The sequence below is a fragment of the Equus asinus genome, chromosome 14 (genome assembly GCF_041296235.1).
Source record: "Equus asinus isolate D_3611 breed Donkey chromosome 14, EquAss-T2T_v2, whole genome shotgun sequence".
Lineage (NCBI taxonomy): Eukaryota > Metazoa > Chordata > Mammalia > Perissodactyla > Equidae > Equus > Equus asinus.
In genome coordinates this window covers 14,030,718-14,154,676 of record NC_091803.1, presented here as the reverse complement: position 1 = coordinate 14,154,676, position 123,959 = coordinate 14,030,718, and the positions used below count along the sequence as shown (strand labels likewise).

Sequence of the window (123,959 nt, the reverse complement as noted above, 5' to 3'; positions counted from 1 at the left end):
CTCATCAAAAGAAGTCAATCAGAAGAATACATTTTGTGTGATTCCGTTTATGTGAAGTATAAAAACAGTAATGTATACCATTAGAAAGCAGGATAGGGTTATCCATGAGGGAAGGGTTGAAACTGGATGAGAGGGGTGCTTCTGGGGGCTGGTAATGCTGTTTCTTGATCTGGATGCTGGTGTCATATGTGCATTCAGTTTGGGAAATTTAGTAAGCTCTACACTTGTGACATGTGAGCTTTTCCTGTATGTATATTATACTTGAGTAAAAAGTTAAAAAACACAGTTGGGTGAGAGGATACAGCAGTTCAGGGTGGTTGGTGGTGTGCTATTTTATATGAAATGGGCAGGATCGACCTCTCTGATGAAGTGATAACTGAACAGAGCCCAGAGGGAGTGCACAATTGTGGTATCTACCTGGGGAAAGAATACTCTTGTGAGTGCTCAATGAGCTTATCTTAGACTATGAATACTTGAAGATAAGGATCTGGTTCCCCTTTAAAATTCCAGTGTCTACCTCAGTACCTAGAATGTTGCTAACCTTCGAGTTGAATGCTTTTTTTCTATATTGTCCCAGCTACTCCCAGGACTTTCTGGTTTTCAGAGATTTTTTTCTTTGGTCTCATGGTGTCTAACTCTGCTCTTTGTCCTTCCACGGTTCTTTCTTCTTTTGAAAAGGAGGGAAGGAATCCTGAGATGTGAAATAAACGTATTTACATCCATGCCAGCGGCAGAGCTGGCCTCCTCATTCCTGTCCAAGCTGTTTGCAAAGAGCCACAACACTCCCTCTCTCAGCCTAGCAGAGCATCCTGACTGGGGAGCACACATTCCTTTATTTAACCCTAACTCAACTCTTTCAAACACACACACCTTGTCCCACCAGGATCTCAAGGGACTCCCATCTCTAGTGCAGCGCTTACTACACTTCACTGCGACTGTGTGTTTGCCTGCCAACTCATGCACAAGCTGAGCAGCCTGGGAGTCAGGGATGTGATGTTTTCAATATTTTATTTCCAAAGCACATGACCATTACCCCATGGTCTTCAAAAAGTACTGTTTGAATGGATGTGTCAAGGTTAAGAGAACCAAGCAAGGCAGAATTGGACTTGGGAAGCTTGTTGACGGCTCTTCAATAGGGTAATAATTGGTACTAGGAAAATAAGAGAGGAGGCTGTGTGTAAGAGGCAAGGAGGTCTAGTTTCAAAGCAAGCAATAAAATTAAAAAAAATCTGGATCGAAAAGAAGAATGATGCTAAGGGAGGCAGCAAAGACATGAAACCAACAGAAACTAGCCATAACTTAGCCACAGTATTAGTTAGGGCCCTCCAGAGAATAAGGGAGAGAGAAAGAGGGAAATTTTAAGGAATTAGCTCATGCAATTGTGAGGGCTGGCAAGTTCAAAATCTGCAAGACAGGCCAGCAGGCTGGAAACAGGGAAGAGTTGACGTTGCAGTCTTGAGTCTGAATTCCACAGGCTGGAACTCAGACAGGGTTTCTATGTTATTATAGCCTTGAAGAGAATTCAATATTCATCATATCTAAAAAATACTTTCACAGTGTAAGGGAGGCAAAATTGTATCTCTGCCCTCTTAGGGTTTTCGGCTGGGTCTGAGAATTAAATTATGTCAGATTAACAGGAGAAAAGCATACAAATTTATTTAACATATGTTTTATGTGACACAGGAGCCCTCACAAGGAAATAAAGATCCAAAGAAGTGGCAATACCTAAATGCATTTATACTAGGTTGAACAAAGAGAAGCAATTGTGAAGAAGCAACTAAAATATGTGGGGAGGTGACAGAATGATCAGAATTATTTTTTATTTTTATTTTTTGTGAGGAAGATTGTTGCTGAGCTAACATCTGTGCCAGTCTTCCTCTATTTTGTGTGGGGTGCAGCCACAGTGTAGCTTGATGAGGGGTGCTAAGTCTGCACCTGGGATCCGAACCTGCAAACCCTGGGACCGTGGAAGCTTAGTGTGTGAACTTAACCACTATGCCACCGGGCTGGCCCCCCAGAATTATTTTAATAAGATCTGTTTTACAAAATTCTCTAGGTCTCAACTTCTCATCCTTGATGATAAGAATGTTACTTTCCTTCCGGGATAAGGAGGACATTTCCCATACTAAGTTCTTATCTCCCGCTTTCTGGAAGAAAAAGGGGAGAGTCTGAGTGCCTTTTTTGCACCTACTGTTTTTTTTATTTTTTAATTTTTTTTATTAATGTTATGATAGATTACAACCTTGTGAGATTTCAGTTGTACATTATTGTTAGTCATGTTGTGGGTACACCTCTTCCCCCTTTGTGCCCTCCCCCCACCCCCGCCTTTTCCCTGGTAACCACCAATCAGATCTCCTTGTCAATATGTTAACTTCTACCTATGAGTGGAGTCATCTAGAGTTCGTCTTTCTCTGACTGGCTTATTTCGCTTAACATAATACCCTCGAGGTCCATCCATGTTGCTGCGAATGGGCCAATTTTGTCTTTTTTTATGGCTGAGTAGTATTCCATTGTGTATATATACCATATCTTCTTTATCCAATCACCAGTTTCTGGGCATGTAGGTTGGTTCCACGTCTTGGCTATTGTAAATAATGCTGCGATGAACATAGGCGTGCAAGGGACTCTTGGGATTTCTGATTTCAGGTTCTTAGGATAGATACCCAATAGTGGGATGGCTGGGTCATAGGGTATTTCTATTTTTAACTTTTTGAGAAATCTCCATACTGTTTTCCATAGTGGCTGTACCAGTTTGCATTCCCACCAATAGTGTATGAGGGTTCCTTTTTCTCCACAACCTCTCCAACATTTGTCGCTCTTGGTTTTGGATGTTTTTGCCAATCTAACGGGTGTAAGGTGATATCTTAGTGTAGTTTTGATTTGCATTTCCCTGATGATTAGCGATGATGAACATCTTTTCATGTGTCTATTGGCCATATTTATATCTTCTTTTGAGAAATGTCTGTTCATGTCCTCTGCCCACTTTTTGATTGGGTTGTTTGTTTTTTTGTTGTTAAGCCATGTGAGTTCTTTGTATATTATGGAGATTAACCCTTTGTCAGATAAGTGGCTTGTAAATATTTTTTTCCCAATTAGTGGGCTGGTTTTTTTTGTTTCAATCCTGTTTTCCCTTGCCTTAAAGAAGCTCTTTAGTCTGATGAAGTCCCATTTGTTTATTCTTCCTATTGTTTCCCTCAACTGAGGAGTTATAGTGTCCGAAAAGATTCTTTTGAAACTGATGTCAAAGAGTATACTGCCCATATTCTGTTCTAGAAGACTTATTGTTTCAGGCCTAATCTTTAGGTCTTTGATCCATTTTGAGTTTATTTTGGTGTGTGTGCACCTACTGTTTTTTAAAATGCCTTTGGCTCAAAATAATTTTTATGTCAAAGAGGCATATTTTGGGGTGACATATTCTGGTTTCCATCAACAGCAACATCTAGACTGGTGTTTGACCCAACAACTGGGTACCATAGCCTAGCCAAGTTGACACATAAAATGAACCATCACAGCCACAAAACCCAAAAAGGATGGGTGCCCCTTGGCTGTGATAGTCTCTGTGGCAGCATTCATACCTGGGCCTCCTGGGTAATCCTTCCCACTGGCTTTCCCTCTTTTACCCCCACCCCCACCCAGGAGTATTATGGGATAACTGAGCAAAAGAGAAGGAATGTGCTTTGTAAGTACCTTTGTTGGGGGAAGCACTGATAAGCCAGAAGGGGAGGAAGCATTTGGGTTTCTGGGGCATAGCAGCCTGTGAGTGCCAGGAGCCCATGTAATGTTGCAGAGTCCACCTCCTTGCTTCTCTGTGCCCAAGAAGGAACAAAGCTTATCTGATATAGGAAGGCTGTCTTAAAGCCCAGGCCACTTCTATTTCTCAAATTCAGTAGTGCATGAAAAACCAAAGAGAAGCAAAAACAGAGTACCAAAACTGTGGCATGATTGACATAGTTAACATTTAACAAAGGAATGCTTTCAACACAGAGACATTAAAAGCTTTATGATTTTGATGGTCATGCAATAATTACAGGGTTTACCAAGTTAATCCATGGGGAGGATGCTGTAATGAGACACCAGTTAAGTTCTAAGCTCAAAGTTTTCTTCATTTCTTGTGGCTGTGTCTCTGGCTGAATATATAACTTTAGAGGGCAAGTTCAAAACCTGCATTTGAGGCTCTTTGTGAATGTGAGGCCCAGGCAAAAAGTTCCTCTCGCCTTGGCCTAGGCTCCAGACACAGCTTTAATATGCCTCAATTTCTAGTTATTCTTATGACCCTAAGGATGAGGTCTCAGGCAGAATTAGTAATATGGTCATGAGTCATCCTCAGGCCCTGGCCTCATACTTTTTTTCTGGTTATAAATCACACTCAACTGAATTTATAGTGCCTTCTAGGACTTAAGTTTTTCCCCTCATGCTGGAAAGGATTCATTTGTCCATTACTGAGAGGTACTATATGCCAGGCATTGTTCTAGGGACTGTGAATAGAACGAAGATCTCTACCCTCATGGAGCTTGTATTCTAGTGGATGGAGACAGAAAACAAGCAGTACACATAAAAGGAAAGTTAAATAGCGTGTTAGAAGATGAAAAGTGCTATAAGAAAAAAAAAAAAAGTAGATCAGGGTGATTGGGTCCAGAGTGTGGAAGCAAAGGGAGCATGCTGCAGCATTAAATAGGGTGGCCATGGTAGGTCTCTCTGAGGAGAATTGAGAAGAGTCAAGTAAAGACTGGAAGGAGGTGAAGGAATCAGCCAGGAGGAAACCTGGGAGAGAGTAGCTGTGGCAGAGGTAACAGCGAATGCTAAGGCTCAATGTGTGCACATACATGTGTGCCTGATGTACTTGAGAATCTGCAAAGAGGCCAATGTGGCTGGAGCTGAATGATCAGGAGGGAGAATAACAGCAGATGAGCTCAGGGAGATAATGGGGGCCAGATTATGTAGGGCTGTGTAGGAATTTGATTTTTCCTCTGAGTTAGTGATTGTCAACTTTTCTCCCCCATAAGTATGCCACTTAGGAGCCTTTTTAGACAATTTTATCTTCCTAATTGCTACCCTTTCATAAAATTTTAATACCATAGATATAACACACACTTGCTTATGTACTGTGGCCCTTTGAGGGCCACAAACCATTGTAATATCAAAGATTTTTTCACCTCCCGCCCCCCAGGAAGCAATTTTCATCCCCTTGGAGATGCTATTGCTTCTGTTGAGAATGCATGCTCTGAGTGAAATAGGGAGTCACTGGGGAGTTTGAACAGAGGAATGACATGATCTCATTTTTAAAAGGATCATTCTGGCTGTTTTTTGAGAAAAGACTGTAGGAAGGCAAGTGTGGAAGCAAGGAGACCAGTTAGGTAAGGGATTATGGTGGCGTAGACCAGGGTGATAGCAGTGGAGGTAATGAGAGGTAGCCAGATTCTGAGTATATTTTGAAGGTAAAACCAAAAGGATTTCCTGATGAGCTGAATGTAGGATGTGAGAGAAAATAAAGAGATAAAATGATTTTAAAGTCAGAGGGAGAAAGTCAAATACCGTGTGATATCACTCATAAGTAGAAGATAAAAATGACAGACAAACACATAGCAACAAAGATTGGATTGGTGGTTCCCGTAAGGGAAGGGGGAGAGGGGAGGGCAAAAGGCTTAATTAGCCTCACATGTGAGGTGACGGACTATAATTAGCTTTTGGGTGGTGAACATGATGTAATCTACACAGAATTCAAAATATATTACGATGTACATCTGAAAGCTATATAATGTTATAATCTAATGTTACTGTAATAAAAAAAAAGAAGAAAAACAAAAGAATGATTTAAGGTTCTTGGCCAGAGCTCCTGGAAGGATGACGTCAACTTAGAAAGGAAAGGCTAAGGGTGGAGCGGTTTATTTGGAGAGTGGGTGGTGGTGGTGGAATCAGGAGTTCGGTTTTGTACACATCTATCTGAGAAATCCGCTACACATTCAAGTGGAGATTTTGAGTACACAGATATATGAGTCTGGAATTCAAGAAAGAGTTCTGGGATAGAGATTTAAATGGGGAACTGTTGGTAGATGGATGGTCTTTTACTTTCTTTCTTTCTTTCTTTCTTTTCTTTTTTTTTTTTTAAGGAAGATTAGCCCTGAGCTAACATCTGCTGCCAATCCTCCTCTTTTTGCTGAGGAACACTGGCCCTGAGCTAACATCCATGCCCATCTTCCTCTACTTTATATGTGGGATGCCTGCCACTGCATGGCTTGACGAGCAGTGCATAGGTCCGCACCCAGGCTCTGAAGGAGTGAACCCCGGGCTGCCGAAGCAGAACGTGCGAACTTAACCACTGCTCCACCAGGTCGGCCCCTGTATGGTCTTTAAAGTCATGAGACTGGATGAGCTCACCAAGGGAGTGAGTATAAATAGAGAAGAGAACCAAGGACTGATCCTAGGAGCATGCCAACATCAAGAGGTTGAGGGAAGAGGAGGAACTTGCAAAGGAGTCTGAGAAGGAGCAATCCGTGAGGTAAGAGGAAACCAGGAAAGTGAGATGTCCTGAAAAGCAGGTGAAGAGCATGTATCAGGGAGCCGGTGCAGATGCTGCTCATAGGTGCTGAGAACCTTTGGTAGTTGATTGATAATTGGATTATGCACATAAAGGTCATTGGTAACTTTGAGAAGATCAGTTTCAATGGAGTGGTCAGAACAAAGTCTGATTGGAACCAGATCATGAGATAATGGGAGTGGAGAAAAGACATTGAGTAAATGCACCTGCTTTGAAGAGTTTACTGCAAAGGGATCAAAGAAACGGAGCAGTAGTTGGTAGAAGGCATATCAGTGATCAGATCAGACCTCAGTGATCAGTGAGTTCATGGGAGGGTTTTGTTAAGATGAGAGAATAAAAGTGTAGCTGTATGCTGATGGGAATAACTCAGAAAAGAGGAAATGATTGGTGATGCAAGGAGAATTTCTGGGGCAATGGCCTTGTAAAGGTGAGAAAGAATGGGGTTTCGGTTAAGGGTCTTCTTGGATAAGAGTATAGACAGTTCATCCATGGTAATTGGTGTGCAGGCCGATTATGTGGATGCAGATGCTGATAGGTGGGTAAAAATGTGGGTGGGGGAGTCTGTGGAATATTTTCAGAAGTGGGAACTATGGTCTTTGGTTGAGAGAGAGGATAAGAGCCGGTATTGGAGTTTGAAGACAGAGACCCAGGTGTGAAATGGTCAGCCTAGAGTGAGTGGCTGAGAAAGTGTGGATGACAAGATCATTGGTGGAGAGCAGCTCGTTGAACAGAAAGGCTGTAGTGTTGAAAGATTCACCTACATGGATTTTGAAATTGCTGAGTGTTAGGACAGATAGGGAATTGGAGAGAGTGACACTGAGCCAGATGCTGACATTGTTTAGAAGTAAGGAGGAAGTACATGGTGGCTGGTAGATAGCAGGAGCAACTTGCAGTGGGATCATAAAGGCCCTGAAAAATTGTTAGCTTGACTCCGATTCCTGGTCAAAGAAGTGGAGCTGGGAGTGAGGCAGGTGAGGGTGAGCAAATGTGATCTCAGTGGAGCGGCATGGTGCATTGGAGGGCCAAGGCCCAGAACCAGCCACCGAGGGACAGCCAAGTGACCAAGCAGATTGGGAGCCTGGGTAAGGAAAGGCTCTTCTTATGGCTTCATGAGAAGAGGAGTGTGTACTGGTTGGGACAGGCATTTGTATCTGAAAGATGCTGATGGTAAGACGGAGATGTGAAAATTCTCAGAGCTGCTAGTACAAGTGACCCCATACTGGCTGAAAGGATGGGAATCCAGTTGGTTTGTTGGCATCACTGTGGACTTCCCTTGCATCTGTAGAGAAATAGCCTTATATTACCTGTATTTGACATTATCAACGCATCCTCTATTCAGTCTCGGAAACCTCAGCTCAGGGCTGCTATTAGAAACTTGCAAACTAAGAACAAGTTCATAAACTGGGGCCATATTGCCTCAACATTAGACAAAACAAAACCAAATAAAACAAAATTCAGGCCCACAAACATAATTTCCATCTATCTTTTTCCCAGCGAATCCTCCCTCTCCTTCATCCTCACCTCCCATTCCATGAGACCACTCACAAGAGATAAGGCAGCCAAATGTGGTGACCTTTTGCTTGCCTCAAAGAAATGACAACATGGCCCCTGCAGAAACAGGGAGAAGAGTGGGAGACAAGGAAGGAGCTGAGTATGATAGGGAGTGGGACAGGAATGTGAACCCAGAGAGGTGTATGCTTGGGTGTGGGGGTCCAACTGAGCTCCAAATCATCTCAGAGAGATGGGGGAGATTGGCTCCATTGGAGAGATCTTTCCTTGGTTAGACTTGAGTGAGAATCCTTTCTGATGTTGTCTTTCCCCTCAAAAACTCCTCCAAAGTTGATGAGATTGTAGTGTGATGAGATGACTTAATTTTATTTCATGATTCTTAACCTTTTCATCATGAATGACCTCCTTTGTATGGACTGAATGTTTGTGTCCCCCCACATTCATATGTTGAAATCCTAACCCCTAATGTGATGGTATTAGGAGGTGGGACCTTTGGGAGGTAATTAGGTCATGAGGATGGAGCCCTCATGAATGGGATTAGTGCCCTTACAAGAAGAGACAGGAGATAGCTTCCTTCCTGTCTCTGCTCTCTGCCAAATGAGGATAAAAGTAGAAGTCAGCAGCCTGCGATTCAGAAGATGGCTCTAACCAGAACCCAACCACGCTGGCACTCTGATCTCAGACTTCCAGCTTCGGGAACTAAATTTCTGTTGTTTAGAAGCCACCTAGTTTACAGTAATTTGTTATAATAGCTGGAACTAAGACACCCTTCTTAGTCTCTTTTTAGAAAAATTACATTATGATGTAAACTTTTCCTCACTTTTGTTTTTCAAAACTTTAATTTCTACTTCCAGTATCCACTGGATATTGGATACTTCCAGCAAGCATTTCTACTAAGTATTTTAAATGCTGAAAATAGTTCACAGATAGTCACAAACCCAACCGTGGGAACCTGACTGCCTCATTTCCTTTGTGACCCTCTTTGAGCAGCTCCCGCCATCAGTTCCTGTGTATGGTGCCTGCCACGTCCATATTACTATTGCCTCTCATCAGGGCTGACTTCATGTGTGCTGAAACCGTACAGTTGCACAAGGCCTGGTGCTTAGAAGGGCCTTTGCTGAGTTTAATGCTCTGCTGTCCCCATCTTGAAATTCGTAATAACTTTTGAACAAGGAGCCCCACATTTTCATTTTGCACTGGACCCTGCAAATTTTGTAGTCCATCCTGTTTATCATGATTGCTGGATATCCTGGGGGGTGGTGGGCCCTGAATCACTCTGAGAATCTGCTCAGGAACTTGGCACAAGTGAAGGAGATCTCACTTCCTGATAATCTACACTTCAGACCCACTTTGTTTACTGGCATTAAAAAAATTTAAGCATGGACATGTATTCCCTATTGCCTCTTCTGGTGGAAAACCCCTCCCACAAATCCTGTGCCTGTTGCTTTCATTTTTGTTTCCTTGTGCTTTATTTCATTTTCCCGCATGACCAAGTACGTATGTGTGAGCAAATACGACTCCCCTAAATGCCTGAGAGCTGCTGTGGGGACCCCTGCTCACCATCTCCCCCACCACTCTTTGCCCTTACCATGTGGGCACCAGTGCCCTTGCAAACAATTCCTGCTGCTGTTGATTGAACTTTCCCACCCAAAATGCAGTGAGAACCAAGGGTGGTGAAGGGCACAAGGGAAAAGAGAATGAAGGAGAAGGAATGGGAGAGAGAGGAGGGAGAAAAAGAAAGGAAGAGAGAAGTAAAGAGCAAGTAGGTGTGGGGGGGAAGGTGAGGTTTGGGAAGTGCTTGGGATGAGAAGATGCTAAATGTCTCTACACAGCTGGTACCCTGCAAACCCCTCCCACCTAGGTAGGGAGACCCCTCAATGATCCTATGAGTGCTCTCCCAAGACCACAACAAAAACAAAACCAAGAAACCCTGAACTGGGTTTTAAGTCCAAACTCTTTAGTCAGGTATTAAAAAAACCCTTCATGATCTGGCTGCAACCTTCCATTCTAACTGCATCTTCTGCATCTGCCATCCTGGGATTACCCATCTTGGTCTCTCTGTATATGGTACGTCTATGTGGATGCTCTTCCCGCCTCTGTCTATCTGTGCACTATTTCATCCTTCAAGGCCCTCTTCAAACCACCACTTCCTCTGTGAAGATTTCCCTGTCACTAGATTTAATCTCAGGGTCTTCTGTGCTGTTCTAGTCTCTACAACATCATACTGCTGCTACTAGTCTATGAGCTGGGGTTCCCCACTTTAGTTGTGAGCTCTTCAAAGCATCCCAGCAGCATATCCAAACCAGTTGTTGATCCATGTTTGCAGAATGAATAAATAAAAAGAGATAGATGAGGAAGGAGAAAATGGAAAAGAGAAAGAGCAGAAAAGGAAGAAAACCTGTTGATGCAAATAATCCATAACCAACATATAAATCAAAATTGAGGTGAGTTTATTATGAGCCAGAGTGAGAATTATAACCTGGGATGGCCTTAGAAGGCATTTCGGCAAAGCATGGGTTTCACTACAGTCTTCTATCTTTTTAGAGCAAAGAACATACATTAAACACACCCTGGGTACATTTTCATCAAAATTTCAAAGAGGTATTCAGTTACAAATTAGCAGGTCAACACCACCCTGATGTCAGGAAAGGGACTAATCCGGGCGTTACCAACAGGGCGTAGGAGGGGAAGTATGCATTCTTAAGCAGATGTACAATGTATGTTTGATAGGCCATAAGTCAGGCTTTTTAGTTCAAGCCAAATCAGTTTTGAACCCAAAAGTTACCCCATATACTTCAATATGTGAAAATCTCTTGTCAATTTCCCCTTCTGATCAATAATCTTTTTAAAAAAATTTTTTTATTAAGGTTATAAAAGTTAACATCCTTGTGAAATTACAGTTGTACATTATTATTAGTCATGTTATAGGTACACCACTTCACCCCTAGTGCCCTCCCCCCACCCCCCTTTCCCCTGGCAACCACTGATCCGTTCTCTTTGTCCATATGTTAACTACCACCTTGAGTGGAGTCATACAGAGTTCGTCTTTCTCTGTCTGGCTTATTTCACTCAACATAATACCCTCAAGGTCTATCTCTGTTGTTGTGATGACTTTGTCCTTTTTTATGGCTGAGTAGTATTCCATTGTATATATATATATATATATATATACACCACAACTTCTTTATCCACTCATCAGTTGCTGGGCACTTAGGTTGGTTCCATGACTTGGCTATTGTGAATAATGCTGCAATGAAGATAGGGGTGCATGGAACTTCTGGAATTGCTGATTTCAGGTTCTTAGGATAGATACCCAGTAGTGGGATGGCTGGGTCATAAGGTATTTCTATTCTTAACTTTTTGAGGAATCTCCATACTGTTTTCCATAGTGGCTGTACCAGTTTGCATTCCCACCAACAGTGTATGAGGATTCCCTTTTCTCCACAGCCTCTCCAACATTTTTCACTCTTGGTTTTGGATATTTTTGCCATTCTAACAGGTGTAAAGTGATATCTTAGTGCAGTTTTGATTTGCATTTCCCTGATGATTAGTGATGATGAGCATCTTTTCATGTGTCTATTGGCCATCGTATATCTTCTTTGGAGAAATGTCTGTTCATGTCCCCTGCCCATTTTGTAATTGGGTTATTTGATTTTATATTGTTGAGTTGTGTGAGTTCTTTGTATATTATGGAGATTAACCCTTTGTCGGATAAATAACTTGTGAATATTTTTTCCCACTTAGTGGGTTGTTTTTTTGTTTCAATCCTGTTTTCTCTTGCCTTGAAGAAGCTCTTTAGCCTGATGAAGTCCCATTTGTTTATTCTTTCTATTGTTTCCCTCATGTGAGGGGTTATGGTGTCCGAAAAGATTCTTTTGAAGCTGATGTCAAAGAGTGTGCTGCTGATATTCTCTTCTAGAAGACTTATTGTTTCAGGCCTAATCTTTAGGTCTTTGATCCATTTTGAGTTTATTTTAGTAAATGGTGAAAAAGAATGGTTGACTAGCTTTACACCTTCGGAGGCGCTGGAAGGTAGGAGAGAACATCGCTCGCTCCCCTAGAGTCTGCGATCGCGGTGGCCCGGGTTGGGAAGGAGCGGGGAAGGGGCCGCGCGACCAGGGGATCATCCAGGATTCCTGCCACTGATTCAGTGGAGACCTGCTGACGGAGGGAAAGCTTCCGTCCGCGGGGACCCCATAAATCAAGGGCCTTGGGAGACCAGAGAACAGAACTGATCTGAACCCAGACCGGCGCGTGTAACAGCCCCTCCCCCCCAGCAAAGCCAGTGGGCGCAGCCATCTTGCCCCAAGGCGGAGAGCTAACACGCCGCTCTCGACCCCCATCTAGTGGCGACAGGCTGTAACTGCAACTGAATTCTACCACCATGAGAAAAAACCGCTGCTCTACCATCCAGCAATTTATAAAAGCCCCAGACCAGAAGGAAAACAATAAAAACACAGAATTAAGTCCTGAGGACTTGGAATTAGGTAAACTAAGTGATAATGAATTCAGAGCAGCTATAATCAAAAAACTCAATGAGGTAGAGGGAAAGATAGAGAAACAAGCCGAGTTCTGGAGTTACTTCACAAAAGAGATTGAAATCATAAAGAAGAATCAAACAGAATTACTTGAGATGAAAAACACAATGGACCAGATAAAACAGAATACGGATTCCCTGAATGCCCGTGTAGACAACATAGAGGAGACAATCAGCATAATCGAGGACAGACAGGCTGAATGGCACCAGACAGAGGAAGAAAGAGAACTAAGAATTTAAAAAAATGAGGAAAATCTCCGAGAGATAATGGATTCAATGAGGAGTAAGAACATAAGGATCATAGGAATTCCCGAGAATATGGAAAAGGAAAATGGAGCAGAAAGTGTGCTTAACGAAATTGTTGGAGAGAACTTCCCAAATCTAGGGATCAATGGAGAAATGTGTGTAGAGGAGGGTTTTAGATCTCCTAGATTTGTCAATGTAAAAAGACCCACTGCAAGGCACATAGTAGTAAAGTTGGCAAATAGGAATGATAAGGAGAGAATACTCAGGGAAGTAAGGAAAAAAAAGAGAATAACCTATAAAGGAGCCCCTATCAGACTGTCAGTGGATTTCTCTACAGAAACCCTACAAGCTAGGAGAGAATGGAGTGATATATTCAAAGCTTTAAAGGATAAAAACCTTCAGCCAAGAATACTCTATCCTGCAAGAATTTCCTTCAGATATGAGGGAGAAATTAAATCTTTTCCAGACAAACAAAAGTTAAGGGAATTTGTAACTAAAAGCCCTCCATTACAAGAAATCCTCAAGAAGGCTCTCATACTTGAAAAAAGAAAAAAGGGAGAAAGGGGACACAATCCACAGACTAGGGAGACCGATGGATAGAACCAGAACAGGATAGCAAATATTCAACTATAGCATTAGGGTAAAAGTAAGGAAACTACCAAAACAAGGACGATCTTAGCACTCTAACTACAAATTAATAAGACGAGTTGGAATAAAAAATGAAAATAATTATTTAGGAGGGGAAGAGCAAAGGGTCTAAATCAGTATTGGTCAAGTAGGTAAGAGACCACCAGAGAATAGACTATATTATACATGAGATTCTAAATACAAACTTCAAGGTAGACACTAAAATAAAGTACAGAACAGAGTCACAAATCATAGACAAGGAAAAATCTAAGAAACCCAGCATAAGAAATTGCAGTATTAAATGGGTAGTCTAAAGCACACAGGAAAAGAAACACAGGAAAACAAGATAATGAGTGACAGATTGACAGCATTAAGTCCACATGCATCAATACTCACTCTCAATGTAAACGGATTGAACTCTCCAATAAAAAGACACAGAGTGGCAAAATGGATTAAAGAACACGATCCAACAATTTGTTGCCTCCAGGAAACACACCTCAGCCCCAAGGACAAACACAGACTCAGGGTGAAGGGGTGGAGGACAATACTTCAAGCAAATAGCAAGGAAAAAAAGGCAGGTGTTGCAATTCTCATATCAGACCAAGTGGATTTCAAAATAAGGCAGGTAAAGAGAGACACAGAGGGACAATATATAATGATCAAAGGGACACTTCATCAAGAAGAAATAACGCTTATAAATATCTATGCACCCAACACAGGAGCACCAAGATTCATAAAGCAACTATTAACAGACCTAAAGGAAGATGTTAAAAACAACACAATAATAGTAGGGGACCTCAACACCCCACTCACATCAATGGACAGATCATCCAGACAGAAAATCAACAAGGAAATAGTGGAGCTGAATGAAAAACTAAAACAATTGGACTTAATAGACATATATAGAACACTCCACCCTGAAAGAGCTGAATACACATTCTTCTCAAGTGCACATGGAACATTCTCTAGGGTAGACCATATGTTGGGAAACAAGGCAAGCCTCTACAAATTTAAAAAAATTGAAATAATAACAAGCATCTTCTCAGATCATAGTGCTATAAGGCTAGAAATTAATTACAAGAAAAAAGCTGAGAAAGGCACAAAGATGTGGAGACTAAACAACACACTACTGAACAAGCAATGGATCATTGAAGAAATTAAAGAAGAAATAAAAAAATACCTGGAAACAAATGAAAATGATAGCATGCCATACTAACTCATACGGGATACAGCAGAAGCTGTATTAAGAGGAAAATTCATTGCAATACAGGCACATCTTAACAAACAAGAAAAATCCCAAATAAGCAACCTTAAAGCACACCTAACTGAACTAGAGAAAAAAGGACAAATGAAGCCCAAAGTCAGCAGAAGGAGAGAAATAATAAAAATCAGAGCAGAAATAAATACTATTGAAACGAAAAAGGCAGTAGAAAGGATCAATGAGACAAAGAGCTGGTTTTTTGAGAAGATAAATAAAATTGACAAACCACTAGCCAGACTTACAAAGAAAAAAAGGGAGAAAGATCAAATAAACAAAATCACAAATGAGCGAGGAGAAATAACAACAGACTCTGCAGAAATACAACAGATTATAAGAGAATACTACAAAAAACTATATGCCAACAGAATGGATAACCTAGAGGAAATGGATAAATTCTTGGACTCCTACAATCTCCCAAAGCTCACTCAAGAAGAGGCAGACAATTTGAACAGACCAATCACAAGGAAAGAGATTGAAACAGCAATAAAAAACATCCCAAAAAATAAAACCCCAGGACCAGATGGCTTTCCTGGGGAATTCTACCAAACTTTCAGAGAGGATTTAATACCTATCCTTTTCAAGCTATTCCAAAAAATTAGGGAAGATGGAACACTTCCTAACACATTCTATGAGGCCAACATCACGCTGATACCAAAACCTGACAAGGACACCACGAAAAAAGAGAACTACAGGCCAATATCACTGATGAACATAGATGCAAAAATTTTAAACAAAATTTTGGCAACCAGAATTCAGCAATTCATCAAAAGAATCATACATCAGGATCAGGTGGGATTCATACCAGGGACACAGGGATGGTTCAACATCTGCAAGTCAATCAGCGTGATACACCACATCAACAAACTGAGGAATAAAAACCACATGATCATCTCAATAGATGCAGAGAAGGCATTTGACAAGATCCAACAGCCATTTATGATAAAAACTCTGAACAAAATGGGCATAGAAGGAAACTACCTCAACATAATAAAGGCCATATATGACAAACCCATAGCCAACATCATACTCAATGGGCAAAAACTGAACCCCATCCCCCTGAAAACAGAAACGAGACAAGGATGCCCTCTATCACCACTCTTATTTAACATAGTACTGGAGGTCCTGGCCAGAGCACTCAGGCAAGAAAAAGGAATAAAAGGAATCCAAATAGGGAGGGAAGAAGTGAAACTCTCGCTGTTTGCAGACGACATGATCTTATATATAGAAAACCCCAAAGAATCCATTGGAAAACTCTTAGAAGTAATCAACAACTACAGCAAAGTTTCAGGGTATAAAATCAATTTGCATAAATCAGTAGCACTTCTATACTCCAGTAATGAACCAACAGAAAAAGAACTCAAGAATACAATACCATTCACAATCGCAACAAAAAGAATAAAATACCTTGGGGTAAATTTAACTAAGGAAGTGAAGGACCTATATAATGAAAATTACAAGGCCTTTCTGAGAGAATTGGATGACGACATAAGGAGATGGAAAGACATTCCATGTACATGGATTGGAAGAATAAACATAGTTAAAACGTCCATTCTACCTAAAGCAATCTACAGATTCAACGTCATCCCAATCAGAATCCCAATGACATTCTTTACAGAATTAGAACAAAGAATCCTAAAATTCATATGGGGCAAGGAAAGACCCCGAATTTCTAAAGCAATCGTGAGAAAAAAGAACAAAACGGGAGGCATCACAATCCCTGACTTCAAAACATACTACAAAGCTACAGTAATCAAAACAGCATGGTACTGGTACAAAAACAGGTGCACAGATCAATGGAAGAGAATTGAAAGCCCAGAAATAAAACCACAAATCTATGGACAGCTTATCTTTGACAAAGGAGCTGAGGGCATACAATGGAGAAAAGAAAGTCTTTTCAACAAATGGTGCTGGGAAAACTGGAAAGCCACATGTAAAAGAATGAAAATTGACCATTCTTTTTCACCATTCACCAAAATAAACTCAAAATGGATCAAAGACCTAAAGGTGAGACCTGAAACCATAAGGCTTCTGGAAGAAAACGTAGGCAGTACACTCTTTGACATCAGTATTAAAAGGATCTTTTCGGACACCATGCCTTCTCAGAGAAGGGAAACAATAGAAAGAATAAACAAATGGGACTTCATCAGATTAAAGGGCTTCTTCAAGGCAAATGAAAACAGGATTGAAATAAAAAAACAACCCACTAGCTGGGAAAAAATATTTGCAAGTCATATATCTGACAAAGGCTTAATATCCATAATATATAAAGAACTCTCGCAACTCAACCACAAAACATCAAACAACCCGATCCAAAAATGGGCTGGAGACATGAACAGACATTTCTCCAAAGAAGATACACTGATGGCTAATAGGCACATGAAAAGATGCTCATCATCGCTAATCATCAGGGAAATGCAAATCAAAACTACACTAAGATATCACCTTACACCCGTTAGAATGACAAAAATATCTAAAACTAATATCAACAAATGTTGGAGAGGTTGCAGAGAAAAAGGAACCCTCCTACACTGCTGGTGGGAATGCAAACTGGTGCAGCCACTATGGAAAACAGTATGGAGATTCCTCAAAAAACTAAAAATAGAACTACCATACGATCCAGCCATCCCTCTACTGGGTATTTATCCAAAGAGCCTGAAGTCAGCAATCCCAAAAGTCCTGTGCTCCCCAATGTTTATTGGAGCACTGTTTACAATAGCCAAGACGTGGAAGCAACCTAAGTGTTCAGCAACAGACGAATGGATAAAGAAGATGTGGTACATATATACAATGGAATACTACTCAGCTGCAAAACAGAACAAAATCATTTCATTTGCAATAACATGGATGGACATTGAGAGAATTATGTTGAGTGAAATAAGACAGTGAGAGAAAGATAATCTGTGTATGACTCCACTCATATGAGGAATTTAAAACTATGGACCAAGAACAGTTTAGTGGATACCAGGGGAAAGGTGGGGTGGGGGGTGGGCACAAAGGGTGAAGTGGGGCACCTACAACATGACTGACAAACATTAGTGTACAATTGAAATCTCACAAGATTGTAACCTATCAATAACTCAATAAAAAAATGGTAAAAAGAAAAAAAAAAAAGAATGGTTGATTTTCATTCTGTTACATGTGGCTGTCCAGTTTTCCCAGCACCATTTGTTGAAGAGACTTTCTTTCCTCCATTGTAGGCCCTCAGCTCCTTTGTCAAAGATTAGCTGTCCATAGATGTGTGGTTTTATTTCTGGGCCTTCAATTCTGTTCCATTGATCTGTGCATCTGTTTTTGTACCAGTACCACGCTGTTTTGATTACTGTGGCTTTGTAGTATGTTTTGAAGTCAGGGATTGTGATGCCTCCAGCTTTGTTCTTCTTTCTCAGGATTGCTTTAGCAATTCGGGGTCTTTTGTTGCCCCATATGTATTTTTGGATTCTTTGTTCGATTTCTGTAAAGAATGACATTGGAATTCTAATTGGGATAGCATTGAATCTGTAGATTGCTTTAGGTAGAATGGACATTTTAACTATGTTTATTCTTCCAATCCATGTGCATGGAATGTCTTTCCATCTCTTTATGTCGTCGTCGATTTCTTTCAAGAGGGTCTTGTAGTTTTCGTTGTATAGATCTTTCACTTCCTTGGTTAAATTTATCCCAAGGTATTTTAATCTTTTTGTTGTGGTCGTGAATGGGATTGAGTTCTTGAGATCTTTTTCTGTTAGTTCGTTGTTAGCATATAGAAATGCTACTGATTTATGTATGTTAATTCTATACCCTGCAACTTTCCTGTAGTTGTTGATTGTTTCTAATAGTTTTTGTATGATTCTTCGGGGTTTTCTATATATAAGATCATGTCATCTGCAAACAGCGAGAGTTTTACTTCTTCATTGCCTATTTGGATTCCTTTTATTTCTCTTTCCTGCTGAATAGCTCTGGCCAACACCTCCAGTACTATGTTGAATAAGAGTGGTGAAAGTGGCCACCCTTGTCTTGTTCCTGTTCTGAGAGGGATGAGTTTCAGTTTTTGTCCGTTGAGTATGATGTTGGCTGTGGGTTTGTCATATATGGCCTTTATTATGTTGAGGTACTTTCCTTCTATACCTATTTTATTGAGGGTTTTTATCATAAATGGATGTTGAATCTTGTCGAATGCTTTCTCTGCATCTATTGAGATGATCATGTGGTTTTTGTTTCTCATATTGTTAATGTAGTGAATCACGTTGATTGACTTGCGGATGTTGAACCATCCCTGTGTCCCTGGTATAAATCCCACTTGATCATGGTGTATAGTCTTTTTGATATATTGCTGTATTCAGTTTGCCAAAATTTTGTTGAGGATTTTTGCATCTATGTTCATCAGTGATATTGGCCTGTAGTTTTCCTTCTTTGTGTTGTCCTTGTCAGGTTTGGGGATCAGGGTGATGCTGGCTTCATAGAATGTATTATAGAGTACTCCATCTTCCTCTATTTTCTGGAACAGTTTGAGAAGGATAAGTATTAAATCTTCTTTGAATGTTTGGTAGAATTCTCCAGAGAAGCTGTCTGGTCCTGGACTCTTATTTTTGGGGAGGTTTTTGATTACTGTTTCTATTTCTTTACTTGTGATTGGTCTATTTGGATTCTCTATTTCTTCCTGATTCAGTTTGGGTAGGTTGTATGAGTCTAGGAATTTATCCATTTCTTCTAGGTTGTTCAATTTGTTGGCATATAGTTTTTCATAGTATTCTCTTATGATCCTTTGTATTTCTTCGGTATCTGTTGTGATTTCTCCTCTCTCTTTTTTAATTTTATTTATTTGAGACTTCTCTCTTTTTTTTTTTTAGTAAGTCTGGCTAAGGTTTTCTCGATTTTGTTAATTTTTTCGAAGAACCAACTCTTTGTTTCATTGATCCTTTCTACTGTCGTTTTTGTTTCAATATCAGTTATTTCTGCTCTAATTCTTATTATTTCCCTCCTTTTACTGACTTTGGGCTTTGTTTGTTCTTCTTTTTCTAATTCCGTTAGGTGTCGTTTGAGATTGTTTATGTAAGATTTTTCTTGCTTATTGATGTGAGCCTGTATTGCAATGAATTTCCCTCTTAGGACTGCCTTTGCTGCGTCCCAAATAATTTGGTACTGTGTGTTTTCATTTTCATTTGTCTCCTGATAGTATTTGATTTCTTCTTTAATTTCTTCAATAATCCATTGTTTGTTCAGTAGCATGTTGTTTAGTCTCCACATTTTTGGCCCTTTCCCAGCTTTATTCTTGTAGTTGATTTCTAGTTTCATAGCATTGTGATCAGAAAAGATGCTTGATATTATTTCAACCCTCTTGAACTTATTGATGCTTGCTTTGTTTCCCAAGATATGGTCTATCCTTGAGAATGTTCCATGCGTGCTTGAGAAGAACGTGTAACCTGCTGTTTTTGGATGAAGTGTCCTATATATATCTATTAGGTCCATCTGATCTAATTTTTCATTTAATTCTATAATTTCCTTGTTGATTTTCTGTCTGGATGATCTGTCCATTGGTGTTAATGGGGTGTTGAGGTCCCCTACTATTATTGTATTGCTGTTGATGTCTCCTTTTAGTTTTGTTTATAGCTTCCTTATGAATTTTGGTGCTCCTGTGTTAGGTGCGTATATATTTATAACTGTTATGTCATCTTGGTGGAGTGTCCCTTTTATCATTATATACTGCCCCTCTTTGTCTTTGTTTATCTGTTTTGCTTTGAAGTCTACTTTGTCTGATATAAGTATGGCGACACCTGCTTTCTTTTGTTCATTATTAGCTTGGAGTATTGTCTTCCATCCCTTCACTCTGAGTCTGTGTTTGTCTTTGGGGCTGAGGTGTGTTTCCTGGAGGCAGCATGTTGTTGGGTCTTGTTGTTTGATCCATCCTGCCACTCTGTGCCTTTTGATTGGAGAGTTCAATCCATTCACGTTTAGTGTGATTATTGAAACGTGGGGGCCTACTGTTGCAATTTTATCACTTGTTTTCTGGTTCTTTTGCATTTTGTCCTGATGGAGAGCTGTTACTTTGTGTTATTGACCTTCTGCTTATCTCCTTTGTTTTGGATTTTGTAACCCCTTTCCTTTTTTTTGATTTTTCAGGAATGAGTTTCTTCCTGAGCAATTCTTGAAGGGGAGGTTTTGTGGTGATGAACTCCCTTAACTTTTGTTTATCTGGGAAAGTTTTTATTTCTCCATCACATTTGAAGGATATTTTTGCTGGGTAGAGTATTGTTGGCTGCAGGTTTTTGTCCTTCAGAGTTTTGAATATTTCATTCCAATCTCTTCTAGCCTGTAAGGTCTCTCCTGAGAAATCTGCTGATAGCCTTATGGGGTTTCCTTTGTAAGTTATTTTCTTCTGCTTGGCTGCCCTTAGTATTTTCTCTTTGTAGTTGACTTTTGCTAGTTTCACTGCTATATGTCTTGGGGTTGGTCTTCTTGCGTTAATAAAGTTTGGAGATCTATTGGCTTCTGTCACATGAAGTTCCATCTCTCTTCCCACGTATGGAAAGTTCTCAGCTATTATTTCTTTGAACAGGCCTTCTGCCCCCTTCTCCTTCTCTTCTCCCTCTGGTATACCTATAATCCTTGTGTTGCATCTCTTAATTGAGTCAGATAATTCTCGGAGAGTTTCTTCATTTCTTTTTAGTCTTAATTCTCTCTCCTCCTCTGCCTGCAGCATTTCTATATTCCTATCCTCCAGATTGCTAATTCTGTCCTCCATATTATCGACCCTACTGTTCAGAGAGTCCGGATTTTTCTTAATCTCCTCCATTGTGTTCTTCATCTCCAATATTTCTAATTGGTTCTGCTTTATAGTGTCAAGCTCTTTTGTGACATAGCTCCTGAACTCATTGAGTTGTCTATCTGAATTCTCTTTTAGGTCGTTGAGTTTTTTCATAATGACAGTTTTGAAATCATCGTCATTTAGGTTATAGATTTCATTATCTTTGGGATTGTTTTCTGCATGCTTATCATTTTCCTTCTGTCCTGGAGATTTAATATATTTTTTCATACTGCTTGATGGCGTGGATTTGTGCCTCCACATAGGGATAGAGTTTAGTCGCTGCTTCCACTTGTTGCGACTGGTGTGGGGGAGGGACAGCTTTTTAGACTGCCCCAACTAGGAAACCTGTCAGCTGTTACTGACTGGGCCTGGACCCCTCCTCATAGTCACAGTGGCCCTGTGGGGTCCCTCGTCAGTTGTGGGGGCAATCGCAAGGGGGCCTCAGGCTGCTGGTACCTACTGCTGCAGCCCACCTAGACGCACACCCTCCTTGTGGTCTGCAGCGGTATTGTGGGCTTTCCCATCAGCCAGGAGCAGGATCATCTATAATCTCTGATTTGTCCCTAACAGAGCCCACCAGATCCACTTGTCCACTATAGGTCCCAGCAGAGCTATGGATATCTTCTGCAGTCTGTCATTAGCTCACCTAGCTGTGCTACTTTTGCCCCAGGGCCTTCCCACCTTGTGATTGCCAGTTGGGACCTCTCCACTAGTGCTGTGCAGAGGCTTTCGCTGAGGCTGCTGTAAGAACCTGGAGTTCCCCCCTGGGCTACGTAGCCATTTCACCAGAGCTCTACTCTGCCCCACTTCACTTTCACGGGATCTCTGGGAGACCCTTGCCTCGTCTGGGACATGGCCAGAGTCTGTGGGCCTGGCGGTGGCTTGTAAGCTGCTGCCTTGTGGGGAATTCTGCTCTAGGGAGCTTCCCGGTGTTCCGAATGCTGGGCAGGGCCTCCCTGCCAATGGTGTGCAGCAGCTCTCCCTGCTGGGGGGATGTGGGACCCTGGAGTGACCCCCCGGGCTGCAGAGCCGGGTGTTGGAGCTCCACCCAGTCCCCAAGTGTGTCCACGGGATGTCCAGGCACCCCCTGCAGTGACCCCTGCACCGGAGACTGTGAGCCCAGCGGCAGGTTGTAGTCTGGAGATGCCCTGGGGGATCCGCCCACCAGGAGCTCCCCTTTGTCCTGGATTCTGGGTGTGGCCTCCCTGCTAATGGTGAGCAGAGGCTTTCCCTGCTAGGGAGATGTGGGACCCTGGAGCCTTCCCCTGTGCTGCAGAGCCAGGTGCTGGAGCTCCAAACGTGTCCTCAAGCATGTCTATGGGAAGTCCGGGCGCCTCCTGCACTGAGCCGTGTGCCGGAGACCGTGAGCGGTCTGGTGTCATGCCAGGCCTGCCAGGAGCTTCTCTTTGTTCTGGCTTCTGGGTGGGGCCTCCCTGCTAATGGCAAGCAGAGGCCTTCCCTGCTGGTGGGTGTGGGACCCTGGGGAATTCCCTCTGGGCTTAGGTGTGATTGCGGGGGGCTTGGGTAGGAGTGTTGTCACCTGTTTCCACCGTTGCTCTTTTGGTGAGTGCACACTCCTGCCCTTGGTGTGTGGCAATGCTATGGGGGAGTCCGCTGGAAGAGAGACTCCTGCAGGAACTAGGCTGTCCGGTGGTTGGGGGTCAGGGGTCGGAGAGTTTTCACTTATTTCCACCTCCTCCCGGGGGTAAGTCCGTCCGCCTTCTGATGTGTAGTAGCACGAGACTTTTAGGTGTCTTGAGATGCTATCTGGATATCCTTTGTTAATTGGTGAATGTCCAATTAGTTGTAGATTCAACAGGGGAGAGACAAAGAAGACCTCTCACTCTGCTATCTTGGTCCCGCCCCCTTGATCAATAATCTTTTGATAGAAAGCACTGCTGATCAAAATATTGTCTCTCGGTGCCAGAGTGGTTGTTGCCTGCCCTGGGTCCATCATGTCCTTTGGTGTTAAGCTTTTACTTTGTTGATTTTCCCAGTTATCCACACTGGGGGGGAAATAGTCAGATATGGTGGACAAGCATAGAGGTATATATTAACAGGAGAAGTGTTTTATAGGTTATGTAACTTGTCAATTATTCTTAGATTATTGCACAAAAGTTGAACCTGTGCTTTTACATGACTTCCTATAGTTATATTGTTTATGATAATTATAGAACAAGTACTTGAAATGACTAGCTTAAAAATGAACTCTTAGGCACAGCCTTAATAAGAAAAGGGATTCATCCAGGGTTGTAAGATCAATCAACCACCTCAAGTCACTGAGAAATCATTACTATAGCTTGCATGCCAGTCATACAACACTGAGAAATAGTAATTAGTTTGAATATTATGACTAACACAAGAATTCCAAGGAGCAATCAAAATAGGAATTGCAATCCAGGCCAAAAATGGAAGCCAATACCAGAAGGGAGCCAAGTAAACAAATCAAGACCAGGTATAGGATTGCTCAAGGCATTAACCTCCTTTTTATCATGTGCTTTAGCAGAGACCATACACTGGAGGACTCATCAGGTGTGAAAACACAGCATTCAGTTTGAGTGTTATATATGTACCACCTTGGGATGCTGTAAGAGTGTCTAAGACCATTCTATTTTGAAGAACAGCCTTTCTCATAAAAGGCATTTCAGTATATAATAAGGCTATTCCTGCTTGACTACTGTTAAAGGTTTCTGTATGTGCTATGAGATCCTCTAGCCTCAAAGAAGGAGCAACTAGCTAGCTGCTCAGTGGTCATACCAGTGGAACACTGAATGAGGCCATCTGGCCTTAAGGAGAGGGAGATTGGCAACAGGTGTTAGCTCAGTGTGGCTCCTTCCCTGCATCCAAGGGAAACTCAGGGTGTAGTGTTTTAGCCATCCAGGCAGTAGCCAAGGCCAGAGACTTGTTCTACATAACCACTGAGTTCCATTAGGAGCCACCCAATAAATGCCTGGCTTTTAAGACCAGTCTGTTCCAAGTCAGTCACTTTCTTCAAGTATGATAGTATTTTGAAAACTTAAATGGAACAATTATAAAATAGGTATACAGTTTAAGCATAACAAAGGTTTAAATGAGGAGACACAAGGTTGGGAATACAGGTCTGGTCCAGAGTCTTTGGGACAGCTGTCTATAACAGATGCCATCTTCTCATCCTGGTTTGGAGATATTTGTCTTGATTAGTTGAAGTTGGGTATCAGAAATAGGAAATGAAACTGACTCAAGTGGAGAGGGCTTTTTAAAATGATCAATGTGAATCCATGAGTCTATGTCTTTTGATTCTGCAGTGGGTGAATTGGTTAAAAGTACCTGATATGGTCCTTTCCAACAGGGCTGCAAAGAGTCTTTTATCTGCTGCCTCTTCTAATGAATAAATTCTTCAGGTCATAGTCCATGATCTTTAAGGTCTGGGAGCTCTCTGTGAAAAGAATCAGCTACCAACCTTTCATTTCTTTTAAGCATCTCAATGAGACCGTGATAACAATGTAATATCTCCCTTAAGCAAAGTTGGTTTATATATTTCCTCATCTAATTGCATAGGCCATCCAGTTATGATCTCGAAAGGAGACAGCCAATGTTTACCAAAGGGTGTGGATCTAAGATTGAAGAGCATTAGAGGAAGAGCTTTTGGCCGTGAGAGAGTAACTGCTTCTGAAAGCTTTGCCAATTGCCAATTGATTGTGCTGTTAATTATTTCCACTAATCCTGAGGATCAGGGATGGTAAGTGCAGTGGAAATGCTGCATTATTGGCCAAATGTTACAAATAGATTTAATTATTTGGTGAAATGAGTTCCCCAGTCGCTGTGTAACTCAGTAGGAATTTCTCAAACAAGAATTATCCTTTCCAATAATAATTTACCTAAAGCCGTTGCTGTTCTGAAGGAAAGGCCTGAACACAATGTGAGAACAAACAGATCATTACAAGATATATTTATCCTTGAGGTGGTGGCATTTGGACAAAGTCCAATTGCCATACCTCAAAGGATCCCTTAGGAAGGGGAAAGTGGCCTTGTGATTCATGAAATAATTTCCCTAGATTATACTTTGGGCATATAGTGCAATGAGTATAGGCTTTTTAAGCCACTGTGGAAGAAAGTTTCCAAAAGTATTGTTTTCCCCCTTTTGTTGCCACCCTTGTTTGTTTCCTTCTGTGGCAATTTCTTGAGCCTATAGAAGGAAACCTTTTACCAGGTTAGCAGAGTTAATAGAAAGTAGCAGGCATTCTTAAAGCTGGACAGCATATACAGCTTGATGACATCCCTGCTTATCATTTAAGTAAGACCCATCTGTAAACCAATTAAATAAGAGAATGCAGTCGTCTTTTCCTCTTGTGATGTTGAGAAGCAAGGTAACAGGGTTAAAATAGCAAATAGTATTTGCCTACACAATATAACCTAAGAAGGTTTATCATCATTTACTTGACAATACTTCCCATGCAATTTAGCATACCAAACAGGCCTAATTAGTATGCCACCCTTTAAAGGGAGAGAGAATAAATTTTTTTGAGAAGTCTCAGGGACCCTCTGAAAATCATCAAAGAAATTGTCTTCCTTCTTCCAGGTCAAAAGAAAGCCTTCATTCAGGATTTGAATATTTTTTGCAGGGGAGCGTGTCAAAAATATCAAAAGGTTTTAAAACACTTGTTCAAACAGGAAACAATGCTGACTGTAAAACAATGCTCAGTTATCTATTAAACAGTCAAGGTCAAACAGTGAGTTAAAACAGCCAAAAAAATCTTAATAGTGGGCCAGCCCGGTGGTGCAGCAGTTAAGTTTGCACATTCTGCTTCAGCAGCCCAGGGTTTGCTGGTTCAGATCCTGGGTGCAGACCTACACATTGCTTGTCAAGCCATGCTGTGGCAGGCATCCCACATATAAGGTAGAGGAAGATGGGCACAGATGTTGGCTCAGGGCCAGTCTTCCTCAGCAAAAAGAGGAGGATTGGCAGCAGATGTTAGCTCAGGGCTAATCTTCCTAAAAAAAAGAAAGAAAGAAAGAAAGAAAGAAAGAAAGAAAGAAAGAAAAAATGTTAATATAGAAAATTATTTTAACAAAACAGGTTTTCTGCCTTTTAGGTAGACTTACTCAAACATAAAGAAAAACCTTTTATAAGTTCTTTATCAAGAGCAGACTGAGAGTTTAAGAAAATTATTCCTTTTAAGGGAGAAAGCCAATTCTAATTCTCGTACCAGCTGCTTTTTATATTCAAACTCATTTACTTAATTAGATTCATTTCAATCTTAGCCAACTTGACCATGCACAAAACTCCTCAGGGTTTTACTTCTGTTAATCGTCTGTCACTTCCTTTTTACATTCAAAATTTGTCCAGTGCCTTTCTTTTTCTTCCTAGTACGCAGGGACAAATTTATCTTCTTCTTCTTCTTTTTTTTTTTTGGAAAGATTGGCACCTGAGCTAACAACTGTTGCCAATCTTTTTTTTTTTTCCTGCTTTATCTCCTCAAACTGCCCCCCCCACCCCGTATATAGTTGTATATCTTAGTTGCAGGTCCTTCTAGTTGTGGGATGTGGGACGCTGCCTCAATGTGTCCTGATGAGTGATGCCATGTCCGCACTCAGGATCCGAACCCTGGGCCGCCACAGTGGAGAGCATGAACTTAACCACTCGGCCATGGAGCTGGCCCCCAAAATTTATCTTTCTTAACAAACAAAAACCTTCCATTCTTTATACCTTCTTCACTGAAAACATACATTTTACTTTCCTTGAATACAATGATGTTTTCCTTATTAATTCTTAATAGCTTTAATTACACATATTAATTAGAATTTTTAACCCTTATAGACCTTAATTTCTAAGTAAAAACTAAGTAAGCAATTAGAAACTTTCTTTTACATGAGCATTTTTGGGCTTGGTGAATTTATAAATACCTTTTATAATTTCTGGAAACGTGTTATCTTTGTAGTACAATCTTTCAATAAAATATAAGACATGTTTACTAATAGACCCAAACATCTTTTAGTTTCTCTGTAATAAGAAGCCAAAAGGAGATAAACTTATACAAGTTTGGTGATCATATTTCAGTATTTTATCTTATTTGAAAATGACCTAGATGCTCAATAAATTTCTATCACTTAACCTAATTTAATAAAACTCTAACATTTTAAACTACCAAAAAGAATTTGGGAGCCGTTTCTTTCGAGTATACAGATCATAAAACATAATTATTGTACCCACAAACTCTTGCTCATTTTCATCCATCTAAAGCATTTGTTTTGAACAATTATGTTCGGAAAACTTCATGAGACATTAGACAAAATTAGCTATCATTTCAAGCTGTTATTTTGCTGACGAATTTGTAACAGGGATAACAAGAGCTTATTTGACGCGTAAACCCAGGCTGCATGCATGCCTGCATCGTATCCAAATACTGACAACTCAGAAGACATGCCCATTTCAATCAAACCAACAAACTTAAACAAGCTTTCATTTACCCAAGACTAATTTATCTCATGTTAACTTGAAAGACATTTGGGTTAATTTCTATTATATTTAGAACTTATGTAAGTGCTTACTTTAAGCCAGTTGGACAGAGCTCTTAATTTTGGCCACACCATTGGAGGTAAAATATCACACATATATAACATACATATAGACACACATACATAGAGTCTCCACAGCTATTGTTTTAACATTACTGCCATGAATCAGTTACAAGAATACACTAGTTATGAATCCAAATTTTGTTTTAAGATTTTTTACTAATATTTGTAGAGAAGACACTCAAGATGCTAGATTTTGGGCAAGATGCTCTTATGGACATTTTTCTGGCCTCTCCCCCCTTTTTTTGTTCTTCAGTTTTAGGAATTGGTGATGAGCTAGATAACAGTTCCCAGAGAGGCGAGGCTATAATCTTCTTCTGAGATAAAAGAACTGTGTGGAATCTGAACTGCCACTAGAACCACTTTTCCAGTCTCACAGGGGTTTGTAAGTTGAAGACACCTCTCCAACTGCATCACCCTAATTTGCTTTTTCCCCTGGGTGCTTAGTTTTATTTTAGCTTAAGGAAGAAGGCCTGGAAAGAAAATCCCTGTCAGGCTCTGAATATCAGCTTCCGGTTTGGCCAAGTTTCTGATCCTAAGTTGCTAAATCCTTTCAAATAGCTTGTCAGCTTTCAGCCAGGACAAACAGTAACTTCCTGGTGGTATTGAACAGTTCCAGTAATCTTTAAAGGTTCAGTTTCCCAGAAAATCTTTCAAAGTTTCATTGACTAGAAGAGTAGATTACAGGTGTGTCTCTAAAGTCATAGCCTAATATTTTTCTTTAAGTACTATTTATAACTTAATTTTCTATTTGCAACAAAACTTTCAGTAAGATTATTTTGGAACTTTAAAGTCTTTGCTTTTAAGTGCACTTCTTAAATTATCTTATTTAATTGGAATTTTCCTTCTAATGGCCAATGTGATTTCCCTGAGGCTGGCAGCAGTTTAGTAGGACCTTTAGCCACGAATGGAGAGCAACCAACATTTCTGTCTGACTATCTCCGACTGCAAAATGGGTGCAACCACATTTGTCTGACCATATTTTGGGACCTCTAACCTACTGATTATTAAGCCAAGCCATCAGGACATGAAACAAACTTAGTAAGATTTTTTTTGCTGTTCTTTGTAAGTATTTACAGTTTCCGGAACCTTTAGTTTGAGCAATTGTGCTGGAAATTGGCAAGCTCAATTCTTTAAAGATCTGTTACCTGGCTCTTAAAAAGAAGCCCCACAGTGGCCACTGAAATGTCAAGTTATCCCAGGTTATCTTGCCAGCCATTTACAGCTATCCTTATTTTGTTAAGCACTTGCAAGTCACAGCATGAAGCCAGCCAGAGTTCGGAGGTAAGGCTGCCCATTTGGGAACTAGTAGGCTTTTAGAAGCTCAGTTTTCCACTTTTCTTTTAGTTTTGTTTTGCCATAAAGTCTGAATAATTCCCACGGACAGTGTAGTGGGTCAGAAGTGTGCTGCTTGTGAGTGTTACTCTCTAAAAAAACGTCATAAACACTCTCTTATGTGCCTTGATTTTTCCTGCTGGCAGACTAAAACTGCCACGGGGGCTGTAGGGAAGGAAGACATTTCCTCTACCCACTCTGTGTCCTTCTGGCTGGACAGTGAATTAAATTCACATGAGACAGAATAAGAGGAGAAAATTAAACAAAGCTTTATAACAAGTATACATGGGAGAGACTCAGGAAAACTGAGTAACTCCCAAAAATGGCAGAGGTTCTCATCTTCAATACCATCTTCATCTACAAAGGACGATGTTGGGGTAGGGGGAGTCAGTTATGGGAGATTATCAGAAGAGTACAGTAAACAAGAGAAAGGTTATTCTGCAGATTTAAGTCTTTGCCTGCACATTGATAAGAGTTTCTAGTGATAAGGTCATCCCCCCTTCTTCCTGGTACAGAGAGGAAGACACCTTTACAGATGGAGATCTCCTTTACAAATGTAAATTTCTCTTAACAAAGGGTAACTTCTACTTTTCAGAGTTTCTCTCATGTCTGCAGTTTTAAAAAGTAACCAGCCCAGAATAATCCTCATGCCAAAGAGGCAGATCATGGGGTGGCCAATTCCAATCCTCCACAGGGCTCAGAACTTGGGTGACCCACCCTCATGTGAGCTTCCGCAGAGAAGCCTTTAATTAATTAACGTGAATGATAGTGGAGTTCCCTATGGGATCACTACACATCGTGAGGATTTGACCCTCCGACACACCTACTACTCAGGTTCTCAGTCACCTGAGAATGCCTTTCAGCCTAGAGGAGCAATGTCCATTTTCTTTGTAGCTGAACACATTCACTCTGTTATTTCTCTATCAAACAGTTTGTTCAGAGTTTATAAACAAAATTCCTTCCAATTTAAAGCCAAATTAAAAAGACCAGCCTTCCACTCCAAAGTTCCCTCTAGGCTTCCCATGCCTAGGAAATTCCCCCTAGGTTCCTCTGTCCTAGTAATTCCCCCCTTAGCTCCCTCTTGCCTAGGTATGTACTGCTATCCCATTAAGACACCTAGTCTTAAGGTTTGAAACAGCTCACATAAACTCTGAGCCATAGACTTAAAATAAGGAGGTCTGGGCTTTAGGAGAACTTGAGTCACCTGAAGAGTGCAGTGCTCTGGGGGTGCTCAATGGGCCCTTATTGGTACCAAATGCAGGTTCAGTGTAGATTCTAGGTGGTCTCCGGTGGGTTTCTCTAAATTCCTGCCATGACTACACTACAAAAAATCAAAGGAAATAATCCATAACCAACTTATAAATCAAAATTGGGGTGAGTTCATTATGAGCCAGAGTGAGTATTATAACCTGGGAAAGCCTTAGAAGGCATTCTGGAGAAGCATGGGTTTCAGTACAGTCTTATATCTTTTTAGAACAAAGAACATACATTAAACACATCCAAGATACATTTTCATCAAAATTTCAAAGGGTATTCAGTTGTAAATTAGCAGGTCAACACGACCCTGATGTTGGGAAAGGGACTAATCCAGGATTACCAATAGGGTGTAGGAGGGGAAGTATGGATTCTTATCTTAAGAGAGTGCATTATTTACTTTAATTGGTAAGCAGATGTGCAATGTATGTTTAATAGGCCATAAGTCAGGCTTTTTAGTTCAAGCTGAATCAGTTTTGAACCCAAATAGTTACCCTATATCCCTCAATATGTGAAAATCTCTTGTCAAACCTAATGTGTGGTCAAAGAGGCATGAGAGCAAAAGAAGAGATTAAAGAGGAAAAAAATCATGCCTCATTCAGAATTTATAAAGTGCATTTTATGTCTTTAGAGCATTCACAGATTATATTTACCAACACGACTACTTTGTAATGTGAATAAGGTAGATATGATTAATTAACTTACAGAAGAAACAGGTTAAACAAGTTATGTAAGATATATAATAAGAAAGTAGATACTAACAGTGAGTATGACCTGAATCCAGGATGTTTTTTGAGGGGAGTGGTGGTGGTGCATTATATATTTTTTCCCAGAGAAAAGGAAAAAAAAGATCAAGTGAAAGGAGAAGACCCCCCACCTCCCTCCAGAAAAAGAAAGGAGGGAGAAAAATATTTGAGCAGGGGTGGGGTAGGTTTTATTTCTATGCATTTCTCTTAGGTCAATTGTCACATTTAGCTCCTCAACCCTACAACACTAGAGAATGGATTTGAGGTTATTTGTTTTGGAGAAATGAAGGCAGAGGAGGTGTGTAAGGGGGAAAGGAAACAAGTTGAGACTTAGGGTGAAAGAAAATAGTGACATCTCATTCTTTTGTCATCTGGACTAGAGACAGCTTGGGGTAGTACAGACTGGAACCCGAAAGGTGCAAAATGGGAAGAGGAAGATGAGAGTATGGTGGGTTTTGTGTAGGATCTCTAGGCTAAAACGTGTAGAGAAACAGAATTCAATACCTCAAAATGTCACTTTGGCGTGAGGATTATTTTGGGCTGGTTACTTTTAAGAACTGCAGATGGGGAAAAGCTCTGAAAATGAAGTAAAAGTTATCCTTTGTAAGAGACGTTTATATTTGTAAAGAAGACCTCCATTTGTAAAGATATTTCCCTCTCTGTACCAGGAAGAGAGGGATGATCTTATCTCTAGAAACTCGCATCAATCCAGAATGCAAAGACAAATCTTCATAATAACCTAACTCTTGTTTACCATGCTTTTTCTGGTAATCTCCCATAACTCACTCCCCTCACCCCCAACATCCTCCCTTGTCTTTAGCTAAAGATGGTATTTAAAGTGACAACTTCGGTCATTCCAGCGAGTTGCTGACTTTTCCTGGGTTTCCTCCATGCATACATGTTATAAAGCTTTGTTTGATTTTCTCTTGTTATTCTGTCTCACGTCAATTTAATTCATAGACCAGCCAGAAGGACCAAGAGGGTAGAAGACTTGTCTTCCTCCCCTATAACTCTATCCCAAGGGCAAAAGAATGGAGGAAGTTTGTTAATGAAGGCAGGTAATGTTTTAAAAACCAAATAATACATAAGCATTGTAAAAAAATTTAGGAAATATGCATAAGCAAAAAGAAGAAAATAAAAGTTACCCACAATCTATTATTCAGAGATACCTATTACCATCTGGAGTATAGTCTACCAGACATATATAAACACACATTGTTCATAGTATTTTATAATTTTTTTGGCCTAACAATAATTCAACCATTGTTCCATAAAATATATGCATATATTTTAACTACACACTTAAAATAGCTACCTAGTGTAGGGGATGAAGGGAATTCCTTTACCCTCTCTAGGTCCTTCTGGTTGGGTGATGAATTAAATTGAGACAAGAAAGAATCATAGGAGAAAGTCAAACAAAGCTTTATAACATGTATACTTGGGAGAGACCCAGGAAAACTGAGTAACTCACGGAAACGGATGAGCTGTCAGCTTAAATATCATCTTCCACTAAAGACAAAGGAGGATGTTAGGGGTGGAGGGAGTCAGTTATGGGAGATTACCAGAAAAGCACAGTAAACAAGAATAGGGTTATTATACAGATTTAAGTCCTTACCCTCCACATTGATAAGAGTTTCTAGAGATAAGGTCATCCTGATATTGAACCCGAAGTGAGTTTGCTCATCCATTGCACAGCAAGCCAATCTCTGACACTGGGTATAGTGGAAGGAAGCAGGAATTTTATTGCAAAGTGCTGAGCAAGGAGAATGGGCAGCTAACGCTGTAATTCAAAACTCCTCGGAAAGCCACAAGAAGGGGTTTTTATTTGGGGTTTTAGGTAGGGGAGAGGGACATACAGCCTTGCTGGTTGGTGTCTTTCCACCAGCCTGCATTTGGCCTTGTGAGGCTGCTTGCAAGGAGGAGAGAGCCTGTGACATAAGGGATGTCCTTGAGGAGTAAGCAGGTAAAATGCTTTGATTTTAACCCCATATATGCTGGGTTCAATATAGGGGAACTGATATGAGGGCAGGTATCAATAGCCCCTTCTTCTTGGTACAAAGAAGGAGACATCTTTACAAATGGAGATTTCCCTTTCAAGCGTAAATGTCTCTTACAAAGGGTAACTTCTACTTTTCAGAGCTTCTCCCTCATCTGCAGTTTCTTTTATTTTTTCTCCCCAAAGCCCAAGGACATAGTTGTATATCATAGTTGTAGGTCATTCTAGTTCTTATATGTGGGATGCCACCACAGCATGGCTTGATGAGTGGTGTGTAGGCCTGTGCCCAGGATCCAAACCGATGAACCCTGGGCCGTCAAAGCAGAGTATGCAAACTTAACCACTCGGCCATGGGGCTGGGTCCCTCTAGCTTCTTAAAAGTAACCAACCCAAAATAATCCTCATACCAAAGAGACACATTTTGGGGTGGTCAATTCTGATCCTCCACACTAGCATTCAATTATATAATTTATAAAATTTAATAATTTCCTCTTGTACACTGGGTTACTAAATTGTTTATAATTTTCATTTTTAGATACATGCACTGAGAATTCTTTTGCACATCCAGGGTGATTTCCTTAGAATAACTTCCTAGAAGGAGCATTTTAAAGGATGCCAGGACACAATGTAGAGTAGTGGCTAAAAGCATGAGTTAAAAGCACTTATTTGCTGGGCCAGCCCAGTGGCACAGTGGTTAAGCTCGTATGCTCTGCTTTGGCAGCCTGAGGTTCACTGATTCAGATCCCAGGTGTGGACATAGCCCCATTCATCAAGCCATGCTGTGGCAGGTGTCCCACATATAAAGTAGAGGAAGACGGGCACAGATGTTAGCTCAGGGCCAATCTTCCTCTGCAAAAAGGAGGATTTGTGGTGGATGTTAGCTGAGGGTTAATCTTCCTCAAACAACAACAACAAAAGCACTTATTTGCTGTGTTACTTAGTTAAGTCATTTAATTTCTCTGTGTCTCTATTTCCACATCTGTAAAATGAGGGTGTGGGGGATCAGAATTGGCTACCCCAAAACATATCTCTTTGCCTTGATTATTCTTAAGAACAAAAGACTCTGAACGAAACTTTGACCTTCTCCCCAACTGCTTAAAAGAATTTAAGATAAAAGCCCTGTCCCCGGGACAGGCCATCACCATGGATAACTCTGGGTACTGGTAGACTGTGAAGGTCCTTGCTAAGCTGATTCTTATCTGCCAAACATTTACTTTTCCATTTCCATATGGAGTGCCTTCCTCCTATTTGAAGCCCTAAACCACCAGCCCCAACATCCTCCTTTGTCTTTAGCTGAAAATGGTATTTAAGTTGGCAGTTTCAGTCATTCTGTCTGAGTTGCTCATTTTTCTAGGTTTCTCCCATGTATAGATGTTATAAAGCTTTGTTTGATTTTCTCCTATAATTCTGTCTCATGTCAATTTAATTCATAGACCAGCCAGAAGGACCTAGATGGGTAGAATTCTCTTCCTCCCCTACAAGAGTGATATCACACTACACCTTAGCACTATTGTGAGGATAAAAAAATTAATAACACACTTAGCCTAGTGTATGGCACATGATAAAAGCTCAATAAACATGAGATATTATTTGCCAGAGAGCTCTTTCAAAAAGCAGTACAAATTACAAAGCACTCTATATCAGGTTACACTCCCACTTGAATTAATATTAGGTGTTATCACTCTTTTAAATTAGTGATCCTCAACTTTGCACTTTGGAATCACCTGGGGAGGCTTAAAAATACTGATACTGATACTGGCTCCACACAAGCTTGACATAAGGGAAGGCATTTTTGTAGAAAGGGAACAGTGTTGTCACTATGGATACCCTCTAAGTAATTAACCCAGCTGGACATACTCTGGCTTTCATGTAAGCTAGATAATAAATAACTGAAAAATAGAGAAAACTGCATGCATTATGACTTATGACCTCTGCTTAGCTTTATACCTCCTAGCTGCAATAAGACAGTAACTTTGTTCTTTTGAGTTCCTTAGAAATGTAGTGACCCTCAGTCTATGGCACCAGGTGACAACATTCTTGACTCTTTCCTTCACCACCCCCCAGAGAGAGATTCTATACTGGCATACATCATAAATGACACCTGAAAGGTCTGATGTGGTGTCCCCCGCAGTGTACAGCACCAGATGGTGTGGTGACCCCCAGTTTGCAGTGCCAGATGGTCAACATTCTGAACCTCCTCCTCTGTAGCCCACTAGCCCTATGTAGCTGCTTCAAGATTCTGTATTCTCTTTAAGATGGTTCATTAGGACATGAGTCCACTGTCTTCTGATTAGCTGGATTTTCACTTAATAAAAGTCCTTTCTCTACCACCATCTTGCCTCTTGATGGATTGGTTTTTGTCTTGTGGTGAGCAGATCATGCCCTTTGCCCAGCAATACCCAGGTCCCACACCAAAAGATTCTTATTTAATTGGTCTAGGATGTGACCTTGGGCATTGGAATTTTTTAGGCTTCCCAGGTGATTCTGATGTACAACTGGATTGATTATCACTGCTTTAATTCCTCCTTGATGGAAAAGTTAGATCAGTGTTGCCAGCAACTGGGAGGAGAGGAAATGTAGAGTAAGTGCCAAATAGATAGTAGGTTTCCTTTTGGGGTGATGCCAAAATTTTGGAATTAGATAGATGTGGTGATTATATAATGTTGTAAACGTACTAAATGCCACTGAGTTGTTCACTTTGCAATGATTAATTTTATGTTATGTGAATTTCAATTCAATAAAAAAAATTAACCTGGGGAGCTAGCCCAGCGGCATAGTTGTTGGGTGGCTCAAGATTTGCTGGTTCAGATCCTGGGCATGGACCTACACACCACTCATCAGGCCGTGCTGTGGCGGCATCCCACATAGAAAAACCAGAAGGACTTACAACTAGGATATACAACTGTGTCCTGCGGCTTTGGGGAGAAAAAAAAGAAAGATTGGCAACAGATTTTGGCTGAGGGCCAATCTTTCTCACACACACACAAAAATTAACCTGGAACTATATTATGTCTTTTATTTTAATTTCCTTATTTACAAGTGTGATTAATTATATGTTTAGTGGTCATTAGAATGATTTTTCTTTCATTTTCTTAGGCCTGTCTATTTCCCACTTTTTTTTACTAGTGTGTTCATTTGATTGATTTGCAAGAGCTCTTAGAATGTTAACCTTTATCTGACAAACATTTCAAATATTTCCTGTTTGTTTTTTGCCCTTCAATTTATTCATGCGTTTGTTTTTTTTTTTTGATGAGCAGGAGTTAAATTTTTTTCTTATAATTATGCTGTCAATTTTTTTTCTTTATGAGTTTTTTCTGTGGTGTCAGGCTTATAAAGTATCCCCCCCCACACACATACACCACTAGAAAAGAGGAGCAAACTAAACCCAAAGATAGTATAAGGAAAAAAATAATAAAAATTAGAGTGGAGTAAGCAAAGTAGAGAATATAAAAAGAATAAAGAAAATAAATTAAACCAAAAATTAGTTCCTTGAAAAGATCAACAGAATTGACAAACCTTTAGCCAGACTAAGAAAAAATAGAAGACTTAAATTAATAAAACCAGAAATGAAAGCGATGACATTACTACTGACCTTACTGGAAAAAAATGATTGTAAAAGAATGTTATCGGCAGTTCTATACCAACAAATTAGATAATCTAGATAAAATGGACAAATTCGTAGAAACACAATGTGCCAAAACTGGCTCAGGAAGAAATAGAAAATCTGAATAGACCTATTAGAAGTTAGAAGATTGAATCAATGGTCAAAGACCTCCCAAGAAAGAAAAGTCCGGGACCACATGGCTTCAATGGTGTCATTCACTGAAAAACTCTACAAAACATTTAAAGAAGTATGAACAATTCTTCTCAAACTCTTCCGAAAAATAGAAAAGGAAGGAACACTTCCTAATTCATTCCATTAGTCCAGCATTATCCTTACACCAAAGTTGGAAAAGTACATTACAAGGAAAGAAAACTGCAGACTGACATCCTTTATGAATATAGATGCAAAAATTCCCAACAAAGTATTAGCAAACTGAACCCAGCAGCATATTAAAAGGCTTATACACCATGACCAATTGGGAGTTATCCCAGGAATGCAAAGATGGTTCAACCTACAAAAATCAGTCAATGTAATACACCACAAGAATAGATGAAGGAAAAAAATCCCCATATGATGATCTCAGTGGATGCATACAAAACATTTGACAAAATCCAACATCCTTTTGTGACAAAAACACTCAGGAAACAAGAAATAAAAGGGGACTTCCTCAACATGATAAAACGTATTTATGAAAAACCCACAGCTAACATCATACTCAATGGCAAAAGACTAAAATCTTTCAAGAACAAGACAGGGATGCCTGCTTTCACCACTTCTGTTCAACATTGTGTTGGAAGTTCTAGCCCGAGCAATTATGCAAGAAAAAATAGTTATCCAAATTGGAAATTAAGAAGTGAAACTATCTCTATTTGCAGATGACATAATTTTACATGTAGAAAATTCCAAAGAATCAACAAAAACACTACTAGATTGAATAAATTGATTCAGCAAAGTTGCAGGACACAAGATCAACACACAAAAGTCAGTTGTATTTATGTTCATTAGCAATTAACCATCAAAAAAGAACATTTAAGAAAACAATGTCATTTACAAAAGCATCTAAAAGAATAAAATAGTTAGAAATAAAGTTATCAAAGGAGGTGCAGGACTTGTACGCTGAAAACTACAAAACATTGCTGAAAGAAATTAAAGAAGATCTAAATAAATGGAAAGACATCCATATTAATGGATTGCAAGACTTAATATTGTTAAGATGAGAATACCGTCAAAAGTGACCTACAGAGTCATCACAATCTTTACACTCCCAAAGGCCTTTCTTGCAGAAATGGAAGTCACTCCTAAAATTCATATGGAATTGCCAGGGACCTTGAGTAGCCAAGCAATCTTGAAAAAGAACAAAGTTTAAGAACTCACGTGTCCCTATTTCAAAACTTATTACAAAGTCACAGTAATCAAAACATTGTGGTACCATCATAAAGATAGATATACAGATCAAAGAATCAGAATTGAGACTCCAGAAATAAATCCATACATCCATGGTGAAGTGGTTTTTTTTTTTTTAAAGATTTTATTTTTTTCCTTTTTCTCCCCAAAGCCCCCCAGTACATAGTTGTATATTCTTTGTTGTGGGTCCTCCTAGTTGTGGCATGTGGGACACTGCCTTAGCGTGGTTTGATGAGCAGTGCCATGTCCACGCCCAGGATTCGAACCAACGAAACACTGGGCCGCCTGCAGTGGAGTGCACAAACTTAACCACTTGGCCACGGGGCCAGCCCCGTGGTGAAGTGGTTTTTGACAAGGATGCCGAGGGCATTCAATAGGGAAAGAAGGGTCTTTTCAACAAATGGTGTTGGTAAACCGGATATCCACATGCAAAAGAAACTTCACATCCTCTAAAAACTGAAATCAAAGTGGATCAAAGACCTAAATATAACAGCTAAAACTGTAAAACATCTAGAAGAAAATATGAGGGTAAATTTTCCTGACCTTGGATTAGTTAAAGGTTTCTTAGATATGACACGAAAAGCACAAATAGAAAAGATGAAATGTATAAATTGTACATCAACATTAAAAATTTGGGGCATCAAAGGTCACTAGCAAGAACGTGAAAAGACAACCTACAGACTGGGAGAAAACATTTGCAAAGCATATTTCTGATAAGGGCCTAATATCTAGAATATATAAAGAACTCCTACAATTCAACAAGAAAAAGACAAATAACCCAATTAAAACGTGGGAAAAGGACTTGAATAGACATTTATTTGAAGAATACTTATGAATGATAAACAAGCACATGAAAAGATGCTCAATATCAGTAGTCATTAGGAAATGCAAATCATAGCCACTAGGATGGCCATAATTTTTTTAAAACAGAAAATAACCTGTTGACAAGAATGCAAAGAAATTGGAGTCTTCATGCATTACTAGTGGCAATGTAAAATGTTGCAACTATTGTGGAAAAGAGTTTGGAAGTTCCTCAAGAAGTTAAAATGAGGGGCTGGCCCAGTAGCATAGTAGTTTAATTCATGCGCTCTGTTTCAGCAGCCTGGGGTTCGTGGGTTCATATCCCAGGTGCAGACCTACTCACTACTCATCAAGCTATGCTGTGGCAGTGTCCCACATACAAAGCGGAGGAAGATTGGCACAGACGTTAGCTCAGCAACAATCTTCCTCATCAAAAAGAGGAAGACTGGCGGGGCTGGCCCCGTGGCCGAGTGGTTAAGTTCGCGCGCTCCGCTGCAGGCGGCCCAGTGTTTCGACGGTTCGAATCCTGGGCGCGGACATGGCACTGCTCGTCAGACCACGCTGAGGCAGCGTCCCACATGCCACAACTAGAGGAACCCACAACGAAGAATACACAACTATGTACTGGGGGCTTTGGGGAGAAAAAGGAAAAAATAAAATCTTTAAAAAAAAAAAAAAGAGGAAGACTGGCAACAGATGTTAGCTCAGGGACAATATTCTTTACAAAAAAAAAAAAAGTTAAAATCAAAGTTATTCTATGACCCAGCAATTCCACTTCTAGGTATATCTCAAGAGAATTCAAAACATGTGTTCACACAAAAACTTGTATATAAATATTTGTAGCATCTCTATTGACAATAGCCGAAAGGCAGAAACAAACAAAATGTCCATCAACTGCTGAATAGATAAACAGAATGTAGTATTATACATAGAATGGAATATCATTTGGCCATTAAAAGTAATGACGTACTGATGCATGCTGAAACATGGATGAATTTGGAAACATTATGTGAAGCGAAAGAAACCAGAAACAAAAGGCCACTTATTGTATGTTTACTTATCGTACTTTTATTGTATCTAAAATTTCATTTAGATAAAATGTCTAGAAGAGGCCAATCCACAGAGACAGAAAGTAGATTAGTGCTTAATGGGAAGAGGAGTGGGGAATGAGAAGTGACTGCTTAATGGATATGGGATTTCCTTTTGGGGTGATATAAAAATTCTGGAACTAGTTAGTGGTGATGGTTGCACAATATCGGAAATGCACTTAATGTCACTGAATTGTATACTTTAAAATGATAAATTTTATGTTACATATATTTTACCACAATAAAAAGTCCTTTCCAGTGCAATATTATATAAATCTTAATTTTCAAAAAATAATGGGTTTTGGTTTTACTATTAAAATTTTAGGACTTTAATCAAAAATTATCACAACACCATCTATTGAATAATGTCTTTATTCTGCACTGGTTTGAAATGCCACCTCTGTCACATGCTATCTACCATGCTTGGTCTGAGTCTAGGCTTTCTCTTCAGCATATGGTTGGATTATGTAGTTTTATTAGTCTGTCTAGTCTGTAACTAGTATGTGTTCTTATCTATCATAGCACATTTTAGTTTAAAGCATATTTTAAGATCAAACTACCTCTGGTTACTATTTAAGCATTTTCTTGGCGATTTTTGCACAATTTTTCCCTAGATGAACCCAATGATTATTTTGCTAAGTTAAGAATACCCAATGGTAAAATGAGTAAGATACATGAACTGGAAATTTATAGAAGAGAAAATCTTTATAAACACGTGACAACATAATGAACTTCATGAGTAATCAGAGAACTCCTAATTAAAACCACAATGAGGTACCATTAGAATTCGCTGGCTTGGCAAAACTTAGCAAGTCTGATAATACTCGTAAATATGTGGAGCAAAGGAACTCACCATTACTGGTGAGTGTATAAATAGTACAATCACTTTGGAAAGCAATTTATCCACACCTAACAAAGCTGAAGATGCATATACCTTATGAAGTTCAGCAATTTTACTCCCTGATATAAATTGTAGAAAACTCTTCATGAATTGCTCACAAGGAGACATGTATGAGTATTCATTTCAACACTATTTACAAGAGTGAATAATTGGAAGCAAGTTAAATGTGCAACACCAGGAGAATGAATCAATTAACTATATTTTATTTATTCAATCATTTACTAAACAGCAGTTAAAATGAATATATTAGGGCTATATGCACAATTCTCAAAAATAATTAAGTGGCGGGGATACAGCAAGTTGTAGAATGGTATCTTTTATATAATGTTCATAACATGCAAACAATTATTATGATTATTTAGTGGTACATGTTTGTATGGTAAAATAATGAAAAATGCTTGTCTGGTTTTTCATTTCTCTTTTCTGGCAATTTATTTTTAATATATTTTACAAAAGCATCAGTTCATGACAGATCAGAAAGAAAATTAGCCTGGTCCTTTAGCACAGAGAGTTTGCAAAGTATTGTTCTAGAGAAGTCATCACACTTGCCCACAAGCAGACAAGCATAAGGATGTGAGTTGCATCTTTGTTTCTAAGTATGAAAAATTGGAAACAACCTAAATGCCTATGGGCAAGAGAAAGTATAAATAAGTTGTCATATTCACACAACAGAATATGATTCAGTTTGTTAAATGAGTGAACCAGAACTACATATATTAATAGGAATAAATCTCAAAAACATATTGAGAAAAAAAGCAAGTTGCAGAAGGAGACATACAACTTCCACTTCTATACATGTTGAAATCAGGCAGATACAATTATATATATATTTATTTATATATATTTTTATGGATACATTTTGTGGATGGTGTTAACTGAATGAGCAGCTTTACAAGGCAAAAGTAAGTTTTAAAGAAAAGTGAGTCTTTATTAAAAAGTTTGAAAACTAAGGAAGTATACCTCAACCCACAAGTTGATAGGTGAGACCCCCTCAGTCTTTGGGTGGCTGATTTTTAAAGGCAAAAAGTACAACCTTTGCCAGGTAAGACTGAGTCCAGTTCTGATTGGTCACCCATGCCAGCTACAGTGTGTCTTGTGTCCGGAGCTTTCTAAACATCCTAACTGCAGGGAAAGACTACTGCATGGTTCTTCAACCATCTGGTGACAGTCAAGGTTAAAATGTAGTTTTTTACTTATGCCCATAGTTCATCCTTGAGGTAGTCATGATAACCCTCATGTCAACTCTGGCCTCGTTCTTTTCTTTTTCTCTTCTTTTCCCCCTATTGATCATAGATTTGACAATGTGACTTCTTTGATCAATTCAGGGAGTATTCAGGTCCCTCAAAATCTAAGTCCCCCCCCAGCTGCTTGGGCTCCATCTAGTCCTACATGAGAAGCATCAGAGTGTGACATCGGCTGAACGTAAGTTCTGGCTTGAACCAGCATTGTGTGGGTTGCCGGAGTGGGTGACATCCAGATACTACTGCACAATGTTTGATCAGGTGAGTGGAGGAACTGTCAGCAAGCTGCCCTCTTATCAGAGGTCCTCCTGTTGTTCTGAAAAACAAGCTCAGAAACTTTGGTTACTTTGTTTCCCATGTCAATCTTGGGGGTATGAGGCATGGTTTTACCATAATCCAGGGAAAAATACAACTCTTTCAATCTCAGTTTCAATCCTATTGTTTTTTTTTTTTTAATCATTTCTCAGTCTTGGGGAATGGGAGGGAAGACCTCTTTAGCTACTTCCTGCTGTTAAAAGGTGAAGATCAGGGTCAGAGGAATGAAATTGTTCTACCTTTATTTAAAATACTTTGGGTACCAGGTGGGGAGAGCAAGGAATGTTTTGCATGACTAATATTTTAGCACTTTGATCAATGGCTTTGGGACAACACTTAAGTCTATATTTTATAATTATATAGATGACCACACATATTAGCAAAATAGACAGTTGAAACTTTAGAATCCCCTCCATAATGGACCTGAATTATTGGGGAATCCAAGAGAAGAGGTCTATAAACCAATCGAGGTTAGGGCCTGGAAACTCAAGTGAAATCTGATGAAACAAAAAGAAAAACAAGAATAATGGTTGGAGCAAATCATAAATTAATTCTTGAGCCCAGGGGATGACCAGTCAAGAAGATTTTTAGCTGTCAGGGTCAAAGCATCCTTTGCAGTTTGAAATGTCTCTGATGATGTCATCAAGTGTTCAGGTAAACTTTTTGAGTGGCTTATACAGCTACAGCCATGAAGATTGTCTAAAATAGGCCATCATAGTGATCTCTCTTAAGTTTATACCAAGCCATCCAGTTTCAGTTTGCATGGCCTCAGGAAAAAAGGGTGGCCTCAATTCTCAATGATTTCAAATGAAAAGGATGAAAAAAATTGGAAACATTAGTTTGGAGATTTGTACCAGATATTTGAGGAAACTAGAAGAATTTGGCATTCAGTTCAGTTTATAGGTGGAAAACAAAAACCTCAAAGATACTTAATAGAATGAGAATCCACTATCTAAAAATGTGTACTATAGTTTTTACTGAAACATAATTTTTAAAAATAATTACACTCATGTTTACCCAAAATAGCCAAATTAAGACTCATTGGTTTGCAAAATAAGTCTAGTTTTAATAAACTTGGCCCAATTATTTACATAAGTACGGTAAAAATACCAATTGATCATAAAGTGTCTTTTAAATCTATTTTGCTGGAACTTTTTTATAAGGAATCTCAGATTGAACTTTAAAGGCCTCTTGGGGCCTGGAAAGTCAACCAAGGACTTGTCATCAGACTCTTCCTGCAATACCCACAGATTTGAGTGAATTCCTCTCCTTTTGATGTCCCCAAAATGCCCTAAGGTTCTTGCACCTGCCGGGGAATTGACCTTCATTACTTACCTGGGAAGGTTGCTGGGAACCCTGTAAGCAAGATTTTAGGCCAATATTTCCAAGCGGCTTTATTTGATCCATAAAGTCTACCCTTGTTCCTCAAAGCTGTTTGGCCATATCTGAGTTTATGTATGTTTTTCTCAAATATGACATTCCGTCAAAGCCATGGTAATATAACCAGTGTTTCTGATTGTGTCCTGTAGAAAACAGATTCTTGTTGAACTTATGCAAATAACTATATTGTCATGAATATAAGAATATTCATTCATTAAGAATTTTTAAATTTTGGAGGGATTAGATAGGGAGAAAAAGATAGATGCTTTAATTCTGCTTACAAATTTCTATAAGTCATAGTTCCTCAAGAGAAAAAGATCTCCTTAAACCTGGAAAAACACAATATAAAAAAATCAGCAATATTTCAAATGAAGTCATAAAAATTATAATCATCCACATCAATTTATTTATTCCCATGTAATCAATTTTTGATCTTGGTCTTCTGTTAGCAGTTTTATCAGGCCAACAGTTTCTCAGTTAGAGTTCTTATCCAGCTCAGTTTTATAATCTGAAAGTTCACCAGAAGCATGTATTTTAGAGCAAGTGTCAGAATCCTTTCCATGAATCTCTCTGAAGATGAAACATATTTTCAAAAACATCAGAGCAAAACATCTATCTGGAAATAATAAAACACTTAAAAATGGCAATTGAGAAAGAAAGACACTTGGCTATCTGTGACATACAACACTTTGAGATAATAACTAGAATTATGACTGACAACCAGGACAGATCATAACTTTTGGAATATCATATAATTAAAAAAAATTTATATTAATAACATTTACCCACATAATATAATCTAAGAAGGTCCACTATCATTTATTTGACAATGTTTCCCATGTAACTTAACACATCAAACAAGTCTAATAAGCTTAATATTTCTCTCTTTATAGAAAGAGAGGACAAGTTCTTTGAGAAATCCCAGGGCTGATTGGAAATTCTGAAAGTTTGTTTTTAAGTCATAAGAAAGATTTTTATCTAGGATTTGAACCCTCTGGGAAGTTTGTTAAAAATGTCAAAAGGTTTAAATATATTTGATCAAAAAGGATAACAAATTTTCGAGGACTTAATAAGACAAAACACAGATTCTTTATTTCCTAGGCAGATTACATTAAAGGTAAAGGAACTTTGTTTACAATTTCTTACTAAGAGAAGAGCAATAATCTGAGAAGACTTTGTCCTTTAATAGCAAGAAAAACCAAATTCTAAATTTGCACCAGTGTACTTTTTTTTTTGTCAAGGAAGATTCGCCCTGAGCTAACATCTGTGCCAGTCTTCATCTACTTTGTATGTGGGTCACCACTGCCACAACATGGCCACTGACAAGTGGTGTAGGTCCGTGCCTGTGAACCAAAGTGGACTGCCAAAGTGGAGTGTCCTGAAATCACTTGCTAGACCATGGGGCTGGCTGCTGTACCAGTGTACTTTTGATATAAAAATTTATTTATTTATTTTTTAAGATTTTATTTTTTCCTTTTTCTCCCCAAAGCCCCCCAGTACATAGTTGTGTATTCTTCGTTGTGGGTTCCTCTAGTTGTGGCATGTGGGATGCTGCCTCAGCGTGGTCTGACGAGCAGTGCCATGTCCGTGCCCAGGATTCGAACCGACGAAACACTGGGCCACCTGCAGCGGAGTGCGCGAACTTAACCACTCGGCCACGGGGCCAGCCCCTGATATTAAAATTTATTTTTTAAAAATTTATTTTAATCTTAGCCAGCTTGACCATGTACAAAACTCTTTCCTCAGGGTTTTACTTCCACAAACCTTTTGTCGCATTTTTTTACATTGAGAATTTGTCCCATGTCCTTTTTTTCTTTCTCTAGTGCTTGAGGACAAATTTGTCCTTTTAAATAAAACAAACAAAAATATTTTTATTTTTTATACTTCTTTACCAAAAACACATATCCTATTTTCTACTTTTCACATATAGTCCATTTTCTCAATTTTATAAGTTACAAAGCTGACCTAGAAAAGAAATGCAAGGCAACTGTTATAGAATAATTACAGATTTTACACTTAGAGGATAGCATAATTGCCTATACACTACATCAAATGAATATAAACTTCTTTTATATCATATAGTTAAAATAAGCCATACACTTTTTGGAAATAACAACATGAGGTTCACTTGTGTCTATAGGTTTATCCTGACGTTGCTCTGCTAACCTGGGAGTGATAGAACAGGCAGAGGCAAGAAGATCCCCACATTATTGCTGAAAGGGGTTGCTCTAAACTGAGTAAGCAGAATAAAGACTTGAAAGATGGAATAATAGCTTTGAAACTGATGGCAGAGCTACAAATATCTGGGAAGCCACCACCAGAATTTTTAGCTCAGTACTTTAGCAAGTACTTATAAGAAATGGGGGAATTTCTTTTAAACAAAGATTATTGTTTGGCTATAAATCTTAAAAGACAAGGCAGCAGAGGTTGAGCCTGTCAGAGAGTGATTACAGCTTGGCCTTGAGGAGTTATCACTGTGTGTACAGGACAGAAAGGGTGGTTGCTCCCGTATGGCCCTCTCTATCTGGCTGTGTAGCTCCTTGTGTTGCTCAATTTACTGTGGTATAAGAACAGTGGCTTTTAAACATGTTGGATCATCTCATGGTAAGAAATGTACTATATGTTATGGTCCAGTATGTGCCTATATATAAACATAAAATCATATAAGTAACAGAAATAAACATTTATTAAACTGACATGTATTTTTTATTTCAGTATATGCCATGCGTGTATTTTGTGAAATTACTGTCTTTCACTTAAATATGTAGATTTTATAATAAATTTATCTATATATTATAAATAAAATTGAAAAATATATATCATCCATTTATCCATATTGATAAACGTAGATGCCATGTACATTTTTTATTTACATAAATGTTACTTATAAGTTATCAATAGTCTGTTATCATAGTTTGAAAAATAGGAAGTTACAGTAAATCCTCCACAGTAGGAGAAAGCTCTTATCAAGGTTCCATTGTTTTTCATCTTTTAAAGGGGCTTGTGGTGCTTTGTCTGCACCCTCTCAGCATCAATGTGCCCTGTTTTCATAGAGTTAATTTATGATTATTACTCTAAGTGTTCTGACATTTTCTCTTTGATTCCTTTTGTATTCTCAGCTTTTTTCAACTTTAAAAAAAACTATTTGTTGGGGGCCGGCCTGGTGGCACAGTGGTTAAGTGCGCACATTCCATTTCGGTGGCCTGGGCTTTGCAGATTCGGATCCCGGGTGCCGACATGGCACAGCTTGGCAAGCCATGCTGTGGTAGGCGTCCCACATATAAAGTAGAGGAAGATGGGCACAGATGTTAGCTCAGGGCCAGTCTTCCTCAGCAAAAAAGAGGAGGGCTGGCAGCAGTTAGCTCAGGGCTAACCTTCCTCAAAAAAAAAAAAAAAGACTAAAAAAACTATTTGTCATCTTTATTTTCCATTGAAAACTAGGAAGCAGGCAATTGTGAACTGTCTATCATATATTAACATCCTGTAGTAGTTTAGCAAACCCATAAACACATTTTATAATTTCCAAAAGCATGTTTCTCTTTACAGAAAATTTATTAATGTGGCACAAAACATGTCTATTGATATACCCAAATTTGTTTGTCTCTGTAAAAAAACTAGGAAGCCCAAACTAGACAAACTTATGTTTAGCAACCAATATCTTAGTATTCCATCCTACCCGGAAATGATTTAGATATTTAATGAATAGCCATGATTAAGTTTAATATAGTATAAGTTTTTGTTTTATTTACATTTATTTGAACACTTTTTTTAACAATTATGTTTGGATTAGACATTAACTAGTTAAACATTACCCCAAGTTATTTTTCCTGCTGAAAAATTCCACAGCAGAAACAGCATGAGCCCATCCAACCAGTAAACCCAGGTAGAAAAAGTTGTATGTTGGCATTATATTCAATACTGATAACTCTGAAGACATTCCTGTTTTTATTAAACCGGCAAACTTAAACAAGCTTTTATTCACTAAAGATTATTTTTATATCATGTTAACTTGAAAGATATCTGGGCTAACTTCTATTACATTTAGAAATAATTTATATAAGCACTTACTTCAAGCCAATTAAATAGAGCTGCTTTAGAAATTTTACCATCCAGAGGCAGACAAATATATATAGAGGGAGACTCACATACATAAACATACGGTGGGGGACTGGAATTGGCCACCCCAAGACATGTGTCTTTGGTATGAGGATTATTTGGGGCTGGTTACTTTTAAAAACTGCAGACATGAGACAAACTCTGAAGAGTAGAATTTACTTACCCTTTGTTAAGAGAGATTTACATTTGTAAAGGAAATCTCCATCTGTAAAGGTGTCTCCCTCTCTGAACCAGGAAGAAGGGAAGATGCCTTTATCTCTAGAAACTCTTAATGTGGAAGACAAGGACTTAAATTTGCATAATAAACTCACGAGGTTTACCGTGCTTTTCTGGTAATCTCCCCTAACTGACTCCTCCCACTCCCAACTTCCTCCTTTTGTTTTTAGCTGAGGATGTTATTTAAGGTCACAGCTCTCACTGTTTTGGCAAGTTACTCAGTTTTCCCATGTCTCTCCCATGTATACACATTATAAAGCTTTGTTTAGTTTTCTCCTGTTATTCTGTCTTATGTGAATTTAATTCGATGTCTGGCCAGAAGGACCCAGGTTGGGTAGAGGAAATGTCTTCCTCACCTACAGTTTGGTGATCAGGGTGTGATAAAATTTCACTGGCTGGACACTGCTCACTCCTGGACTTCTGCAGCTGAGAGATCCTGGGCCCCTAACAAGAGCTGGCAAGAGGTAAGAGTTCTTACCACATCAGTCTCCCAGATCTCTGCCTGCAGGGTCCAATGGAAGCAAGAATGGTGAGGTTTTTTTTCTTTTCTAAATTTAGATTAGCAGGAGAAAATTTTGGTGAGGCTAGCTTCTTAGATTCAGCTACTCTAGAATTTGGTTGAATACTCCTTGGTTGTAGATCCTTTTCCTCTCAGAGATAGTACTTTCCTTGTCTCTGTCTTTTGTTGTTTTAAAATATTTTTAATTGCTTTTCTTCCCAAATCCCCCTAGTACATAGTTGTATATTTTAGTTGTGAGTCCTTCTAGTTGTGGCATGTGGGATGCCACCTCAACATGGCCTGACAAGTGGTGCCATGTCTGCGCCCAGGATCCAAACCGGCAAAACCCTGGGCTGCCGAAGTGAAGTGTGCGAACTTAACCATGTGGCCATGGGGCCAGCCCCTCTGTCTTTTCTTTTTTTGTCATAAGACACAGGCATCTCTATAAGCCTGTTGTCTGGGCCTTTTGTCTTGTTCTATGTCTTGAGAGCTTGGCTTTGTGACCTTTCTGGTCTCTGCCATCAGAGGATGCATGTACTGGGACACATCTTGGCGGCCAGTCGAGTAGACTGGGATTCTGGGACAGACTGTCTTTGTCCAGCTGTGTCAGCTCTCAGGGGAGTTTGTAATAAGGGATCCCAATTGCTTTCATAAGGGGTCTTTGTCATCTCAACTTTCATTGCTTGCTGTGCAATGAAGGTCTTTACTTTCTTAGACTATTTTTGGGAGTGAATTTTCTGGATCTCTTTTGGGGATGCCTCTTGCACCCATGGTTAAGCTTATTGGTATGAGTTGCTGTTAAGATCCTATTTGTCAATGTGGCGAGATGATGGATCATTTAAATTGGAAAAACTTCTAAATTGAGGAAAAAAGTTTGTGAGAGCTCTCATCATAAATTTTATTGGTACCTATGGAAAGTCCAAATTAAAAGGAAGCACACACAAAAATAATGACTAGCCTTAAGGCCCTGACTCAGGTTACAATTGAATTGATTAAATGTAAAAGTCTAAGTGCTGATAAGATTACAAAGGTAGGAATGCTTGAGCTGACTTTTTAACAAAGAGGCTATATCGACTTTACCTGAGTATGTTTTAAAATGTCTGGCTGGGGATACTTCCCCTATCCAGTATTATAAAATGAAGACCTATTGATAAAGTCCTAATGAAAGCTATTAGTAGAGGTATATGAGTTGATGGGATTCAGATGAAATTTATAGAAAATTGATATATTTATGGGGTTTATGTAAAGTGATTGTATCTCTTTTTGCTTGATTGTATTATAGATTGTATTGTGCAGACAGACATTGTCTCATTGGGGAATGTTTCCCCTGCCTGATTGTAAGACTCTTAAAAGTATGACACATTGTCCTGAAAGTTTTAGAAAACACAAATCTTTGACTCACCTCTTAAGTTAAAAATTTTCCTGATATAAAGAAGCAATTGGAAGGGTGTAGCTGGAGGGGTGAGTCAGCCTTTTCTTTTTCTTTCTTTTTTTTTTTTTTGTCTTTCAGGCTGTAATGCTATTCTTTGGGAGAACTGGAAGCAACGGTTTTTGTCTTGCAAATTTCTGCAAGGCCGGATGTGTGGTTCTAGCGGGAAGTTCAAAGTGCAGGTGTCTTTTGCCAATTGCAAAGCCTCCCTTCATTCCTCAAAATGCTCCCAGATGTTAGTTGAGACAAAAGAGTAAGACATTAGAAATAGATAGGGCAAGTATGCCCCAGAAACCCCATTTTTAAGAAAACTTGACTGGTTTCTCTGTATCTTTATGACGTAAATTTTCTGCTCCCATCTTCTCTAGGACATGAGAGCCATTCTTTGAAATGCAAATGTTTCTCAGAAACTAGTGAGTTTTGTATTGCACCTGATTCATAACAAAAATTTAACATCTCTGTCTGTGTCTACCTGCGTGTTTATGTATGTCTATATGTATGTTATATATGTGTGCTATTTTACCCCCAGATGGCATGGCCAAAATTAAGAGCTCTGTTTAATTGGCTTAAAGTAAGCACTTACGTAAATTCTAAATGCAATAGAAATTAACCCAATGTCTTTTAAGTTAACACAATATAGATTAATCCTTGGTAAATGAAAACTTGTTTGTTTGTTGGTTTGATTAAAATAGACATGTCTTCAGACTTACCATCACTGGATATGATGCAGGTGTGCAGCCTGGGTTTACTAGTAAAAAAAAGAAAAAAAGTTCATGTTATCCCTGTTACAAATTTGTCAGCATAATAACTTAGATTGATAGCTAATTTTGTCTAATGTCTCATGAAGTTTTTGTGGGTAATCTAAACATAATTATTTGGAACAAATGATTTAGATATAAATGAAATAAGAGTTTATAGATAAAATTTTAGCAATAATTATAGTTTATGGCATGTGTATTTAAAATAGCTTCCAAAATCACTGGTAACTTGAAACTTTGAAGTTTTGCTAGGTTAATTTAAATGATAAAATTCATTGAGTGTCTAGATCATTTCCAAATAAGATATTAGACATTAATTATTAAATGTAAGTTTATCTACTTTTGGCTTCTCATTGCAGAGAGGCTAACAGTGTTTGAGTCTATTAGTAAACATGCCTTGTGTTTTATTACTTGAAGTAGTATGTTTCCTAGAAATTATGAAAAGTGTTTAGAATGCTCATATAAAAGACAGTTCATAGTTGCTCACCTTTTTAGTTTTTACTATGGTTTGTTAAGGGCTAAAATTCTAATTAATATATGTAATTAAAACTACCGAAAGCTAATAAGGAAAACAGGTCTGTATTCAAGGAAAGTAAAATGTATGTTTTCAGTAAGGAAGGTATAAAGAATGGAAGTATTTTTGTTTGCTGGCTTAAGAAAGATAACTTTGTCCTAAAGTCTTCCTAGAAAGGAAGAAAGGAGGCATGGGACAAATTCTGAATGTAAAAACAAAGCTGTAGAAGGTTTTTGAAGGAGAAATTCTGAAAGGAGTTTTATGCTAGTCAAGTTGACTAAGATCAAAGTAAATCCAATTAAGTAAATGAGTTTTAATGTTAAAAATAAGCTGGTGAAGAAATTAAAATTTGGTATTCTCTCAAAGGATAATTTTCCTGAACTTTTAGTCTGCTCTTGGTGAAGAGAGTATGGAAAGCTTTTTCTTTAAGTAGATTAGCAGAAGGGTAGGGATTTTATGTTTTATCAAAATAAATTTCCCATATTGTTTATTAAGTCTTTAACCACAGGTGCTAAGGTCTTAAAGCTATTTAATCTTTTGGATTTCCCTAAAAATCTTTAGTTGTCACTATGCTTAAATGGATAACTAAACATTGTTTCAAAGAGATCTATGGTATTATGTGGGTAAATGTTATTGATATAGGTGTTTAAAAAATTATGTAGCATTCCTAAAATTCTGATATGTCCTGGTTATCAAGCACAATTCTGGTTATTATCTTAAAGTGTTGTATGTCACAGAAATCACCAAGTTTCTTTGTCAATTGTCATCTTTAAGTCTTTTGTCACTTACAGACAGTTATTATTTTACTCTGAAGCTTTTGCAAATATGTTTCATCTTCAGAGAGATTCATGGAAAGGCCTCTGACATTTACTCTGGAATGCAGGTTTCTGATAAACCTTCAGATCTTAAAACTGAACTGGGTAAGAAATTACAGAACTCTAATGGAGAAACTAATGACCTCATAAATCTGCTAATAGAAGATTAATATTAAGAATCAATTATATAGGACCGTATGAGCTGATGAGGGTGATTATAATTTTTTAAGACTTTTCATTTGAAATATTGTTGATTTTTTAATTTTTTTCTCAGATTTAAGGACATCTTTTTCTCTTTTCTCTTATGCTAACTACGATGTATAGCAATTTGGTGAAATTATACCTTTGTGAGCAGAATTGAAGCATTTGTCTTTTTCTCCCTATCTGATCCCTCCAGAATTTGGAAACTCTTAGTAAGTATTGTTATTTTCATGGCAATATAGTTACTTGCATAAGTTCAATAAGAATCTTTTCTTCTTATAACAGGACACAATTGGAAACACTGGTTATCTTACCAAAGCTTTGACTGCAATGTCATATTTGAGAGAAACAGGCATAGACTTATATATGACCAGACAGATTTTGAGAAACAAAGATTGGACTTTATGGAATAAAGCCACTTGGAAATATTGGCTTGGTACCTTTTTTACAGAGATTCCAGCAATTACTTATCTGGTAAGTAAGGAAGCTCACTTATCTGGCAGGTGCAAGGAACCTCAAAATATTTTGGGGGACCTCGAGAAGAGAGGAGTCCACCAAAATCTGTAGTTACAGGGAGGCAAAATCTAATGGCAAGTCCTTGGCTTGGCTTTTTCAGCCTCAAGAAGCCTTTAAAGTTCAATCTGAGATTCCTCATAAAAAATTCCAGCAAGGCAGATTTAAGAGCTTATGTGATCAATTGCTATTCTTGGGGCACTTATGTGAATAATTGGGCCAAGTTTTTTTGAAACCACTTATTTTGCAACCGTTTAGTCTTAATTTGTCTATCTTTGGTAAAAATGGGGGTGACTTTAGAGAGAAAAATTATGTTTCAGTAAAAAACTATAATACACATTTGTGGATATTAGATCCTAGTTCTGTTAATTGTCTTTGAGGGTTTTTTTCTACCTGTGAACTGGACTGGATCCTGAACTCTTCAAGTCTCCTGAACTTTCTGACTACAAATCCCCAAAACTAATGTTTTCAATTTTTTCCCTCATTTTCATTTGGAATCATTGAGAATTGAACCTGCCCTTTTTCCTGAAGCCTTGCAAACTGAAGCTAAACAACTTGATATAAACATACACAGCAATGGTAAGATGTAAACCTCTTAGAAAGATACCTGAATGCCCGATGACATCATTAAAAACATATCAAGCTGCAAAAGATGCTTTGACTCTGACAACTAGAAATCTTCTTGACTGGCTGCCCCTTGGGCTTAGGAACTGGTTTATAATTTGCTCCAACCATTAACGTTGTTTTTCTTTTTATTTCCATAGAAATATTTACTAAATACCTGATTGCTTCCTTCCACAAATAGGCCCAACTTTGGGAGACCTCCTGCATCATCACCTTCTAAAATGAATTTAATTGGACTGATCTATTATCAGGACTAAGAAATGTTCAGTGAGATGAAACAATCTACCACTCAACTTCTGGACCATGAAACTTCTTAAAATTTCAAAGGACTGTGAAACTTAAAAATTTCAAAGGCAGGACTGTGGGGGAGTGGAATTGGCCACCCCAAGACATGTGTCTTTGGTATGAGGATTATTTGGGGCTGGTTACTTTTAAAAACTGCAGACATGAGACAAACTCTGAAGAGTAGAAATTACTTACCCTTTGTTAAGAGAGATTTACATTTGTAAAGGAAATCTCTATCTGTAAAGGTGTCTCCCTCTCTGAACCAGGAAGAAGGGAAGATGACTTTATCTCTAGAAACTCTTAATGTGGAAGGCAAGGACTTAAATCTGCATAACAAACTCACTCGGTTTACTGTGCTTTTCTGGTAATCTCCTCTAACTGACTCCTCCCACCCCCAACGTCCTCCTTTTGTCTTTAGCTGAGGATGTTATTTAAGGCGACAGCTTCTGCCATTTTGGTGAGTTACTCAGTTTTTCTAGGTCTCTCCCATGAATACATGTTATAAAGCTTTGGTTAATTTTCTCCTGTTATTCTGTCTCATATGAATTTAACTTGTAGTCTGGCCAGAAGGACCTAGAGTGGGTAGAGGAAATGTCTTCCTCACCTACAATACACACACAGATATAGACAGAGACTTCTAAAATTTTAGCCACATCTCAGGCACAAAACTCGAAAGAATTTTTGGAGCCAGATAGCTTCCTGGCTGTTGCACCTGTTCAGATGGCTAAAGATTTTTTACTAAAAATTCTTTTCTTTTGTGGTAAGGATCCTTTTTAGAGCTGTTTTTGAAGTCATTTTATCTTTTAGAAGCTTCTGTATATTAATCAAAGAATGCATTCCATTGTTTCTGAGAGGTATGATAGCCCCCTTTTTCCAATTGAGCACACAAAGAAACCAATTTGGGAATATCAAAGGAGCTCCATTGTGGCCAGTGTAATTTTAGATCATCTCTAGTAATTTGGACCCACAGGGGAAGGAACTTGCAACTGTTTGGTCAATAATTTTTGTACATAAAGGCTGCAGGAGTGATGGCAGGAAGTTGGCCATTTTCTACTTTTCTTGAGCAATCTTTAGACCAAAAGTTTGTTCTGAAGTCCATCCTGAATGGAGACAACTCCCTGTATTGGAGACACCTCCCTGGAGAAAATTCCCTGGAGAAACCCCCTTGGAAACCAGCTGCAGCTGAACCTTATTAGGGAATCCCCTCTTAAGGAGCCTCTAGACCTCTATCAAAGTATGGGAGCTCAAGGATGCGAGAGGGCCTTACCTTGATCCTCCTCCTGAGGCCATTGGAGATGTGGAGGAACAGTCAAAGGGCTCTGGGCTGTGCCAGCATGCAATGTCCAGTAGACCCCCAAGAGGAAATCTGGTAGCCATTTCACATCCCATCCTCATCACCAGAAATGTTAACTGAAATGAGCAGCTTTATGAGGCAAAGATAATTTTTACAGAAAAGTGAGGTTTATTAAAAGGTTTGCAAACTGGGGAGGTACACCTCAACCCTCAAGTTGATAGGTGAGCTACCCTTTGGTCTTTGGGGGGCTGCTTCATTTTTTTGTAAGGTAGATTGACCTTGAGCTAACACCTGTGCCAATCTTCCTCTATGTTATGTGGGATGCCTCCACAGCATAGCTTGATGAGAAATGCATAGATCCACACCTGGGATCCAAACCTGTGAATCCTGGGCCATCAAAGCAGAGTGCACAAACATAATTACTACCCCAATGGGCCAGCCCCTGTGTGGCCAGTTTTTAAAGGCAAAAAGTGCAGAGTTTGCAAGACTAAGGCTGAGTCCAGTTCTGATTGGTTCCCCTTTCCAGCTATAGTGTATCTTGCGTCTGGGGCTTTCTAAATGTCCTAACTGCAGGGAAAGGCTACTGCATTGTTCTCTGGCCATCTGGTGACAATCAAGGTTCAAATGTAATTTTTTGTTTCTGCTCGTAGTTCCACCTTGAGGTAGTCATTGTAACTGTCATGTCCACTCTGGCCTTGTTCTTATCTCTTTCTTTTATCAATGATATTGATATTGAGCCTGAAGTGAGTTTGCTCACCCATTGTGCAGCAAGCCAATCTCTGACACTGGGTGTAGTGGAATAACGTAGGAATTTTATTACTGGACAGTGCTGAGCAAGTAGAGAGGACAGCTAATGTTGAAACCCCAAACTCTCTGAAAAGCTAACAGGATGGGTTTTTGTTTGGTGTTTTAGGTAGGGGAGGGGGAGCATACGGCCTTGTTTGTCAGAGCTTTCCCACCAGCCTGTGTTTGGCCTTGAGATGACTTGCAGAGAGGAGGGAGCCCATAACCTTGTTGATCAGCAGCTTTCCCACCAGCCTGCATCTCTTTGTAGGGAGGAGATAATGAAAATAGGTTCTTGCCCTTGGCTGTGTCTGTCTTCATGGAGAATAGTGGATTCTGGAGCTAGGGAGCCAGGGAGTAAGCAGGGAAGGAGTGCTTTGGTTTTAACCCCATATATGCTGTGTTTGATGTAGGGAAACCCATATCAGGGCTAGTATCAATCCCCCTCCCCATTTTATGTTTATCCCTCAATCTTGAGGCATTTGCGGTGGTGACCAATCTGGCTACTTCCTGCTGAATTGGGGCACAGGTTGTGTCATTTCACTGAACCAGTCTTTTAATAAGGTGGTGATGCAGGTAGGCTCCCAAAGTTAGACCTGTATCATGTAAGTAAGGAACCAGGTATTTAATAAGAAGTTTTTCTAGAGAAACAAAAAGAGAAAAACAAGGTTAACGGTTGGAGCAAATTGTAAACTAGTTCTTAAACCCAGGGGTCAGCCAATCAAGATTTCTAGAAGTCAGGATTGAAGCATCCTTTTGCAGTTTGAAATGTCTCTGATGGTGTCATCGGGAACTGAGGTAGCTTGTTGAGTGGCTTCCACAGCAGCAGACATGAATCCCTCTTAAGTTTATATTAAGTCCTCCAGCTTCAGTTTGCAAGGCTTCAGGAAAAGGGTAGATTTAGTTTTTAATGATTCTGAATGAAAATGATGGAAAAAACCTGAAAATGTTAGTTTGGAGGTTTGTAGCCAGATATTTCAGTAGACTAGAAGTATTCAGGATCCAGTCTAGTCAACAGATGTAACAAAGATCTTAAAGGCAATTGACAGAACCAAAATCCAATATCCACAAATGTGTATTATAGTTTTTATTGAAACATAATCTTTCTCTTTAAAATCACCCTCAGTTTTATAAATATGGCCAAATTAAGACTAACTGGTTTGCAAAATAAGTCTAGTTTTAATAAATTTGGCATCATTATTTACCTAAGTACTGCAAGAATAGTAATTGATCACATAGACTCTTTTAAATTTGCTTTGCTGGAACATTTTATAAGGAATCTCAGGTTGAATTTCAAGGGTCTCTCAAGACCAGGAAAGCCACACCAAGAAACTTGTCATTAGATTTTGCCTGCAGTACCTACAGATTTGGGTGAATTCCTCTCTTTGTGAGGTTCCCTGAAATATTGAGGTTCCTTGTATCTGCCAGAAGGAATGACAGCCTTTACTCAACCTCACCGGGTTACTGAACCCATATGCAAGGTACCAGGCCAATATTTCCAAATGGCTTTATTCCATAAAGTCAACCTTTGTTCCTCAAAAGCTGTCTTCTTATATCCAAGCCTGTATTTTTTTTTTCAAATATGATGTTCTAGTCAAAGCCTTGGTATTATAACCAGTGTTTCCAATTGTGTACTGATATAAGAAGAACAAATTCTTATTGGACTTATGCAAACAACCATATTGCCATGAGAATAAGAATACCTACTCACTAAGAATTTCCAAATTCTGGAAGGCTAAGGTAGGGAGAGAAAGATAAATGCTTCAATTTTGTTTATAAATTGTTATAAATCATAGTTCCTTAAGAGAATAGAGAAAAAGGTTTTCTTAAATCTGGAAAAAAACCAAAACATCAAAAATCAGTAATATGTCAGGCAAAAAGTCATAAAAATTATAATCGTTCCTATCAGTTTATTCTGTCCTGTGTAATTGGTTATTGATCTTAACCTTCTGTTAGCAGTTTGTGAGGTCACCAGTTTCTCTGTTAGAGTTCTGTAATTTCTACCCAGTTTAGTTTTGCAATCTGAACATTTATCAGAACCTGTACTCTAGAGTAAGCACCAGAGTCCTTTCCATGAATTTCTCTGAAGATGAAACATATTTGTAAAAACATCAAAGTTAAACAACTGTTTGTAAATAACAAAACATTCAAAAATGGTAATTGACATAGACACTTGACCATTCCTATGACGTATAACATTTTGAGATCATAACCAGAATCATGGCTGACAATCAGAACAGATCAGAATTTTAGATAAGTTTAAAAATACTTATATTAATAACACTCATTTACATAATACCATTTAAGAAAGTTTATCATAACTTATTTGACAATGCTTCCCATGTAATTTAACATACCAAACAAGCCTAATTAAATAAGCATTTTTTCTTAGAGGAAGAGAGCAAATCTCTCTGAGAAGTCCCAGGGGCCCTCTGAAAATCCCCAGAGAAAATTTCCCTCCTCATCCGGGTCAAAAGAAAGCTTTTATTCAGGACTTGAATATTTGTGTGTGTGTAGGAAGCTTGTCAAAAGTACTAAAAGTTGGGGCCGGCCCTGCGGCTGAGTGGTTAAGTTCGCGTGCTCCACTTTGGCAGCCCAGGGTCTCACCAGTTCGGATCCCAGGCTCGGACATGGCACCGCTCATCAGGCCCTGTTGAGGTGGCATCCCACATGTCACAACTAGAAGCACCCACAACTAAAAGTATACAACTATCTACTGAGGGAATTGGGGGAGAAAAAGCAAAAAAAAAAAAAAAGCTTGGCAAGTTGTTAGCTCAGATGCCAATCTTTAAAAAAAATATATTAAAAGCTTTAAAACATCTGTTTAGACAGGAAACAAAGCTCACTGTGAAACCATGTTCAGGTATCTATTTAAAGTGACCACAGAACCAATCAAAGGGAAACAGAGTTAAAATAGTCCAAAAAACCTTTTTATAATCTTTTTATCAAGAGCAGATTACAAGTTTAGGAAAATTATCCTTTTAAGAAAGAGGAAACCAAGTTTTAATTTTGTACCAGTTTACTTTTGACATATAAATTTATTTAATTGGATTTACTTTAGTCTTAGCCAAATTGACCATGCACAAAATTTTACAGGGCTTTGCTTTCACAAACCTTTTGTTGCTTTTTTACATTCAGAATTTGTCCCAGTACTTTAGGGCAAATTTATCTTTCTTAACTCAAGAAACAAAAATATTTTTAATTTTTATACCTTTTTACTGAAAACATATATTTTATTTTCCTTGCATACAGATCTTTTAGAAATATGTGTTTTCTCATAGAAAATTCCTCAGCATACATAAAACATGTTTATCAATAAACCCAAGTATTTTTAAATTTATTTGATGTAAGAAACCAAAGGTAGACAAATCTATGCTTAGTAGTTAACCTTTAATATTTTATCTTATGTGGAAATGACTTAGATACCCAATACACTTTTATTATTTAACTTAACTTAGTAAAGCTATAAAGTTTGTTTCCAAAAAGATTTTGGAAGCTGTTTTTTAAGTATGTAGACTATAAAACATAATTATTGTACTTAAAAACTTTTATCCAGTTTTAATAATTATGTTTAAATTACTTTTAAAAACTTTATGTGACACTAAAGCAGTTAACCATCATTTTAAGTTGTTTTAAGTACATACATCATAATATATATAATTTATTGTTAAATACTTTTTCCAAAAACTTTTAGCCTTTTACATTTATTTAGTTTACCTGTTCTCAACAATTATATTTAGATTGTCCACAAAAACCTCATGAAACATTAAACAAAGTCAGCTATTATATTAAGTTATTAGTTTTGCTGATAAATTTTGTAACAGAGATGACATGAGCTCATTTGACCAGTAGACCCAGGCTGTATGTCTACCTCATATCCAGTGCCAATAACTTTGAGGACATGTGTATTTTAAATCAAACCAGCAAACTTAGACAGGCTTTCGTTCATCAAAGATCATTTTCTATCATGTTAAATAACTTTGTCTCTTAGAAGTTTTTGCATATTAATTAAAGACTGTATTCTACTATGAGAGATTTTGAATCCTCTCTTTTCTGAAACAGGTTTCCCAGAACGGCCCTTACAATTCCAAATTATCTCAAAAGTTTACATATTTTTACTTTTCACTTTTAGATCAGGAATTTTGGGAAGTTGAAGGGAAGCTCAGCTTGCTGGGAAGCTCAGCAAGAGAGTAAACAAAAGCAGCAGATCTGAGTTGGGCTGCTGGCATGTTTAAATTATTTAATTATTTTCTCTTAAAGAGGAAGTAAAGTGTTTCTGATTTTATTTAGAAGCCTCAAAAGATTAAAACAGGTTTCCCATTGTAGCTGGCTTTTCCAACTGCATATGTAAATACACCAGTTTGGGTGAACTGAAATTGGCCCATTTAAGTTTATCGATTTCTATAAAACTTTATCTTAGTTATACTAACTCTTAGACTTTTAATTATAACTTACATTAGAATTCCATTAACAAGTTTTGGTATTACAATATTGTGTAGGGGAAGCATTCCCAGTTAGACAGAACATTTATTCCCAAAGCAAATATCCAGGAAAAGTTGACATAACCTCTTCATATGATACTAGCTTAAACACTTTAATTTTTATGGTCTTATTAGCATTAGTAGCCTAACTGTTGCCCCAAACAATTGCTGGTCAGGTTTTTCACTCTGATTTCTGCCTCCTGACCTTTTAAATTTTTCAAACTGGGGTAAATAGAACAGGTTTGTCTGATGTCCTTTAATGTTGGGGAGCCAATGGGGGGGGGTCCCTTTAGCCCATCCAACCTTAGGCAGTGTTTTATTAAAACCTTTGTTTTAAATTTATTCGTGTCTGTTTCATTTATCCCATTTTTCTTTTTAATAACTAGCTCAAGATTTTCATCCTGTTGGCGTGAGTTCTGTGACTCTTCCCTTTCTGATTTCTCTTTGTTAACTTAATGTTTTCATTAGCATCTGTAAGACAATGAGAAGAAACTGAGACCCCCCCCAAGTTTAAGTTTTTAAGACTAGTCATTACATTTTTCTTTTGATTTAGTCTTTTTATAGGTACCATAAAACACCTGTTTATCATGAGAGCTCTCTAAAAAGTTTCCCAACTTAAGGATCCATTGTTGGCTATTTTTCTTTCTCTGGAGTCTAAAGAACGTTGTGGCCACGTGGTGTTACAAAAGATAATCATCCCTCTTTAGACATTGGCTTATAGCTATAGGTTGACCAGTCAGCCAAAGTTTTTCCCAAGGGGCTCTTAGGTGGAATAGATGCGGCACCTCCCATGTTAACACTTTTAAAAGGACAGACAAACAGCAAATACCAAACAAGCGCACTTTCCCCAAAACCCTCGGCCACAAACGGAAGCCAGAATAAAGACCAAAACCAAAACCAAAACTAAAAACCAAAGTGCTTCCAGTCCCAGCTTAGTCCATGTCCTACACTCGGTGGGTGCCCAACAAATGAAGATCTGCTATGCAGATCTTCCCAAATGAGCAAGGACAAGGGACCTCGGTTGTGCACACCCGAGGGACTTACCAAAATCTGGCTGGGGCATCACGACTTCAAAATAAACGGAGCCCAGAGGGCTGCCAGGTATCCGTTATTTCTAGCTCGTCCTGTTGGAAAAGGTTAGCACAAGGACAAAAACAAAAACTACCAGCTACTTACAAGAGACATTTTCCTAAGTCCTGAACCTAGTTTCTTCCACCACCAAAGCAAAAGCCCCAATGATGTCTGGTTAGCAGCCAGTCGCCTGGGGCTGTCCCTGAGACAAGGGGCTCAGGCAGCTGCAGGACAGCTTCCAAGGGAGGCCTTTGGCCAGAGGTTAGTGTGCAACACATGAGGCGTTGTCCAGAGTTCATTGACCTCCCCGCCTTCCAGGGACACTGGGCCTGCGCCCTACATGAAGGAATGTGTCTGGGCTTGGGGCCAAAGATGGCCACTTTGGCCCTGACTCTAAGGCACAAGTTACAAAGAATATGTCCTGCATCATGTTCCTTGTCTGGGCTGGTCACCCCTAAGGGCATCTGACAGGACTTTAGAAACATCCCATTCGTGGGAACAAAAAAGATAGAAACACCATATCCGTGGGAACAAGAAGAAATAACTCAAAAGTATCCAAATGTCTGAAACCCTGAGTCAGAACCTAGAGAAACCTTAGGATAAAAGGGAGTCACAGGCATAGAACAATTGGGAGTCTCACTGAGGAAAGGATACTTTGCCTCAGACCCAGACAATCGGAGCTCCCACCATCCATCGTACAAACTATTGGGACTTCCCTGGCTGATTGTGGTGTGGATGTTGTAAATACCGATTTGTTGTTCCCCTTTATCCCTACTCCTTGTTATTTTCCCTTTATCAATAGACTTTGATTGCTTAAACAACCAAGTAGCCTTGGCGGTACCTGTCATTCCTTGCCCTTTGGGGCTGTAGACAACAGACGTCCACTTGGGATATGGTCCCTTCTTGGTCGCCAAATTGATATTGAACCTGAAGTGAGTTCACTCACCCATTGTGCAGCAAGCCAATCTCTGACACTGGGTGTAGTGGAAGAAAGTAGGAATTTTATTTTTGCACAGCGCTGAGCAAGGAGAGAGGGCAGATAATGCTGAAATCCCAAACTCTCTGAAAAGCTAACAGGATGGGTTTTTGTTTGGGGTTTTAGGTAGGGGAGGGGGAGCATATGGCCTTGCTGGTCAGCAGCTTTCCCACCAGCCTGTATCTCTTTGTAAGGAGGAGATAATGAATCCAGGTTCTTGTCCTTGGCTGTGTCTGTCTCCATGGAGAATAGTGGATTCTGGAGCCAGGGAGTAAGCAGGGAATGAGTGCTTCGGTTTTGACCCCATATATGCTGGGTTTAATGTAGGGAAATCAATATCAGGGCTGGTATCAATACGAAAGATATATGGAAATCATAAATGTCCTGATGGTTATCTGGGAGAGGTTGAAGGGAAAACAACTGAGGAAGTATTTTTTGTTTATACAAATTTGAGATGTGTACAGCAAACTGCTGCAATTTGATAGAGCTGGGTGGCTGGCACACCAAGGCTTAGTTGTAATTTTCTTATTCTTCTCTGTAGGTTTGAAATTTTTATAAAGATAATGGATAACTGCACCTTTAATTTTCTAGATTTTATTGCTTTTCTCTTCAAAATGAATGTCTTTGAATTTTTACAATGAGTAAGTTTAAGGAAAAATGTTAAGTAAAAAACAGTGTAGACAGGATATGGATATGACAAAATCATATGAAATTCCTAGTGCATGATTGAAGGATGGGGAATACTGATACGGTTTGCATTGTCTCTTTCTACCCCAGCTGATTCAGAGCGTCGGAATCAAATTTGAACCACAATCAACAATAAGAATGTTGATCATTGTTTTGGCATATTTATATTATATTCCTTTGGATTGATATTCCAGCTCTCTATTCTACCGTATTATTATTTTACCATATGTATTTCAGGACAGTGGGCACTGACGCATGCTGAACCCCACCCTGACTCCCGCAGACCTAAGTCACTTCTCCATGATCCTCTGGAATAATCCACGCTGACACTCTCAGGTAGATACACTCTCCCTACGCTGGGAATTTGTCATGCCAAAGTCCTCCCATTTTAGGGTCACAATATATCAGTAAAAAACTACAATGAACACCAAATACATTTTATGAAAATTTACAAATGGATGACAAAATGTAAGTTCTCTCACTGATGGCTTTTGGATATGGTGAATTATTATTTAAAACAGTTGTGAAAGAGGTAATGCCTCAGTTGCGTAAGCCTGGCTTAGTGTAAAGACCCCAGGGTGTCCTTGGCAACCTAGAATGGAATCTGCCTGCTTACAGGAAGCTGCATTGGTTCCAAAGGGCAGAAAGTGAGACTCCGAATTCTAGGGGGAAACTAGGACCTATAAAGGTGTATTTTTGAGAGAAACAGGGCTGTAAACTTCCACGTCCTCTTGTGGAAAGTTACCAGAGTTAACACATTTTATTTTATTGCAGGGCTCTGTTAAAGTTTTATTGCTTTATGTTCTACCTGAGTCCTTGGTTCATATTGGATATTTCAGAGAAAAGTCTAGGCTGCCATGGGTCCATTCGTGGAGCAACTCAAGGGGTACAAGAACCTGATTGTGGCACTGGTTTTTCTGGTTTGGGTGAGTACTACCCTTGCCTTTGCTCCTTCTGATCGCTGGCTCATTTGTTCTCTCCTCCTGCAACCTCAGGTTTGGGTTGATTATTTCTTTAATCTGGGAGAGGGGACTGAGGGAAGGTCTCCATCTCCTTACCTCCGCCCCTGTATGACTCTAGGAGCAACAGTTGTAGGGTGGGATGTCATCCTCAGGAGGAGGGTCAGTGGTTGTGTGTTGGGGTCTATGAGGGAATACAGAACACAAACCCGGAAGCAATTGTTCCAGGAAATGCCAACGGAGGGAAAAAAAGCAATTCCCCTTGTTCTTAGTCCTCTCACCCTTCAAAGGTGTTTTCCTTTCTGCCCCAGCGTAAGAAAAAAAGATAGTCTATGATGTCCAGTTCTGCTTTTTAGCAGAAGAAAAAGAAGCACAGATTCAGAAAGAAAAAATCCCTGTCTGGAAAGAGAATGGGCAATTGCCTGGACTCGACTTTGTTTTGTCTTTTGGGAGCTTGGGAATGGCACGAAGCTAAGAATGCCTCCAGAAGAAAGCCTTTCCCTGTTGTCCTTAGGTCAAAACTGGAGTTCTGGGCCTTCATGTTGCTGTAGATGGATTTTCTTTGGCCTGTTCAAACTCCCGTTGAAAACAGTTGAATGGGTTGTTAATATTTAAACAGTAGGAGATTTCACATGAAAATATTGATTTCTGGTTCGTGTTAAGTGGTTGATCTGACAAGATGGGTTCAATAAATTGGTCTTTATTCTAGGAGCATGAAGGAGCTTGGCAGGGGAACCCTCACTCTTTAACAATCAGGTCCAAAGAAAGCGTTGATTTCTTTTCCTGAGTAACCTTTCCCTGTGAGAAGGAATGAGACTTCCAGATGCAGCAGCCAAAACTTTGCACCTTTACAAACAATTGAACTATAACTTACATAAAAATATATAAGTTGAAAGTGCTCAATGAAATAAAAGATAACATACCTGTGTATGTTATCATCACTCCAGTCAAGAAATAGAAATTACTGGTACCCCGAGAAGTTCCTCTTATGTCTCCTTCCCTCTCACTACCGCCCTCTGTTCTTTTCAACTATAAACATTACAGTTTACTTTTGCCTGATTTTGCATTTTATAAAATGTAATTATACACTGTGTACTCTTTTATATGTATCTTCTTTCACTCAATATTTCTGTGAGATTCATCCATGTTGTAGAATAAAGCTGTTATTTGTTAATTTTCATTTCATTATAGTATTTCAGTGTATGAATATATGAGAACTTATTTATCCATTCTACTGATGATGGACATTTAGGTTGTTTTCAATTTTTATCTATTTCAAATATTGCTCTTATATGCAATATTTGTCCATGTTTCTTGGTGTGCATATGCATGGCTTTCTGTGGGGTTTATACCAACGAACTAAATTGCTTGGTCCTAAGATATGCTTACTTTGGTACATACTGCCAAACAGTTTTCTAAAGTGGTTTTCCCAGTTCATGCTCTCACCAGAACAATATGAGAGATTCAGTTGCTTCATATCCTCACTAACGTAGGTATTGTGTGTCTTTTAATTTTAGCCTTTCTTTGAATATGTAGAGGTATTTCATTGTGGTTTTAATTTGCATTCTTTTTCTTACTAATTCAGTTGAGCACCTATTCATGTATTTCTTGTCATTTGAATTTCTTCTATTATGAAACGCCTATGAAAGTATCTTCTGTCTATTTTAAATTAGGTTGTCTGTCTTTTTCTTATTAATTGTCAGGAATTCTTTGTAGATTCTAGATACAAGTCCCTTCATTTTTTACATATGTTGCAACTATCTTCTCCAGCTCTGTGTTGTGTCTGCCTTTCACTCTAATAGCGTCTTTTGATCAAAAGAAATTATTTTTTATTTTTAAATTTTATTTTATTATGATCTCACAATGTGAGATCTACCCACCTAACAATATTTGAAGCATATGGCACAGTATTATAGGTACAGTGTTCTATAGCAGATGTCATCTTGCTTACCTGAAATTTATGCCCTTACCCCTCTTCCCAGCCCCTGGAAAACACCATTCCATACTTTGATTCTATAAATATGACTATTTTAGATACTTTATATAAGTGGAATCATGTAACATTTGTCTTTCTGTGACTAGCTTCTTTCACCAAGCATAATGCCCTCAAGGTTCATCCATGTTGTCTCATATTGCAGAAGTTCTTTCCTTTTTTTTTTTCTTTCAGGAGGATTAGCCCTGGGCTAACTCCTGCTACCAGTCCTCCTCTTTTTGTTGAGGAAAATTGGCCCTGAGCTAACATCTGGACCCATCTTCCTCTATTTTAAATGTGGGACACCTGCCACAGCATGGCTTGACAAGCGTGTTTAGGTCCACACGTGGGATTGGAACCAGTGAACCCCATGCCGCCAAAGGAGAGCGCACGAACTTAACGGCTTTGCCACCTGGCTGGCCCCTCTTTCCTTTTTTTAAGGCAGAATGATACTCATTATATGTACATACCACATTTTCTTTATCCATTTATCTGTTGATGGATATGGATATTTCCACATCTTGGCTATTGTGAATAGTGCTGTAATGATCATGGGAGTGGTAATATCACTTTGAGATCCTGATTTCAATTCTTTCAGATAAATACCTAGAAGTGGAATTACTAGATCATATGGTAGTTCTGTTTTTAATTTTAGTAGGAACATCCATACTGTTTTCCATAATGACTACACCATTTTTCATTCCCACCAACAGTGTGCAAGGGTACCAATTTCCCCACATCCTTGCTGACACTTCTCTTTTGTTTTTGTTTTTTTTTTGATAATAGCCATCCTGACAAGTATGAAGTGATATTGTGGTTTTGACTTGCATTCTCCTGATGATTAGTGACGTTGAGCATCTTTTCGTATACTTGTTGACCATTTGTATGTCTTCTTTGGCGAAATGTCTGTTCAAGTCCTTAGCGCATTTTCTAATTGGGTTATTAGTTTTATGTTGTTGTGGTTATTGAGTTGTAGGATTTTCTTATATATTTTACAGATTAAGCCCTTGTCAGATACATGGTTTGCAAATATTCTCTCCAGTTCTTTAGGTTGCCTTTTCACTCTGTTGATTCTTTCTTTTGCTGTGCAGAAGCTCTTTGGTTTGCTGCAATCTGACTTGTCTATTTTTGGTTTTGTTGTCTATGCTTTTGGTGTCATATTCAGAAATATCATCGCTTAGACCAATGTCAGGAAGCTACATCCCTGTTTTCTTCCAGTAGTTTTATGGTTTCAAGTCTTAAATTTAAGTCTTTATTCCATTTTGAGTTGATTGTGTATATGGTGTGAGATAAGGGTCCAATTTCATTCTTCTGCATGTGGATATCCAGTTTTCCCAACACCACTTGTTGAAGAGACTGCCCTTTCCCCATTTATGTGTTCTTCACACCTTTGTTGAAGATTAGTTGACTATGGATGTGTGGATTTATTTTTGGGCTCTCTATACTATTCCACTGGTCTATATGTCTGTTCTTATGTCAGCACCACACTGTTTTGATTACTGTAGCTTTGTAATATTTTTTTGGAATCAGGAAGTGTGATACCTCCAGCTTTATTCTTCTTTCTCAAGACTGCTTTGACTATTTGGGGTCATTTGTGGTTCCATAGGAATTTTAGGATTGTTTTTCTATTTCTGTAAAAAGTGCTATTGGGATTTGAATGAGGATTGCATTGAATCTGTAGACCACGTTGGGTAGTATGGACATTTTAACAACATTAATTCTTCCAATCTATAAACATGGGGTGTCTTTCCATTTACCTGTGTCTTCTTTAAATTCTTTCATCAATGTTTTATAATTTTCAGTGTGCAAATCTTTCCTCTTTTGGGTTAAATTTACTCCTAAGTATTTCATTTATTTATCTTTTGTTGCTTTTTGAATGGGATTGTTTTCTCAATTTCCTTTTCATATAGTGCATTGTGTATAGAAATGACTGATTTTTGTATGTTGATTTTGTATCCTACAACTTTGCTGAATTTTTTTTATTGGTTCTAACAGTTATTTTGTTGAGTTTTTGGAGTTTTCTACATATCTATATTATTAAGAGTTTAAATCATGAATGGATATTGAACTTTATCAAATGCTTTTACTATGTCTATTGAGATGATCATGTGGTTTTTTAATTGCATTCTGTTAATGTGAGGTATCACATTGATTTGTGTATGTTGAACCATCCTTCTATTCCAGGGATAAATTGTATTTTGTCATGGTGTGACATCCTTCTAATGTGCTGTTGAATTTGGTTTGCTAGGTTTTTTTTTTTTTTTGGGTGATGAAGATTGGCCCTGAGCTAACATAACATCCATTATCAATCTTCCTCTTTTTGCTCGAGGAAGATTGCCACTGAGCTAACATTTGTGCCAATATTCCTCCATTTTGTATGTGGATGCTGCCACAGCATGGCTTGATGAGTGGTGTGTAGGTCTCTGGCTGGGATCCAAACTGGCAAACCCCAGGCCACCAAAGTGGAGTGTGTGAACTTGACCACTATGCCACTGGCCCAGCCCTGGTTTGCTAGTATTTTGTTAAGGATTATTGCATCTATGTTTATCAGGAATATAGGCCTGTAGTTTTCTTTTTTGTGGTGTCTTTGTCTGGCCTTGGTATCAGGGTGGCGCTGGCCTTAGAAAATAAGTTTGAAAGTATTACCTCTTCTTCTAATTTTTGGAAGAGTTTATTTGAAAAGGATTGATATTCATTCTTTTTTGAAGATTTGGAGGAATTCACCAGTGAAGCCTTCTGGTCCTGGGCTTTTCTTTGTTGGGATGTTTTTGATTATTGATTCAATCTCCCTATTTGTTATTGGTCTGTTCATGTTTTCTATTTCTTCTTGATTCATTTTTGGTAGTTTGTATATTTCTAGGAATTTATCCATTTCTTCTAGGTTATCCAATTTGTTGGCATATAATTTTTCATAATTGTCCCTTATGATCCTTTTTATTTTTGAGGTGTCCATTGTAATGTCTCCTCCTTCATTTCTGGTTTTATTTATTTGAGCCTTTTCTCTTTTTCTCTTAGTGTAGCTAAGAGTTTGTTAATTCCGTTCATCTTGTCAAAAAACCATCTCTTAGTTTTGCTGATTTTTTTCCTATTCTCTATTTTTATTTACTTCAGCCCTAATCTTTATTATTTCCTTCTGCTAAATTTGGTCTTCATTTGTTCTTCTTTTTCTATTGCCTTGAGGTGTAAAGTTAGGTTGCTAATTTGAGATCTTTCTTCCTTTTTAATGTGGGCATTTATCAATATAAACTTCCCTCTTAGTACTGCCTTGCTGCATTCCGTAAGTTTTGGTACATTGTATTTTCATGTTTGTTTGTTTCAAGATATCTTCTAATTTCTCTTTTGATTTCTTCTTTGACTTCTTGGTTGTTCAAGTTTATGTAGTTTAACTTCCGTATATTTGTGAATTCCCCAGTTTTCCTTCTGTTATTCACTTCTAGTTTCATATCGTTGTAGTTAGCAAAGATACTTGGCATACCTTCAATTTTATTAAATTTGTTAAAACCCATTTTGTGGCCTAACACATGATCAACCCAGGAGAACGTTCTGCATGCACTTGAGAAGCATGCATATTCTGCTGCTGTTGGGCAGAAAGTTCTGTATATCTCTGTTAGGTCCGTTGGGTCTATAGTGTTTTTCAAGTCCTCTGTTTCCTTGTTGATCTTCTGTTCGCATATTCTATCCATTATTGCAAGTGGCATATTGAAGTCCCCCACAATTATTATATTGCTGTCTATTTCTCCCTTCAGATATCTGTTAATATTTACTTTATATATTTAGGTGCTTTGATATTGGGTGCATGTCTATTTATAATTGTTATATCTTCCTGGTGAGTTGACTCTTTTATCATTATGTAATGTCCTTCTTTTTCTCTTGTGAGAGTGTTTGACTTAAAGTCCATTTTGTTTAATATAAGTATAGCCACACCTGCTCTCTTGGTTACCATTTGCATGGAAGATCTTTTTCTATCCCTTTACTTTCAACCTATGTGTGTCCTTAAATCTAAAATGAGTTTCTTGTAAACAACATATAGTTGAGTCATTTCTTTTATCCCTTCAGCAACTCTGGCTTTTGATTGGGGAGTTTAATCATTTTACATGTAAACCAGTTACTGATCAGTTAAGATTTCCTATTGCCATTTTTTAAATTGTTTTCTATTAGTCTTGTAGTTCTTTGTCCATCTTTTCCTCTGTTGTTGTCTTCCTTTGTGTTTTGTTGAGGTTTTGTATTGATATGCCTCAATTTCTTTGTTTTTCTTTTGTGTAACTTCTATACAGATTTTTCTTATGGTTACCATGGAGATTACATAAAATATCTTATAGTCATAACAGTCTCTTTTAAGCTGATAAGAACTTGAATTCAATCACATACAAAAACTCAACTTTTACTTCTCCCCCCAATGCACTTTATGTTCATGTCGTCATAATTTACATCTATTTCAATGCATATCTGTTAGCATATTTTTTAGTTACAGTTATTTTTAGTATTTTTGTATTTTAACTTTTATACTAGAATTAAAAGTGATTTAACCACCATCATGATAATGTTATATTCTTCTATATTTGTCTACATATTTACTTTCACCAATGAGTTTAATACTTTCTTATGCTATTGTGTTGCTGTTTCTTGTCCTTTCATTTCAACTGGAAGAACTCTCTTCAGCATTTCTTGTAGGGCGGATCTAACTGTGATGAACTCCCTCAGCTTCTGTTTGTCTTGGAAAAACTTCATGTTGCCTTCATTTTTGAAGGACAGTTTTTCTGGGTAGAGTATTCTTAGTTGGCAGGTTTTCCCTTTCAGCACATTGACTATATCATCTCACTCCCTTTTGGCCTGCAAGGTTTCTGCTGAGAAACCCACTGATAATCTTATGGGGCATACTTTGTATGTGACAAGTTGCTTTTCTCTTGCCATTTTCAAAATTTTCTCTTTTTCTTTGACATTAGATAATTTGATTATAATATATTGGTGTGAATTTCTTTGAATTCATGTTATTTAGGTTCTTTTGGGCTTCTTGGATCTGGAAGTCAATTTCCTTTCCCAGATTCAGAATTTTTCAGCTGTTATTTCTTTGAATAAGCCTTCTGAGACTTTCTCTCTCCCTTCTTCTTCTGGGACTCCCATAATGTGAATATTGTTCTGTGTGACAGTGTTCCATAAGTCTCTTAAGATTTCTTCACTCTTTTTCATTCATTTTCTTTTTTCTTTTCTGATTAAATAACTTTCAATGAACTGTCTTTAGTTTGCTAATCCTTTCTTCTGTTTGACCTAGCCTACTGTTGAATCCCTCTAGTGAATTTTTCAGTTCAGTTATTGTATTATTCAGTTCCATGATTTCTGTTTGGTACTTTTAAATATTTTCTATCTTTTTGTTGAAATTCTCACTTTGTGCATGCATTGTTCTCTTTACCTTGGTAAGTAACTTTATTATGGTTATTTTGAATTCTCTGTGAGTAAGTTATAAATCTCCATTTCATCAGAATCCATTTCTGGAGATTATCTTGTTCCTTGTTTGAAACATATTTTCCTGTTTCTTCTTCTCCCTTGACTCTGTGTATTGGTGTCTGTGTATTAGACGAAGCAGCCACTTTTCCCAGTTGTCCTGGACTGGATTTGTACAGGAGAAGACTCACACCCATTCACTCAGAGTTTCTTGAGGCCCCTCAAAACTTTGTGCTATTCCAACCTGCCTACTTTCGTTGTATCCCCCAGATATCTAGGGCATGCCAGGTCCCATCAGTCCCTTGGGACAAGGGAGACTGAAGCTAATGCTTCAAGCAACCCCCAGAAAAGCTGGATCATTTTATGCTCTGTCCAACTCTTTCCCACCCCTGGGAGAATCTAGGAGCTGGAGTTTTTGTCTGCTTAATCTGTGCTGAGCTGGGAGGAGGAGCTATGGTGACTACCAACCTAAGCCGGTCTTTGTTCTTTCCCAGGCAGCTAGATTCTGCTGGTCTTATCAGCATTCCAAGACTGACAAGATAGAAGCCAGTCTTCTGGGGAGCCTCATGGAAAAATTGGGGTTCTAGACAAGTAGACCAACTCTCTCTTTCCCTTAGTAGAAGCTGGGAGCTGGGGTTCTCTTCCTGATCATATGGCACTCTCCCAGGGGTAGGGATCCTGCCAAGAGAGCGTCCTGAATCTGCCTACAAGCATTGGCAAGTCTAATTTTGTGTTCTCCTGCAGTGGAGAAGCCTTTCAATTAGTTTTTGTATTTCTCACAGAGGGAATTAGTCTGTGAATTGTTGCTGAATCTTTGTATTCATGGGAGGAAAGATGATCCAGGGCTTCCTACTCCACCATCATAAAGATGCTACTCCTGAAGGTTCTCTTTTTATTTCTATCTAGATAGGTTGTAGTTTTATTTTTATAATTCCACTTTTGTTTAAGAGAATTTAATTTGTTTTTATTATGAAGTATTTCACACGTACCGGAGAATATATATAAAATGTATATGACATATCAAGAATAATAAAACAAACATCCGGGGCTGGCCCCGTGGCCGAGTGGTTTAGTCCGTGCACTCCGCTGCCGGCGGCCCAGTGTTTCATTGGTTCGAATCCTGGGCGCGGACATGGCACTGCTCATCAAACCATGCTGAGGCAGCATCCCACATGCCACAACTAGAAGGACCCACAACTAAGAATATACAACTATGTACTGGGGGGCTTTGGGGAGAAAAAGGAAAAAATAAAATCTTAAAAAAAAAAAACAAAAAAAAATCCACATAACCTCCCACATCTAATAATTGTTTTTGTAGTGAACTGATATTCTTGGTCTCTGTCTCTCAGATCTGTTCAAATTTGCTGTAACCAGAAGTCTAGGCCACTCTTGCTGTTCAGTTAAAATCTTCAGGACCCTTTGTGTGGTGGCAAAGCTGCAAGTGACAGAAGGAAAAACAGTCTTTTCTCCTGGGAACATGGGACATGTTCATTTGCACATTTTTGCCCTTTATCAAGGTGTAGACAGGAAGCCATTCTGACTTGTGATCTCTCAGTTTATTGTTCCCCTGATATTCTCCTAGCCCAGAGTGAGGGCTTGTGAACAGGCCACACCAGGACTAGATACCTTACCAGGTACACTTTCCCCCAAGACTACACTGGCCTGGAGTGCATTCCAAGGAACCATGCGGTACTGGATCAGATACTAGACTCTATAATGTTGATCCCTGCTCCTCTCCAGCCCAGAGATGAGCCAATCCTGTAAGTGTTTTCTCTTCCATCAATCAAAACAGAAACTGCAGCCACAAGCACACCTCCCATGTGCTGCCATAGCCTAATGTGAAACAACTATCCCACGTAAAACTAAGAATGCTCTCAACCTCTCCAAATGAGACAAGCAAAAGTCCCATTCAGCTGTATATTCAGCTTCAAATCCAGGATTCCTCTTCATCAGGAATGGATGCATATCCTTATAATCCTGAAACTTTTATTTACATCATAAATTTAATCTCTACCAACACACCCACCATACAATGGTGGAGGGGGAATAAGTCACCACAATATAAACTCTAATTTAATTAAAGGAAAATCAATGTACACGGTCATGGGTTAAGAGCACAAAGTTCATTTGGTGGGCAAAGATAGCAAGAAGTCATGTTCTGGGTAGTGCAGTGAATTCTCTGGTCAGCCGAAGAGTTGCTTTGGTTTTGTCTTTTGGAAAGGGTGTCTTTTATCCATTGTTCTCCAGGGTCAAGCCTCAGGAGGGATGATTTGAGGTGAGTCCCCTTCTGGGGTTGCGTTTTTGCACCTTCCCTTCTGTTGATTTGGTTACTAGTATCTTAAATTGCCTTAGTCTATGAGTGATCACAGTCCTTGATTACTAGCTCTGGAGTTCTGTTATAAAACAGCTCCATTTCAGTCTCAGTAGCTGCCAGGCCATTCAGTTCCTCTGGACTTCATTAGTTGAGTAGTAATTGTATTAGCTTCCTATGGCTGCTGTGACAAATTTTCACAAACTTAGTGGCATAAATAACACAGTTTATTCTCTTACAGTTCTGGAGATCAGAAGTTATTAACATGGGTCCACAAGGCTGCTTTCTTTCTGAAGGCTCCAAGGGACAGTCCCTTTCTCTGCCTTTTCCACCTCCAGAGGCAGCTTGTATCCTTTAGCTTATGGCGCCTTCCTCCATCTCCAAAACCAGCAGCACAGCCTCTTCAATTATTTCTCACTTTGGCTCTGTTCCTCTCCTTCCATCATCACATCACCCTCTGTCTTCTGTAGTAAAATCTTCTTCCTCCCCCTTGTAAGGACATTTGTGATTAAATTGAGGGCTGCATAATCTAGGATAATCTGATAACCTCCCTATTTTAAGATCTTTAACTTACTCACTTCTGTGAAATCTGGTTTGCAATATAAGGTAACATATTCAACGGATCTGGAGATCAGGACGTGGACATCTTGGAGGGTTGTTATACAGTTTAACATAATCATGACTCTCAAGCTCACACTTCTAATTCTATTACAGATGGCCCCTGACTTACAATGGTTCAATTTACAATTTCTTTACTTTATGATGGGGAAAAAGCAAGATGCACTCAGTAGAAACTGTACTTTGAATTTTGAAGTTTGATCTTTTTCTGGCCTGGCAATATGTGGTGTGATCCTCTCTTGTGATGCTGGGCAGTGGCATCAAGCTGCATTCCCAGTTAGCCACACGATCACGAGGGCAAACAACCCATACATTTACAACCATTCTGTACCCATCCAATCATTCTGTTTTTCACTTTCAGTACAGCAGAATTACATGAGATATTGCATACTTTATTATAAAATAGGCTTTGCATTAGATGATTTTGCCCAACTATAGGCTAATGTAAGTGTTCTGAGCGCGTTTAAGGTAGGCTAGGTTAAACTATTATGTCTGGTAGGTTAGGTGTATTAAATGCATTTTTCACTTAGCGATATTTTCAACTTGTGGTGAGCTTATCGGGACGTAACCAGGCCGAGTGCATAGACTCCCTCCCACATCCACCACCACAAGCACACAAAGCATGGGCTTTTTCTACTACTCTTCCTATTTGGATACTTATATTCTCTGGTCTGTATCTGTGACTTTGTGTTTCTCAGAATATGAGACCAGAGACCTCTGGGCTCCAGGATGGGACTTCTTGTCATAGCAAACACCATGTCTTCCCAGAAAAGAATCTGCCATATCTCACTCCTTTTTCCAACCCACCTTTATGTCTGTGCTTTTCTACAGGTTTTCATTTTCCAGAGGTTTCTGTGGTTGAATTGCTTCTTCCTGCCAACTTAGCTCAATTAGAGAGGGAGCTCCCTAAGGGATGTTCTCATCTCCTTCTTCTATAACCCTCAGTAGCGGTGACTAAAGAGCTCACCCGCCCCTGAATCTTTATTGGAAATCTGGGATGGAGACTGTGGCAGTGAAGTTGTGGAAAGAAGGAAGAAGAAGAGGAAAGGGGACACTTACTCAGAATGCCAGGTTCTAGGAGGGAAGCAGGACTTGTGAGGGGTCCTCAAGCTAGAGATGTGAGGGTTGAGTGCAGGCCCGCACACATATCTGTGTGGGAGTATGTGGGAGGGAGAGAAGATGATAGTGGAAGGAATAAGCCTGAGATAAGGAGAGAGTTGAGCTAAACCAGAGATCTAACTTTACCTTCACATGAGATGCTCCTTTCAAATAAATATGGTGGTGACTCATACCCCAGGCCGATGAGTGACAGACAGCATGATGGTACAGGCAGAACAGGCCTCCTGGGTCCTACCTGGCAGAAGGGATTAGCCTTGGGGAATGGAAATCTCCTTCCCAGAAGAAAGTGAGGGAAACATAAACCACTGATAGATTTCTCTTTCTCTACCCACAGATCCTCTATTTCATCTTGTCCTTGCCTGACAGCACCATCCATCGGCCCCCAGGACCCCGTGCTGCCTCTAAATCTGCCTGCAAGCCCACAGAATATCCCTCCCACTTGTCCTTTCTCCCCCAGGAGCTCACCAACCTGACCCATCTTCTGTACTGGCCTCCAACCCCAGGGGATGAAGGGGACATTTTGGCCTCCACCAGCCCCCAGACCTCCACCTACCGCCTAAGGGGTCCTGCCCAGGCCAGCTATGCCCTGGGAGGCTACCTGGAGGCCATCCTTGTGGCCAGAGACCACCGGGGCAGGCCCAAGACCCATGGTGGGGATCTGTTTCGGGCACAGCTGCTGGGTCCTGGCTTGAAGGCGGGGGTCCCTGGGGATGTCCAGGATCTGGAGAATGGCACATACCTGTTGTCCTTCCCTCTGCTCTGGGCTGGGCAGGCCCGTGTACAAGTGCGGCTGATCCACTCCAGTGAGGCAGTTGGGGTTCTACGAAGAATCTGGAGAGAGAAAAGGGCCACAGTTGATTTTAGAGGGTATTTCCGGGGACCCACCGGAGCTGAAGAGACTGTGATTTGTAATGTTGACCCCCAGTCAACTGGAGCAAAAGGGCCTACCTGCCAGTACAGGGATGTGGTTTCAAGTGAGCTCTGGTTCTGTGCTCAACCACCTACCCTGCCCTGCAACTCTTTGGTCGGACACTCAAGTGGGAGTTACCTGAAAGTGACTTTACCACATGATGAGGCCCTGCTGGCATGGTAAGAAACTCAGAATCCAGGATGTCTGCCCCAACCCTAAGCCACACCCTTCCTTCTACATATTGTCCCTGTGACCCAATGCCCTTCCCTCTGTTTACATCACTCATTTACTTATACTCTCATTCAACACATGCTTATTGAACACCTGTTATATGACAGACATTTCCAGACTGACATATACTACATTATACCAGTCAGCCTATCAATTGGTCTGAGGTTTAAAGGAAAAATACGAATTATCCAGGGAAGATAAGAGATAAGGTATTCAGGACAGAGCAAACGACATCAGGGCAAAAGTGGCTTGAGTGTGTCATTCATTTATCTAAATTCCTATCTTCACTTAGATTTTCATCTGAACATTCCTTATTATTTTGTTAGATCTTCAATTATTTAAATAGATTTTAAAGATATTTGTCCATAACTTTTAATCATTCTCAATGTAAGAGCTGGTGTGAATACCTGGGTCTGCCATATTACTAGGAAAAGGAAGTCTCCATTCGATTTCATTTGTTTCTGCTGGTATCTTCTCAGAAATAGGTTCCTCCTATTTCTTTTAGGATTTCCTACCTTTTTCTAGTTTCATGATCCGGAACAATCAATCCATCTATTTCAGTCTTTCTTATATGGAGTAAAAATTGTTAAGACTATAAATTTCCTTTTGACTACAGCTTAAACTGTATCCTACAATTTTTGTATGAGAGCTTTGTTTTCATTCAGTTTTACATGTTTTATCATTTCTACAGTGAATTCCTCTTTAACTCATGAATTATTCAGGAATTATTTTTAGTTTCTGAATAGAAAGTAGGGAGGTGGCTATCTTTCTATGTTTTTTTCTTAGTTTATTTGCACTATGACAAGAAATATGGTTTCTATGATATTGGTTCTTTGAAATTTGTTGAGAATTTATTTGTGATGCAGCAAATGCCTGATTTTTCCCTCATAGTCTATGTTTCCTTGAAAATAATTTGTATTTTCTATTCCTTCAGAATGGAATTCTGAACCTATTTGATTTAGCTTGTTATTTTTTTTATCCCAAACATGTATATGTTCACTAATATTGTGTCTGCTTAATCTATTAGTTTCAGACATAAATGTATTACACTGTTTTTATAGATTTGACAGTTTATACATTTCAAGGCTATATTGTTTAGTACATTCAACTTTGTGATTGTGTTTTATGTTATTAGTAAATTATTCATTTTACTTTCTTGCTTTTTGTCTTATGTTCTAATTTTTACAATGAATATTGCTATTACAGCTTTCATTTGCTTAGTATTTTCTTGGTATACTTTTTTCATGTCTTTATATTTCAAAGTTTCTCTGTGAAATAGTTTCAGGCAAGTCTCTTGACATGACATTGTGGGATTTGTTTAGACCTAGTTACATAAATCATGGAAGAGACTAGATCCATAAACATAACTAACTTTATCTAAACATAGTAGGTATTCTAACCAATGGGGAACATATTGGATAGTAAATAAAAAGAAAAGAATGCGATTAGATCTAAACCTCACAGTATATGCATAAAGATTAATGCCAGGGGGATTAAAAACCTAAATGTGAAAAAGCAAGCCTTAAAACTCAAAGAAGATAATAGCAGGAAATATCTTTATGATTTTGGATTAGGAAAATGTTATTTTAGGTATAACAAAGGCACAACTCATAAAATAAAATATTCATAAATTGGGCAATATATAAATCAAAAATGTTTCCATTACAAAAAGTCCCATAAACATAGTTTAAGTCAAGATGTAGACTGGAAGGTGATATTTTTGACATAAATAATTGGTACAGGATTAGCACTTACAATAGATAAAGAAATCTTATAAGGAATACTATTCAGCCATAAAAAAAGAGAATGAAATCTTGCCATTTGCTGACCACATGGGTGGACATTGAGGACATTATGCTAAGTGAAATAAGTCAGACAGAAGAAGACAAACACCATGTCATCTCACTTACATGTGAAATTTAAAAAACAAAAACAAAAACCAAGATCACAGATAACACAGAGCAGATTGGGGGTTGCCAGAGGTGGAGGATGGGGGCTGGGTGATTGAAGATGGTCAAAAGGTTCAAACATCAAGTTATAAAATAAACATCATGGGAATGTAATGTACAGCATGGTGACAATAGTTAATAATACTGTATTGCATATTTGAAAGTTGCTAAGAGAACAGATCTTAAAAGTCTATCATTATAAGAAAAAAGGTTTAACTAAAAAAAAGAACTCTTACAAAACAATAAAAAAAATTATACAGCTCAATAGAAAAATGGGCAAAAGATATAAACAGGAAACCACAGAAGAAAAAATTTAAAAATATACTCAAACTCATGAGTAATCAGGGAAATTTAAATTAAAACCAAAATATGATATCATTTAATCATTTTTATACTAACAAAACTTTTTTTTTTGCTGAGGAAGATTGGAGCTGGGCTAACATCCGTTGCCAATCTTCCTCTTTTTGCTTGAGGGAGATTGTCCCTGAGCTAACATCTGTGCCAATCTCCTTTTATTTTGTATGTGGGGTGCTGCCACAGCATGGCCTGATAAGCAGTGTGTAGGTCCGTGTCCTGGAATTGAAAGTGTGAATGCCAGGCTGCTCCAGTGGAGCACATGAACTTAACCACTATGCCACCAGGCTGGCCTCCCTCACAAAGCTTTTTCATCCAACAAAAACAAGTGTGATGAGGATATGTAGAAATTGAATATCTCATATACATCTGGTGAGCGTGTAAATAACAACTTTGGAGAGCAATTTAACAATACCTAGTAAAATTGAAAATTCATATAATCTACCATCCAAAGATCTGCTTTCTATGTAGAAATTGTAGAGAAACTTTCTCAGATGAGACCCAGGGCACATGTGAAAGAATGTTCATTGCAGACATTGTCTGTAATAACAAAATATTAGAAACTATCTAAGTGACAATCAATAGGAGATGGATAAATGAATTACAGTGTATTGGAACAATGGAATCATATAGAAGTTAAAATGAATAAAGAGCACCTATGTCTTATAATTTTATAATTATAAATCTTGAAAGCATAAGGAGTCAAGTAACAGTACACACATATGATACCATTTATGTAAAGTTTTAAAAGTTGCAAACAATACTATTGAATATTTTAGACACACAAATATATATAAAATGTATAAGATGTGGATGAGAATCATGAATGCTTACGATAGTGACTACATCCTTGTGGGCAGCGGAATGGAAAAGGCAGTAGTGTGGAAGGCGAATATGTGGTAACTTTGATCTATTTCCTTTTTTTATTTAACTTTTTATTGTGAAATAATTGCAGACTCACAGGAAGTTGTGAAAATAGTATATAGAGTCTCGTGAACACTTTAGCCGGCTTCCACCAATGATGACATCTCGTATATGTTATACAACATGAAAACAGGAAAACTGACATTGGTAAAGGACTGTTAACTAGATTTCAGACCTTATTCAGTTTTTACCAGCTTTTACACGCATTTATTTGTGTGTGTGTGTGTGTAGTTCTTTGCAAATTTACCCCATGTATGGACTTGCGTAACCAACACCACAATCAAGATATAGAAATGTTTCATTCATGCTATCCCATTATAGTCATTCCCACACTCCCATTCCTGTCCCTGTCACCTGGCAACTACCAATCTGTTCTCCATCTCTATAGTTTTGTCACCTTAAGAATATTATATAAGTGGAATCATACAGTCTGTAACCATTTGAGATAGACTTTTTTCACTAAGCATAATGCCTTTGAGATCCATCCAAGTTATTGCATGTGTCAATAATCCATTCCTTTTTATTGCTGCCTGTTATTGCATTGCATGAGTTTGTTTAACCATTCGCCCTTTGAAGGACATTTAGGTTGTTTCCGGGGTTTGACTATTGTAAGTAAAGCTTCTATGAATATTCATATATGGGTTTTTACGTGAACATAAATTTTCATTTCTCTGGAATAAATGCCTGAGTGCAATTGCTGGGTTGTGCAATTGGTGGATGTTTAGTTTTATAAGAAACTGCCGAACTATTTTCCAGAGTGTTCGTACCATTTTACATTGCCACCAGCTATGCCTGAGAAGTCCAGTTTCTCTGTACCTCTGCAACATTTGGTGTTAACACTAGTTTTTATTTTAGCTATGGATTTCTTTCTTTCTAAAGAAAGATCTAATTCAAACGTGGCAAAATGTTAAAATCTGATAGAGCTGGATGTTGAGTACGCAATAAAATAACTTAAAATGTGCTTAGAAGGTAGGAGAAGAAGACAGATAACCATGGCAGATGTCTTTCAACAAGTTGTCCTATGAAGGAAAGGAACCTGATGGAGTTGTAGCTACAGGAAGAGGTAATGGAAGAGGGGCTTGATTCAGTGGAGTAGGTTGTGATTATGTTTATATTCTGGAAAGAAAGAACTCAAGGGAAGAAGTTAAAGATGGTGCAAAAAAGGAAAGTGGTGCCATCTAAAAGATACAGAAGGAGATAGCGTTAGGGTTCAGTGTCACCTCTTCTTGTGAACATGGTAAGGAGGAAGTAAGGATGGGTGTAGAAGTTGATATGTTTTCTGGTAAGGGAGTTAATATTGAGAGAGCTCCTCTGTAAATAAGGAGGTACTGTCCCCACCTCTCTTTCTCCTGCCCTTGGATGTGAAGAGAGAAAGATAAGGTGAGTGCCCAGTCTCAGCTTTGAGGAATGGCAGAGACATCTAAGTGGAAACACATGAAATGACTGCCCAATAGTATTTCCAGCGTCACCAGAACTGGAGCCCATCAATTCTTTTTTTCTTTCTTTCTTTGGTGAGGAAAATTGACCCTGAGCTAACATCCATTGCCAAACTTCCTCTTTTTGCTTGAGGAAGATTGTCACTGAGCTAACATCTGTGCCAATCTTCCTCTATTTTGTATATGGGATGCTACCACAGCATGGTTTGATGTGCAATGAGTAGGTCTGCATCCGGGATCCAAACATGTGAACTTCAGGCTGCCAAAGCAGAGTGCGTGAATTTAACCACTATGCCACCAGGCCAGCTGGCTTCAGCCCATCAATTCTAGAGACAGCAGTTCATACGTTTGTGCAACAAATATTTATTGTTATTTAATAGCTATTTGTTTAATTACAGCCTAATCCTATGGTCTGAGTTTTTTGTTTCAATTGAAAACATTGTTTTAAATCTACTTCATTAAGTGTAATTTACATACAGTGAAACGTACTTGTTTCCAAGGTGCAGTTCCATGAGTTTTGATAAATGTGTGTACCCATATAACTGTCACCACAATCAAGATATAGAACATTTGCATCGCACCTAAGATTCCCTTGCGTCCCTTCATGGCCAATTTCCCTCACTCATCTCTAGCCCCAGGCAAACAGTGATTTGTTTTCTGAAAGTATATATTAATTTTGCCTTTTCTAGAACTGCATAAAAATGGAATCAGACTGTATGCACTGTTGTGTCTGGCTTCTTTGCTCAGTAAAATGTTTTTGAGGTTCATCCGTGTTGTAGTTGTACATCAGTAATTTTTTCCTTTTTATTCATGAATTGTGTTGCATTGTATGGATATACCACAGTTTGTTTGTCCATTCACCTCTTGATGAACATTTAGGGTTGCTTCCAGGTTTTGGCTGTTATGAATAAATCTACCGTGAACATTGAGGTATAAGACTTCTGCAGGCAAATATTTTTGTTTCTCTTTGATAAACACCTGTGTGTGGAATTGCTGGAAGCTTTTTGTTACCATACTTTATTGTTTAGAACAGTTGTAGATTTACATAGAAATTGAGTAGATGGTACAGAGAGTTCCCTTATCTCCTTTCGCCCCCAGTTTCCCCCGTTATTAACGTCGTACATTGATGTGGTATATTTGCTACAATTCGTGAGCCAATATCGATGCATTATTATTAACTAAAGTCCACGGCGTATTTAGGTCTTTCTGGTTTTAACCTAATGTCCCTTTTCTGTTCCAGGATCTCATTCAGATACTTCATGACACTTAGTTGTCATGTCTCCTAAGGCTCTTGTTGGCTGTGACAGTTTCTCATATGTTCCTTGTTTTTGATGACCTTGACAGTTTTGAGGAGTGTTGGTTAATTATATTGTAGTATTCCTGTCTGTTGGAATTTGTCTGATGGTTTCCTTATGATGAGATGAGGGTTATGGGGTTTTGGCAGGAAGATCACAGAGGTAAAGTTACATTGTCATCACATCATATCAAGGGTACACACTGTCACCACGATTTAGGAGCCTTGATGTTGCCCTAGTCACTTGGCGGGGACGGTGTTTGTCAGATTTCTCCCCTGCAAAGCTACTTTCCCCATCCCATCTTTGGACATCACTCTGTACAGCCCACACTTCAGGAGTTAGGGGTTATGATCCCTATTGTCTGAGCATTTATGTAACAAAAATGATTCTGCTCTGTGTTCCTTCCAGAATTTAGTGCCAGGAAACCTTTGTCTCTCCTGGCACGCTTGTCCATTCCCTTTGATCAGAGAAGAACTACATGCTCCAGCTCGGGTGTACTCTTATTACCTGGACTGTTAGTGAACTGAGGGCCAATGGGTGGGTTGATTACAGAAGGTCCTTCTCCCAGATTCCTCATACGATTTTCTCTTCCTTCCATCATTTTTTTGGAACTCCTTATTGTAATTGCCTCAAACTGTAAACGTGCTAATTATATTGTAACTAGCTCAAACCCTGTTGGACTCAGGAAGAAGAGAAATTACAAGCCAACCATTGTATGCCCATACTGGACTCAAGCTAACACTGGTTGCCTTCCCTCAATGCTCACTCTTGGTGTTTCTCTAGGAATGTGACAGACAAGGTGCTCCCACAGGGCATTTCTCCAATCCAGATCAGAATGGCAGCCACAGGGAACAGCAGCCTGGGTGAGTGGGACTGGCACATGCTGGGTGGAGGGAGGTAGGGGTAAAAGACTTAGAGGGGTTCTATTCCTTGACTGAGAGTTTAACCACAGCCCCCCTGCCAGGTAAGTGTAGCATAGTGGTTAGTAACATGGGCTGTAAAGTCAGACTTCTTGGGTTCAAATGCTACCACTGCCCACCACTATTCTTGATCACGGGTAAATTGCTTAACAATTCAGTGCCTCAGTGTTCCCACTTGTAAATGGAGATGAGAATCGTATTTCATGGGTTTTTGTAAAAGAATGAATGAAATAATACATGGAAAGCACATAGAAGAGTGCCTGGTATTTTGTAAGCTGTAAATGTGAGCTCTGTTCTGCTTTTTCCTTTCCTGTAGCCCTGTCCCCACAGCTCCCCTGCCGCCCTGGGCTCCCGGCCTCAAAGCCCTCTGGTTTCTACCACCAAGATGTGTGGCACTCACTGTCCTGCTCCGGCCGCTCCTTCTCCACTGCTGACAGCATCCTGGGCTGCCTGGCTGGCCACGTCATCCACATGATCGGGGACTCCACGCTTCGGCAGTGGTGGGAGTATCTGCGAGACAAGGTCCCCTGTGAGTGGCTGTGAAGGGAGAGGGCAGGACACCTGAAGCCCCATGTAGGAAGAGGTGAACAGGGAGGGCTCTGAGAGACAAGACTCCTGTGTTTGTGGTAGAGACATGGGGCAGGATGCTGGGACTTTTCCAAGGGCAAGTGAGCAAGGGAATCAGAGCTGGGAGGATGTAATTATTACCTTTCCGGTTTAGTTTACCAGAAGTTATGTAATGAGCTCAAATGACAGCATAAAAAAACACCTTTCAAATAATACAATTTCTGATAATTCAAAAACAGTCCCCCCATTTAGTTTCTAATTAAAAACCCCATTTTCTCTCTTAAGTAAAATCAACATGTGAAGGACAGAAAGTTCAAACTTTTGTCTCCCATCCCACCTCAACTTCTTTCTTTCTTTTATTTTTTTTGCTTGCTGCTGCATCCTGACCAGCAGCTGGTGGAAATTTGGTTCTCTTTGCACCTAAAACCCAAGTGACTTCCGCTGAATGCATGTAGTTTCCTCAGCCTCTCCAAAGTCAAATTAATCTGACCCCAAATCTTCCACATGTACCGTTTGTCTACATAGTCAAGATTAATGGGAAACAGAAAACTATCACAAGACTTGTGAGTTACCTCCCATTTAGAAAAGAAAACCAACGCTTAGCATCTGTAGTGGTTATTTTAAGTAAGATGATGTCCTAAGCAAGCGGTACCTGGTACAAAAATATTACAAGTCTTGAAGATATGTGAGGAGGAGGAGGGTGGAACAGAAAAGCTAGCCAGAACGCCAGTCAGACTGGGGCTGCCGTTCACTGATCGTAATCTCTGTGAACTCAATTGCAAATTAGCAGCTGGCTAATTGTATCGCTTGCTTACCGAGTTTTTGAGGAAAGTCCACCTAAGCTTTTATTTCCCATCTCAGACAGAAATCACAGATACATTCCTGTCTTCCTGCAAAGTTTAGAAATTTGCCATACTGTCACCCTCAGTCACTAGGCCTAATTTGTGGTTCCTCTTTATTTTAAAGAGGTGTAATTGACAAACCATAAATAGCACGTATTTAAAGCTTAGAAGCTGATGTTATAACATATGTGTACACCCAGGCAACAATCTCCACAAATAAAATAGCATATCCATCACCCAGAAAAGTTTCCCCTGGCCTTTCCTAACTCCTCTCTTTCACCCTTCCCACTCCCTCACTTCCACCCTCCTTCCCCAGGCAACCACACATCTGCTTCATGTCTCATTAGCTTAATTTGCATTTGCTACAACTTCATATAAATGGAGCCATACGATGTGTACTCTTTTTTGTGTGTGGCTTCTTTGACTCAGCGTAATTATTTTGAGATTCATCCACATTTCTGCGTAAGGCATTAGTTCATTCCTTATTTATTGCTGTGTAGTATTCCCTTGTGTGGATATACCATTATTTGAATACCCATTCATCTATCGATGGACCTGTGGGTTGTTTCTAAGTTTTAGCTATAACAAATAAACCTGCTAGGAATATTTGTGTACAAGTCTTTGTATGGGTATACGCTTTCATTTCTCTTGAGTAAATATCTTAGAGTGGAATGGCTTGACCATGTGATAGGTGTATATTTACCTTTTTAGGAAACTTCCAAACTTTTCTCCAAACTAGTTGTATCATTTTACGTTCCCACCATCATGGAAACTTCTAGTTGCTCTGTATTCTCACCCATACTTGGAGAAGTCAATCTTTTAAATTTTAACTCTACTAATAGGTATGAGTGTTAATAATGGCCCAGTCAAGCATTTTTTTATGATGGCTGCTTTAAAAACCCTTTTCAGATAATTCCAACATGTGAGTAACCTTGGTGTTTGCACTTGCTGATTGTCATTTCTCATTCAAGTTGTGATTGTGTGGGTTGTTGGCATCATGAAGGATTTTCTGTTGTTTGCAGGACCTTTTGAGTAGTAATTTGTGAGTCTCTGGATCTCATTTTACCTTCGTTTTCCCAGCAGACAGTCACTCTGTGTAGATGTACTGTGCAGGTCCAGGTGGGTGTATTTTCAGCTCCCTTTTGAGGCCTGCTGGTGCCATCCCAGTGAAAATGGAGCACCAGCTCCCAGAGCCTCATTGTCACTGGGTGAAGGTGAAGTTCAGCTCCATACATTGCCCTGCTGACATGAAGGGCAGGGAGCACAGTGCCAACTAGCATTTCTGTTCTCCATCTTTTTCTGCTATTTGGCTTCCAGCTGGGAGTGGAGGCTCAGATCCCTCCTGGAGTCAATTTTCTTTGATTTGATGTAAATATCACTTTGAATTCTTTCCATACTACAAAGAACCAATTAGCTATCTCAGAGATATTTTTCAAAAACACTCAGTAGGTGGAATACATAGAATGGATACCACGTTAGAAAAATTAGTAAGCTAAAAGATTCTTCCAGAATTCAGGTCGTCTCCCTCAGCACTATAATATTCTGTAGAATACTCTTTACCCTGTTATAGTTAATAACTCTTTATATCCACTTTCTCTGTTCAGATTAATGTGCAATTTCTTTCTCCTGATTGGACCTTGACTGAAACACTAGTAATTTCTAATGATTCAACTTTTGACATTTCTCATTTTTATAGTAATAAAAATAGCCCTGCAATTTCAGCGATTTTACACACTGAAAGTTTATTTCAAACCCACCCAAAGGCCAGTGAGTGTTTGGGAGCAGCCTTCCACATTGCTGTCCTCAAAGCTGTGACTTCAGAACCCAGGTCCCTTTCATCCTCTGTCTCCACTGTCCCCTAGGGCCTCCCCAGAGGATCCTCTGCACCCAGCCCACTGATAGGGAGAAAGACAGAGAGAAAGTGAGAGAGAGAGTGGAGGGTTGTATGGGATGCTTTATGTCCAGGCGTGGAAGTGGTGTACGTCTTCGTTGCCCAAGTTCCATCACCACAACCTGGTCATGGTCCAAACAGAGAATTTGGGAAACATAGTCTTTAGACAAAGAAAATGAGGTCATGAGCAACTAGCTAGCCTCCTCTTCCCACGTACTTTCTGATGTTTTTCCAATACTTTCCAATGTATTTTCATTAATTTTAGTCATATCAGTTAACTGTGTTTATATTTTTATAATCATGTAAATATTTTTCTCTTCATAGCTAAAACTAATACAGTGATTTAGGTTCTTGTGTAGCTTTTTGTTTTCCCTTGTCTTTCCCTCTCTCCCACTTTGCCTCCCTCCTTCCCTCCTTTCTTTTTTTGCTTTTTCTCTCGTTTTTCATCAATACCTATTTATTGAGCACCTCCAATGTCCAGGCACTGTTCTAGGAATATGGCAGTGAACAAAACAAAAAATCAAGATTGCTGGGGCTGGTCTGGTGCTGTAGCGATTAGGTTTGCACACTCCCCTTGGTGGCCCGGGGTTTGCAGGTTCGGATCCCAGGCGTGGAGCTGGCACCATTCATCTAGCCATGCTGTCGTCCTGTGGTGGCCTTCCACTTTAAATGGAGGAAGATGGGCACAGATGTTAGCTCAGTGACAATCTTCCTCAAGCAAAGACAGGAAGATTGGCAACAGATGTTAGCTCAGGGCCAATCCTCCTCACACACACACACACACACACACACACACACACACAATTCAAGATTCCTGTTTTGTTGTGCGTAAACTCCAGTGGAAAGTATCAGAAGCAAGTAACAAAATAAATATACATACAATTCCAGATAGTGAAAAGTTCTGTGAAAAAAAATATGAAAATGCAAGATGGAGAGGAGGAGGAAGATAGATTAGTCAGGGAAGGTGCTTTTGAGACAGTTTCATTTGGGCTGAGTCCAGAATGATAAGAAGGAGCCAGTTATGTGACGATCTTAGTAATAATCTCTGACTCATTCAACCCTCTGCCTCTTTCGAAATTATACCTGTGCACCTGAACACAACTGGAGGAAAACTTTCAACCATGCTGGCTGCTCCCTCTTGAAATGCATGCCCATGAACCTCCAGGGGCCCTAATGCTGCACAGAAATCAAGGTGGTTCTCAAAATGTGGTGCCTGGATCTCCCCAGCATCACATGGGAGCTTATTAGAAATGCAACTTCTCACACCCCACCCTAGACCTACTGAATCAGAAATTCTGGGGAGGAGCTCTGTCTGTGCTTCAGCATGCCCTCCAGGTGATTCTGATGGGCACTGAATTTCGAGAGCCACTGCTCTGGTCCCAGGTCCCCCAGATATCACTCTCCTAGTTGACTACTTCACAGCTTCTCCTCTCTCCTGAAAGCTGCCTCAACCTCGCACTCAGCTGATGATCTAACATATTTTCTTGAATAAAATGAGGCAACTGGAAATAAAATTCTACAGCCTCTTACCACATTTCCTCATCTACCAGCATCAGTATTAGTATTCTCTGTCTTCCCACCTGCTTTTGTAAATTAGCCCTCCATGCTCTTCTCCACGGCTGGTCCTTCAACTTCAGCTCCAGATCTCATCCCTTCTTGCCTACTCAAACACATCTCTCTACCAGTTTCCCCCTCTGCCTCCTAAATCATCTTTCCTCTGAACTGCGTTATTTCCATCACATGCCCACCAGCATATAAACATGTGACTTTTTACTTTGTTTTCATATTCTTAAGTATTTGAGGCAATTACAGACATCATGACATTCCACCCCCAAAATATTTCAGTATAAATCTTTTAAAAACAATATTTTTAAACATAATCAAAATAAGATTATCATGCCTAACAAAATGAATAATAATCCTTAGCTCTAATATCCAGCTGATATTCAAATTTCCTCTATTGTCCTTCAAAAATCTATACAGTTGTCTTTTCAAAGCCAAATCCATTCCCGGACCTGGTTGTTTGCTCCCTTGATTTCTTTAAATCCAGGCTAGTCCTTCCTTTCCTTCACCCTTCTTTAAGGAAAAGTCAGGACCAGTTGTCTTGTCAAATATTTCACTTTCTGATATTTCTGATTGCTTCCTTATGGTGACATTTAGTTTGCCCTCTATTTCTTATAAACTGGAATTTAGAGTTAAAGGCTTGATAGATTCAACTTGAGCATCAGCATAAGTGATGTTGTAAGTTCTGTTTGCAGCACGTTGGGGGATGTATAGTATCTGATTGTTTACCATGAGTGATGATAAGAACAACCACTGGATAAGGGGGTAAAAACCCGATCCCTCCACGGTACAGTTATGTTTTCCCCTTTGGACCAGAAAGGAATCTACTGGTGTTGTTTTAGCATTGTATGAATTCCAGAACTCTCCATTAACTATTCTCCTAATGATTTTAACACAGCTGACAATTATTGCCTGTATCAATCATTATATATGTGTTACAAAAGGGTGATTTTCTAACTTGATTGTTCTTTCTACACTATTAGCTGGCCTTTTTAAGTAAAAATAATGTTTTCTCTCATTAAGTGGAGCTAATAGGTTACCTTGAAAGATAGCTTCTCCTGGGAGGGCAAGAAAATGTTAAACTATTTCCCTTTAATTACCAAATTACCATTAAAAGAGCTGGTTTAAAATGGTGGCAAATGACTCCTTTTATGAATATCATTATGGATACATGGATTTTTATAACTTTCGTGTGATTGAACCTGTATTTTATTATAAAATCATTATTTTCTCTAAGTGCTTTCTTTCATTATTTTCTCTAATATTCTAATTTTCACAATCTCTGCCAAGTTGGCTCCTTTGTCCTTTTTGACAGACCTCCAGCATTAGAAAGGTTCCTTGATTTCTGGCACAGAGTTATTGTAGGCTCACTTTGTACTAGTCTGCCCTAGACCTGGAATTTGTTGATTCTTCAAGAATTCATGGGAAATTAGAAATTAATATCTGAGCTTTGTAAGTGCTCATTATTATTGGGGTATCATTATTTCTAGGCCATTCAACAGACAGAAGATGTAGATAGATGGTAGACAGGTAGATGATAGATGGATAGACTAAAAATCATGAAGTCATATTGACATTTCAAATTGATTTTAGAATTAGTGTTTTATTTTATTTGAATTTATATTTGTATCTAATTTACATATACAAAAATCTAAATTTAAATATATAAACACAATTACTTACCTGCTGTATCCTATCATAGTAAAAGAAAAAAGTAATTTCAAAGTAACAATACCGCCATTACTAGTAACAATAAAACCACTGAATGCAGTTGAAAGATCTGTTTATAGATGACCAGGGCTGTGTTGAAAGGACTCAGAAGTCAGCTTGCACTGGACCAAAAATAAAAACAAAAGAGAACATTTGATTATCAACAAAGACAAAAAACTGCAGTGGATTGAAACACAACAGACATGCTTAAATCCACAGATTTATAATGATAACGTTTTGGACAATTTTAGGCAACCAACTTGTTATTTTAATAACTGATAAGTAAAGAGAATCAAGTCTTTATCCTGTCTTTCCTATATAACCAAATGGCAGGAGAGGGGAAATTTCTCTCTATAAAAATATTCCAACTAATAAATAAAGAAGGAATGGTAACACTAGAATATCATCATTCTGTAACCCCTAATGAATTAATGGAGTTAGTCCATTATCATCAATAGCTGCTCACATCACAGAGTGGAGCTATCCAGACAATATGTGGCTCCTGATGGAAGCACACAATCACTACCTGTGAAGCATTGCTCCCCAAAATGAAGCACTGCCCCCAAAAATGGAATCTGAATTCGATGAAACCTCTTGAGCTAACCACTAATTATGGGAAATACAGAGGATAGAGGAAAATGTTAAACACTATTGATGTTCAAAGCCAACTATGGGAAACTATAGAACAAACAACATGGTTTCTTTGACAAAGAATTGCAAGTGGAAAAAAAAAAGTAGGTGGAGGAGGGGAAGCTGATAGATTGAAAAAAATCTGAGAGACGTAACCACCAATCACAATGCGTGAAACTTGTACCATCTGAGCAAACTGCAATATTCCTTTGTAATTCTTTTTGTCCTTAGAATGCATCTCCCTAAGTACAAAGAACTGTATTGTGAAGTCACTTGAAATAAATTCTTTCTCTGTGTGCTTGTTATCAGTTTCATAAATATTTAGGTTTCTATCTTTCATTTATGTTCCCAGTTTCATGGATTGCACATTTCAGATTTAATTTTTGAATATGGATATACATGAATAGTTTCATATACATGAATCAAAAGTCAAAACTATACAGAAAATTACTCAGAAAGAAGTCTTGTTTCCATACCTTCCTCTCAAACTCCATTTGCCTTCCATCTATGGTAACTATTTTGTTGATTTCTTATTTATCCATCAGATATTTCTTTTTACAAATATAACCTTTTGTGCATCTGTATGCATGTCCTGGGAAGCAGGGGCTAGAGCTTTTATTTGTACAAGAGGATGGTACACAGTCCTGTGTCAACCCTTAAGCCTCTTCTCTCCTTCTCCCCACAGCTCTGAAGCCAGTGGATCTACATGCCATACATCAGGCAGGGCCCCTGATGGCGGTGGAGACCGCTCGGGGCATCGTGTTAAACTGGCGAGCCCACGGCTGGCCCCTGCGCTGCCTCCGTGCACCAGTGGCCTCCTTGCATTCCGTGGCCAAGCAGCTGAGCGGCCTGGCCGGGGGCCCCCACACGGTGGTGGTGCTGGGCCTGGGTGCTCACTTCACCACCTTCCCTCCATCCATCTTTGTGCGACGACTGGCAGGGATCCGGGCAGCCGTGGCTGCACTGCTGGCCCGGGAACCCCGCACTCTTGTGATCATCAAACTGGCCAACACCGGCTACAAGTCCGTGTATGGCAGCGACTGGTTCACCCTGCAGATTAACCGGCTCCTCCGAGCTGCCTTTGCTGACCTCCGTGTGGCCTTTGTGGACGCCTGGGAAATGACCTCCAGTCTGGCCCTGCCCGACAACATCCACCCAGGACGGCTTATCGTCAGCAATGAGGTGGATGTCCTCCTCTCCTTCATCTGCCCCGCTTAAGCCCTCCTGCAGGTTTTGGGGCTGTGTGGACGGAGGCCATCGGGATTGTGAAGAGGACCGGAGACATGATGGGACCCTGAACTAGCAGTGATTCAGAGAAGAGTGATTAACCCAAGACTTACTACCTAAGGTTAATCACTGTTAACATCTTGGTGACCATCTGTTCATACATTTGCCTATGCATCACACATATATGTGTGTAATTCTACATAAATGAGATGATATTTTACATGCCTTTTGAGGAAGATCAGCCCTGTGCTAACATCCGTGCCCATCTTCCTGCACTTTATACGTGGGATGCCTGCCACAGCATGGTTGACAAGTAGTGCGTAGGTCTGCACCGGGATCCGAACCTGTGAACCCCAGGGCCACCGAAGTGGAGGTTGCTAACTCAAATGCTACACCACCAGGCCGGCCCCATGCTTTCTTTTTAATTCTCTTTTTTGGAAATTTTTATTGGTTTAATCGTAGATTATGCAGTTGTAAGTCATAATACAGAGAGATCCCTCATACCCTTTCCTCAGTTTCTCCCAATGGCAACATCTTGCAAAACTATAGTACAATATCGCAACTGGGATATTAACATTGGTACAATCCACCAATCTTATTCAGATTTCCCCAGTTTTATTGTATTTATTTGTATAGGCAAGTATTGAGTTTTATGCAGCTTTGTCCCATGTATATGTTCATGTCTAATTCTTTTTTTTTTGCATTTTGATGAGGAAGATTGGGCCTGAGCTAACATCTGTTACCAATTTTTCTTTTTGCTTAAGGAAGATTGTCACTGAGCTAACGTCCGTGCCAGTTTTCCTGTATTTTGTATGTGGGACATCACCACAGCATGGATTGATGGGCGGTGTGTGGGTCCACACCCAGAATCCAAACCCACAAACCCCAGGCCACTGTTCTTGATCCTGGGTAAATGGCTTAACAATTCAGTGCCTCAGTGTCCCCACTTGTAAATGGAGATGAGAATAGTATTTCATGGACTTTTGTAAAAGAATATATGAAATAATACATGGAAAGCACATAGAAGAGTGCCTGGTATTTTGTAATCTTGGCAAGCCATGCTGTGGTAGGTGTCCGACATATAAAGTAGAGGAAGATGGGCACGGATGTTAGCTCAGGGCCAGACTTCCTCAGCAAAAAGAGGAGGATTGGCGGCACATGTTAGCTCAGGGCTATCTTCCTCAAAAAAAAAAAAAAAAGAAAGAAAGAAAAAGTCAAAACTATACAGAAAATTACCCAGAGAGAAGTCTTGTTTACATACCTTCCTCGCAAAGTCCATTTCCCTTCCATCTATGGTAACTATTTTGTTGATTTCTTATTTATCCATCAGATATTTCTTTTTACAAATATAGCATTTTGTTTATATGTATGCGTGTATATATATTAATGGGTGTACATAATTTTATTTAAATTTTTATTGTAAAATATAACAAAACAGAGAGAAAACGCATAAAACAGTTTAACAAGTTGTTATAAAATGATCACCCATATAACACCCACCCAAAGGAAGAAAGAAAACAAGACCCTCATTCCAGAAGCCCCCTGATAGCATGTCTTTCCCAAGTTATAACTCCTTCTCTCTCTTCCATTATTCTAGTCGTGCTCATTATTCTAACTTTTATAATATTTATGCCCTTGTTTTTCTTTATAGTTTTGCCAACTTACTGGGCATTCCTAAACAATATATGTAAATTTTGTCTGACTTTCAACTTCATATAAATGAAAACATACACTGCGAATTCTGTTGTGTCTGGCTTCTTTTGCTCAATCGTATGTATTTAAGATTCATCCGTATTCTCTCATGTAATAGTACTTCATCCATTTTCACTGTTATGTGGTATTTCATTGTATGATTATATTACACTATATTTTACATTCTACTATCGATGGGGCTATCAGGAAAAATACCACGATCAATATTCTTGTGCATGTAACTTTACAGTCCACATGAGCGTGTGTTTCTGTAGGGTGTCACCTGGCAGTGGTTTTGCTGATCAGAGAGTAGGTGTGTCTTTAGACTTATGGATTCTGCCTATTTTTAAAAAGTGATTTTACCAGTTGACTCTCTCACCAGTAGTCCTTGTCATTCCACATTCTTGCCAGCATTTGATATTACCATTTTTAAATACTTGTCACAAATTCTGGGTGTGTAGTAGTGGCTCGTGTGATTTTAACTTCAATTTCTCGATTACTTATGAGATTACACATTTTATTTTAAGTTTTGGATATTTGAATACCTGATTGACCATTGACTGGGGAGCCCATCCTCTCCCCATAGCTCTGCAGGGCATCTTCATCATGAATCATGTGTCCATGTGTGGGTCTGTTTTGGGGCTCTCTATTCCATTCAGTGAATCTGTTTGTCTACCCCAGAACCAATACCAGGCAGTCTGCATTACTATAGTTTTGTAATAATTTTGGATTTCTGGTGGACAAGACCTGCATTTTTGTTCCTCTTTAAATAGGCATGGGCAATTTTTCGGCCTTTTGCACCTTCGTATGACTCTTTTTAATCAATTTGCAGAATTAAAAAAAATTGCTGTTGAGATTTTAATTGTGATTATATTGAATTTGTAGTTTAATTTGGTATCAACTGAGATATTATTAACATGGTGTATCTTTCCATTAATACTATTTTTGTTATTTATTTCTAATGTAATTCATTGTGACCAGAAAACGTATTTCACATAATTTGTCTTTTGAGATTTAGTGAGACTCAATTTTTACCCAGTATACAATCAATTTTGTAAATGTTCCACATGTGTATTCTATAATTGACAGCTTTATAAATAGAACTGGTTTTAAAATCATGTTGTTCAAATCTTCTACATCATTACCAATCTTTTGTCTACTTATTTTACCAAATACTGAGAGATATGTATGAAAATCTCTCAGGATGATTGTGAATTTGTCTGCTTGTCCATGTGTTAGGGTGTATTTTGAAATTTGCTTTATTTATTTAACACCATATTATTAGATGCATAGCTATTTATAATTATTACGCATTCCTGGCAAATTGAATTTTTTATCATTATAGAGAAACCTTTCTTATTTCTACAAATGAGGTTTGCATTAAGGTCTATACCAATGTCCTTTGGTTACTATTTGCATGATGTATCTTTTCCTACTAGATTTGTTTGAATCAGGATTCAAACAAGGTACACACATTGCATTTGGTTAAGTCACCTACCTTTCTCTTAATAGTTATAGTGCTATTCAAATTAGCTATTACCTAGTAGGTGACTTGTAATAGTTTGTGCTTTTCAATGAATTGGTCCATTTCATCTAAGATGTCAAATTTACAGGTGCAGAGTTGTTTGTAGTATTTCCTTATTATATTTTCGATGTCCGCGGAGTCTGTGGTGATAGCCTCTGTTTCATTCCTGGCATTGGTAATTCTTGTCTTCTCTTATTTTTCACTTGATTTTTCTATATTTTCAGTTAAATGTGATAAGAAATGGATTTTTCAACAAATTCTACTTTGGCTTTGTTGGGATCTTTGAAAGAATAGATTGATGCCCTTCATTGCATCTTTGTTTCTGGGAAATTTTCCACCATTATCTCTTCCAATAGTAACTATTCCTATTTTTTCTCTTTTTTCCTCTGGCATTCCAATCAGATTATGTTCTATTTTTCTCACTCTATTCTTTGTATCTTCCCTTTCTTCTGTGCTTTTTGTCTTTTTCCCTCTTCACTTATTTTTGGATTTTTCTCTCCAATGTGTGTAGCAACTCACTGCTTGTCTCTTCAGTTGTGTTCAATGTGCTGTTAAACCCAATCACTGGTTCTAATTTTTAGGTATTGTAGTTTTTTTACTTCCATCATTTCGGTTGATTCTTTTTCAAATCTCCAAAATCTTTTCTTATAGTTCCTGGGTCATTGCTGAGATTTTCAAATTAGACTTTTATTTCCTTGAACATAGTAAGCATAGTTGCTTTATATAATGAAGTTCTTTGAAGTTAATTTTGGACTTCCTCTTTTCTCCCTATCCCATGATGTTCCTAAGCGATTTTCTTATTCCTATGGCTCTGACACCATCCATAATTACAATGAATTCCAAATTAATCTTTCTGACCCAGACCTCTCTTCTGAACTCCAACTGCCATGTGGATGCCTCTCAAGCATCCAAAAGTTCAATATAGCACTAACTTCTGGATCACCTTCCTCCTTCCCCAATCACTAAAATGTAATCTAGACTGCCGGAAACACAGTAAGTACCATTATCTCCCAATTGCTAAAACCGGGAATCTGGGACTCATTGATATCTCCCGTGCTTTGATGCTAGCATCCAACCAATTATCTAGTCCTGTGTACTCTACATCAAAAATATATTGTTTCAGTTGTTCAGGATATGATCTGGAGATCTAATGTACAGCATGGTGACTATAGTTAATAATATCTATTTTATATTTCAAACTTGTAAAAGGGTAGATCTTAAGTGTTCTCATCATACACACAGAAAAAGGCAACTGTGTGAAGTGGTGGATATGTTAATTAGTTTAATTGTAGTAATCATCTCACAATGCATATGTGTATTAAAATATTATGTTGTACACCTTAAATACACACAGTTTTATTTGTCAATTATGCTTTGATAAATCTGGAAAAAATTTAGCTACTAAAAGAATAAAAAAAATACATATATATATATATAAAAATCTGGAACCCACCCTGTTCCCTCTGTCTCTGCTTCTCTCCATCCTTGCCCATTGCCAAGCCTGTTATAAAGTCCTTTAAACTGGGCTTCCTATTTCACTTCTTAGTCCCCATATCTTCACAACAGGTTTTCACAAAAGAGCAAGTAGGAGCTTTTTAAAATGTAAATTGGATCGTGTTACTCACCTTCATTGGACTCTAATTTTCCTGGGGAAAAAGTCAAAATCATTAACATGATGTACAAGAGACTACATGACCTGAACTTGCCTATATCTCTAACCTCACCTAATGCCATTTGTTATGCTCCGAGAGCATCAACCTTCTTTTGGTTTCTCAAGATTTCCACCTCCCCTTCTATGTCAGGAAATCTCTCTCTTCAAAGAGACAGTAAGCTCCATGAGGACAAAGACTTCCATCTCTTTTTCACCGTTGTTTACAAAAGCACCAGGAACAGTGCCAATTTGTACTTGGGGAATACTGTTAGGTGAATGCAGCCAAGATTATTATGAGCATAAACTCAAAGTCGAATGCAAGAGTTGGACATAAGAAACCTTAAAAATGAACAAGGAATAGGACTTGAATTATTAATTATTTTTTTTAAAGATTGGCCCTATTCTAACATGTTGCCAATCTTTGTTTTTTGTTTTCCTTCTTCATTTCCCCAAAGCCCCCCAGTACATAGTTGTATATTCTAGTTGTAGGTCCTTCTGGTTCTGCTATGTGGGACGCCACCTCAGCATGGCTTGATGAGTGGTGCTAGGTCCCCGCCCAGGATCTGAACCGGCAAAACCCTGGGCCACCAAGGCAGAACACGTGAACTTAACCACTTGGCCATGGCACCGGCCGCTGGACTTGAATAATTTAACTTCAAATTAAGACGCAGAGAGGTAGCAGATGTGACTAAAACCCTCCCCATGGAGAGCTAAGAAAAAAGGATAAAACATTGGAAAGTCATCCAAAACAATAGCTGACTGATATGGCACAGTAGGGGGAAGTTGAGGACGTAGAAAGAAAGATTTGTGCAGAGATAATAGACTCATTTATCACAGCAATGTATAGAATGTTCAAGCAATGGAACAATATAGAGAAAATATTGAATGGGCAGTGGGAAGTGTGGCCTCAAAGCTCAGGAAGATATCAGCTCTTAGACAAAAACTGAAGCGGCAGGAGTGAAATCCCCACAAGGTAAATGATAAAGAAATGTGGTTGATAGTGATAGAATTTCAGGGAACGCCTTCCTTTACAGAGTGCAAGGAAAATATGAAGCAAACAATTGAGCAAAGAATGACCAGAAAGGTAGGAAAAAATGGGATAATGTAGTGCTACAAAAGACAAGAAAGGAAAGGAAGATTTTCGGAAGAGGTTAACCAGCATAGGGAAGCCAAATGCCTTAGAGAATTAAAAGGAAACTGAAAAAGAGTTCTGATGGATAATAGTGAGATTCTTGGCAATCTTAAAATTTAGGGAGGTGGCCTTAGGGTTTAGGGACAGAATGCTTATGTCCTGGGAAGTAGGGACTAGACGTCGTATTTGTACAAGAGGATGGTACACAGTCCTGTATCAACCCTTAAGCCTCTTCTCTCCTTCTCCTCACAGTTCTGAAGCCAGTGGATCTACATGCCATACATCAGGCAGGGTCCCTGATGGCGGTGGAGACCGCTCGGGGCATCATGTTAAACTGGTGAGCCCACGGCTGGCCCCTGCGCTGCCTCCGTGCCCCAGTGGCCTCCTTGCATTCCGTGGCCAAGCAGCTGAGCGGCCTGGCCGGGGGCCCCCACACGGTGGTGGTGCTGGGCCTGGGTGCTCACTTCCCCACCTTCCCTCCATCCATCTTTGTGCGACGACTGGCAGGGATCCGGGCAGCCGTGGCTGCACTGCTGGCCCGGGAACCCCGCACTCTTGTGATCATCAAACTGGCCAACACCGGCTACAAGTCCGTGTATGGCAGCGACTGGTTCACCCTGCAGATTAACCGGCTCCTCCGAGCTGCCTTTGCTGACCTCCGTGTGGCCTTTGTGGACGCCTGGGAAATGACCTCCAGTCTGGCCCTGCCCGACAACATCCACCCAGGACGGCTTATCGTCAGCAATGAGGTGGATGTCCTCCTCTCCTTCATCTGCCCCGCTTAAGCCCTCCTGCAGGTTTTGGGGCTGTGTGGACGGAGGCCGTCGGGATTGTGAAGAGGACCGGAGACATGATGGGACCCTGAACTAGCAGTTCAGAGAAGAGTGATTAACCCAAGACTTACTACCTAAGGTTAATCACTGTTAACATCTTGGTGACCATCTGTTCATACATTTGCCTATGCATCACACATATATGTGTGTAATTCTACATAAATGAGATGATATTTTACATGCCTTTTGAGGAAGATTAACCCTGTGCTAACATCCGTGCCCATCTTCCTCCACTTTATACGTGGGACGCCTGCCACAGCATGGCTTGATGAGCAGTGCATAAGACTACAACCGGGATCTGAACCTGTGAACCCCAGGGCCAGCAAAGTGGAGGGTGCTAACTCAAATGCTACACCACCAGGCTGGCCCCATGCCTTCTTTTTAATTCTCTTTTTTGGAAATTTTATTGGTTTAATCGTAGATTATGCAGTTGTAAGTTATAATACACAGAGATCCCTCATACCCTTTCCTCAGTTTCTCCCAATGGTAACATCTTGCAAAACTGCAGTACAATATCGCAACTGGGATATTAACATTGGTACAATCCACCAATCTTATTCAGATTTCCCCAGTTTTATTGTATTTATTTGTATAGGCAAGTATTGAGTTTTATGCAGCTTTGTCCCATGTATATGTTCATGTCTAATTCTTTTTTTTTGCATTTTGATGAGGAAGATTGGGCCTGAGCTAACATCTGTTGCCAACTATTCTCTTTTTGCTTAAGGAAGGTTGTCACTGAGCTAACGTCTGTACCAGTTTTCCTGTATTTTGTATGTGGGACATCACCACAGCATGGATTGATGGGCGGTGTGTGGGTCCACACCCAGAATCCAAACCCACAAACCCCAGGCCACTATTCTTGATCCTGGGTAAATGGCTTAACAATTCAGTGCCTCAGTGTCCCCACTTGTAAATGGAGATGAGAATAGTATTTCATGGACTTTTGTAAAAGAATATATGAAATAATACATGGAAAGCACATAGAAGAGTGCCTGGTATTTTGTAATCTTGGCAAGCCATGCTGTGGTAGGGGTCTACCCCTGGGATCTGAACCCGCAAACCCCAGACCGCCAAAGCGGAGGATGCGAACTTAACCACTATGCTACTGGGCCAGTCCCTGTGTCTAATTCTTTAGCATCTGTTTTGTAGCCTTGCAAAGGGAGGAAGACAAGATCTAAGGTTTTATCCAATGTGGCAAGTCTAATAGGAGAGCCCTGGATAAACTGGGGTCTCAAAGGACTCTATCCTCAGGCTAAGGGTAATATAGAACTATAACCCCAGACCCAGGGAGCACAGTGAAAACTAATTTTGGGAAAATTGCTATGTAGATGGGGCGGGGCGAGCAATGTTCGCTAATACTTTGTAACTGTAAGCTGGTCCTCATCCTCGTTTTCAGCCTAAATTGACACTACTTGAGTGGCTCAAAAAGTCTCTAGATCAAAGTTAATGTAAGTGGTTCTAGATTCATGTTACCTCCAGACACCTTACAGAAGCAAATACATATGATCTCTGGAGAAACCTACATTTATCTCAGATCTCAAAGAATTTTCCACAGACAGTATTACAAGGGTACATTCCCAAGATAATACTACAAGAGCTGTTCACATTTAGAAATCATGAAACACACAAGAAACAAGACACCAAGAGTGAGAAAGAGCAGAAAAAACAGCAGAATTAAGAGTACAAAAATTTCAGATATTGGGATAACTAGAAAAAAACCCCATAAAATAAGTATGTTTAACCACCTTAATAAAAGAAAAGAGGGCTTTAAAATGTAGATAAAAAAGAATATTTGAAAAAGAACAAAACAGAACTCCTAAAAAGAAAAATATAACAATTAATTAAAAGCTTAGTGGATATTTAAAAGACTGGACATAACTGGAAAAAGAATTGCAAGTAAGAACTGAAGAATTTATTCCATGCCATCCCAGAAAGAGAAAAATAAATGGAAAATATAAAATAGATGTTAGATGTGATTGAAGTCCCAGAAGAAGAAGAGGAGAAAGGGAATGAGGCAGAGGCTACATATGAAAAAATAATGTCTGAGATCATTCCAGAACTGTTGAAAGACATCAATTCTCAGGTTCAAAAAACTTAATGAAGTCCAAGCAAATTTTTCAAAAGATAAATTGCCATCTAAACATTTCATTAAGAAAAAATCTTAAAAACTAGGTAGGGAAAAAGTCAGATTTCCTCCAAAGGAAGAACAGACTGACAGCTGACAAGATCTGAAACCATGAGACTTCTAGAAGAAAATATGGGCAGTATGCTCTTTGACATTGATCTTAGCAGCATATTTTCAAGCACCATGTCTGACCAGGCACTGGAAACAAAAGAAAAAATGAACAAGTGGGACTGCATCAAACTAAAAAGCTTCTGCACAGCAAAGGAAACCATCAACAAAACAAAAAGACAACCTAACAGTTGGGAGAATATATTTGCAAACCATATATCAGATAAGAGGTTAATATACAAAATATACAAAGAATTCATATATCTCAACAACAGAAAACCCAACAACCCAGTTAAAAAACAGGCGGAAGATCTGAACAGAGATTTCTCCAAAGAAGAAATATGGATGGCCACCAGATATATGAAGAGATGTTCAACATCATTAGCTATCAGGGAAATGTAAATCAAAACTACAATGAGATATCACCTCACTCCGGTCAGAATGGCTATAATTAACAAGACAGGAAACAACAAGTGTTGGAGAGGTTGTGGAGAGAAGGGAACCCTCGTACACTGCTGGTGGGAGTGCAAACTGGTGCAGCCACTATGGAAAGCAGTATGGAGTAGCCTCAGAAAATTAAGAATAGATCTACTGTAGGATCCAGCTATCCCACTGCTGGGTATTTCTCCAAAGAACTTGAAAACACAAATGCATAAAGATACATGCACCCCTCTGTTCATTGCAGCATTATACACAATAGCCAAGACTTGGAAGCAACCTAGGTGCCCATCAAGGGACGAATGGATAAAGACGATGTGGTATATATACATTCTGGAATACTACTTAGCCATAAGAAATGATGAAATCCCATCACTTGTGACAATATGGATGGACCTTGAGGATATTATGCTGAGTGAAATAATTCAGAGGGAGAAAGTCAAATACCTTATGATCTCACTCATAAGTAGAAGACAAAAACAATGACAAACACATTACAACAGAGATTGGACTGGTGGTTACCATAGGGGAAGGGAGGAGGGGGGAGGGCAAAAGGGATGATTAGGCTCACATGTGAGGTGATGGACTATAATTAGTTTTTGGGTGGTGAACATGATGTAATCTACACAGAATTCAAAATATGTTATGTTGTACATCTGAAAGCGATATGATGTTATAATCCAATGTTACTACAATTAAAAAAATGCTTGTCATCACTGCTGGCACATAAAAAGCATTGTATAAATGTTAACTGTTTTGTTATTATAAATTGGTTTCACAAAATGTCCTAGCAATCAAATCTTTGAAAACTCAAAAAAAAAAAAAAAAGAATTGATGCTTTTATCAAATGCTTTTCTGTCAGCAGAGATGATCAAATTATTTTTCCTCCTTAATTTCTGGATGTAGAGAATTATGTTAACTGAGTTTAGGATGCTGGGCAAATTCTCACTTCTTGGATAAATCTGTTTGCTGATTAGATATTATATCCTTCATATATTTCTTGATTTGATTTGGAGATATTTTGTTCAGAATATTTAAATCTAATTCAATATTGGGATTAGCCTATAATTTTCTTTACTCTTTATGTTTTTATATCAGAGTTACTGTTTTATGTTTTCTTGAGCTTGTAAATTTGCCATTTTTTTCCTTAAGAATACAGATCAAGCCATCTAAATGGAAGCTCTCTTTTATGGAAGGTTTTTATTGAAGATAGAACTTATGTAGTATTCATAGCAATGTCCAAATTTTCTATTACTTCTTTTGCCAGTTTTAATAAGTTGTATTTTCCAGGAATTTTACTATTTCATCTAGTTTTCAAGTTTATTGGTGTAATTTGTTCATCCTATGCATTCATAATTATTTTAATTTCTCTATGCTCTGGTAGATAACACTTTTGATTCCCTTTTTCTGCAACTTCTAACTTTTTGTTTTAACTAGTCTTTCAGAGAATAAATTTTATCAGATTCTTCTATAAACTAGTTTTAACTTTGCTCATCCTTTTGTGTGTGTTTATATTTTATTCATTTCTGCTTTTTTCTATCTTTTTTTTACTTGTACAATTTGATTTTAATTTGTTGTTCATCTCTACCTTCTTAAGTAAATTTCTGGATAATTAACTTCAGCATTCCTTTTTTATAAATATATACATTTAAGGCTATAAATTTTCCTCATCGTAAAGCTTTAGTTGCACTAAAGATCTTTTAAGATCAAGTATATTCATTATCATTCATTAAGAAATGTTTTATTATTTCTACTTTATTTCTTCCTTGAACCATGGGTAATTTAAAAATGTAATTTTGTTCTTGAATTTGAAAACATATGGAGTTTTAAAGTTATCTTTTTGTAGTTATTGTAGTTTAATTATGCTATGTTTAGAAACACAGTATGAATGTTTTAAATCATTTAGTGTTTGTTCACACTTGCTTTGTGACTCAGCAGATGGTCAATTAGTTAAAAATGCTTATATGCACTTGAATAGAACGTGTATTCTGCAGTTGTTGGAGGCAGTGGTCTATATCGTTCCAATAGGTAAAGCTTATGGTGTTGTTTAAAGCTTCTATATCCTTATCAATTTATTTTGTCTGTTTGTTCTGTCTGTACAGAGAGGAGTTGTGCTAAAACCTCTCATTATTATGAATTAGTGTGTTTCTTGTAGTTATTAATCTTTGCTTTATATATTTTATGCTATATTTTTAGGCACATATAAACCTGAATTTTGAAATCTTGTTGGCAAAATAAAACTCTCATATTTAAAAAAAAAAGAAAAAATCTTCAAAACTAGGTAAGGAAAAAGTCAGATTTCCTCCGAAGGAAGAATAGACTGACAGCTGACATCTCAAACAGCCATGAGAAGTCATAAAACGGTGAATATCATTCTACAATGATACCTTCAATGTAGAATTCTATAACCAGAAAAAATATTTTTATAAAATAAAGGTATATTAGTCTGCTTGGGCTGCCATAATAAAATATCACAAATGGGCTCTCTTAAAGAACAGAAGTTTATCTTCTCACAGTTCTGGAGGCTAAGGATTTGATTTCTGATGAGGCCTTTCTTCCTGGCTTGCAGATCGCTGTCTTCTCACTGTGTCTTCACATGACCTTTTCTCTGTGCGTGCATGGGGAGATAGATCTCTGGTGTCTCTTCCTCTTCTTATAAGAACACCAGTCCTACCAGATTAGAGTCCCACCCTACGACCTCATTTAACCTTAACTACCTCCTTAAAGGCTCTATCTCCAAATATAGTCACATTGTGGGGAAGAGCTTCAACATATGAATTTTAGGGGGTACACAATTCAGTCCATAACAAAAAGTAAAATTAAAACATTCCAGACAAACATAAATTGATAGAGGCTTTACCAGTAGGTCTTTACGAAAGAAAAATTTTAAAGACTATACTTTAGCCAGGAATAAAATCACTCCAGTTGGAAGACCTAATGTGTAAGAATAAATGAAGATCAATTTGGTGGTAAAAATTTATGATACTATTTTTTAAAGAACCATATGAAATAATAATAAAATCTGTAGGAGTAAGAAAAACAAGTTAAATGTTGTTGGAACACTGTCCTGTGATAAGGCTGATTCTCTATGATAAGGCTGATGCTCTACTCAATCACTGTCCTCTGAAACCCAAGCAAAATCCTTGCCCTCACATCCAGAACTTTTGATCTTCTTTTTGCTGCTTCATTTTTTCCCGAAATTGTTTGAGAGGAAGTTGCATGCGTCATACTTCTTTTCCCCTAAATACTTTGGTATGAACTTCCTGAGAACAAAGATATTCTCCTATGAAGCCAGAGTATAATTATCAAAGTCAGGAAATTTAATATGGATATAATCTTGCCCGCAGTCCATATTAAAACTTAAGAAATTGCCCCAATAATGTCCTTTATAGATATTATTTTTCCTGGCTCAAGATCCAAAACAAGGTCATGCATTGCATTTAGTTGCCATGTGTCTTTTGTCTCCTTTCATCTGTTCCTTAGCTTTTTAAATTTTTTCATGATTTCTGAAGTATACAGGGCAATTGTCTTGTAGAATGTCCACAATTTGGGTATGTCTGATGTCCTTAATAATTAACTTCAGGTTGTGCATTTTTTAGCATGAACCCCACAGGAGTGATGTATTGTTCTCTGTTCATCTCATCAGGAAGCACACAATGTCGGTTTATCCCAATATTGGTGATGTTACTTTCACCACTTAACTAAAGTGTGTCCACTAGCTTTTTCCATTGTAAAGTTACAATTTTCCCATCTCAGTTGATAAATGATGTGTGGGGAGATATTTGAGAGTATGTAAACACCACGTTCCTCACCAAGATTTCATCTATCAGTTTTGTTACTGAAGGTTGGGTCTCTGATCCCGATGCCAATCCAAATAATGAGAACAGAGTCTTGGGGGAAAAAGGAAAGGCTTTAGCTTGCCAGGCAGAGGGAGCAAAGCAAGGGCTAGTGCCCCCAAAGTTGCTTGCTCCCTCTTAAGAAACAGGTAGGGGTTTTTATTTGGGGTTTTAGGTAGGGGAGGGGGACCGTGGATTTCTTGGTCAGCGTCTTCTCATCAGCCTGTGTCTGGGGCTGCTTCCAGCAGAAGAGACAAAGGATTTCTCAGATAAGTGTCCATGGCTGTTTATCTTCCTTTTGGAGGTAGACTCTGACGTCAGAACGGCGAGGAGTTGGGCCTGGGAAGTTTTGGTTTCTTGATATGATCTGGACATTAGTTTCTCTGTTAAAGAACTTCAAGGTCCTGGGATTAGCTATAACTTTAGTGGGAGCCCAGTTTGATGCTTCTGGACTTTAACAGTTTGTAACTTCTATTTGGTTGTAAAGCTCAGGGAGTTAGAGGTTAAAGAAACAAACGTTTACACATGAGCATAACTAAAGACCCAGGGAACTGGGAATGCAGGTTTTTACTTTTAACCCCATATGTGCCAGGTTCACTGTAGGGGAACCAGTATCAGAGCTGATATGAACTAAGAGCCAGTAATAGTTTTAGCACACATTGAGGTTTCTTGCCTAAAACCATTATTACTTTGATAGCTGTAAATGGTGATTCTTCTCAATCCATCATTCCTTCTACATGTATTTATTAGGTGGCTTTCTACTGTAATAAGGAAGAGCTTTCCTTTCCCTCCCATTTATTTGTTTCTTTGTTCATTCATTTATATCAATATGGGCTCATTATTCAATGGTCTACGTCAATTATCACCATTCTTAATTTTGATTCTCAAGTTACTCCAGATTTGGCCAGTGAGAATCTCTTCAAGTTGGAAGGCTGCTATTATTGAAAGAGTTGTTTCCTCAACTTCATTCCCTCCCTTTCACTTCTCAATCCACTTCCCCTCCAATCAGCCAAAACTATTCTCACCAAGGTAATTAGGCACCTCTTTGAGGGTAAATCCAATGAAGAATTTTCAGCACTTACCTTTTGAGTTTTGTCTGCATAACGGACCACTCCTACCTTGTTGAAACCCTCTCTTTTCTTGGCTTCTATAATATCGCATCCTTCAATCCAGACGTAACTTGAAAAATGAGGTCCACACAGGATCCACTTTGTTGGGGAGGGTGGCATCAGAGGTACTTGGCTTTCAATAGTGCTGGTGGTGGTTGCAAGGTCAGGCCCCTGGAGCAAAAATGGCATCCGTGGTATAAATGATAGCGGGAATTTCCCCTACTGCTTAGTCAAGCAGCAGCAGTGGGCAGTGCAGGGGGAGAGGGAAGGTCTCAGCAGGTGCATTCTGAGCGTGGTTTAAGGGTATAGTTCCTGGAAGCTTAGCATTCAGACCTGTTTCTCCAGTCTCCCAGCAGTACACGGGCTACCCAGGAGCCTTTTATTGGTATTGTTTACTCTTTAATAAACCAGAATGATCTTCCATTTCTGGAAAGTAAGAACTCTGATTAATCAGAGTATGTGATTATGCTGTCCCCGATATTTGGTAACTACAGTTTCATATGGTAAGTGCTATAATAGAGGTGAGCTATGAGAGTACACAGGATAGGATGTAACCCATCCTTTGGCGTCTAGGGAAGAATTCTACAAAGGGAGATACTTGAACTGTGTTTTGAAAGAGGATTGCGGATTAGCTAGGCACAGAGTATCCAAAGGGCATTTAAGTCTGGGAAGAAAGGGTGCTCAAAATCACATGGCAATACTTTGAATTGAGGATAGGATGAGGCAAGAGGTGAGATAGCAGAATTAAGCGACAAATCCCCGAGGAGTTTGTATACCATGCTCAAAGTTGTTTCCTGAACTACTAGCAGGGCTAGAGCCTATGCATTGCAATGTATACCCCAGGAAAAGGTATACACCTTGACAATACCTGGAAACGGTTTTAGGTGAGTTTTTATTTTGTGTTCAGCTCCCAAACTTGCCTGGACATTCAGGGAACAGTTAGCTGAAGGTGACTATAGCCCATGATGGAAACTGCTGACCTGGAAAGAAACCAGCATGCTGAATCCCTACCTTGCAAACCCTTGAGCACGACTCCCCTCTCTTAGTCCTTGCAACTAGGACCCTATCCAGCCATTCTCCATTCCCTCAGGGACCTTGTTATCTCAAGTTCTCCCCAAAACAATTCTGCTCTTTTCCCTTTGTCTTCTACAGTTTAGTTGACAGGGAGTTTTTTCCCCAAAGTTGTAGCTTTGCTGGGAAAAGACATGTTTTATATCGTTCAGTGTTAACCTTGACGCTAGAAAAATTAAAGCTAAATTTATTGCTCATGTGGAGCAACTTCTAAGCAACAAGTTTAATTACTGGTTTATCTACCTCTGCCAGTAATTAAGCTACTGTCTCTCAGCTTCAAACACATCCTTCTATGCTCTACTTTGTGAGTCTGGGGCTGGGACTCTGAAAACATTTCTGCTCTACTTGCTGGTGGCCTATTAGGATCTTTCGATAGAGGATGCTAGAGGGAGACTGCAAGCCTGGAGGAAATAAAAGGACTTGCTATTTTGCCTGTATGCTGCATATGGGATTGCTGTTTGTGTCCTGTTCCTCTGAGCATCAGCAACCTTCTTCACACTGGCAGGATCTATCCTTCCAGGAGCAGAAGCTGAATCTAGTTTGTGGTTTTTCCAACACTTGCAGAACCAGCTGAGCAGCACCGCTTTCCAGAGGTCTGAGTTTTATCTCCATGGGACTCCTTTTCTAAGTTTTCACCATTCCAATGCCTTCACTTCATTCTCTCAGCCACAAGAGTGGCCGCTGCTTCCTGCAGTTGCAACCTACGTGACACCTTAGTGTTCTTGCTCTGCTTTTGGGTTACCTATGAACAACTTGTTATACCCAGTTAACAATTTTTTATGTTAAAATCGACTGTGATTTCTGTCTCCTTACTGGACTCAGATTGATACGCTGTCCTCTCTACTTTCGGAGTTTTGCTTTTTGTAAATCGATCTTTCTTATCTTCTCTAATCAAATCATCGGTATATTTTGTAACTAGAATAGAAATAATGTTTTCCTATGCAAACTCTGGATTTCAAAGTTTCTCTTTTTCCCCAGCCTCTCACTCATTTCTTACAGTCATGGCGTTTGGAGTCCTTCTCCCAGCCCTCAGCCTGAGCCCCTTTTCTCCTTTTAGTGCTGAATGCTACTTAGAAGACAAGGAAAATTCAGACTCAGGGAAAAAGCACTCAGTCTTCAAGCAAGAACACAATATGCCATCCCCTGCACATTTCCATCATCTGCTTAGGTATGGACTCCCAGTCTAGTTTTTACCTAGAAAGGAGACATAAATGGCCCTCTTCCCAGGACCCTGCTTTTTTCTACAGACATCAGTAGAAAGGCTTTTTGTGAGTGAGAAGAGGAAGTTGTTTCTCTTTGTCTGGGGGTTTAGACCAGTGTTCTACAGGGATTAAGCTCCTCTTGCCTGCAGCCTTATTCCCACATTTCTCCTTTGCTGTTGTGTTCTCAGCCTCTAAGTTTACTCTGCCAAGAAGTGAGGCTCTCTCTTTCCTAGTGCAATTGCCCCCTCTCCATATTTGAACTCACTCTGGGTGCCTGACTGGCCACATCATCTGCATGTTTGGAGATGCTGTACTTTGGCAGCAGCTGAAGCATCAGCAGGACATCACCCTGTGAGTTGCTATGAGGAGAAGAAATAAGACTTTGGGCACTTTGTAGACGAAGGAGAGAAAGAAGGAGAAGAACTGAGAGATATCCTGCCATGAGGTAAGGGGCTTAGGCTCAGAGAGGAAAGGTGAGCAGAGGAAGTGGACATGTGGGCAGACTCGGGTTTACAGAACAGAGCATTTAGTCTCCTTGCCAAGCAACCAGGATGGATTAAAATCATAATCTGGGCTGAGCCTGCCCTGATGGCCTAGTGTTAAAGTTTGGCACTCACTGCTTCAAGCCACCTAGGTTCGCTTCCCGGTTGCAGAATCACATCACCCATCTGTCAGTTGCCATTCTGTGGCGGCTCACGTAGAAGAACTAGAACGCCTTTCAGCTAGGATGTACAACCACACTGGGGCTTTGAGGAGAAAAAAAAGAGGAAATTGGCAACAGATGTTGCTCAGGATGAATCTTTCCCTGCAACACAAAACAAAACAAAAACCCCTCCCAACTTCCTCCTAAAAAAAAAATCACAGTCTGGGCAAATTACTGTCCCTAATGTTGTGTGGAATACAAGGAAGGGCACAAGATATGGTGCCTGATTTCAAGAAAGTGATGTGTTCAGGGCTTAACAAATAGAACTTTGGGTAACATCCACAGATAGGGGTATGGGGCAGCATGTGAGTGACCAGGAAGAGAGGAGACTCAGGTAGTTATAAAAACTAGGATTGCATAGGGCTTCAAGGAGGAGAAGGTGGTCAACAGTTTAAAATACTGCTGAGAACTTGAGAAAAATGCTATGGAGAACTTGGAGAAAGAGATCTTGGAGATGACAATTAGCACTGGAAACCTTGAGGAGAACTGGGAGTAGATTCACAGTTGGGAGAGAGATGAGACAGAGCTTTTTCTTCTAAAAGATGTGGAGTGTCTCTAGGATAGGATCCTGGCTGTTCACCCCTTGAAAACTGGTAGCCAGCATCCAACCAGGCAGAGCCAGGGATGAGGCTAACATATCTTGGAGTGTGTGGTGCTATACCAATAGGCCCCTAGCTGACCCTGTGGTTTTGAAGCCCACCTCATGGTCTCCCTGCATGCTCATTCTTACTCATGAAGTGGGCCAAAGGGGAGAGAGAGGTAGCACTGGGCACCAGCAGAGGACTCAACCACTGTGGTTCTCATTTCCCTTTTTGCCTCTATTGACACTATCTGATGCACAGCAATCATCTAGACGGTCCTGAATACAGTGCTGGCTGGGGAACCATGCACAATGATTGCCACCTCAATTCCAACAGTAAGTTCTGGTCTATGTATGCAGCAACTTGTTCACTCATCAGCTGAGATGGCTTTGCTGGCATCCCTTTGGGGTTTGACTCTGCCCTAGACATCATTTACAATTCGGTAGGTTGATTCCTCTTCTTGGTCTTCTCTAGCTGAATGTACCTGCCTGGGTCCCAGGGTTATGTTGGAGAGATTATGGAGACTGCAACCTCATCCCGGGAGTGAAAAGGATCAACCGAGTGGTAGGATGTCTGGAGTTTTTAAGGGATAATGGTCTGGATTCCTGGGTCTTCCATCAGCTTCAAGAGTAAGTGCTGAGAAGGACATAAGCTCTATGCTAAAGGAGGGGCTGGAGTGGGAGTAAAAAGAGGTTAGGCAGCAGCTGCTTTATGAAGGCAGAGAAGAGATAACTGGCTCTGTCCTAAGTTAAATTCTCTTATTAATATTTGCCTTAGGTTTTATAAGATGTTGAAGAAACATGCTGTGGTAATCATGCTGGAAACAGATGCCTGACAGTGTAAGACAACTGGATTTACTAGGGCAGTGTTGGTGGCTTTTAGATCTTAAGGAAGCCTGTCCAACATTATAGGTACAAGGAAGCAGGGGTGAAATTTCTAGGTGCTTGTGGGAGGTGAGGGAGGTGAGTAGGTGGGTGGAACTGGAGGCGAAGATTCCCTTGTTCCAAGAGAATAGATGAAATGGGAGTGTATCTTGAGTTTGGTAATAGCAGTTAGGGGACTGAAGCTCTTTCATACCCTTCCCCTTACCTCCCATCCTCATTTGAGTGGAAGCTAAAAATCTGCCATGTGTCCTGTGTTGCTGCTATTACTGTGTTAGTGCCATTGTCCCTGCTTCACAATTTTACAGGGTCTCATAACTTTAATCACACTTGCGTATTATAGATTTACTCAATCCCCATATGGACTCTGTTGGAGACAATAATATGGAAAATTACAATGAGATTGGAAACACCACTCATTTGCTGTACTGTCACCTGGCTCAGGGTTCTTTGCAGCTCTGAATTAGAGAACAGGCAGAAGTCAATGCAGAAAGTCAAAAGCAGTCTCAGTTTATCCTCAGCTTGATGGTCCCCCATCCTCACCAACAGCCAAGTTGTCACTGAGTCTGGCAGCATTAGCTCTTTGCCACTCCCAGGATTCATGCCGGATGATGGAAGTCCCAGTTCTCAAGCTCCAGACAATACATCTCTCTCTGACTCTAGACAACCTGAAAGAGTCCCCAAGCCCCATATAAGTAGTCCTATGGGCCCTCCCTCAACTTTGCTTCTGGGCCACAGGTCCTTCTTCAGCCTCTGCCTCAAGTCCTTGGTCCTCTCCTACTTGAACATATCACCAGCCACCAGGGCAGTACCTAGGGGCACGCCTGTCCATGCCCCACTTAATCCTGCCCTTCTCTGTAGTCCAGCCTCAAAGGAGGAGGAAGATAATTCCTCCATGAAAGTACACTTTTTAGTTTTGGAGAGACTGGGTGTGGTAAGCCCAGCCCCTCCTTTTCCATGATTTCTGGGGAAATAAGATGTCTACTGAGAGCACATGTTTTTGATTGCACTCCGATGTCTTTTAATTGGTGAGTTTAACCAATTTACAGTTATTGCAATGACAGTATATAAATTAGAATTTGTTTCTTCCACTTGTTTCAAATTTTCCATTGATTGTACTTTCTTTTTTCTCTTTCCCTACTTTCCAATGAATGAATCAATATTTTTCTGATTATTTAAATATTTTACATTCTATTTTAGTCTTACAAACTTAGGCTTATATTTACTTACCACTGTTGATTTCTTAAGTCTATCAATATCTGGATATTTCCCGCTGAACAATACGAGTACTTTAGTATACTCTCACATCTCTTAATCTTACCCCATGCACCACCTCTACTATGTTGATATTATCTAGAATTTAGTTATGAGTTATATGAATATATATATTTTTCTTTTCTCTTGTCCTTGTTTGCCTCCTTTTTATTGAGGTATAATTTACATATAGTCAAATGCACAGATCTTAAGTATATAATTAATTTGGAAAAATGTATATACCCATATAACCATCACCTAATTCAAGATAAAGGACATTCCATAATCCCATGAGTTTCCCTCATGCCCCCTTCCAATCCACTCCTTACCCCAGGGCCAACCGCTATTCTGACTTCTATCACCATAGATTAGCTGGTCTCTTCTAGAATTTTTTATTAAAAGAATCATGCAATATGAACCTTTTGTGTTTGGCTTTCTTCATGAAGCCTGATGTTTTTGAGATTCATTTATTTTGTTGGGTTTGTCAGTAGTTGTTTTCTTTTTATCACAGAGTGGTATTCAGCTGTATGAATATACCAAAACTTATTTATCTACTCTTCCATTGGTGGATATTTTTCTTTTTCCAATTTGGGACTATTATGAAAAGGCTGCTATGGACATTCTTAGATAAGTTTTTTGTGGAGATGAATAGAATTGCTGGATTGTAATTGCTCCAAGGGTGTGCTGGAACTTTTCCACTAGACACCTAAATGTCTACAAAAGCCCTCTCACAATTGTTAGAATTGGTGTTCTTTGTGAGGGAGATGGTAGAAAACTCTTATTTCACCATGTTATGATGTCACTCCTTCTGATTTTACACTGTTGTCTACGCAGGGTCTTGATCACATACCTGATGCCCAGTAAAAACCTCCAGGCTTCCACAGACCCATTCATCAGACACTTCAAGTGGCACAAGATTGCGGTTGTGGGATCAGTCATTGCAATTTGTGTGAATATACGTCTTTCCACTTGTCTCTATTCATCCATAGAGCCTGAACAGGTTGCTTTCATCAAGTAGAAGGAGGCTGAGGGAAGATTTCTGTATCGTCATTCCATTTTCCTGTTTCAAAGCCAGGATCAGAAGTGTCATGGAGGGACATATTCTTAGAAAGAGAATGAGCACATTGTATCCGGTAAGGCTGGAGTCCAAAACACTAGCACAAGCGTTTGTTTGAAGGGAAGATAGAAACCTGAGCTGCCCATGCTTTCTCTTTCCCTAAGTTGTTATATTTTTGCTCCAGCTCACCTGGCTCCTTTCCACTTTTTCAAACCCAGAAGGCCACTGTTTCCTCCATACAGTGTGCCTAAGGATACCTTACTACCCCACCCTACCTCAGTGCACATGTAGAAGTTTCCTCTTCCCCTTGGTTCTGCTGAAAAAAAGTTGACTTATTCAAAAAGAAGCATTTTCAGAAATAAATAGGGGGAAAAGCAAAAGAAAACTCAAAGATATAAATCTGTGTATTTACAAAGAACAAACCACTTATGTTAGGCTAAATAACAATTGTCTTCAAACTGAGTTGCTTCCACAGCTCCTTTTTCTGGGCATTTGTAAACTGTTCACCATTTAACCTGGGATAAGTTTATACTACTGTGACTAGTTCTGGTGAGATTGGGAATCTTAGAACATCCTTTCTTATTTTTTAGTTCTGTATCAGAGAACAGGAGATAGGAATTCAGTAGAGAAGTTCTATCTCAGAACAGAGTGTATATCTTAGGGACATGAGCCTGGCAGAGGAAAAGAATATCCCAAGAGATGGCATTTCCTGATATTACTATAGAGCCATAAGCCCTAAGGCCACCTTGCCCTGAACTTGTGTTCTCTTCTGCATCCCTCGGGTCCCTGTATATCCTGCTGTATCCAAGGACATGTTCTCTGACCTCTTCGCTTTCTCCCTATCAACCAGGTGGTTCCATACTAAGGTGAAATTCGGTTTCTTCATCTGCTGTTTTTACATCTGTTAGAATCCAAGCCTCATTTGATTTTTGGTCACTAAGATCCACCTCTTGACAGATCTCTCTGTCTCTCTCTCAACCTCAGTGAGAATGACATCACCCTTAGAGACTGCTTCCCTCAAATCCCTCTTGCATTACTCACCACTTTGTATTATAAACACCGATTTTCTGTCTGTCACCTTTTGGTAGGGCCACTTCCTGTTCATCTTTATACTGCCAATGCTTAGCACATAGCAGGGCTCATTATGTATTGGCTGTAGCTAGCTGAAGAGAGAAAAGAGAATTAACATTTTTCAAGTCACTACTACATGGTAGGAGATTTATATGGATGATTTCCCTCTCTCAAACTTGAATACACAGGTATGTTGAGGCATATTTGCCAGGAAGCCAATGAGGCTTAAGTTTCAGAATCCTTCACTTGCACAGATCCATCCCAAGGCCCTGGGAGGGGTGCTAGTAACACCATGTGTTTTCATAAAATTTACAATAGTAAAATATTTTAACCTCAAACTGTTAAGACCATGTATCTTTCTATCAACTCCCTCCATGTCAGGTGATGTTGGAGTGGTCATAGGCATTTTTTAAGGCCCATTAAGGGAAATTTGAATTGAGGAACATTTAGTTTTGATTTATCGTGGTTTACAGTTTATTCCTGTGTATTGTTGAGTTATAACTAAATGTCTCGGTACAGGAATGGCTTCCAGGAATACTCCTACTCCACATTGTGCCAACTCCACATCGTGACACGGTCCTATCACGTGTCAGAGGTCCTATCACGATACGAATGTTTCCTATGACACTCAGCACCAGAAATATGTGGGTAGCGGAGGAGAAACAAGGTTTGAAACAGCCTTTCCCTTCTTATCACAAGATGTTGATGCATCTCCAGGCACTGAATCTGCATCCCAGGTAGAAATAAAATAGAGACAGCACCAGCTTCATTGGTCCCTTTTATTAGATGAGTGAAAGCTGTCCCAGATATGTCTCATCAGACCTCGCCTTATACCTTATTAGCCAAGACTGGGAAGCTCTCAAGAAAACTGGGAAAGTGTGGAATGTGAATGTCATGATTGGCTCAGACAAATAATAATGCATCACATGATAACAAAGGAACACATTTGACTATATTCTGCCCAAAACAAAAATGGAATATGGATAGATGGCCAACAGTGTCTGTCACAAACACCCTCCTCAGGTCTAGACCTTGGGAAACCCGCCTGCAGGACAGCCTGTATCTGCACAAGAGACACACTTATAGAGAAACACTGTCTTAGACACACAGGCCCTGAGAGTTCAGAGATGGAGGAACAGAGAGAAGGGCAAGAAAGCTCCCCAGAGTCAACAGGACTCTCAAATTATCACTGCACTGGACCCACACCCAACAAATTTAGAAAATGATAGCAAATTCCCACCCTTCCAAGCCGTTAACCCAGAAAACAGTATTTTTTTTCTGGTTTACTTTCCCAGAGCTCAGTACTCAATACAATCAAGTCTCTGGTTTTCCCAAAAGCCAAAGCTGGGCTTCAGAGGTAGCTGGAGGAAAATTAGTAGGAAAAGGAGAGAAAGGCTTCTTGGCTTTGGCCTCACCAGATCATCAGTTGGTTGGCACTGCAATGGATGTCCGAAGTCCACAAACTATGAACTTATTGTGAAATTTATCCTGCTGAGAGTGACTGAGTCCTCTGCATACGGTAGCAGTAGGGGAATTCCACCTCTGCATGCTGCCTGCTCTTCCAGAGAGTGGGGTGTGGAACAATCTCTTCTTTTGGAAAAATGGAGAAACATGCAATAACAAAACCTTCATCATCGGATCTTACTTGAGGAGTCCTTCTTCCCCACTTCGTGTATGTTTCAAACATCTTAATTTCCTGATTGCCATTAAGTTCCATAGTCCCAATATCCAATTGCTGCATTAGGTGTGGTTTCTGCAAATGGCACAACGGAAAGAAATATATTGCCGTATCTTGTCTGTAGGCATCTTACGTGCACTTTTCAAAGGCTGTGGCCACTGCTTCTTGCACAGGAATTGCTTTGTCCCACGAAACACGTCTCCTGGAGGCAGTTTCTCTCAGCAGGTTCCTGAACTCAGTCTGGTGGTTCCAAGGCTTTGGCTCATGTTAGGAATATTCTCCCATTCTTTTCCTACTAAGCCAAACCTGGGTAATGTGCCCAGCAGGGAAAGGGGAGAAGACTATACGTCCAGACTCCATTACAGGTGAGAGTGATCAAAGAGTGTAAACGAAAGTTGTCAGGTGAGACTTCTAAAGGCATTTTGGTGTTCTGCTTTTCCTCCTTCCTGCTCTTCTGACAGCCCCTGCAAGGAGAGGTGTCCATTTGGAAATCACCAGCGTCTGTGGTCAGCGGGTAGGGAGAATGGATGTGACCCCACTGAGTGAGCAGGGAGCAGAGACTGCAGCCTGGAAGCCAAGCAGAATAAAGGCAGAGAATTGTCCTAAGTCTCAGGGAAGCAAGCCTCCCTGGGTGGACAGAGAGCGGGAGTGAGGGAGAGGAGACAGTGAAAGCAGACTGGATCACAGTGAGCCCTACTGTCCCTGTGATCCGAGGTGGGGCTGGGGCTAGAGAGACCCCAGGGAGGAGGGAGACATTTTTTAAGATGGGACACCTAGGCATCTGGTCTCCAGCAGAGAGAGTCGGGGAAAGAGGCAAAAACAGGGTCCCAGAAGATGGCTGGATGGGGGACAGAGAAGAGTGGAGGGACACCTCCTCTGAGGGGAAAGGGAGAGAAAAGGCTGTGGGAAGAGGCAGAGATGTTCAGGTGGGAGGGCTGGCAGTTGAGATAGCTGCCGCTCCCTGGCCCCAAAGAGCCTGAAAGTCATCACTGGCTGCGATGAGTTCTGGAGGAACCAGCTGGCCCCAAGCACTGAGGCAAGCTGAGCCGAAGACACCCATCTCGGAGGCTCTCAGCAGCTCTTCACGTCTGGGGAACTCCCACTAACGCTTACTCCCCCATATGAGAATTTAGCACCAGGAAACCTTGGGCATTCCAGACTGATTTTTATGCTCCCTTTGGTCAGAAAATGAGAACCATATGTCCTTTCTACATTGATTGATTAGAAATAAATCTAAGATTCAACACAGTAGCTGTCTCAGGACATCTCTTGGAGGTATAGGCCAGTAGTCTCTGCAGTGAGACTGCCTGGGTTCAAATCCCTGCTCCACCTGCTACTATTTGCCAGTTTCTATTTGCATGATCTCTGGCAAGTTATTCAACCTCTCTGCACCTCTGTTTTGTCATGTACAAAGGGGGAAAATAATAGTACCTCCCTCACAGAGTTGTGGTGAGGAACAAATAATGTATGTAAAGTGCTTAGAATAACGCACAGAGCAGGCTCTGTCAGTTCTTATAATCTGATCTCAGGCATTTGCTGCTGCTAGCAACCCACACGGCCCACCCCCACACCACACTGTGCCAGACACTGTCCAAAGTCCTGGAAGCCCTGGCGATAGGAGAGCAGGGCAGAATGGCCCTATCCTTTGGGAGCTAACAGAGTACCCGTAGAAGACAAACATTAAACAGATAACCTCACATGTGGCGAATGTGTAGTGGACATGAATTTGCAACCCCAAGGTCAGGTGTTTTCTCTACATCAACTTTAATCACATTCTGAGGACCTCTGCAGCTGGGCTGCTGGTGAGCATTCCCCTTGCCCAGGATCTTGCTAAACAAGTGACACCTTGACCATCAGGGGTCCTTCCTTAATCCTCTGTCCACAGTGGTCTTCCCAAAGCGCCCATTATCCTAGCCTGTGTGGTCTTGGCCTCTGCTGGGAGGGAAGGCATCTCCACCTGGGTCCATCCCTGGGACCACCCTTCACCTGATTCCTGAAGCTCTGCCACCTCTACGGGGCACTGGGACCCCGATAGTCTTAGGACAGGCCGGGCTCAGTCATCTTTCCAGATTGCAGGAATATTCTCTCATCCTCCCCCTAGACTCCCATCAAAAGCAAATTCCCTTCTCCTTCTAGGACACAACCTCTTCAGTCAGTCCATTCCTTCATTCAACAAATTCATACTGAGCACCTGTTACCTGCATGGCCCATCTGTTGACACTGGGAATGTAACCATTATGGATTGAAATAGAGTCTAGGTAAAGGTTAAATGAGAGAGTTTGTTTAAATAATCAAAGTGAAGAACTCAAGTCCCGGGAAACAATCTAACAGAGTATTCTGAGGAACTGCTCCAAGGTCTACAGGTATGAGTACAATTTAAATGCATTTTACCAAGCAGTGCACCTGCAGGAAAGGGCTCACACATCTAATAGCCAAATACTTCAAAAAGAATATGAACAAGAACTTTTTGGTTATACACCAAACAAGGCTTGGAATGTCGGTGTTATCTATGTGTGGAGGAGGGTAAGGACGAGGGTCGTTACTTTTTCCTTCAATCTCTATGAAATGCAAGTGGAAAATGAGAGTCTGGGCTGGAGATCTAACTGTAGAAGTTAAAGTCAGGAGGCTGAATGAGACCACATGGGGGCAGGGGGGGGAGTGTGATCGGAAAAGAGGAGCAAGGGCTGAGCCTCCAATGTGAGGAGGTTGGGGAGAAGAGGGGCTCCCAAAAGAGCCTACCAGGAGAGGGAGATGTCCTGGCAACCAGGAAAAGACGACATCCCAGCGGGGAGGGAGTGACAGCCGGGCTGATGATGGTCAGGGATGACAGGAACTGAGAACTAACATTGCATTTACCATTTCTGGGAGTGGTGGGAGTGAGAATCCAACTAGAGTGGGCTCAGTGAGACCAACAGGAGAGTTAACTCTTTGCAAAAGGCTCCAAGCACCTTATCCTATTAATCGTGTTTTTCATTTTCTGTATTTTGTGATGTTTTGAAATCTTGTTTTGAAATTTGGGGCCCCGTGGGACTGGGGTTAGCTCACTCCTAGAGATAGCAAAGAATTTGTCTGCCTTTGATAGGCAACCTACCCAATCCTGAGTCCACCCCACCCCACCTCTTCTTGTCAGGCTCTTGCAGTGCAGCCAGGACACCAGCTTCTTTCCGGAAATCATCCCAGGGCCAGGTACCACACAGCCGGATACCACCTCTGGAGCCTGGAGCCTGCTGAAATTATTCAAACCCTCCACTCCTAAACCTGCTCAGCTGCCTACCCTTCCTTGCCCATTTCTTCCTGCAGAAACAGGAGTAAAGGACTTTGCCCACATTTTCCCCCTGCTCCTATGCCTCCTGACTGACCCTGGTGCTTCCCCTCGTGGCCCTGCACAGTGTTCAATGCCCCACCTCTCAGGCACTGTGAGTAACACACTGTCTTTTTGATGGGAATCATCTCCTGATCTGTTGGCATCACCATACCTAAATAAAATCCAAATCCTGGGTATATTTTAAAACAATTCTGCTTTCTGCACTGATGAAATCCCTGAGGCCAGGAAATTCAAAGAACCTGGATCCCTGAACTCCAGCTTCCAATCCCTCTCCTGCCCCCAAGCCCTCCTTGTCTCCCAGGAGCCCTGAAACTGGACCAATGCCCTTGACTTGGAGAACTTTTTCCCCTCCAAGGACCCCCTTTCACCTTGGCTGGGATTCCTTCCTATCACACATTTCCATTAAAGGTTCCCCTCTTGTGAAATGGTTTCTCTTCAGGAATGTGACAGACAAGGTCCTCCCTCAGGGTATTTCTCCAATCTGGGTGGCCGAGGAGAGCAACAGCAGTCTGGGTAAGTGACACTGGGGCCTCCAGAAAAGTCATCCCTTATTCTATGCCTGTGGCTTTAGCCTCTTCTGTATCCACTGATTGTTTTGCTTACAAACAATTGCTTACAGTTGTGTACCCCCAACACCCATGCTACCCTGAGCTCCCAGCCCCAAAGCCCTCTGGCTTCTATCATCAAGATGTGTGGCACTTGCAGTCCTGCTCCGGCCACTTCTCCTCCACTGTTGACAGCATCCTGGGCTTGCTGACTGCCCAGGGGTGGGGGACTCCATGCTTTGGCAGTGGTGGGAGTATCTGCATGACCCAGAGCCCCATGAGTGGCCATGAGGGGAGAGAGCAGGACTTCTAAGAGAAAAGGAGAACCAGAGCCTTGAGAAGGCAGAAAACATCTATCTTCTCCATGAGGCAAAATGCCTGGAATTCAGGAGAGTGATGTAGAAGGACAGGATACCTGGATTCAGGGCAGGGGAAGGGAAGGGAAACAGGGTGTCCAGATTATGCATAATCTCAACAATGAAGTAGATGGTCAGGGATTCTAATAGGAGAGTAGAGGTGTTTGAAGAGCAATGTGGAGATAACCTTGGCTGGAATTTAGGATTTGCCAGAGAATGCTGGAGGAATAGTGTTGGAATTTAAGAAAAGAATTGTAGGGAAACCAGGGGTTTATCTTGTGACACTTGGGAGACACTGAATGTTTTTAAGCAGACTTTCAGTTTATTGGACTGATAGGATTGAAAAAAGAAAACCAAAGACCAGTTATAAGATGCTTGTATGGTCAGCATCTGAGGGATGAGAGGCTAGATTGGTAAAGAAATAGTGTCAGCAGAAAAAGAAGTATTATTGGAGGAATTGACAGTCTTACTGACTGATTGGTTCTAGAATGAAGAGAGATGACCAGATGACTATGGACAACTAGAAAGTGAACCCAAAATGGAAGTCACTGGGGTGCCTGACTGGCTGTGGGATCAAGAGACAGGAGTGGGAGAAGTTGGTGTGTTTACTTTATATCTCTTCATACTGGGTTCAAAAGGTGGGGAGGAGGCTTCTGGGGAGCACATGGATGAGGCATGGGATTGGAATTAAAATGAGATGTCAGAGTTTGAGACACAGTTTTGGTATTTATCCCCCTGAGGATGCAAGTTTAAAGAGGTGAGAGTGTCATGCAAGGTGAGTCCCATCTGAGTCTCCACCTTTCATGCACAAATTCTACAATATAACATAACATGGCTAAGGAATGTGCTTTATCGGGGAAGGGGCAATATGAGAGCCAAGGAAAAAAAGACCACCAGCACCCAGTTCCCTCCCTGACCTGTCCTCCCATCATTGCACCAAGAGGTATGTGGGGCCTACAGGTGGGTCTATGCTCTCATGGAGGAAGCGCTCCCATAGCCCTCCCTTCTCACCTACAAATGTGAGAACTGACTTGTTGGGCTTCTTGGCACAAAACTGTCTGGATGTGGGCTGCTTTTTGTTTATAGAAGTTGTCTGAGAATACTGGCTGCCCCCACCTGGAGACCTTGTGATCTGTGGGATGTTGTCTATACTCTTGCTTGAGGGATCGAAGCCCTCAGCCTCCCAGGAAGATTAGTTTGGGTGCAGACGCTCCCTTGGGGAAAAAAGGAAGCTCCAGTCCCAGCTAATTCAATATTTAGGCAACCTCAAGTGACCTCCCAGGGTCGCTTTGGGACAATTCTGCTCATGGCAGGGTGGAGAGGATAAGTTTCCTAAGTAAGAGATGTTAAAGATAAATAGAAGCTTATGATAGAAGGTTGGGACAACCAGAGCCTCTGTTAGCTGATCTGGCACCTTTCCATGAAATAGACAAAGGCACTCTCCAGTCTGGCCATATCTGACAGCATCCACCCAGGGTGGCTCATCGTCTGCAATGAGATGGACTTCCTCCTCTCCTTCATCTGCCCCACTGAGCGCTTCTGCAGGTACTTGGCTGGTGAATGGAGAAGCTGGGGCAAAAGCCTGGAAGCCCTTCTCCTCAGCTATCTGTACCTCTTCTCTAATGCACAGGCAAAAAATCAACCAGGAAGAATTGAGATGTGGGTGGTGGGAGGAGAGGGAAGCCTGGCAGTGGTCCAGTATATCTTGAGAGGTTTAGTTCCCACAGAAAAGGAGTGCTGAGGGGATCAGGGGTGGGGACACAGCCGGGAACATCTATCACATCAGTACATATGTGGATTGTGATTTTCTGCATTGGAGTCTCCATTTAGAGAGTCAATGAGCCTTGCAAAAATATAAGAGAGGGGTTCCACTTCAGTTTATCAGAGCCACCCTGGTGGAAAGTCTGCCTATATATATAAAGACTTTTATGGACTGATTTGTAAAACAAAATACCACTTAGTTCTAAAATTAATACATGTTTTTGTAGAAAACTTGAAAAAGTAACAAAAAATTAACCAAGAAAGTAAAAATAACCTAGAATCCCATGACTGGGACATAATCACTTTTGAAGTATATGTATTTCCAATATTTTATCAACGGTAAAAAAAGTTTTCTAGCTCTCTTCCTTTTTTTTTAAACCTGAGATATACGTCATAGGCTTATTCCAAGGTCTTAAAGGACATTAAAGAGGATTTTGGGTGATGTCAGCAACATGGCAGAGTGAGCGGTTTTCTTTGTCTCTCCCTCTTCGAACTACAACTAACTGGACATTCATGGTTCAAGAAAGGATATCCACACAGCACCTCAGGATGCCTGAGAGACCCCTGCTGCTATACATCAGGAGGTGGATGGACCTCCTCCCAGGAGGAGGTCGAGATAGGTGAAAACTCTCTAACCCCCAGACAGCCTAGTACCTGCAAGTGACTCTCTCCTGGCTGACACATTCATAGCCTCATCACAGCACTGAGGGTGGACGTGCATGCACATTAGTGGTGTGGCTGTGGAAACAGCTGACTACAGCCCTAGCACCCCCTGATTGCTCCTTAGCCCAGTGGGAAAATCTACAGTCCCACAACAGCTGCGGGGCAAGCCTCTAATTGGTCTTAGCAGAGAGGCCCCGCCCAGCAATCACAAGACTGGGAGGCCCTGGGACAAAAGGGGCTCGGCTGGCTGAGCATTCCACCAGCTGTATTTAGCACACACAGCCCTGCTGTGGCCCTGAGGGGACAAGGGAGACCCAGCAGGACTGCGCAAGCAGGCGGTGACAATTTTGAGCCCCAGCATGACCGTTCCTCAGTCCAGGGGGAAAATCCACAGTCCCACAGCAGCTGTAGGAAAGCCTCTGATTGGCCTTGGTGTAGAGGACATGTCCAGCAAGCACAGAGGCTGGGAGGCCCTGGGGCAAGAGGGACTCGGCCGGCTGAGCAACCCACCAGCCACATTTAAAACACACAGCACTACTGCGGCCCCAAGGGGGCAAGGGAGGCCTAGTGGGACCATATGAGTGGGCGGTGACAATCCAAAGCCCTAGCATGACTGCTTCTTGGTCCACAGGGAACATCCACAGTCCCATAGCAGCCACAGGGAAAGCCTCTACTCTACTCGGCCTTAGTGGAGAGGCCCCACCCAACAAACACTAAGGCTGGGAGGCACTGGGTCAGAAGTGGCACAGCTGGGTGAGCTAACCACAGGCGGCATTAGATACCCATAGTTCTGCTGTGGCCCATAGTGGACAAGTGAGACTCTGTGGGAACTGATGGTGGCAGAGCTGCGAGTCCAGGTGAACCTGCTCCCGGCTACTGTGAAAGCCCATAACACTGTTGCAGACCCTAAGCAGAGAGCATGTCTAGGTGTTCTGCGAGAGCAGGCACCAGCAACCTGAGGCCCCCTTGTGATTGTTCCCACAACTGCCGGGAGACCCTACAAGGCCACTGTGATCACGAGGAGGGGCCCAGCCTCTGTCAGAAACAGCTGACAGGGATCCTGGTTGGTGCAGATGACACAGCTGCTGTCCCCTCCCCCACCAGTAGAAACAAGTGG

General features: G+C 39.8%; 1 protein-coding gene and 1 long non-coding RNA gene across 4 annotated transcripts; one reads left to right on the top strand and one right to left on the bottom strand.

Annotated features, from left to right (window-relative positions):
• Positions 1–5,928: 5,928 nt before the first annotated feature.
• LOC106836324 (NXPE family member 3-like) lies at positions 5,929–93,458 on the top strand. Of its 3 annotated transcripts, none has more exons than XM_044746729.2 (7): positions 5,929–6,496; positions 63,616–63,714; positions 64,153–64,304; positions 76,131–76,885; positions 83,679–83,758; positions 84,132–84,344; positions 91,704–93,458. In XM_044746729.2, the coding sequence occupies exons 3-7, from the start codon at positions 64,236–64,238 to the stop codon at positions 92,234–92,236; spliced, it is 1,650 nt and encodes a 549-aa protein (XP_044602664.1). In that variant the 5' UTR covers positions 5,929–6,496; positions 63,616–63,714; positions 64,153–64,235; the 3' UTR covers positions 92,237–93,458. The 3 variants fall into 3 exon arrangements, with proteins under 3 accessions (XP_044602664.1, XP_070340427.1, XP_070340426.1); XM_070484326.1 differs by lacking the exon at positions 5,929–6,496 and adding an exon at positions 48,627–48,977; XM_070484325.1 differs by lacking the exon at positions 5,929–6,496 and adding an exon at positions 48,660–48,912.
• Positions 42,860–48,518, bottom strand: LOC123276761 (uncharacterized). Its single transcript, XR_011494133.1, has 3 exons — positions 48,396–48,518; positions 44,398–44,445; positions 42,860–44,259 (listed from the first exon to the last, which is right to left on the bottom strand). It is a non-coding gene; the product is annotated as an uncharacterized lncRNA (long non-coding RNA).
• Positions 93,459–123,959: the final 30,501 nt, after the last annotated feature.

Bases quoted from the DNA above. Each gene is read 5' to 3' on its own strand.
- LOC106836324 (XM_044746729.2), top strand. From the start codon at position 64,236: ATGGGTCCATTCGTGGAGCAACTCAAGGGGTACAAGAACCTGATTGTG. The intron at 64,305-76,130 runs GTGAGTACTACC...CTCTACCCACAG, and splicing joins CACTGGTTTTTCTGGTTTGG to ATCCTCTATTTCATCTTGTC. The intron at 76,886-83,678 runs GTAAGAAACTCA...GTGTTTCTCTAG, and splicing joins GATGAGGCCCTGCTGGCATG to GAATGTGACAGACAAGGTGC.